The sequence below is a fragment of the Mytilus trossulus genome, chromosome 11, assembly GCF_036588685.1.
Source record: "Mytilus trossulus isolate FHL-02 chromosome 11, PNRI_Mtr1.1.1.hap1, whole genome shotgun sequence".
In the NCBI taxonomy this organism is placed as follows: Eukaryota; Metazoa; Mollusca; class Bivalvia; order Mytilida; family Mytilidae; genus Mytilus; species Mytilus trossulus.
The window spans coordinates 9,754,938-9,899,116 of record NC_086383.1 but is presented as its reverse complement, the minus strand read 5'-3'; the positions used below and the strand labels follow the sequence as shown (position 1 = coordinate 9,899,116).

The 144,179-nt window shown below is 31.8% G+C and overlaps 2 protein-coding genes across 7 annotated transcripts; one reads left to right on the top strand and one right to left on the bottom strand.

Annotated features, from left to right (window-relative positions):
• The first annotated feature begins 23,277 nt into the window (after window positions 1–23,277).
• Window positions 23,278–134,292, top strand: LOC134690720 (kinesin-like protein KIF13B). 6 transcript variants are annotated; one of them, XM_063550748.1, is made up of 35 exons: window positions 23,278–23,463; window positions 24,978–25,065; window positions 26,001–26,135; window positions 59,423–59,535; window positions 60,215–60,326; window positions 60,941–61,153; window positions 61,987–62,097; window positions 64,447–64,581; window positions 84,003–84,139; window positions 85,768–85,877; window positions 87,511–87,651; window positions 90,507–90,684; window positions 91,244–91,406; window positions 91,831–92,007; window positions 94,494–94,640; window positions 95,081–95,209; window positions 95,635–95,799; window positions 96,811–96,892; window positions 96,997–97,066; window positions 97,599–97,731; window positions 98,249–98,495; window positions 98,904–99,030; window positions 99,594–99,649; window positions 101,075–101,205; window positions 101,709–101,933; window positions 102,889–102,942; window positions 103,345–103,494; window positions 103,941–104,018; window positions 104,471–104,503; window positions 104,999–105,158; window positions 106,530–106,577; window positions 126,151–126,272; window positions 126,760–127,738; window positions 128,678–128,890; window positions 129,530–134,292. In XM_063550748.1, the coding sequence occupies exons 1-35, from the start codon at window positions 23,294–23,296 to the stop codon at window positions 129,772–129,774; spliced, it is 5,577 nt and encodes a 1,858-aa protein (XP_063406818.1). In that variant the 5' UTR covers window positions 23,278–23,293; the 3' UTR covers window positions 129,775–134,292. The 6 variants fall into 6 exon arrangements, with proteins under 6 accessions (XP_063406818.1, XP_063406817.1, XP_063406820.1 ...); XM_063550747.1 differs by having other exon boundaries at window positions 96,811–96,941; window positions 97,046–97,066; XM_063550750.1 differs by lacking the exon at window positions 96,997–97,066 and having other exon boundaries at window positions 96,811–96,962; window positions 104,999–105,068.
• Window positions 51,977–57,428, bottom strand: LOC134690721 (uncharacterized). Its single transcript, XM_063550752.1, has 2 exons — window positions 57,141–57,428; window positions 51,977–55,806 (listed from the first exon to the last, which is right to left on the bottom strand). Exons 1-2 carry the CDS (start codon window positions 57,409–57,411, stop codon window positions 52,100–52,102), a joined length of 3,978 nt encoding a protein of 1,325 aa, XP_063406822.1. The 5' UTR covers window positions 57,412–57,428; the 3' UTR covers window positions 51,977–52,099.
• Window positions 134,293–144,179: the final 9,887 nt, after the last annotated feature.

The window sequence follows — 144,179 nt, the reverse complement described above, 5'->3', positions numbered from 1 at the left end:
CTGCAATGTTTTACGGTATATTATGTCATGAAAATCAAGGGTTATGTAGGAAGCCAGGAAACAGAACTATATTTGTTTGGCCTTATATGTTTATTACTTTTAATTGATCCATTATATATAAGCATACATAGTGATTGCTATTATATATCAGAACTCTGTATCAACTTTGACATTTATAAAAGATGTCTGTAGTTCTATAGATCAAAGAAAATGTTTGGTTTGTAGTGAAATGAAGTTAAAACAGATTCTATAATCTGTCCAATAAATCAAAGAAGAAATAGAAAGACTGATAACCTTGGGTGACCTTCAATGGTACCAGAAACTATATATTGACTGGTTCCTGTTTTAGATCATTAGGAGCCAGTTTGTAGATTACCTTTTTGTTATTTATAACCTTTATGTTGATTTCTTTGTTCCGTCATTTTACAATTTGCCTTTCGCCATAATTGTAAGTTGTAACGTATAGTTTTGAAGTGTTGACACTTGAAGCCATTAGGAACAAGGATTGTTATTGTATTCTTAGATTACGGGAAAGAACTGACTTTTTACCTGGAAGGCGGAGTTTCTTCAGATGATGTTTACTTTCGTAATTGCTTCCATGAATAACTACCTGCATGGATAGAAGTCATAAAAATTCCAGACATTTTATGAAATCGGCAGGATCAATAAAACTGGTTAATGTCACCAAACTTCCTTTGTTTTAGGTTTTAATGAGTCTACTCAATTCTAACGATCTTCAGGACAACATTTTATTGACACATTTACTGGATTTCGGAAATCTTTAGGCATAGTATTTTGAATAATTTCAAACATGAACATAGTTTTAATATCCTCAGCTAGAGGGGTTAAGGAGGTTGGATGAACCTCTCGCTTAAAACTAAAAATACAAATTTGCCATTCAGATTAAAGTTTGATTAGGAAAGACATGGGCCTAATACAGGTTTCCTTTTTATACGACCGCAAATTTTGAAAAAATTTTCGTCGTATATTGCTATCACGTTGGCGTCGTCGTCGTCCGAATACTTTTAGTTTTCGCACTCTAACTTTTGTAAAAGTGAATATAAATCTATAAAATTTTATCACAAGGTTTATGACCACAAAAGGAAGGTTGGTATTGATTTTGGGAGTTTAGGTCACAACAGTTTAGGAATTAGGGGCCAAAAAGGGAGTCAAATAAGCATTTTTCTTGGTTTTCGCACCATAACTTTAGTATAAGTAAATAGAAATCTATGAAATTTAAACACAAGGTTTATGACCATAAAAGGAAGGTTGGTAATGATTTTGGGAGTTTTGGTCCCAACAGTTTAGGAATAAGGGGCCCTAAAGGTCCAAAATTAAACTTTGTTTGATTTCATCAAAATTGAATAATTGGGGTTCTTTGATATGCCGAATCTAACTGTGTATGTAGATTTTTAACTTTTGTCCCTTTTTCTAATTGGTCTACATTAAGGTCCAAAGGGTCCAAAATTAAACTTCGTTTGATTTTGACAAAAAATTAACTGTTTGGGTTCTTTGATATGCTGAATCTAAATATGTACTTAGATTCTTGATTATCGGCCTAGTTTTCAAGTTGGTCCAAATCGGGGTCCAAAATTAAACTTTGTTTGATTTCATCAAAAATTGAATAAATGGGGTTCTTTGATATGCCAAATCTAACTGTGTATGTAGATTCCTCATTTTTGGTCTTGTTTTCAAATTGGTCTACATTAAAGTCTAAAGGGTCCAAAATTAAACTTAGTTTGATTTCAACAAAAATTGAAATCTTGGGGTTCTTTGATATGCTGAATCCAAACATGTACTTAGATTTTTGATTATGGGCCCAGTTTTCAAGTTGGTCCAAATCAGGATCTAAAATTATTATATTAAGTTTTGTGCAATAGCAAGTCTTTTCAATTGCACAGTATTGCGCAATGGCAAGAAATATCTTATTGCAAAATATTGTGAAATAGCAATTTTGTTTATAACTAGAGTTATCTTTCTTTGTCCAGAATAGTAAGCAAGAAATATCTAATTGTAAGAATTTTTTTATTTGGAGTTATCTTTCTTTGTCCAGAATCAACTTAAATGTTTGTAATATATACAATATACAATGTATATTCACTTTTTACTACCAACTGATAAATTAAAATAACCTTTACCATTCAGTGATAACAAGCAGTTTTTTTACATCTTAATATTTTATGCTGTATTTAAATGAGTAGTTATTGTCGCAAACTCCATTAGAAATTTTAATTGAGATTAGTTTTGGAATAAGGGAAAGGGGGGTGTGATTAAAAAAATTGGGTTCAATTTTCTCATTTGAAATTTCATAAATAAAAAGAAAATCTCTTCAAACATTTTTTTGAGAGGATTAATATTCAACAGCATAGTGAATTGCTCTAAGAGAAAACAAAAATTTTAAGTTCATTAGAACACATTCATTCTGTGTCAGAAACCTATGCTGTGTCAACTATTTAATCACAATCCAAATTTAGAGCTGAATCCAGCTTGAATGTTGTGTCCATACTTGCCCCAACCGTTCAGGGTTCAACCTCTGCGGTCGTATAAAGCTACGCCCTGCGGAGCATCTGGTTAATTATATGTGATCAAAAAGGGCAGTTAAAAAAATAGTCTTAATCAGGCCATTTACTCATATGCCTGTCTATGATTTACTTTACTGACCAAATTTTATAGAGTTTTTTTTATGTAAAAAGATTCAGTTTGCTATCAGGATTAGTCGATCAGTTGAATTTATTTAAAATTTTCTCAATCTGGAGAATCCTCAAAACTAGGAATTGTGTAGTCTCTCCTCCTTTATAGAGAAGGAAACCATAAGTTGACCTGGAAATGGTTTTTATGTTGTTGGTTTGTCTAATTAGTTTTATATACCATCTCAAATTTTATATTCTGGTAAAGATTCAGATTACATTTTAGAATTATATGATTTTTTTTTTTCTAATATTGTACATTAGAACTTTGGACACTTTGCATGTTTCTCCTGTTTTATTGAGAAGAGAACTTAATGTTGACCATCAGATGTGGAAATGGTTAATTATTATGGTGTTGGTACACGTATACTGCCTTATTTATATTTCAAATCTTATGATTACATTTTAAAATTATATGATGTTCCAATCCTAAATGTATGTTGCATACATTTCTGTAAGAGTTGATAGAAAGTTCAATCTTATTAGTTTGTCATGGTTGTCACGGAAATCTCCTGCTGGGCAAAAACAATAGAACAATTGAATTTTCTTGTATTACAATGTTAGTTCTGTTACAGTTTTAAATTGATGCAATTGAATATGACATTGGTTGCTGAGTGGAACAGAAAAACAGATGTTTAAGGCTTGGCATGTTTTAAGTCATTGTTTTTTTGTAATAATTGTAGATGTATTTAGTGTAGAGGTCTGTCTAGAATTTAATATTTTTATGATTTGTTGCTCATTTACTTACTTAAAAAGGGGTATTATTGAGTTCTTATTTGGACAAATTGACTGAATTAGTGAGTGAATTGGGTAATACTGAAGTCAAGAGGGGGTAATTATTAATAGTAGAATCTTTTTCTCTAATGATTCAAGGAAACATGCTGGACCCTGCTGATGGGATTGTGCTCAGTTTTCTTACCTTTGGTCCGGTTCTTGTCTCTTGGACATATTTCCTGTTTTTATTCCCAAATTTATGGTGAAATTGCTGGTTTTATTCCTCTGAATTAATTTGGCAGGAAATCATATCATGTGGTTTGTCAAAACTCATCAGATGAGCCAGAAATTTAAAGCATGCAGAATTTGGAGTAGTATTTTATATTTTAATAATATAGCATACCAATACACATAAATAACAGCGCCTGGTGATGTTTTATAGCCTGACGGGTTTCGGTCCAAAAAGGACCTTCATCAGAGGCAGAATCGGTTTGTTGCTTGCACATCGTTTCAGCCTAGCTATATGCCCCTGTCTTCTCTTTAGCAATTAAGGGATTTAATTTCCAGGTGAACAATTGAGGCTTTTTGGTACCTGAAGCTTTAGAATTACACCAGACTGTATAATCATCTTTTGGGATTAAAGATCAGAAATCATACAAGTAAAGAATAAACTTAAACAAGCACCTGCTGAGCTGAGTTAATATGATGATCATTGACTAACAGTACAAAGCAATTAAATTAAGTGTTGAAAAATGTATAAGGCTATAATCATAATAATGGCTGCTTTTGTTTCCCCATTCACACGGATATTGAATATGTTCTTTGGAGAAAAATAAAAAATGAGGTAATATTTCAAATAAAACAATTTCTGCCTAATGAAAGTGGTGATACTACTCCCCATGGACGAGACCAAGATAAATTGTTATCAGAATTAATGATGGAATATTTGTTGTAAAGACAATTTATTATATTCATAACTCCATAACCAAAAACTGATGTGATTAAATGGCAAATTGTCTAATGACCCTTCCACTGACCATTGGTGTTATTTATGAAGAATGATTCGGTGGGTTAGTCTACTGAAGATGCAGAAGTTATAGCCAACAATCTATTGTCTGAGGCAGTAAAATCAATATTTTATAAAGTGATAATGTGAAAAGTGTAATTATTTAGTGTCCTCGTTTGATGGAGGGAAACATGATAAATCATTATTGACTACCAAGATAAGGGTGTCTCAAGAGAGGTACCAAATGATCTGATTTATAGTGAACAATTCTGTAACCTGAGATGGATTACTTAGACTGTAAAAAAAGAGAATGATATAAAAATATCCTCAGTAAATTGGAAATGTTTATATTTAGTGTTGCTTTGGGTAAAATACTTTTCTTGTAAATGAAATCCAAATTAGGTCAGAAGTTTTAAAAAAAGGTTAAAAAACCTTCTTTATATTCATTATCACCAAAAGAAGCGTTATGGAACATTTTGGTAATGTTTACATAAATCTTAAATCACTTATGCCAATTATCAAGAACATTTTGGTGAAATATGTTAAGTGATCATCGAACTCAAGCACTGCACTAACTTTCGGAAACTTTTTTAAAAAGTGTAAGTAATTGGTGGGGAAAGGGTAGATTTTCTCTCTGTTATTTCTTAATTTGTGTGATACAAATGTGTAACCAGCTAAACCTGCTTTTTGAACTTTATGGATTCTTATTGCAGACTTTTAAACAAATTTCATTTTAGGTAACTTACAAATTGGCAATGTATCTTTTGCTATGTAACATATAAAATCCTGATAAAATTGGGATTATTAAAGTTTTATTCAGTAAATTAATGAGAAAGATTACAGAATTTAAATGTGTAATTGTATTTTGGTCTGTACGTATTGTTTTCATTAACTTAAAGCAACATTGTAATGAAAGAGAAGCTGTAGGCCATGTTTTTTTCTTAACCAGTAAATGTAAATGGTCTTTTAATGGCTATTTTAGGATGAAATCATTGTATATTACATTTAATCACCAATTATCTATACAATTTGGTGGATTATATCATGTAAATGAACTAATAAAAACAAAAAATTATGTCATTTTTTTATAAACAGCTAGTGTAATCAGTATTTTATTTGAACAGAAGCAATGCAGTCTGGGTAATCTTGTCATGTGACATTTTGTTATTTCATGTAGCTTTCTTATCTTCTTTGAGAAGATTTATAATGGCAGTATACTGGATGATTCAGTCAGCAATTACGATTTCAATCAGTAGACTGGGAACCAGTATTGCTAGATATTTCAAGTCACATCTTTTGAATTAATAAAAGATAGAATTAATGGCATTTTAAATTACGTAATTTTCTGATCTCGTTAGATATTACTTAAATTGATCGAAATTTTAATCTATCAATATAGTTAAGCATTGGAGCAGAGTGATGCAACAAAGTCCCTGAGGAAATGCATTTGATTGACCTTGTTAATGCTGTCTCATGATCGAAGGAAGGCAGTTTTTGCCAATTAATTAAATATATAATTATTCTGATCATAAATTCTTTGCATGAGGAAAACTCTGTTGAACAATGGTGCATTAGGATTAGGAAATTCAGTCAATTAACAGGTTGCAATTTTGTAAATATAGACAATGCAATTTAAGGCTGAAACTGTGACTCTTTTACTGTAAAGTTTTGTAAAAAATATGTCCTGGAATGTATGCCTTACATGCACTTATATTTTAAAATCTGACTGTGTCAGACCTCCTTTTTAAGGTTCATTTTTTCACATTGAATAATTATGGTTCTGTACGTTTCCGAGATATTATATTGTGGTGGTATACTATGTTGTCTTAATATATATCCTTTATTTTGACTATATCTTCCCATTTTCATGCTTCAACCTGAATCCCGATATTTGGATCTGAAAACAAGACAAAGTCATGATTTTCACAAGTTGATGGTTATACCAATGGTTCCCTGTTATTCATAAACCTCATCTACATTGTTTAATTAACACCTAACTACAATTGTGTTCTGTCTGGACATTATGAATTGACCAGATAGCTAATACATTTCAAACTATTGTCCAGTGTTTTGATTAGACTTCTGTGACGGTCGCGTAATACATTTCAAACTATTGTCCAGTTTTTCATTAGATTTCTGTGACTGTCGCGTGTCTATTCGTTATACATTTATATCATTATAAAAAACATGAAAGACTGTGTCCTGTTTCTCCATTTATGGCGAGCCTTCATAGACAAATTAATTGGTAGAAAATTGACGTTATTTTCTATCAGTGTTTTGATCTGTCTGACAATCGACGGGATTAAACACTGTCAATGATCATTACAATTGTCGCTACCGATTCTCATTTAGATATTATGTTTGTAAATGTATATCTTAGGTATTAGTCAAGGATTCTACCATGCTGATTAAAAGTTAGAGAAAAGCTATTTTGTACTGAACGACTTCTCAGAGTCAGTCAAATAAAAAATATATTTATTGGATTGGTTTAAAGGTTCAATTAAACCAAGAATCAGGCTTCTTCTTCATGATTGAAAAGTCATGAGTTGATAGACCTTGATCCAAGAATATGAATGTACACTGTAGCCTTTGAGGGTTTATATAAAAAATAGGAAAATGTGGTATAATTGCCATAAATAAGACAACTAACTCACTGCCAGATACAAAATAACATAGAGATTAAACCATCACTGTATCATCACTGTATGGCCTTAAAACAATCAGCAAACTACTACCCTGATTAGTCAGCTATAAATAGCCTTAAATTGACACATATAAATAAACTCATCATGGATACCAGGATTGAAATTTTGTATATGCCCAAGACGCATGTTTTAATTGGCTTCAGAACACTCATCAGTGCTGTAAAACAATTCAAACGAAAAAAACTAACTGTCTGAATATGTAGAAAATACAATGAATGAAAAACAAAGTAAAGAAATAGAATATACAATGGCTAAACATTATTTTTTTTCTAATTTCAGCCCCCATGATGGTGGCGGGGACAGAGCAGGAGGGGGAAGGAAAACTCCAAAGGTAAGTCTGGGATACAGGTAAAAAGATATTTTGAGTATACACCTAATTAAATTAATCCAGAAACATTTGTCAAAAGTTACCTTGATTTGTTGTAATTATATGAGCGGATGTGGATTTGGGAGTATCTGTAATTTATAAGTAAGAACTCAAAGAGTGAGTGAATGAGGTGGTATGATTGTCAATGAGATAACTCTATGCCAGTGACGGAATGAGTAGAAGTTAGCACTTTATTTTGGCAAATAGTGGAGAATAAAGAGCAAAAAATACAAAAAATAGAGAATAAGCAAGTGCTGAAATTTACAGAATAGAGATTTGGGGTTAAATTAAAATAAATATATAAAAGAATACTAAGAGAAAACTGGTCATAAAAATTTGATGAAAAGAAATGAAGGACACCCATACAGACCCTCAATTATGTTATGCTGGTATTACTATTTTGTAAATGTGATTTTCCAAAATCAGCAGACGTCAGTGGGTTTAATGTGTCAGTCGAGAACAAAATTAAGGAGAAATTTTAACAGATTCAGAAAGTTTATTCCAGCATAAAACAACTCACTTTCTGAGATCGAGTAATATAAAAGTGCATAGAGTTAGATACTGTCAAATTAAATCCGATAGAATGACACAATCACATTTCTAAGGAAACTTAAATTACAGAGGCTGAATTAAATGATTTTATTGCACTTTGTGGAGCAACAGAGAGAGAAAAAAAGATATTACGTAACTCTCAGAACATTGCGCCATATGTCCTTGTTCATGTTGTTTGAGATTATTGATTTTCATTGTCGAAGGCTTAAAGTAAGGATGATGCAACATAAAAACAGAAACATCCCTAACACAATGTGTAAAGATATTTAATTAAACAATTGGCTTTTTGATTAAAGAATTTAAAATAACATAGCATTATTTAGATAGAATAAAGTACATATGATAATTTATTTACTGCTTTTTTCTTAACAACTAATAAATATTCTTTATTTTTTGCTTGTTACAACTTTGCTTCATTGTCAAAGCTTCAATATTTTAAGTAGCCCTGTGACTTAATACTTACTGAGTATCCAGGAAAATACACATAATATAATAAAATATAAACAATTGTTTTTCCATCAATTATATCATTTTTTTAAAAACTTTTTTGAGGTACTGTTTTGTTCTCATTCATAAATCCTTTATAAACATAGCATACACATGTAAAATTATCAGTTTTTTCTCAGATACATAAGTTTGACTTGTAAATACAAAAATCTATAATTGTCTGACAAGAAATAATTATTTACTGCCTTAGTATAAACAAAAATTAAAAAAAAGTGGTATGATTGCCAATGAGACAACTGTCCACCAGAGACCAAAAATAAAGTAGATGTTATCTTTAGGAAATGTGGGAGCATCAAATACAGGAAATCGTTGAAAGACATAAGAATTGATATTTATTGTTTGTTTGTCATCTTGGGTTGCTATTAAAATTATCATACTTATTGAGGATCATATGACATTACATAAAAGTCAGGGAATTTATACAATTGCTAATGAGACAACTCTCCATCAGAGACCAAATGACAAAGACATCATCTTTAGGAAATGTGGGAGCTTCAAATATAGGAAGTCATTTTTTTATCTCCAGTATTGTCCAATCACAACCTTGAGAATTAACTCATATTCGTTGTTTGTTTTGTTATCTTGGGTTGCTTTTTGATGATTATATGACATATAAAATTTGGGAGGTTGGATAGGATTGCCGATGAGACAACTATTCACTGAAGTTTAAAGGATAATAATGTAAACAACTACATGTCTTTGTACTGACTTTAATAATGAGCAAAACTAAAACATGTAGTAAGAAATATGATATGCTCAAAGGAAGAACAGAATGCCAAACAATAGAAACTGAACACTGATAAACATCTTTAATAGCAATAAACTTTTTACTGTAAAACAATAAAAGAAAACAACAGTAACCATTGGTCATTACTTTTTAGACACATAGTTTATGCATTATATCTTAAATTTGTATGTTTTGTTTGGTGTTGGACATTAAGCATGTATCAATCAATCAATTAAATATTAATGTCATTCTGTTTTATTGTAGACTTTTGCATTTGATCACTGTTTCTGGTCCATTGATGAAAACAATCCAAAATTTGCAGGTAAGTTTACAATGTGGTACCTGTAGCTGGGACTGCTGGGTAGAATCAAAATGTGGCGAAAGCTGAAGATGTCTGTCTCATAAGAAAGAAGGTTTAAAGAATGCTAAAGACCCTAGGTAGTTTCTAAATAAGGAATCAGGGGGTGTCTTCCATTTGCAATTACTAAAAAGAGGTTTCCTTCCAGTTAAAAATTGAAATGGGCTTCTGACAGAATAATTGCTACAATAAACCTCTATTTTTTTTGACGGATTATAACCAGTATATTAAGAAAGAGAGACGGAGAAAGAAAGACAATTTCTTTCACCTCACAGCCCCTCTTTCTCCTAAAAAAACCAATAACAAACTAAACTAAACTAAAAGCAACAATTTTGGTGGATTGAGATAAACTTGCATCTTTGTGCATATTAGATTTTGTGGTTTTGCCAAAGTCTGCATACCTTCAGAATAATTTGTTGAACCTTAAAATTGGTGCTTCCTTTGCAGTGGGGGATCCAGGTTGGGGAAGGGGGGTCTGGGAGTTGGAAGCCCCCTTTTTTTGGGCTGATCATTGGATTTGAACTCTGCTTCAAAAAACATTTTTTTCTTGATTCTGAAATGAAGAGAATCAGACTTTCCTAATGATTCTCAAAACATCTGTTTGTCTGTCTTGTAAAAATGGCATACAATTCCACAGCTGACATAGGCATTTTACCATTATAACTGTTGAATGATAGTAAACAATAATTGTGGAATTTTAATGCAAGGTAAAAATTTGTGTAAACATTGGATGCCTTAACAGTTTCATACAAAGCAACCACTTCCAATAATGTTTATTTTTTCTTGACTTAATTCCTATTTACCCTTCAGATAATTGTCAATAGATTGTAATGTAAAATCTTTATAGATTGACCTTCTTAACCTTAGTTCAAGGTTCAGTAGAGAAAACACATTTTAATGTTGACCTGCTTTTTTCTTCTTTAATATGGGTTTCATATGTTATCTAATTATAATTCACGTTTCTACAATTCTCTTCAAATGGTGGCCTAAAATTTACACGACTAATTATAGCGAGCGATTCAATTTAATAAACTCCGCCAAATTGATGCCATGAAAGTCAGTGTTATTGACAGGAAGAAAATTTGCCGTCTTATATTAGCTCACCTTATCATTTGACTGAGGCAATCATCAAGAAAGCTACATTGTGGATTTTCTTAATTGATTTTTTTCTATGGAAAATATGAATTTACAACTATTTCAACATTTTATATAATGTTTTAGCTCTAAAGTGGTATTGATTGAATTATGCCTTAATGTTTTTTTCTTTTTAATTCAATTGTAAGATGCTTACTGACTCCCGTGGTAAATCTAGTTGTTGAAATTTATAAAAATTTCTGTATTAAATCTTGTTGTTGGTATTTATAAAAACTCATGTATTATATCATGTTGGCATTGTGGAAAATTATAGATTTTACTGGCATCCTTTTAGCAAAAGCTTTCAATTGATTAATCACTTTATTCTGAGGTTATTTTCTTAATTAAAAGATATGTAAATTTCAGTTTTTAGAGATTTCAGTTTTTTTTTAGGATCAATGGCATCTTCTTCACCAAAAATAAAACAAGTCTGTTATTCTTCTACTTTAAAAGTAAAAAAATATGTTGGTTGTAAATTTTCTATCCCTCTTAGTCAGTGGTTGATTCAAATGGATCTTAGAGTGTATGCCAAATTTGCTGATTAAAAACATAAAATCACCCATTTTCATTTAGCCCTAGAGCTGCCCCTGTTGGACACAATGTTTTCTTGATAACTTGAAAATTCTTCCCAATCTTGATTTCATCTACCGTAACCTGCATTAGATAGCACCACAACATCAAAAGGTACCCCCTTTCGAAAACAAGTGTGTAAAGGAATCTGTGTCAAGGACACTTGTCACATGGCTCCATTTTAGGTAATGTGGATTCATTAATATTAGTTGGATACCAATTTTCGTGGATTTCGTGGGGACAGGGGAACCACGAATTTATATGTTCAACAAAATACAGATTTTCTAAAAGGAATGTATGCAGACTTTATCAGAAATACTGACAGAGCTAGAAAAGTAATATGTCCCCTTATTTGAAATATTTTCAAAATTATGCACAAATATTAAATTGAATTATTTCCCCTTACTTTTTACAGTTTACTTTTTCTGTAATTGTGTAAAGAAATAATTGAAATATTCATTTTTTTTTTTTAAATAACTGTACAGTTGTCAAGACACAACTCTCACAAATAAATACAAGTGAAAAAGATATTGATTAGAATTATTAATTGTAAACCATATAAAAGTTAAAAACCATATTATGTTATCAAGAAAAATAGCAAATATAATATATTTTTGAGAAAGGTATAATACTGTCGAGAATTTCAGACAAATTAAGATGAAATTAAAATAAATTTTAACTCCACCTAAGTGTGGATAACTCATAAAACCAAATCTTGTGTAGGTTATTAGTCGGAAACATCAAATGTGTTCCATTCTAAAAAGACAGTCACTACTTAAAGCTTGAAAATATCAATGACTTTAATAACAGAAGTTAAGGGTAATGACACAATTGTCTCAATTCCCAAATGCAAACTACTATTTTAGATAAAGCTCACAAAATAAAAAAAAAAATCACCAGGACAAAGAAGATATTTACTGTAACAGAAATAGGTTTAGTATCTCTTGAGTACTGGATATTGGTTAATTCTATTATCTCAAGTTATTTGAATAATTTAATAATAAACAAGTCTTTCTTTAATTGAGAATGTAATCTGCTCATGTCCATCATGTCTGTCAAATAAATCTGTCAACATCAGGGGGACTTAACTCTGTATGCTCATTTAATTTGCTGATAGATGCAATACCACCATTGACTACGAAGAGTCTAATCTGCAGAATATAATGGTATTAAAAAATATTTGATAGTTGGCAAATCTAAAAAGACATGTTTTCCAATTATATGATATTAACAAATATTTGATTTTTGGCAAATCTAAAACCAGACACATTTTTGCAATATCAAGGCATGAAAAATGATTATACTTGCTGATATATATTTTTTGACGAGAAAGAAAAATTGGCAGATAGAATACAGACTATAATTTCAATACAATTTATCAAGAACTAATGAATTGTGGGTAATGGGTTTTATAAAATGATTAGATATAATATCTTTGACAATAATTGATATTGTTATTGACATTTGACAACTTTTATTACCAATATATTTTGATTGAAGCTTTTACATTACATTGTCCCATTAATGTATATCATATAAAACAGTGAAATCAAACTGATCTTTCATCAAACCTTTACAGTAATACCCATTCAGTCTTCTGCAGAAAGTCATAAAACATTGTACTCTGTGAAATCAAACTGAAATTTAATGGAACCTATAAGTAATACCCATTCAGTCTTGTGTGCAGAAACTCATAACACTCTGTAATTTGATAAAAAGACATATCAGTTAAAAAACCCAACTTGAAACAGAAACCAAACAACAAGAAAAAACACAATAGTAGGAGGTTATTAATATATATATAACATTAATGACAAATGTGGCCAGAAGTACATTATGTTCTATCAGATCCAGCGTTCATAGTTAAAACATATGATAGAAGTATGACTATTTATTTTTCAGAAGATTAAGAATCTCTTTATTCTGTGCTATAACATGTTTTCAAAATTTGATGACCGTCAAAATACATATATTATCCTTATGTGTGTAAGGTCCATCCTTTGTTTGTGTGTCTGTATTTTCTTTGATGTTTCATTTATTGGTGTTTGGTGTTGTGTGTTGAAATGTTGGTTTATTTTGGGGATAGGTTCTTTTTATTACTTTTTACGAAGTTTTGCCCAAATTTCATATACCCTCCCAGGAAGGTAGAACATTGAAGAATATTAAGAACTCTTGCAACCTTGGGAAATCATGCATGCCTAGAATGTCAGGGATTATGGGTTTGATAATGTTGGTCAAACAAAAGACTAGAAAATAAGTGTCTGGTGCTTTTCTAGTAAGCACATTGCGTTAAGGAGTAAGACTGAACCCTGCCCTGGATCAAACCAAAGACCAGAAAATTAGAAACTGCTTCTTTCCTTGTAAGCACACATTTCATTTAGGAGTAAGACTAAATACCCTGTAAATCAGACTTAAAGTTCCTGGGATTTGTGACAGGTCTTTGTGCAGACTGTTACCTGGGGAACTATCCTGTTAAAAATTGTGCATGTAGGTCTAGTTAATATCATATTAATTTGCCGCTGGATGTTAAACAGTCATCCAACATCATGTTTTCTCGGAATAACCACATCACATTCATAACACAATTAATAAGAAAATAATTTCAGATAGCATCACGTTGAACAATGGTTAAACAATATATCATCACATTACCATGATGCTTAGAAACCCTGGGGAGAACACGTCTTTTTATGTATTAATCCTACATGACATGTTTCTATACAATTTCTATCATGCGATATATGCCCTTTTCAGACTTACGAAAGACAAAAACTTTGTATGGAGAATTAATGTGTCTATGTTTTGTAACTTTATCTAGAATAAAAGGTTATTGAAGGTTTAAAGACAAACTTTATGATTAATAAGACAATCTTTGAAATATAAAACCAAATAAAAGTTTTGTCTATATATAAAAACAATCAGATCTTATTCTTATTGATCTTTATAGATACAAAACTGAGGAAAAAAATAATTCATCAAAGATATTGGGTTTATGATAGTGTATGCCAGATGTTGTTTGGTCTACAAAATATAAAAGTTTAAAGGTTTAAGGTAGTACCTAACACTTTCACTAAAATTGATTTGGCTCGTTTAATTTTGATAAAATTTTGACAAAGTATTTACTTTTACCCTTTAACAAAAATATAAAAATTTCAAAAATTTTGAACTGTTTTGTCAGAAAAATTTCACTGGTTATATAGCAGTTTGACAAACACCAATTTTGATCTTTGAGAAGCTAATAATTACCTTTAGGCCAGGATTTTTTAATTTGTTGGTTTACGGATCCGCCGACCCGATTTTCCGATTTCCAAAATAAAAATAAAATCGAATTTTCAGGCTTTTTTTTATTCTCGCCGACCCTAACAAATGCATTATCCCTGAAAAATAATTAAAATATCCTTTTTTATGAAATGAAATGCATTAATCACTAACAGAAGTGATGACACTTTCTGTTGTGAAAAGTGAAACTTTCAGTTTACGTTTCTAAAAATCGACAAATCAATTATTAATGACCTTGAAATGTCGTTTGCGCAAATAATTTTGCAGAACGAAACCTGTGTTTTAAACCAATTACACAATAAGTTCATTTCCCTTATTTGTCACAAGTCCGTAAGATGCATGTTCTCATATAAATAGACTTGTCCAAATGTGGACAGGTGGAAGTTCAAGACATCAAGTTAAAATACTGAATTTTAACAAATCATTTGATATTTTCTTGTTTTATAGATAATAAAAAAATATCGTCCTTTTGGATAAAAAACGGGAATGCATGACAACAGATTATTTAACCTGATATTCTCGTTTTTCCAGTGGACGAGTCTATTACGTTTTTGACACGTGTGTTGAAACTTATTTTCGTACGACGTTTTTACTTTTTATTTTTCTTTATCAGTTTTCGTGCTTATTACTTTTTACCAAGTTTTGATTAAAAGCTAAGTCAAATAAATGACGTGAATCTGTTTTTCTTGTTTGTGAAATGACGATTTAATTTCGTTTTTGTCAGTGTACCCCCCCCCCCCCCCCCCTTTTTTTTAAGGGAAATTATTAGACAATGTCATGCGATGTTTACAGCTGAGCAATAATATTTCATCCAACTTAAATTTAAAAACGATGATAAAATAGTATGACAAACAATATGTTAGAAAGGTGAAATATATTTTTAGTTTGCATATCAGTTTTCTGTCTTGAAAGATCTTTTTTTTCTTTTTTTTTCCGACCGACCGACCTGACTTTTTCATGGAGAAAATCCGTAAACCAACAAATTAAAAAACCATGGCCTTACAACACAAAGTAATTAAAATGTTTAGCAGACTTTACAGAGTTATCTCCCTGTAGTGTTAGGTACCACCTTAATCAAGGACGAGGTTGAATATGTTTGAGTACCCAGATTTCTGAAGGGTTTTAATTAATACAGCTAAAGTATAATCTATTCCTACAGAAGAGGTCTTACAGGATACTGTGCATACTATGTAATACTATGTAAATATAACAGAATTTGATGAGACTGTCATCAAAGTGAAAATGCCTGTACCAAGTCAGGAATATGACAGTTCTTGTCCATTCGTTTTTGATGCGTTTTGTTATTTGATTTTGCCATGTGATTATGGACTTCCCGAATTGATTTTCCTCTAAGTTCAGTTTTTTTGTGATTTTACTTATTGAAAAAGAGATAAGTTCTTGGTCCTCTCTTTATAATGCCTTACTTGTGTATAAATTAGAAATCAATCATTTTGCTGCCATGAATTGTTTTAATTCTTAGAGAAAAAAACAGAGCTTATTAAAAGACCCTTTTGAAAGAAAACCAGCATGATATAAATGATATGGATTTTCTTTTTCTTTTTCAGGCCAAGACTATGTATTTAATGCACTTGGTAAAGACGTGTTGGAAAGAGCGTTTGAAGGCTACAATGCTTGTATATTTGCCTACGGACAGACAGGTAAAGATTGTGTTAATATCAATTATCAAAAAGAGGCAGAAGATGCCAAGAAGACATAGAAAACTTAAGAGTTGATGAGGGTAACCCTATGGCACACTGTCGATTCAATTCTATACTGTAAATTTAGAAATTATTGCATGCATTTATTATTCGGATTTTGTTATTTTAGACTAAAATGCAATTATAATTTGAGAAAAATCCTGTTTATTTCATATAAAAAATCTCAAAAATGCAACTTTAAAGTGTTGCTTTTACAACCCGGTTACATTTGTTGCAATAATAAAAACATCTTTTTAAATTAACAGTATTTCTTGAATATTTCATTTCATGGTTTTGGCATTGTCTGCATATATTCCTTTAGAAAATTTGTAATTTGTAAAATATTTAACGAAATCCATGAAAATTAGTAACCAACAAATATTAATGAATCCACAGTAAATAAAAAAATAATTGATAAGTAAAGTTGAGAATGGAAATGGGGAATGTATCAAAGAGACAACAACCGACCATATAAAAAACAACAGCAGAAGGTCACCAACAGGTCTTCAATGTAGCAGGAAATTCTCGCACTGGGAATTCAGCTGGCCCCTAAACAAATATATACTAGTTCAGTGATAATGAACGCCATACTAAACTCCAAATTGTACACAAGAAACTAAAATTAAAATAATACAAGACTAACAAAGGCCAGATAGCATACTTGGTGGACACATATGCTGTATTATTTCTTCATAAAAGCAAAAGCAAAATTATGTTTTCTGTTTCCAAGGATAATCATGTCTACCAATATTGCAAGCTTAATTAGATTTCATTTGAATTGCATAGAACTAAGATTTAAATTGAATTGTTGAAAAGAGTTGTAAATAAAATAATTGAGTTGGTAAAAGGAAGTTATATTGTGAATAGGATTGTTTCTGTTTTAGTTTTGTTTTTCTGTGACGCAAGTTCTTTGAGAATGACAAAATCATCAAATAAACATTTAAAACAATATTAAATGCAAAAATATGAAAAAGTAAATAAAAGCTTGAAATATAGATTATGATAAACTTCCATGAAAATAAGATAACTAACTTTAGAATGTTCTCAATTGTACAATATAGTATAACTATAAAAGTAAGAAAATGTGGTATAATTGCCAAATAGACAACTCTCAAACAGAGACCAAATGACATAGAAGCTAACAGCTATAGGTTACCTTTTGGCCTTTAACAATGAGCAATACCCATACCCCAAAGACAGCTCTAATAAGTCAATTTGAAATTGAAAGTTATATACATTGGAATCAAGATTCAATATTGAAAGTAGTTCTACAGTCAAAAGTATAAGATGATCATTTCTATACAACAGAAATAGGAGGAGAAAAGAACAAGACATTTAAGTGCCTGTTCTAATGTTCTAACACGCAGCATTATTTTAAAAAAGAAAACAATTATTTTGATAAGTCAGAGTAAAAATATTCCAGCATTGAAATTCTGTATTCTATTTTTAGTTTGAGGAAGTCTTTATATATGATTAGAACATACTATATATATGTATTAATTATTGCAATATTTATACCCCCGCTTTAAAAAAGGGGGGGTATACTGTTTTACCTCTGTCTGTCCGTCCGTCAGTCCGTCCATCAGTCCGTCAGTCAGTCCGTCCCATGAAACTTTCGTCACATTTTTCTCAGGAACTACACATCCACCCTTTCTGTTATTTGGTATCAACATTTATATATGTCAGCCATACCGTGTGATGCGTTTTTAGATTTATCATTCATCGACTTCCTGTTTACCGAACACTTGTATGATTTTACACATGAAAGCCAAGTTGTAAATTTTTGTCACATTTTTCTCAGGAACTACAATACAAGGATTTCTGAAATTTGGTTTCACGGTTTATCAAAGTCAGCTATACCGTGTGATGCGTTTTCAGATTGATCACTGGACAACTTCCTGTTTACCGAACACTTGTATGATTTTACACATGATAGTCAAGTTGAAAATTTTCATCACATTTTTCTTAGGAACTACAATACAAGGATTTCTGAAATTTAGTTTCAGGATTTATATAAGTCAGCTATACCGTGTACTGCGTTTTCAGATTCATCACTCGACAACTTCCTGTTTACCAAACACTTGCATATTTTTACACTATTAATATTATCCACTTGTGGCGGGGGTATCATCAGTGAGCAGTAGCTCACAGTTTCACTTGTTTAATATTTTGTTAGTTTCATTGAAATCCTACACTATGATGGGCACATTCTAGGATACTGTGCATGGTATCATTTCACAACTTTGTGAGGTCATGTTTTCTATTTTTAGGTTCAGAGAAATCCTATACTATGATGGCCACATTCCAGGATACAGGGCATGGTATCATTCCACGACTTTGTAACGCCATGTTTTCTATTTTTAGGTTCAGGGAAATCCTATACTATGATGGGGACATTCCAGGATACAGGGCATGGTATCATTCCATGACTTTGTAATGCCATGTTTTCTATTTTAAGGTTCAGGGAAATCCTATACTATGATGGGCACATTCCAGGATACAGGGCATGGTATCATTTCATGACTTTGTAACGTCATGTTTTCTATTTTTAGGTTCAGGGAAATCCTACACTATGATGGGCACATTCCAGGATACAGGGCATGGTATCATTCCACGACTTTGTAATGCCATGTTTTCTATTTTTAGGTTCAGGGAAATCCTACACTATGATGGGCACATTCCAGGATTTAGGGCATGGTATCATTCCTAGACTTTGTAATGCCATGTTTTCTATTTTTAGGTGTAGGGAAATCCTATACTATGATGGCCACATTCCAGGATACAGGGCATGGTATCATTCCTAGACTTTGTAATGCCATATTTTCTATTTTTAGGTTCAGGGAAATCCTACACTATGATGGGCACATTCCAGGATATAGGGCATGGTATCATTCCTAGACTTTGTAATGCCATGTTTTCTATTTTTAGGTTCAGGGAAATCCTATACTATGATGGCCACATTCCAGGATATAGGGCATGGTATCATTTCATGACTTTGTAACGTCATGTTTTCTATTTTTAGGTTCAGGGAAATCCTATACTATGATGGGGACATTCCAGGATACAGGGCATGGTATCATTCCACGACTTTGTAATGCCATGTTTTCTATTTTTAGGTTCAGGGAAATCCTATACTGTGATGGGCACATTCCAGGATACTGTGCATGGTATCATTTCATGACTTTGTAACGCCATGTTTTCTATTTTTAGGTTCAGGGAAATCCTACACTATGATGGGTACATTCCAGGATACAGGGCATGGTATCATTCCAAGACTTTGTAATGCCATGTTTTCTATTTTTAGGTTCAGGGAAATCCTACACTATGATGGGTACATTCCAGGATACAGGGCATGGTATCATTCCAAGACTTTGTAATGCCATGTTTTCTATTTTTAGGTTCAGGGAAATCCTACACTATGATGGGTACATTCCAGGATACAGGGCATGGTATCATTCCACGACTTTGTAACGCCATGTTTTCTATTTTTAGGTTCAGGGAAATCCTATACTATGATGGCCACATTCCAGGATACAGGGCATGGTATCATTCCTAGACTTTGTAATGCCATATTTTCTATTTTTAGGTTCAGGGAAATCCTACACTATGATGGGCACATTCCAGGATATAGGGCATGGTATCATTCCACGACTTTGTAATGCCATGTTTTCTATTTTTAGGTTTAGGGAAATCCTACACTATGATGGGTACATTCCAGGATACAGGGCATGGTATCATTCCAAGACTTTGTAATGCCATGTTTTCTATTTTTAGGTTCAGGGAAATCCTATACTATGATGGGTACATTCCAGGATACGGGGCATGGTATCATTCCAAGACTTTGTAACGCCATGTTTTCTATTTTTAGGTTCAGGGAAATCCTATACTATGATGGGCACATTCCAGGATACAGGGCATGGTATCATTCCAAGACTTTGTAATGCCATGTTTTCTATTTTTAGGTTCAGGGAAATCCTATACTATGATGGGTACATTCCAGGATACGGGGCATGGTATCATTCCAAGACTTTGTAATGCCATGTTTTCTATTTTTAGGTTCAGGGAAATCCTATACTATGATGGGCACATTCCAGGATACAGGGCATGGTATCATTCTAAGACTTTGTAAGGTCATGTTTACTATTTTTAGGTTCAGGGAAATCCTATACTATGATGGGTACATTCCAGGATACGGGGCATGGTATCATTCTAAGACTTTGTAAGGTCATGTTTACTATTTTTAGGTTGAGGGAAATCCTATACTATGATGGGTACATTCCAGGATACAGGGCATGGTATCATTCCACGACTTTGTAACGCCATGTTTTCTATTTTTAGGTTCAGGGAAATCCTATACTATGATGGGTACATTCCAGGATACGGGGCATGGTATCATTCCACGACTTTGTAACGCCATGTTTTCTATTTTTAGGTTCAGGGAAATCCTATACTATGATGGGGACATTCCAGGATACAGGGCATGGTATCATTCCACGACTTTGTAACGCCATGTTTTCTATTTTTAGGTTCAGGGAAATCCTATACTATGATGGGTACATTCCAGGATACGGGGCATGGTATCATTCCACGACTTTGTAATGCCATGTTTTCTATTTTTAGGTTCAGGGAAATCCTATACTATGATGGGTACATTCCAGGATACGGGGCATGGTATCATTCCACGACTTTGTAACGCCATGTTTTCTATTTTTAGGTTCAGGGAAATCCTATACTATGATGGGTACATTCCAGGATACGGGGCATGGTATCATTCCACGACTTTGTAACGCCATGTTGTCTATTTTTAGGTTCAGGGAAATCCTATACTATGATGGGGACATTCCAGGATACAGGACATGATATCATTCCACGACTTTGTAACGCCATGTTTTCTATTTTTAGGTTCAGGGAAATCCTATACTATGATGGGCACATTCCAGGATACAGGGCATGGTATCATTTCACTACTTTGTAACGCCATGTTTTCTATTTTTAGGTTCAGGGAAATCCTATACTATGATGGGCACATTCCAGGATACTGTGCATGGTATCATTTCACTACTTTGTAACGCCATGTTTTCTATTTTTAGGTTCAGGGAAATCCTATACTATGATGGGTACATTCCAGGATACGGGGCATGGTATCATTCCACGACTTTGTAACGCCATGTTTTCTATTTTTAGGTTCAGGGAAATCCTATACTATGATGGGTACATTCCAGGATACAGGGCATGGTATCATTCCAGGAATTTGTAACGCCATGTTTTCTATTTTTAGGTTCAGGGAAATCCTATACTATGATGGGGACATTCCAGGATACAGGGCATGGTATCATTCCACGACTTTGTAACGCCATGTTTTCTATTTTTAGGTTCAGGGAAATCCTATACTATGATGGGCACATTCCAGGATACAGGGCATGGTATCATTTCACTACTTTGTAACGCCATGTTTTCTATTTTTAGGTTCAGGGAAATCCTATACTATGATGGGCACATTCCAGGATACTGGGCATGGTATCATTCCACGACTTTGTAACGCCATGTTTTCTATTTTTAGGTTCAGGGAAATCCTATACTATGATGGGTACATTCCAGGATACGGGGCATGGTATCATTCCACGACTTTGTAACGCCATGTTTTCTATTTTTAGGTTGAGGGAAATCCTATACTATGATGGGTACATTCCAGGATACGGGGCATGGTATCATTCCACGACTTTGTAACGCCATGTTTTCTATTTTCAGGTTCAGGGAAATCCTATACTATGATGGGTACATTCCAGGATACGGGGCATGGTATCATTCCACGACTTTGTAACGCCATGTTTTCTATTTTTAGGTTCAGGCAAATCCTATACTATGATGGGTACATTCCAGGATACGGGGCATGGTATCATTCCACGACTTTGTAACGCCATGTTTTCTATTTTTAGGTTCAGGGAAATCCTATACTATGATGGGTACATTCCAGGATACAGGGCATGGTATCATTCCACGACTTTGTAACTCCATGATTTCTATTTTTAGGTTCAGGGAAATCCTACACTATGATGGGGACATTCCAGGATACGGGGCATGGTATCATTCCACGACTTTGTAATGCCGTGTTTTCTATTTTTAGGTTCGGGGAAGTCCTATACTATGATGGGGACATTCCAGGATACGGGGCATGGTATCATTCCACGACTTTGTAACGCCATGTTTTCTATTTTTAGGTTCAGGGAAATCCTATACTATGATGGGGACATTCCAGGATACAGGGCATGGTATCATTCCAAGACTTTGTAATGCCGTGTTTTCTATTTTTAGGTTCGGGGAAGTCCTATACTATGATGGGGACATTCCAGGATACGGGGCATGGTATCATTCCACGACTTTGTAACGCCATGTTTTCTATTTTTAGGTTCAGGGAAATCCTATACTATGATGGGGACATTCCAGGATACAGGGCATGGTATCATTCCACGACTTTGTAATGCCATGTTTTCTATTTTTAGGTTCAGGGAAATCCTACACTATGATGGGCACATTCCAGGATACAGGGCATGGTATCATTCCACGACTTTGTAATGCCATGTTTTCTATTTTTAGGTTCAGGGAAATCCTACACTATGATGGGCACATTCCAGGAAACAGGGCATGGTATCATTCCACGACTTTGTAATGCCATGTTTTCTATTTTTAGGTTCAGGGAAATCCTATACTATGATGGGTACATTCCAGGATACGGGGCATGGTATCATTCCACGACTTTGTAACGCCATGTTTTCTATTTTTAGGTTCAGGGAAATCCTATACTATGATGGGTACATTCCAGGATACGGGGCATGGTATCATTCCACGACTTTGTAACGCCATGTTTTCTATTTTTAGGTTCAGGGAAATCCTATACTATGATGGGTACATTCCAGGATACGGGGCATGGTATCATTCCACGACTTTGTAACGCCATGTTTTCTATTTTTAGGTTCAGGGAAATCCTATACTATGATGGGTACATTCCAGGATACGGGGCATGGTATCATTCCACGACTTTGTAACGCCATGTTTTCTAAGATTGACAGTCACTGTGATGATGAAAGTTTAGCTGTCAAGGTCGAAGTGTCATATATGGAAATTTATAATGAGAAAGTTCATGATCTGTTAGATCCAAAAGGGTAGGTTTTATTGGAGGTCAGAAGAACAATACGTGCATAAAGGATCAATGTTTAATCTACTGGTAGGGATGAGTTATGAAAAAGATAAGTTTTTATTTTGCAAACTTCAGCTTATTTTCAACTTTTTACTCTCTCCTTTACAAAGCTAGCTTTTGTTTGATATTGGTTGTAAATATACTTAGTCATTAGTTACAAGTTCAAAAATTCATAATCCAATAGTTTCCTGTAGGACAAAAATTGCCATTAATGAATATTGTAAATTCAGATATTATTGCATGCATTTATTTAAACCAAAATTTCATTTTAATTTTTGCAATATCGAGGAAGACCTGTTTTATTCATATAAAAAAAAATTAAATGTGAGTTTTAATTATTTTTCTCTATAATGCAAATATCACCATAATTTCTGAATTTACAGTATAAGTTCTTCCATGTATCTTCTTATAACTACTTGAACCATGTAGGAGTCAAGGATGTCTAATTAAATTAATGAATCAAATATTGAAAAAAAGAAAGAACATGTTTTATTTGCCCAGACAGTCTAATATCAAAAGAGATTAATTCCATGTCAGCCTTATTTGACAATTTAATTTCCATGTTTCTAGATTTTGTTTAGACTTCAGTGAGTTGAACCTTGCTAAATGAAAGTTTAGTTACAATTTGTTGTCCAGTAATTAATCAAGCGTCGGAAGATTATTTTTTTTCTACGATTTTTTCATCCAATATTGACTTTAAAACACAAGAAGTCAGATTAATTGAAAATGTGTCTGTTTGTTTAATTAGTTAATCCATCAAATAGTTTAATTATTACTTCTTAAGGTTGAAGCCAAAGGTGATTTTCAAACACATATAAAGGAGGATAACTCTATTTTGATTGATGGAAAAAACAGAATTTGAGAAATAAGTTAACTTATATCAGGATGTATTTTAAAATTGTGTAGCAGAAGATTGAGAGCTCAAAATGAATAATTTTACGGACATGATCCTTTTAAAAAGCATCTGTTATCCTTGTATAGTAACAGCAAAATGCCTTAAGTGTGTAGGTAACTGTAATTCATTTGGTAGCTAAACCCTGAAGTCATTCTTAAGTTAGGTATGCTATCCCCTGTAAATAGTAGACTAGTCCGACAGATAACCATTCTATCTGTCTGTAGGACTTGACTACTCTAAATTAAGGCTGGCATACCTAACCTTATAATGATTTCATGTTCAGCTAACAAACAAGCTATCCAAAGATATTATCTTTACCTACACATTCAAGGCATTTTGCTGTAAAGATATTCAGGCTTTTGTCTATGTACACACAGAGTTAACTATTATTTATTGTCTTAATGAATAAACATATTACTGGACATCCCAGTCATTCCCCTGACAGTTTGACATCACAAGAAGAAATGTTTTGATACAACAAAAGAAAAGTAGTTGTTGTATGTTGAAAAATTTCACAAATTCTCAGGTTACCGGTAAGTGTCGAAGATTCAAGGTTTTTACATTATTTTGTAATGATTTTTCAGAAGTAAGCAGAATTTAAAAGTACGAGAACACAATATATTGGGACCATATGTAGATGGCTTGTCACAACTAGCTGTAGCATCTTTTGAAGTAAGTCCATTGCTTCAGGCTATATAGATATAAGAAGTTGTGGTATGAGTGCTAATGAGACAACTCTCCATCCAAGTCTCAATTCATAAAAGGTCAAAGTACGGTCTTCAACACAGAGCCTTGACTCACACTCAACAGCAAGCTATAAAGGGCTGTCAAAAATGGCTAGAGTAAAACCATTCAAAAGTGAAAACCAACGGTCTAATCTATATAAAAAAGAAGAAGCCAGAAACACTTATGAACCACATCAACAGACCACAACTACTGATTATTAGATTCCTGACTTATGACTGGTGGCAACAAATGCTTAAGATTAAAACATTGTTATTAGGTACCAACCTTCACCCTTATCTGAAACAATAGTGTAACATCACAACATATGACAAGAGAAGAGTTATAGAATAAAAAATTCAAGAATTACAATATAGAAACAATCATTTAACAAGTAACTAAACAATATATTAATTCACGAATGTCCACATCATACATGCCATACATCAAATTTACAAGTATATGCCATCCTAAGGCATATAAGAGTATTGATCACAGTTTTTTAATATAAGCAAACAATAAAATCTCATTAAGTTATCTTGTTTTTGTCAACCTATAGGTAGATTAGACTCATAAGCCTTAGGAGGCATCATTCTATTGAAAGGAAAACAATAAACAAATAACCCTAGTTTACCAGGTTGGAGGTTTAGCTAGAGGGTTATTTCCCCTACTCATAAAACAGCATCCTTACATTTATACATGTTTTGCCAGAATTTTTCTAGTACCTTACATACATCGATGGCCATGCAGGGCAGATCTGGAAATGATTCTTCCTGATTTTGATAAATATAGTACAATTTAGATGCAACATTTTGACTTAACACGCCAAGCATATAGGTTTGCACAAACTGTATTTAGTCTACACATATTTATATTTTGTACAGGACATTGACAACCTTATGAGTGAAGGAAACAAATCCAGAACCGTCGCTGCCACCAACATGAACAATGAAAGTAGTCGGTCACATGCTGTATTCAACATCATACTAACACAAACATTAACAGATATATCTTCTGGGGTGAGTAAAGATAACAGTACTATTGGTATTGTGTTAGTCACAGTCAGAAAGCTTAGGTTTCACTTTGTAAATATAACTGTTTCTCAACCCAAGCCTCGTTTTGGGAGATATATAATGTTCATAGATTAATTGTTTTGTTTATACACTGGTTCCCAGATATGATTTTAATGTTTCATCTCATAGAGGCATAACTTGAGAATGTTACATATGGGTGGAATCAGAAAAAATGAGGCAAAAGTGTGACGAGCATGGTCAAAAATAAACATATTTTTTGGGGTTCAGGATTTGTCTCACCACATTCACCATATCATTTATTTTATGAAACTTAAGTGTCCAGACAAAGCATTAAGACATTAAGAATAATTTTAACTTTTAATAACTAACAAAATTAGTAATTTGAACAAATACAACTGAACATATACACATGATTTACATCAATTAAGAATATATTAAAAGCATAAACATATTTCCTATTAATGCCAGGTTGATTAAGGAACATTTGGATACCAAATTCTCTATACATTATCGCCATCAATTTGAAAAAAATCCTGTTTTAGCACTTTATGTATGGCAGATTATGAATGACCTGGTTATAAAAGTTTAAATACAGAAAAAAATTACTTAAGAATATTAACAAAAACACCATTACATTAAAGACGCAACTTTTGGTAACAATCAGCAAAAAAAATATACCAATATAGGCTACACTTTTAAAGTAATCATCTTTTTAGAAAAGCATCCATTTCTGGGATTTTGTCACACTCCTGACATATTTGACACATAACATATATATCAAAAAATATATAATATTAATGCATTTATCACATGTTGGAAGAAAAGTATCAAAAACCAGCAGGCAATTCTATTGAAATTTCATGAAATTATTGAATATATAGAATATGTTCTCTTTTTTTTTTAATCAACATAAGGGTGGAATCAGAAAAAATGAAGATTTTAACATATTGGGGCATATTGTTTCCCCCATTATATTTAGGAAAGTAAATTAAATGTCAAACCAACAAGTTCAATACCAGCTAACTTGCAGCCAAATTTCATTTAGATATCTTGTACCAGCCAAAAGTTTTATTAAAAAAACATGTCAAATTTGTCAGGAGTGTGACGCTTTTTGTGTGACAGGATTTTTTTTTAATAATTTACATGTTGAGTAAAAATTATTATGATGAATGCATGTATATGAAGATGGTTTATAATCATTCTTCAATACTAGGTTTTGTAGATTATAGATTGGTGTTATCATTGCACAAATATTATGTAAATAAATATACATTGTGAAAAGGTATGTACCAAAAATTAATATTGGCAAAATTTGATAATTTCTAAATTAAAGTGTTATGGTTGTATTTTAAAGGAGTATTTGTGTGTAAAACTGGTAAGTATTTATTGTATACATGTATAAGCTATCCATAAAAGGCTATACAGACATCCTGAGGTGCATAATTCACATATTGGATTAACTTCTATACAAGCACCCAAAAATGTCAGGAGTGTGACAATTGTCTTTAAACATGTACCAAATTTATATAATGCTTTTCATCTACATTGTTATTTATTTTTCAGAAGCACCTGTTCCATAGAGAAGAAAAACATTTATTGCAGCTGTGATAATCTATATGTTGAATCTACACACTTGATTTTTAGATGTCAGGAGTGTGACACTTTTTTTATACATTCAATGACATATATTGTTTAAATTTTGTATTTACTAACCTTCTTCTATCAAAATTTTGACACCAAGTAACAACACATGAACAATAGATCATTTTTTTGAATATGTAATTAAAATTTAAACAATGTCATTGAATGTATAAAAAAAGTGTCACACTCCTGACATCTAAAAATCAAGTGTGTAGATTCAACATTTAGATTATCACAGCTGCAATACATGTTTTTCTTCTCTATGGAACAGGTGCTTCTGAAAAATAAATAACAATGTAAGATGAAAAGCATTATATAAATTTGGTACATGTTTAAAGACAGTTGTCACACTCCTGACATTTTTGGGTGCTTGTATAGAAGTTAATCCAATATGTGAATTATGCACCTCAGGATGTCTGTATAGCCTTTTATGGATAGCTTATACATGTATACAATAAATACTTACCAGTTTTACACACAAATACTCCTTTAAAATACAACCATAACACTTTAATTTAGAAATTATCCAATTTGGCCAATATTAATTTTTGGTACATACCTTTTCACAATGTATATTTATTTACATAATATTTGTGCAATGATAACACCAATCTATAATCTACAAAACCTAGTATTGAAGAATGATTATAAACCATCTTCATATACATGCATTCATCATAATAATTTTTACTCAACATGTAAATTATTAAAAAAAAATCCTGTCACACAAAAAGCGTCACACTCCTGACAAATTTGACATGTTTTTTTAATAAAACTTTTGGCTGGTACAAGATATCAAAATGAAATTTGGCTGCAAGTTAGCTGGTATTGAACTTGTTGGTTTGACATTTAATTTACTTTCCTAAATATAATGGGGGAAACAATATGCCCCAATATGTTAAAATCTTCATTTTTTCTGATTCCACCCATATTCTAAAACATGTTAGCTGTGAAAATTGAATTCTGCAGTAGGCCAAAAATGAATGTAGGGGTAATACAGAATTTAGTATAAGTTTAAACTTTTTTTTTATCAACATGAAGAAGCGAGGGGCATATAAATGTGGAGAATATGCCACAAGTACCCTATGTTTTCATCTTTGTATAAAATGGTAGTGCATATCAACTTTCCATTTTATGATATAATTTATTACAAAACTTCATAGTAAAAGTGGCACAGTTTTAGCCGCAAAGGGAGTTTCTATTGGAACTGTATTGTTTATATGCAAACTTAAACAAAATGCTATCAATTAAAGATAGTGTCACTGATACATAACAAAATTAATGAAGTACAAAGTTTATCTTGAGTTATCTCCCCTTGTAAGGCAAAGTTGAATTTGCTCAATGTAATTGGCATAATGCTGCAATTGTAAAATCTAGTTAAAACCAATAGATGAAATTAATTTCTACATTTTATGGAAAAGTGACACAAATAGGTTATAGTTTTGTATACAAATTAGGACTGATCATTTGCGCTGATAAACATCACAATTATTAGCTACAGGGAAATAACTCTGCTGGAAAAATAATTTGTGCCTTGATTTCTTTTTTAATAATTTTAATTAAAATACCAGACTGAATGACATTGATAAAAACATCTGATAATCCTTTATTTTTGTCTGGAAAATATTACCATTTTTACATCAAAGTCTTATTCAGATAATTATACCCCTGCTTTAAAAAAGGGGGGGGGGGGGGGGGGGGTATACTGTTTTACCTCTGTTTGTCCGTCCGTCAGTCAGTCCGTCCCATGAATATTTTTCATCGCATTTTTCTCAGGAACTACAATACAAGGATTTCTGAAATTTGGTTTCAGGGTTTATCTAAGTCAGCTATACCGTGTGATGCGTTTTCAGATTGATCACTTGAAAACTTCCTGTTTACCGAACACTTGTATGATTTTACACATGATAGCCAAGTTGAAAATTTTCATCACACTTTTCTCAGGAACTACAATACAAGGATTTCTGAAATTCGGTTTCAGGATTTATATAAGTCAGCTATACCATGTGATGCGTTTTCAGATTCATCACTCAACAACTTCCTGTTTACCGAACGCTTGCATAATTTTACACTATTTATTTTTTCTTCGCATTTTTCTCAGGAACTACAATACAAGGATTTCTGAAATTTGGTTTCAGGGTTTATCTAAGTCAGCTATACCGTGTGATGCGTTTTCAGATTGATCACTTGAAAACTTCCTGTTAACCGAACACTTGTATGATTTTACACATGATAGCCAAGTTGAAAATTTTCGTCACACTTTTCTCAGGAACTACAACACAAGGATTTCTGAAATTTGGTTTCAGGATTTATATAAGTCAGCTATATCGTGTGATGCGTTTTCAGATTCATCACTCGACAACTTCCTGTTTACCGAACACTTGCACATTTTTACACTATTTATTTTTTCGTCGCATTTTTCTCAGGAACTACAATACAAGGATTTCTGAAATTTAGTTTTAGGGTTTATCTAAGTCAGCCGTACCTTGTGATGCCTTTTCAGATTGATCACTTGACAATTTCCTGTTTACCGAACACTTGTATGATTTTACACATGATAGCCAAGTTGAAAATTTTCATCACACTTTTCTCAGGAACTACAATACAATGATTTCTGAAATTTGGTTTCAGGATTTATATAAGTCAGCTATACCGTGTGATGCGTTTTCAGATTCATAACTCGACAACTTCCTGTTTACCGAACACTTGCATATTTTTACACTATTTATATTATCCACTTGCGGCGGGGGTATCATCAGTGAGCAGTAGCTCGGAGTTTCACTTGTTTAATCTTACCCTTTCTTGATATTTCAAAATTTTGAATTAAGGATTTTTTCAATTTTTAAACATATCCTTCCTGTATGGGTTTTTCATCTGACAGTTGACAGTCCTATAAGATCCAGATGTGCTCCTGTTCTTACCAGTTTGTTTCTTTAATAGTATGAGACAATATTTAATACAACAGCTTCTCAAGAAGAATAAAATGAAGCTAGCTTTTCCTTCAACTATTTTTCACTTTTTTCTCTCATTGAACAATTCAAATTTTTCGTGGAAATATGTTGAAATATCCGTCGAAATGAACTTGAAATGAAGAACACAAATGATACAATTAAGTTTGGCTCATAGCTTGACTGACATTTATCAATTTATCAATATTATCGCTATTTTGTGCATTTTTCTTTTGATTTTTTTTTGTGATAATTTTTTATATCATGCTTCTCGCTTGAGATGGAAAAATTATCACTAGAAACTAAGCAGGCCACCTGGCGTTGCTAACAAAATTGACATGAAATTGACAAAGTCGTCATAGGTAAAATAGCGATAAATAGATTATCATTGGTTATCTCAACTCGATTGCTTTTCTCACTTTCGCTGTACCAGCTCAAGCGAGAAAATCAATCTCGTTGAGATAATCAACGATAATCTATAAGGATTGGTTGATAACTGAACTATATACAAAAGAAGAGATGATTCGATTTTGAAATTATGAGTTTTCCATTTTTGCCTTGCTACATTCATGCAGTACCTGAATATGAATTATATACCTCACTGTTGATAAAGTATATATATGATTTTTATGAAGAGGGTTGTTGCTACTCAAATGGAACCATATTTTACAAAGTGTTCTTGTTCATGTGTTGGTAAAGTTGATGACATCTCTTTGAAAGTTTAATTTTTCTGATTTGTTTTATCCATTATAGAATATCAATGTCACACATGACTATGGATTACCACCACAATCCTGTTTTTTCTCATTTGAAACACACAAAGTGTGACTGTTTGTCAAATTATTATTTGCCCTGAGCAACAGGACAGGTGTCACTTGTGAAGCAGGAATTGCACACACAAGCACACCAGATTTGTGTTTCTCAGTAACTAAGTATTTTTGAGTGTGTTTGTTCATGGACAAGTGTTTGTCTTGAGGTCATGACATTGTCAGTTTTCTAAATCTAAAAAACATTTTATGTCCACTAGAGTATTCTCCACGATTTTAAAATAAAACATGAATATATATATATGTTACTTTATTTATAACAATGCAGAAACAACCATTCATTGTGTTATATATACATTTTAAATTATATCAATCAAATTTAATTCTACTATCCGTATGATTTACAACTTGTAGGCATAAAATATAATTTAAATATACATGATCATGATAAAACAGACAAAAGACTATATACACTAGTCAATGAAGCCAATTTTTGAAAGTTTTGATTTAAGTTTTTTTTGTGAATCTACAATAAAAAGAGATAAATATATAATTAAAAAAAATCTTTGGCATCTGATATAAAGTCATATCTCTATGTAAGTAAGTAAGTAAGTAAATTATTTATTATAGTGACATGTGTATATTATGTACAGATTATAAACATATAATATATGATAAATAGTAATACACCCGGCCCAATGGACCTATAAGTCACCTCAAATAAAGTAAAACAATTATATCACGTTCTAATCATTCGTTGACGTAAGTAAATTTCAAAAATATATAGACATAAAAATATTTGTAAACAAAAATTTAAGCTTTAAATATGTAAAAAAATCTATGAGTTGTGGATTCAATGATATTCTTTGATACCAATTTTCAATTTAAAGGTAAGGGATTGAGAATCCACAATTCTTTATACTTGACAAAATCTGATAAATTACTTTGATGGGACCAATTGCCGAAACGTCGAAATGCAATTTTTCTCCAACCTCAAAGATAAATATATCCACAAACTGTCAGTACCTAGATTTGGCAAATATCTCTAACAAAATTTTTGTTTGTTTGCTTAAATCTCAAAATTTATATAAGTTTCATACCTTTAATATGATAGCAGACCATGTTTTACAGAGGATTTATTGTGTGTTTTAATGTACAGATACTGTTAACATTTATCGGTCTCATCCGAGTGCTCCTAAACAGGAGGGAATTACGAAAGAAGAAGAAGATAGCAGACCATGTCTGTAATGTTGAAGTCATTCAAGGAGTCTTCAAAATGATTAAATAATATGTTGAGCAATAGTTTGATATTTCAATGGCATAAAATCTTAATATATATATATATATAGGATGATCACATTAAAAAATTACATGATAATAGTATAATATATAAGTTTACAAAATAAGAACAACAATAAAAAGCATGCTAGTTACATTTCAAGTACAACTTTTTGCAGTTCATTCATTTGAACATTGTTATTTTTTTTAAATGAAAATCTCCTTAATGTTAAAAGTTCATTTTCACAACAATATTTAATTTACTATTTCACATAAGTCAAAAATGAGTTTAATAACTGTTCAAACATCTTGAATGTATAATTCTCAATCTTATCAATGTTTTATTTGCTATTTAATAGTAATTGATAAGGCGTCAGATTGATTTCAATGTCAGTTTCATATCCTTAAGGAGATAAGCCTGTCTTTTGAAAGGAAACTTTGAAATGTGTGAATTGGCTTGACCATTTAATGTTGATTTTAAATAACGTAGCCGACAATCATTTATAAAATATTTGTCAGACTTCGAAAGTTTTCATGGTAAAATGAATACTTGATTATTTTGAATTTTGTAATTTATAAGTTATGACCTTTCCAGTGTGTAGTTTAAATTTATATATGTTTAGATTTCGACCACTTTACAGAAATTTAAAATCATTTTTTTGCAATATTCTTATACAACTTTCTGTATTGTTTTGTCTGCTTTTTAATGTAATAAAAATTATTTAAGAATTCAAGAACACCCTTTTTAATACTTGTGCAAATTAGATTTGTAATATATATTTTAAAACTACATCGAAAAAAAAAGTACAGAATATTTATAGCGAACCCAAATTGATAAGTGTACATCGTGATGTACATATGTATTAAAACAATGTATTAGTTTGTAATTGATGAGACAACACCTTGGTGGTAAACTGCTTACCTGCGAATGTATTAATTTAACAAGATTACATTTCTATGCTTAGTTAACCATGATAAAATCAGGTTTTAAACTTTAATTTGTGACATAACAATGACGGAGTTTTTGTATTGTTTCAAATTGATGGGAACACCACAACTAGAAGAAAAACTACTGTAACCAAAAATGTTAGCTGATTGAGATTAAACGAAGGGATGAACAGATTTACAGAATATAGTCATAAACCAGAAAACATAATAATAGTATTCAAAATAATGATAAATACATTACTTAAAGAGGGTAAAATCAGTTAGTACAATACTAATCTCCCCTAATGCCCTTTGAATAACTCAAAATATAACATTAATATAATATATACATATATATACATACAGCTTTTTATGCAAAATGGCAAAAAACATACAGATTTGTTTCATGAACATATTTTGTTAAGGATATACAATTCAAATATATGAATGTTTAGAATATAAATAATTTCATCTGATAATTGGCTTTTTTTGGTTTAGATTCAAGAAAATATACTACTCTGGATTCATTATTATTAGATGGATACCAATTTTCATGGAACTTGTGGTTACAAGTGAACCTTGTATTCAAATGTTCAATGAATTACAAATTTTCTTTAGGCTTTGTATGCAGAGATTGCCAAAACCACGAAATCAAGTACCCATCAAAATGCAAGTTTTATTTTATCCACAAAAATAAATGAATGATTCCACAGTATTATGGATGGGGTACATGACTTGTAATAACTACTGTAGAAACATTAATTTTCATGGGGTTAAAATTTCATGGTTTTGTCTTTGTATAAGATTTCATGGGGATTTAATTTCATGGTTTCCTAAATGTCAGTGGTATTATATGGAGGTAAAATTATCGTGGGTTTTTAATTTCATGAACATATTTTTTCCACTAAATATTTTTTTTTTATCCTCCAGGAAAATTTCTGCTTTTACAGTATACAAAATTTATGCACTATGACCCCCTGAGTCATGATAATATTTAAACACCGGTTTAGATGGTCCTAGAATATCCTTATCATAATGGTACTCTTTATAATATTGCCACATCCGTTGGTGGAATTTGAGTAGTGATCGTTCATCATCATTTCTCAATCTTTTACGCAAAATAATCCCAAAAACTATCAGACCTGCTAGTAGTAAAACTAGAATGATTGGTAAACCAATCTTCAAAAAGTTAGAATCAGACTTGTCGTGTTTTAAATTTTCAGAAAGAGTTGAATTGTTAGTTGTTGTCTGTTTTGAAGTTGTTTGGAGGAAAGAGGAAATTGTTTTGGGATTTGTGGACTTAACTGGAGATGTTGTTGAAGATTGAAATTTGAAAGTAGTTTTGAATAGTATATTTTCAGTTTTATTGTATAGTTTTGTAGTGGTTCTTCTTTTATTTGATATTGAAACAGTTGTGCTTTGATGTTTAAAGGTTGGCACAAGTGTGCTTTGTTGTTTAAAGGTTGAAATAGATGTATTATGTTGTTTAGTAGTTGTCACAGTCGAACTATGTTTTATAGAGCTTTGCACAGTTGAACTATGTTTTGTAGAGCTTGGCACAGTTGAACTATGTTTTGTAGAGCTTGCCACAGCCATAGTATGTTTTGCAGAAGTTGGAATAGTTGTACTTTGTTGCTTATAGGTTGGCACAGCCGTACTATGTTTTGCAGAAGTTGGCACAGTTGTACTTTGTTGCTTAGAGGTTGGCACAATTGTACTTTGTTTTGTAGTTGGTACAGTTGAACTATGTTTTGTAGAGCTTGGCACAGTTGAACTATGTTTTGTAGAGCTTGCCACAGCCATACTATGTTTTGTAGAGCTTGCCACAGCCATACTATGTTTTGCAGAAGTTGTAACAGTTGTAATGTGTTGCTTAGAGGTTGGAATAGTTGTATTATGTTGTGTAGAAGTTGCCACAGCCGTACTATGTTTTGTAGAAGTTGTCACAGTTGTACTTTGTTGTTTAGAGCTTGCAACAGTTGTACTTTGTTTTGTAGAGCTTGGCACAGTTGTACTATGTTTTGCAGAAATTGGCACAGTTGTACTTTGTTTTGTAGAGCTTGGTACAGTTGTACTTTGTTGTGTAGAAGTTGTCACAGTTGTACTATGTTGTTTAGAGCTTGCAACAGTTGTACTTTGTTTTGTAGAGCTTGGCACAGTTGTACTTTGTTTTGTAGAGCTTGCCACAGCTGTACTATGTTTTGCAGAAGTTGTAACAGTTGTAATTTGTTTCTTAGAGCTTGCACCAGTTGTACTTTGGTTTGTAGAGCTTGGTACAGTTGTACTTTGTTGTGTAGAGGTTGGAATAGTTGTATTATGTTGTGTAGAAGTTGAAACAGTTGTACTATATTTTGTAGAGCTTGGTACAGTTGTACTATGTTTTGTAGAACTTTGCACAGTTGTGTTTTGTGTTGTAGAGCTTGGCACAATTGTGCTTTGTTTTGTAGAGCTTGGCACAGTTGTGCTTTGTTTTTTAGAGCTTGAAACAGTTGAACTTTGTTTTGTAGAGGTTGGAACAGTAAAACTATGCTGATCTATAGATGGAACAGTTGCATGAAGAGCACTCTCTTGTTTTGTTGTTGGAATATTTGTACTTTGCTGATTTAATGTTGGAATAGTTGTACTTTGTGGGTTTAATGTTGGAACAGTTGTACTTTGTGGATTTAATGTTGGAACAGTTGTATTTTGTGGATTTAATGGTGGAACAGTTGTACTTTGTGGATTTAATAGTGGAACAGTTGTACTTTGCTGATTTATTGTTGGAACAGTTGTACTTTGTGGATTTAATGGTTGCATAGTTGTACTTTGTGGATTTAATGGTGGAATAGTTGTACTTTGCTGATTTAATGGTGGCACAGTTGTACTTTGTGGGTTTAATGTTGGAACAGTTGTACTTTGTGGATTTAATGTTAGAACAGTTGTACTTTGCTGATTTAATGGTGGAACAGTTGTACTTTGCTGATTTAATGTTGGAATAGTTGTACTTTGCTGATTTAATGGTGGAACAGTTGTACTTTGCCGATTTAATGTTGGAACAGTTGTACTTTGATGATTTAATGGTGGAACAGTTGTACTTTGCTGATTTAATGGTGGAACAGTTGTACTTTGCTGATTTAATGGTGGAACAGTTGTACTTTGTGGATTTAATGGTGGAACAGTTGTACTTTGTGGATTTAATGTTGGAACAGTTGTACTTTGCTGATTTAATGTTGGAACAGTTGTACTTTGCTGATTTAATGTTGGAACAATTGTACTTTGTGGGGTTAATGTTAGAACAGTTGTACTTTGTGGATTTAATGGTTGAATAGTTGTACTTTGCTGATTTAATGTTGGAATAGTTGTACTTTGTGGATTTAATGTGGGAACAGTTGTTCTTTGTGGATTTAATGGTTGAATAGTTGTACTTTGCTGATTTAATGGTGGAATAGTTGTAGTTTGTGGATTTAATGGTGGAACAGTTGTACTTTGTGGATTTAAGGGTGTAATAGTTGTACTTTGTGGATTTGGTGTTGAATCATGTGCAGTTTGTTTAGTCGTATTAGAAACAGTAGCATTGTGTTGTTTTGTAGTTGGAACAGGTGTGCTATGTTGGTTTATGATTGAAATAATTGTACTTTTCTGATTAAATGTTGGAACAGTAGTACCTTGATTATTTGTGGTTAGAACAGATGCATTTTGTTTAACTGAGGAAATTGCATGTGTACTTTCTTGTTCTATAGTTGAAAGTGTTTTAACTTGCTGATGGATGGGTTCCGTACTAGCTTTGCTATGTTGACTTGAGGTTGAAAGAATACTTTGTTGATTACTGGATGGCTTTGTTGTTCTTTGTTTGCCTGTGGTTTCAGCAGTTGTATTGTATGGGTTTGTTGTGCTTTGTTTGCCTGTGGTTTCAGCAGTTGTATTGTATGGGTTTGTTGTGCTTTGTTTGCCTGTAGTTTCAGCAGTTGTATTGTATTGGTTTGTTGTGCTTTGTTTGCCTGTGGTTTCAGCAGTTGTATTGTATTGGTTTGTTGTGCTTTGTTTGCCTGTGGTTTCAGCAGTTGTATTGTATTGGTTTGTTGTGCTTTGTTTGCCTGTGGTTTCAGCGGTTGTATTGTATTGGTTTGTTGTGCTTTGTTTGCCTGTGGTTTCAGCAGTTGTATTGTATTGGTTTGTTGTGCTTTGTTTGCCTGTGGTTTCAGCAGTTGTATTGTATTGGTTTGTTGTGCTTTGTTTGCCTGTGGTTTCAGCGGTTGTTTTGTATTGGTTTGTTGTGCTTTGTTTGCCTGTGGTTTCAGCAGTTGTATTGTATTGGTTTGTTGTGCTTTGTTTGCCTGTGGTTTCAGCAGTTGTATTGTATTGGTTTGTTGTGCTTTGTTTGCCTGTGGTTTCAGCAGTTGTATTGTATGGGTTGGTTGTGCTTTGTTTGCCTGTGGTTTCAGTCGTTGTATTGTATTGGTTTGTTGTGCTTTGTTTGCCTGTGGTTTCAGCAGTTGTATTGTATGGGTTTGTTGTGCTTTGTTTGCCTGTGGTTTCAGCAGTTGTATTGTATTGGTTTGTTGTGCTTTGTTTGCCTGTGGTTTCAGCAGTTGTATTGTATTGGGTTGTTGTGCTTTGTTTACCTGTGGTTTCAGCAGTTGTATTGTATTGGGTTGTTGTGCTTTGTTTGCCTGTGGTTTCAGCAGTTGTATTGTATTGGGTTGTTGTGCTTTGTTTACCTGTGGTTTCAGCAGTTGTATTGTATTGGGTTGTTGTGCTTTGTTTACCTGTGGTTTCAGCAGTTGTATTGTATTGGGTTGTTGTGCTTTGTTTGCCTGTGGTTTCAGCAGTTGTATTGTATTGGTTTGTTTTGAGATTATGTGTGGTCTGTTGATTGCTGATGAGAATAGTTGTTCCTCTTTCTGTTGATTTGTTTTCTTGATTTGTTGCTGGTAAAATTGTTAATGTGTTTACATGTTTGGTTTTTGGTGAAGGTGTTGTGTTTATTTGTTTTTTTGTAAGTAATCCTGTTTGTGTGTTTACATGGTTGGTTGTTGGTGAATAAATATTTGAGTTGTTTACTTGGTTATTTGCCAGTAAAGTTTTGTGATTGTTCTCTTGGTTATTTGTTGATAAAAATATTGATGTGCTTTCTGTGGTGGTTGTTGGTATAATATTTGATGTACCTGTTGGGTTAGTTGTTTGTGGAAATGACGATGTGAGACCATGTTCATTTGTAACTGATCTTTTATGTGTGCTTTGTTGGTTAGTTGTTGATGCATGTGTTGAAGTGTGTTCTGTGGTGAATCTTGTCAGTAGAACTTGTGATGTGTTTACTTGGTTTGTTTTTGGTGGAAGTGAAAACATTGATGAGTTTACCTGATTTCTAGTTGGTGAAACTATTGTTGTGTTTACTTGGTTTTTAGTTGGTGAAAGCATTGATGTGTTTATTTTGTTTGTAGGTGGTAAAAGTGTTGATGAGTTTACCTGATTTGTAGTTGGTGAAAGTGTTGATGTGTTTACCTGATTTGTAGTTGATGAAAGTGTTGTTGTGTTTACTTGGTTTGTAGTTGGTGAAAGTGTTGTTGTGGTTACTTGGTTTGTAGTCGATGAAAGTGTTGCTGTGTTTACTTGGTTTGTAGTTGGTGAAAGCGTTGATGTGTTTACCTGATTTGTAGTTGATGAAAGTGTTGTTGTGTTTACTTGGTTTGTAGTTGGCGAAAGTGTTGTTGTGTTTACTTGGTTTCTAGTCAGTAAAAACGTTGATGTGTTTACTTGGTTTGTAGTTGATGAAAGCGTTGATGTGTTTACTTGGTTTGTAGGTGGCGAAAACGTTGATGAGTTTACCTGATTTGTAGTTGGTGAAACTGTTGTTGTGTTTACTTGGTTTGTAGTTGGTGAAAGTGTTGATGTGTTTACTTGGTTTGAAGTTGGTGAAAGTGTTGATGTGTTTTCCTGATTTGTAGTTGGTGAAAGTGTTGTTGTGTTTACTTGATTTGTAGTTGGTGAAAGTGTTGATGAGTTTACTTGGTTTGTAGTTGGGGAAAGTGTTGGTGTCTTTGCCTGATTTGTATTTAGTGAAAGTGTTGATGAGTTCACCCGATTTGTAGTTGGTGAAAGTGTTGTTGTGTTTACTTGGTTTGTAGTTGGTGAAAGTGTTGACGAGTTTACTTGATTTGTAGTTGGTGAAAGTGTTGATGCGTTTACCTGATTTGTAGTTGATGAAAGTGGTGTTGTGTTTACTTGGTTTGTAGTTGGTGAAAGTGTTGATGAGTTAACCTGATTTGTAGTTGTTGAAAGTGTTGTTGTGTTGACTTGGTTTGTAGTTGGCGAAAATGTTGATGCCTTTACTTGGTTTGTAGTTGTTGAAAGTGTTGTTGTGTTTACTTGGTTTGTAGTTGGTGAAAGTGTTGATGAGTTAACCTGGTTTGTAGTTGTTGAAAGTGTTGTTGTGTTTACTTGGTTTGTAGTTGGTGAAAGTGTTGATGAGTTTACTTGGTTTGTAGTTGTTGAAAGTGTTGTTGTGTCGACTTGGTTTGTAGTTGACGAAAGTGTTGATGCGTTTACTTGGTTTGTAGTTGGTGAAAGTGTTGGTGTGTTTACTTGGTTTGTCGTTGTTGAAAGTGTTGTTGTGTTTACTTGGTTTGTAGTTGGTGAAAGTGTTGGTGAGTTTACCTTGTTTGTAGTTGGTGAAGATGTTGATATGTTCATGTGGTTGGATGTTGGAGAAGGTGTGTATTTGTTAACATTCAGTGCTGTTGACAAAGATGTTGATGTGTTACTGTGAATGGTAGTTGTTGAAGATTTTGGTTTGTTACTTTGATTGGTTGTTGGGAAATGTGTTGTGTGTACTTGTTTCACACTGCTTGGTTGAGATGTTGGTATTTTCTGTTGATGGCTTGTTAGAAAATGTGTTGTTTGTCCTTGTAAACTACTGCTTGGTTGAGGTATTGTAGTTTGTTGGTTGTCTGTTTGAGAAGGTTTTGTTTGTACATGTGGGCTACTGCTTGGTTGAGATATTGTTGTTTCTTGTTGAGTGTCTGTTATAGAAAGTGATGTTTGTTCTTGTGGACTACTGCTTAGCTGATGTGTTGTAGTTTGTTGCATTATTGTTTTGGAAGGAGTTGTATGTCCTTGTGGAGGAATGCTTTGTTGAAGTGTTGTTGTATTGTGTTGAGTGTTTGTTGAAGAAAGTGGTGCTTGTCCTTGTTGACTACTGTTAGATAGAGGTGTTGTTATAGTATTATGAGTATCTGTTGAAGAAGGTGTGGTTTGTCCTTGTGGACTACTGTTAATTTGAGGTGTTGTTATAGTATTATGAGTATCTGTTGAAGAAGGTGTGGTTTGTCCATTTGGACTACTGTTAATTTGAGGTGTTGTTATAGTATTATGAGTGTCTGTTGGAGAAGGTGTTGTTTGTCCTTGTGGACTACTGTTAATTTGAGGTATTGTTATAGTATTATGAGTATCTGTTGAAGAAGGTGTGGTTTGTCCATTTGGACTACTGTTAATTTGAGGTGTTGTTATAGTGTTATGAGTATCTGTTGAAGAAGGTGTGGTTTGTCCTTGTGGACTACTGTTAGATAGAGGTGTTGTTGTATTTTGTTGACTGTTTTTTGGAGGAAGTGTTGTCTGGCCTTGTGGACTACTGATTGGTGTGGATGTGGTTATATTTTGTTTAGTGTTTGTTGAAATAGGTGTTGTTTTTCCTTGTGGACTATTATTTGGTTGATGTGTTGTAGTAGTGTGTTGATTATTTGTTGGAGAAGGCATTGTTTGTTTTTGTGAACTACTGTAAGTTTGAAGTGTTGTTGTATTGTTTTGAGTGTGGGTTGGTGAGGGTGTTGTTTTTCCTTTTGGACTACTGTTTGGTTGGGGTGTTGGTGTAATTTGATGGTTGTCTGTGGAAGAAGTGTCTATTTGAGAAGGTGTTGTTTGTTCATTTAGACTACTTTTAATTTGAGGTGTTGTTGTTTTTTGTTGAGTGTTTGTCAGAGAGGGAGTTGTTTGTCCTTGTTGACTACTGTTTGGTTGGGGTGTTGATGTAATTTGTTGGTTGTCTGTTGAAGAAAGTGTTGTTTGTCCTTGTGGACTACTGCTTATTTGTGGTGTTGTATTTTGTTGAGTGTCTGTTGGAGAAGGCATTGTTTGTTCTTGTGAACTACTGTAAGTTTTAGGTGTTGTTGTATTGTTTTGAGTGTGGGTTGGTGAGGGTGTTGTTTGTCCTTTTGGACTAATGTTTGGTTGGGGTGTTGGTGTAATTTGTTGGTTGTCTGTTGAAGAATGTGTTAGTTGTCCATGTGAACCACTGTTAATTTGATGTGTTGTTGTATTTTGTTGAGTGCTTGTTTGAGAAGGTGTTGTTTGTCCATGTGGACTACTGTAAGTTTGTGGTGTTGTAGAATTTTGTTGAGTATCTGTTGGAGAAGGTGTTGTTTGTCCATTTGGACTACTGTTAATTTGAGGTGTTGTTGTATTTTGTTGAGTGTTTGTCAGAGAGGGAGTTGTTTGCCCTTGTGGAATACTGTTTGGTTGGGTTGTTGATGTAATTTGTTGGTTGTCTGTTGAAGAAAATGTTGTTTGTCCTTGTGGACTACTGTTTGGTTGGGTTGTTGATGTAATTTGTTGGTTTTCTGTTGAAGAAAATGTTGTTTGTATTTGTGGACTTCTGCTTATTTGATCTGTTGTTGTATTTTGTTGAGTGTGGGTTGGTGAGGGTGTTGTGTGTCCTTGTGAACTACTGTTAGGTTGTGGTGTTGGTGTAATTTGACGGTTGTCTGTTGAAGAATTTGTATGTTGTCCATGTGGACTACTGCTTATTTGATGTGTTGTATTTTGTTGAGTGTCTGTTGGAGAAGGTGTTGTTTGTCCATGCGGACTACTGTAAGTTTGAGTTGTTGTAGAACTTTGTTGGGTGTTTGTTGGAGAATGTGTTGTTTTTCCATGTGGACTACTGAAAGTTTGATATGTTCTAGAATTTTGTTGACGGTTTGTCGGAGAAGGTGTTGTTTGTCCTTGTGGACTACTGTTTTGTTGATGTGTTGTTATAGTTTGTTGATTGTTTGTTTGTTCTTGTGAACTACTGTAAGTTTGAAATGTTGTTGTATTGTTTTGAGTGTGGGTTGGTGAGGGTGTTGTTTGTACTTGTGGACTACTGTTTGGTTGGGGTGTTGGTGTAATTTGATGGTTGTCTGTTGAAGAATTTGTATGTTGTCCTTGAGGACTACTGTTTGATTGGGACCTTGTAGTATTTTGTTGCGAGGCTGTGGAGGAAGGTATTTGACTTGAGCTAGTTGAAGTAGAGAATGGTGTAGTTATCTCCTCGGTTGTACTTAAACATGATGTATCATACTGATTGTAGTAGTCCACAATACTTAATCTACTAAACTGTTGGGGTTGAAAACATTTTGGGATATTTTTCCAAGAATTTTGATTGAGAAACTTGCCTAACCAGATAAGATCACAGTCACAAACAAATGGATTCCCGCTGAGAAACACATGTGGAGTAATGACAGAACTAAGATAAGTTAGCATTGTTTCTGGTATAGTGGTCACCATATTTTGTCTCATATTTAGATATTTAATCTTACAGTTATAAGTAGCATCATATTCCACCAGAGTCAAGCCGTTAGAAGCTAGATTTAACAGTTTTAACTCAATGGCTGATAAACTATTCTTCTGTAACATTCGGATGTTGTTCCGTTGTAATAAAACCTCAGTGAAGTTTCCAGATATTTGTTGTAGCATTTCAGTAGGTATCTTTGTCAATTGATTAGTTGACATATCCAGTGTAGTAATTCCTGCTTGTACAAAAGCATTACTTGAAATGGTTGAGATTATGTTATGTGAAAGTTGAAGCATTTTGAGATTTGACAGTCCATTGAATAGTCCAGATGGAATATTTCTGATTCTGTTGTAGGAAAGGATTATATCCGTCACTTTCGACAAACTCTTAAATGCGAATCCATCCATATAACTTATTTTATTCCTTGACAAATCCAGAAGTTGTAGATTAATTAATCCATCAAAAGTAGTATCTGTTAGTGTTTGAATAAGGTTATTTGCCAGATGAAGCTTCTTTAAAAAACCTAGATTTTCAAATACATTGTCAGTTGTTAAATTTATATGATTTTTCTCTAAATTTAAGATTTCTAGTGCAACAGGTCCCTTGAAGTTAGATTTCATAATTGAATGAATTTCGTTGTTTGAAAAGTCCATGATCTTTAAATCAGTACAGTTGAGAAGAAATGCACCCCAAAGTTCCTTTAAGTGGTAGTTAGTTATCTCAATGGATTCCAACTCACTAATTCCAAGGAAAAGAAAATCTTTGACGATTCCATTAGGAAGAGAGCCGTTCTGAAAGACCAAATGTTGGACAGTTTTAGGAATCAGTTGAAACGCTTGGCTATCACTACATGTGACATCAGTCACGTCTCCTAATCCATCCATGACACAACGGACACATGACTGAGGACATGTTTGACCTAGTGTTCCTTGAAAGACACATAAAGTTATAATCGATAGGCTCCAAAATGAATAATGATTTTTTTTCTCCATTCTGAGTTCTTCCTATTTGTTTTCACAAATATAGAATAGCTAACCTATGTTATGTTTATATAACCAATATTCATAATTCTTCCTTTTATCCACAGTATTTTGATTTTGAGGTAAAAAGACTATAGTGCCTTCACAGTGTTCTGAACATATGCACAGATTCACATTTGAGCTGGTTTTATATCCTTGTGCATTGTTTTCATGCAAAATAAAGTGTCCAGTTAGCACAGTACTAACTTGATGTGATGCACTAGCAGAACAGTCACATTTTGGATTGGTTTGATATTTCACAGTGTGAACTTACTTGTCAGAACCACCTCCAGTTTCTTTTGTTTTAACAGTGTGAACTTACTTATCTGAACCAACTCTAGTTTTTTTTTCCTCTTGGTAACAGTGTAATCTAACTGCCCAAATATTTTGAACTTACCGGTTTCAACCACCTCCAGTTTCTTTAGTTCACAGTGTAAAAAGGGCTTAACAAAAATACCAAACTCTAAGGTAAGTTCAAAAAGATTTAATCCTTATCACAATTTTGATAGTGTGATTTAAAAAAGAAAATATGAAGAAATACCCATGCATAAATTGATACATTTGATGCTTTACCCCAAATATACAGAGTAATTAATAAAAAAATAAGGAAAACTGGAGTTTTAATTTCAGCTTTATTATTCAAATATTCTTTTTTTAAGCTCATAATTCAAAATGTATAATTGTTCATGTCAGATATGCTGGCTCACAGGGGACTAAGTAATACTTTGATTGCATCATTTGGTTGTTGACTTCTTTGGCTGCATCCTTTAAGTCATATTCCAATGCTAAAACACATACTGTTAACTTTGATTTTAGAAATTGAGGTTGTACTGTACAAAAAACAGACAAGACTCTTGTCAAAATAAGGAGTCTTACATTTAATAGAAAGAAAAATGGTCATTCAAATTATCAATAAGTTTATTTACTTGTAAAGATTCTTTATTCTTCGACCTGCGTCAACCTGATAGACTTGTAAGTAAGTGAAGATAAGGTCAAAGGTTGACAAATTGTCTGATTCTTGTCAAATATTAGTTTGAATAATTTCTGTAGATATGAACCTCTATGAATGGATTAATGACCATTAATCATCGGCATGGTTTGAAGGGGTAATCATTTATTTGTTGTTTATCATTCGTTATTGATTGTGATTTGAAATTGTAAACTTATATACATGTTCCTATGGATCATTCAGGTTCCTCTGTTAGGTCAAACTCTGATTGATTAGAAAAAGAAATAGGATTTTTTTTTTGTACAGAAAGTTTCTTGAAAGAATTGCTGTAACATAATAATTCGACTAATGTAGTTTATTGGAACTTTTGGTGAAAGTGTCCTATCTTCCTATTTCGTTACCTTTGAAAACGATACTTTTAAAAATGTATTAAATGAGGCCTTAAGTAACTCTAGGTGCTGGATTTAATTGCTGTGTTGAAGACCCATTGGTGGATGAATTTGGCACAAAATCTTTAATTACCTTATCTTTTTTACAATACTTATGTATAGTTTTTATCCAAACAGAAAACAATTTTTGTTTAAAAACCCATATAAAGACTCTTTTCAAACCAACATTGTTTTAATTGATCCAAATATAGTGGGTTAACATTCACATTATGATCACTAACATTCTAATTTGAACAACTGCGTTGCCACACGAGAATTAAAAATGTAATGACTTAATTACCCATGATATAGTAAACACTACTGTATAAATAGAAATATTTAATCAAATTAATGTGCTTAAATATACGCAGTACAAAAATAATGTATAAAGTTATTTTTTTACTTGAATTACAAGTTCATATATCACTGTTCATATTATAAGTTTTTCGTTAAGTTTTTAGCATTTTTATGTTGGTCATTTATTTTGTAATGAATTAATTGCATGCATAATTTTGCCGCCATTTGTGTGCACAAATTATTTTTAATTCTCTGCATTCACATTTAATGTTATATTGGTTCACCTTAGATTGATTCAAACTAAACTACCTCTTTTTGTGTTTAGACTGATTCAAGATTGATTCAATGTGTTCTATCTTAGGTGAACCATCTAGTTTAGATGGATCTCAATTTCAAAGTGTGAATGGGGTCTTTATACTCTGGAAATAAAGGCAGCTATTACAATATTGAAAAATCAAACTATTTGAAAGCATAAAATCCATACAATATTGAAAATTAATAAAAAAAATATTTAAATGTTTTTTCTAGACAATTGTTTACTATTTTAATGATCATTGTGTTCTGAGCAGGATTTGATTTCACTGCTTACATGTGTTCTCAACAAGGTTTAACTCACTCCCAAAGTTTACATTTGTTTGTAAACCATCATCTGTTGTTAGTGTAATTGCCACATTATTTGTATTGTTCTGGTTGTCATTGGTTACAGTCAGATTATTAGAGTCGGCCATCTTGTTGCCAGGAGAAATGTTATTAATGCTAGGTTCCATTTCTATATGTGTTGATAAAGAATCACTTTTGGTCTCTTTCCTTTTAGTTTTTATATATTTGCCACAAGTTTTTTTAGCCAATGGAATTCCATTCTGTATTTGTGTTTGAAATTCATTTATCTTGCTTGAATCAATATTTGAACATTCCTCAAGTTTTAGGACATCCAAAACTTTTTCTTCACTTTTCTTTTTGGAGTTATTTCCCTTTTTGACTTTTTTAGAATTACTATTTTGGTTAATCACATCTTTGTTGCTATTTTTATTTCTTTCACTGAGAGAATTTGCTAGCTTACCAAAAATGCTAGATTTTGAATGTTTTCCACTCTTGCCCTTACTTTTGTTAGATGATTTTTTATCCTTTGAATTGTGACTCTCGTTGTCTTGTGTATTTTCAACATAGATTTCAATTTGTTCACCAATGGAACTTTCGGAATTTAATCTTTTCCTATGTTTATACTCATCACTAACGGTTAAATCATCTTTATTTTTAGGCTGACCCAAATTTGTGCCTTCTTCCATGAGCAGCACATCTTTTGTCTCAGACTGAGAGTTTCTTCGTGACAACGGCTGAAGCTGTTGAATCAGAAGTCTTATACTCTCTTTTTCAAAATCTTTCGATATTTGTGACGCCGACTTAACTTTAATCCTTTTGACTTGTTTAACATCTAAGTTCTCTTCTTTTCTCGGTCTAGAAATGAATTTACAAATTAGGTAAAAGATTATATTAAGTCCTGTTAAAGTCATCAGAACGGAAAAGATTACTGTTGCCATGACGACATCAGAAGAGGATGCTTTCATATACTTTAACTTGTCACTCTCAGACATAATGTACTCTTTTGAATTCAAATCGTAACAGTGTTAGTAAATTCCAGTTTTAAATCACAAACACAACCATAATAGACTTAGGTCCTAGATGTACGTATTTATGGATTAAAATAGAGATCGAGTTGTGCACATTTTTTCAAGTTGACTGCATAGATTTTCACCTTATTTTAAAAAAAAATCCAAATGTATAATTATGCTGCAATGTCAGGGTATATATTGATTGCACCCTTTAGATTAAAATATGATCCAACACAATATTTGAAGTTTTCTAATCAATTTTCACTTTATTTTTTTTTAATATTTCCATTGGTGTTATTATTATGCAACTGAGTGTCAGAGTATTTAGAGGGCACCGTTTAGATTAAAAGATCACCCAGCACAATATTTGAAGTTTTCTAATCAATTTTCACTTTATTTTTTTGAATATTTCCATAGGTGTTATTATGAGTAACCAAGCTTCAGAGAAGATCGAAGGCACCCTTTAGATTATAAGATCATCCAGCGCAATATTTTAACTAGATTTTCACTTTATTTTGGTTTTATCCAAATAGATAATTATACAACATTAAAATAGATAATTATACAACAATGTTGTGGAGAATTATTGAACACATCCCTTCCATTAGAATGTCATCATGAACTACATAGATGATACAGTGCTGTGATTTTGCATTGATTTAATTCCTCTATAAAATAGGAGATCGGATATGTATTTAATTAAACCTTACACAACCCTTAAAACTTTAATTATTGTATTGCTAAGCTTAGCTTAATTAATAGACAGCGCTTGCATAGATGCAAAGAATTCTATCGATTTTAATTGGTTAAATATTGTTAAATGCACCGCTGACAAATTAAGTTGAAATTTTGCAATTATTTCTCGTTAGTTTTGGGAAACAATGCATGGTACGATCAGACTTAGAGATTAAAATTATCACTACATTGGAATTGTGAAGTGTTCAGTAAACTATTAAGAATAAACCAAAATTCAATTTCTATAAAAGCGACAGTAATTGTCTTGGTTGGATGTGATAGCGTTGTTTGAATGTCAAACGTCATTATCGTTAATTCAGGCACTTAGAAAATTATTTGCCATGCTTCTCCACCATTTTGAGGTGCCTTAGATAGGCTATTTTCGTTCTTCGTGATCAGGGCATTTTCGCTATCGTGTTTTTCTACAGATTTTTATTTTATATTTTCATGATCTGTGATCTAAATAATAATGGAAATCTGTTTTCTGTGATTATCATGATTGACAAAAAAATCAACTCCTCATGAAAAGGTATGAGACCCCCACAGGCCCCTCCATTTTCATTTCTGCTCGATAAGTTTGATTAATCTATCATGATCTCCAAACATGTCAATTGCGTCTGTTTAAACACTTTTACGTAATTTTGCATTTTTATTCTAAACATAGATATGTTTATTCATCTAAAACTTGTTAAACAATCATTTGCTCAGATCATTGTGGTGTCTAAATATTATCTTTTATCTCCTATATCCTCTTTGTAGAACTGCTTTTAAATTATATTTATTTTAGTGCATTTAAGTTCTTCAGAATGGATTTTCTCTTCAGTTCATTTGTTATTGAGAGATAGATTTAATGAGGTGAAATGAGACCAAAGAAGATCTATCATTTGTATAACATATAGATGGATCATACATTAAAAAATTAGGATTTTACACAATGTAATGTCTATATATATATATATGTGTGTGTGTATAAAGGCCATAGCATTTTCTAATCTCTTAGTGTATTTAATGCCTTATAACCAGGGGCGACTCAATAGACTATTTCTTGAATTATGAGTTTCATGAGAAAAGATTGTCAGTTTAAGCACTCTTTTACTTAGTATATCATTTATCAGATCGAATCCTGTATCCCTGCACATATCATAGTTTCAAGCATCTTCAGGATCCTCATTCTGCAGGGTAGCCTAGAAATAACTTTTGTTCTGTGCCCACATAATCTCAATGTCCCATGACTGCAGGGAGGGTGACCAATTAATTAGGTTTTTATTTCCTGAACATTTCTTCAAATCATCAAACATTGTCAACCCTTCGCTGAAAATGTGTTGAAAGTGACGTCTACCTTTTGATCACATATTGATAGGAGTCACATGACTGATATGAACTAACTAATTTATTGTGTCTGAGAACTGGGGTACAGTTATTCACTGGTGAACTTGATAGATGTGATGCTGCTGATCTTACTGGGCCCCCTGCGTTCCTTCCCCTCCCTCTGTTTTTGGTCAGATTGATGTTGCCTCAGATGTTTAGTTGTATGTGTGTGGTGTTAAAAAATCATGGAGAGTTGTCACATTGGCATTCAAACCACATCATCTTATGTCTATCGAAGACCTCCCATAATATTTATTAGAAGAATCAATCTACCTGCAGTCAGCTATATAATTAACACAGCATGAGTTAATTACACATGTCAAGAGATGAAAGGATCAATTGACTAATTTGAAAGCAAAAAAGTTTGTTAACTTTTTTTTGGTGTAAAATCCATGTTACATAAGAAGAATAAGATAAACAATTTCCGTAGTGATTCATTCATTCATTTTGTCATTTGTCATTTTTAGTTCCAGTTCTTATAAGTTGTTGGGTGCATTTGCTTGTTTGCTTATTTTATCAAGTTTCTTTTTCTTTTTGGTTTGAAATTGCTTGGTGTCTTTTTTGTGTCTTTGGGTGGCTGTCTCATTAATATATATTTTTTCCTTGACATGCATTTTAACCCTGCCACATTATTTATGTATGTGCCTGTCCCAAGTCAGGAGCCTGTAATTCAGTGGTTGTCGTTTGTTTATGTGTTACATATTTGTTTTTTTTGTTCATTTTTTTACATAAATAAGACCGTTAGTTTTCTCGTTTGAATTGTTTTACATTGTCTTATCGGGGCCTTTTATAGCTGACTATGCGATATGGGCTTTGCTCATTGTTGAAGGCCGTACGGTGGGCTATAATTGTTACTGTTTGTGTTGTTTTGGTCTTTTGTGGATAGTTGTCTCATTGGCAATCATACCACATCTTCCTATATCTATGACATATTTTTCTCTGAATGTTATACAACCAACAATCAATCAGTCCTTGATATATATGTACCTCACATACTGTGGATTCAATATTATTCGTTGGATACCAATTTTCGTGGATTTCGTGGGAACAGGTGAACCACGAAATTAAATGTTCAACGAACACCAAATTTTCTATAGGCTTGTAAGCAGATTTTGGCAAAACCACGAAATTAAATATCCACGAACATGTTAATTTTTCTCAATCCGCGAAAATTGGTACCCACGAAAATAAATGAATCCACAGTAAGTTTGTTTCATATTTGCTGTTTTCTCTAATTATAGATGGATTTGACCGTGCCAAGATTCCTGTACTTTGATTAAGTCTGCTGTATTGATTAAAGAAAGAACACATTAGTTAAAATGCACTTGTTCAAATCAAAACCAATTTAGATCTAGTTCAATCACTAAACATAAAAAAATGTGCTACTACACAGTATGGGCTTTACTAATTGTTGAAGTCAGTACAGTTTAAACAATATTTAATTCAAGTCAGTACAGTGACCTATAGTTGATAATTTTTGTGCCATTTTGTCTCTTGTGGAGAGTTGTGTCATTGGCAATCATACCGCATCTTCTTTTTTATAGTTCATATCAGAACCAAGAATAGTTTAAACACTAAACATAAAAAAATTTGCCATTCCCAAATCAAAACCAAGACCTAGTTTAAACAATAAACATAAGAAAAAAGAATGCCTCACTAAACACAAAAACATGACTGCCAGTCCAAGTTTAAACCACGACTAGTTTAATCGCTCGACATTAAAAATGTGCCAGTCCCAATCAGAAGCAAGACTAGTGTTATCACTAAAAAATAAAATAATATACAAGTGTCAACTTAGTATAACTGGTACACATGTTGTAAAGGTGGCAGAAGACATCAAACAAACACTCAACAATCAGAAGTGGAAGAAAAATCACCAGTCTCATGGCAAAAATAAAAGATCCATCTAAAGAAAAACAACCGTACATAGCAAACTAAAGACTAACTTTATGTGCCTATCCCATGTCAGTAACCTTGTCAATCAACAAGTTAGGTGTTCTCTCATAGTAAATGTGTACTTGATGGCCCTTCAAGTGAGTGACCTTTGCCAGTCTATGTTAAATGGATTCTTTTTAGACTTCTGGTCAATGTTATAGATTTTTTTTTTGCTTGTTGGGACAAATGGATTTTATTGTGTTGCTGGGTAACTGTCTCATTGGCCACATGTTTCATTTTACAGTTTGTGATATTTTTAAAATTTGCCAGCATTTGACTTATAAGTTTTGGGATATATATAAAAAATACAGTGACTGAATCAAACAGATATCATATTTGGATATTATTTTTCTAGGCCTTGTAGAGTAACTTCAATATGTACTTAAATTAAATATTTTATTTATAAAACTTCTAATAGATTTCATTGACCAAGTGAACTTTTACATTTGGAGACATCCACTGGGCCTGGTATTGCAACTTCAATCCACCTGTTCTTAACATGAAAAACAGTTAATTGCCAAGTGTTAATAGATTTCATTGACTTGGTGGACAATGACATTAGGTGATGTCCATCCACTGGCTGATTTTAACGGTTGTAATTCATGATAAGTCTTGTCACTTAAGTTGTAATCACGGTTGTACGTTTTCCTTCGAGCCCCTTGCTCCTTCTCAAAATCCTCACATTTACCAAAGTCATGTGTTACCATCGTCTCTGTTACAGATTTGATATCGCTGTCATCAAGTATTTTCTTTAACTTCTTTTCATTCAGATGTTTACGAATTCTCCAAACGACACAGAAAACCGGGGCAACCAGAATTGCCATGGTGACTATAATAACAATCATTACTCCAAAGGCAGAGTCTGAGGGAGGTTCTTTTTTTATGACCTTTTCAATGACTTTCTCTTTATACGTGTTATTACCCACAGTTCCCTGTTCTTCTGGAACCCAGATCATTCTAGCAGATACCGGTGGCTTTTTACTGAGACTTACGGGTTCGTCATGTAGTAGTTGAGTCCATGTTGTAGTGGGTACCCTTGGTAGGGGTACTTTAACAACCTGCTGAGTTGTACTGCTGTACGACATTTCTAAAGTTTTTGGAGTTGCTACGGTTGCAGAAGTTGTGGTTGGTGTTGCTATGGTTGTGATAGATACCACCTTTTCCACTGTCTGTTTTGTTTCTTGAACTGGTTTAGAAGTTGTTTCAATTACTTTGTTATTAGCAGCCCTAGGATCTACTGGTACCCAGGGAGGTGCAGGAATATTTTGAGCCTTTGAAGCCACTGGTCCCCAAGGACGTCCAGTGTTACTTGAAATATCTGGTACCCTTAGTTGTTGTCCATTATTACCAATGTTTTGTGATTGTGCCTTAGGATCAGCAGATGGTGCCTTAGTACTTGGCTTATCAGCTATTGGTAAATTATCCCATATAGATCTGTGTTGTTCATTGATGCCATTTGATGACTTTCCAGTCAGAACAGTCCTTTGAGTATTGGGTAAACTTGTCCTTTTTCCTGACAAATCAAAACCTCTCAGTTTCCTTTGATGTTCCAGCTCTTTAGGTGATGAAGTTTTTTCATTTTCATTATGGACGCTGTCATATATTTCCCTTAGGATCATTCTAAATAAAGGTCCTTCAATCTCATACCCTCCACTTTCCTCACGCTCAATTTTCCCGAAAGGAGTCTCAATTTCATCTCCACCTCCTAATAGAAAATTGTCAACTATATCACTTATCATGGCTGGAGAAAGTTCAGAGGCAGCAATCTCTTTTTGATTGGATGGGTCTAGCCACACCTCCCTACCAGTGATTGGTGGAACTCTTGTTTTATTATGCCAAACTCCTCTTCCAGTAATGGGAGGTTGTATTGTTCTTCTGTCTTGAGTACCTGTTAATTGTTCTTGACTGCTTGGAATGTTTGGAGAAATATGCAGCAGTCTTGGGTCAGAAGCTTCTGCAGTAAAAGTTATCTCCCCTTTATCACCTGATATTTTACTTATGTTGTGGACAAGTGTTGCTTCTACGTATGCTTGTTCAGTTGGATAAATTTGACCTTGACGACTTTTATACCTGTTCCCACCCTCTCTAACAGGACTCCATGGCAATGCACCATTCTGTCTCATTCTTTCTCGAACAACTTGTCGCAGCTTTGCTCTATCTATGGGACCATTTCTTGAGGTCGATCTGTATGTTGGGGAGTTTCTCAAAGCACTGTTTTCATTCTCCCTTTCTGTTTCTTGTTCCCTTTCTCTTTCATGTTCAACCTGGTTATTACCAGTCCATTTGGTTTGATGTGATATTTCAATTGATTGGGTTTGTTGTGATGGTTTGATTGGTTGGGTTTGATCAGATGACTTGTACTTGCTTAAATCTAATTGGCTGATGATATTATGTGAGTTGGATTGAGTTTCACTATTTGGTCTACTAGGGATTCTTTCTTTCTGAATATTTTGTCCTTCATTCTCTTCAAATTCAGATCTAGAAGGACTTTGCCAATTATTTGGGTATCTTTGATTCATTTGGTTGTCGTTGCCTGTCGAATAAGTATTTCTTTTATCTTCAGCTTGTCCCATTTGTTGACCTCTTTGTTGATTTAGAAACTTTTGATAATCATCCATCTCTTGTTGTTGTCTAGGATTGTATTGAGTGTTACCGTATTGATACTGAGGCATGTGTTTTGACTCTGTTGGTTGATATCTATGTTGCTGATTAACACTGTCTTGTATTTCAGACATTTGTGGAAGTTGTCTTGGATCCCATGCAGTCGCCACTTTAGAATTAGTTTGTCTTTGTGTATTATCTTTGGGTACATTTTGTTGATAATAATTTTGACCATTCTGTTGCATATTATAATTAACATTGCTTTGATGTTGTTCATTGTCTGTATCTTGGTAAGTTTGTGGTACGTTGTGATTGTTTGGTCTTTGTTCATATTGTGTTTGTTGCTGTTGTTGTTGATTAAGGTCATTTGATCTGTATCTTTGATGTATATCTTCCCCATAGTTATAAGTTGGAGGTAAATGTTTGACATTCCACACTGCTGAGGGATCTTCTGTGGGTGAGACAGGACGAGGCAACTGAGTTGTAGGATCAGTTATTCTGTTTTCTCTGCCTCTTTTTCGATACCACCTGTTTCTTAAATTTCCAGTTTCTACATGTGTTGTTTTTGTTTGAGCTCCATGTACAGATTGGAGATATGGATGAGGTTGAACATTCTGATTGACATTTGGTAATGGCTTTTCAGTTGTTAATCCGATTAAATCTTCCTTTTGCTCGTTTGTCATGTGATTTGTGATAAGTTTGTTTGAAACGTCACCAAAACTTGAAGGTCGTAATGGCATTATTTTGTCTTTCTTCACAGAATTTTCTTCAAAGTTGCTACGTAAAGGACCATTTCCTTGCTGATAAGGCCCTCTGTTTGGACCCCTGTTTGGACCATTGAAGTTATCTGTAGAGTTTGGGTTTGTCCATATTTTTACACTGCCTGGGCCACCTGTATCTTTCCTTTGAAGTGGTCCATTGTATGGTGAACCCTGCATTCCATTGGGATTTGTCATTAGTCCTTTCATTTGCCCTGCCATCCCTGGATGACCTGCCATTTGCTGTGCAAGTCCTGGATTAGCTGCCATCATGTGTTTCATTGCCCTTTGTTTTTGTTGCATTTCCCAAAGGTCATCCAAACCATCAGGAAGGTCAGGATCCATCATTGGCATTCCCATGGGATTTCCCCCTGGAACCATCCCCATCATTCTTGAATCCATTGGATTTCCTCCTGGAACCATCCCAGGACCCATTCCCATTCCACCATTATTAAAATGAGTAGGAAGCATTTGTTGCTGGTTAAACTGGTTAGGAAAGTAGTGTTGGGACCTACTAGCTGGTCCTCCATGTTCTTGCTGTTGATTAGGATTCCTTCCAGACTGGTCCACATATTGATTTAGTGTTGGAGCCATGTCAGGTTGACTTTGACGACTCCAGGTACCAGAGTTTGGATCAAATTGTTGCTGCTGTCTACCATTGTTTTGGTTCCCTTGTACTGGTTGACCTTGCTGAGAATTCCATTTGTTTGGTTGGTAATTGTTTTGGACTGGTCTGCCTCCTTGCTGACCTTGTTGACCATTTTGAGAATTCCATGCTCCCCTGCCTTGGTACATCGGCATTGGAGCATTTTTTCGTGTATCTGGTTGGTGTGCCTCAGATAAGTAGACGTCTGTGTAGTTTGTACGCGTACCTGAAACAGATAAAGAAAACAAAGTAAAACATCATACTTAAAAAAAACTAAATTGTGTAACCTCTGAAAATAAAGTCTCTTCCTTTTATGATGTAACTTTATTTGGTTATGGTCATGACATTCTGCTGAAACACTTTCAAAAGTCGAGGAAACGTTTAATGATACCTATGTAGAGCTCTTGAGATCACAAATGGTTTAATGATACCTATGTAGAGCTCTTGAGATCACAAATGGTTTAATGATACCTAAATAGAGCTCTTGAGATCACAAATGGTTTAATGATACCTATGTAGAGCTCTTGAGGTCACAAATGGTTTAATGATACCTATGTAGAGCTCTTGAGATTACAAATGGTTTAATGATACCTATATAGAGCTCTTGATCACAAATGGTTTAATGATACCTATGTAGAGCTCTTGAGATCACAAATGGTTTAATGATACCTATATAGAGCTCTTGAGATCACAAATGGTTTAATGATACCTATGTAGAGCTCTTGAGATCACAAATGGTTTAATGATACCTATGTAGAGCTCTTGAGATCATAAATGGTTTAATGATACCTATGTAGAGCTCTTGAGGTCACAAATGGTTTAATGATGGGGTTAATGTTGCTCAGTCTTTAGTTTTCTATGTTGTGTTTTGTACACACAGCTGTTAGTTTTTTGGTCTTTTCTTTTTTGCCATGGCTTGTCAGTTTATTATCGACTTATTTATAGACAGAAAAGAGAAATTTGTTTTCTAAGTTACATGCAATAACTATTTATTACTCTTCAAGATATAAAATGTTAAAAGTTATTGCTCTTTGTAACTAAAATGATTAAAACCTTGGTGTGATGTGCCTGAGGAAATAAGCATTTAACCATTATCAATTATAAGATAACTATTTAAACTCAATATACAAATATAATAACAATGTGTGTCTATAAAACACTGCTAATCTTGCCTTCAAATCCCTGTATATTCCCTAACTTATATTTGATATTTTTTTCCCCTGATCATGGATGATTAGAAAATTAAAAAAAAAAAACATATGCCAGAAAAAATTTCCCTTGCAATCACGAAATAAAAAGTCAGCATAGCTAACTTGCTTTATGAATGATACCTTATCTTAAGTTGTGTTATATTAAATCATGAGAAAACATAGACAGAATTAAGTAAAAGATAATGCATAAGTATTAACATATATGTGATATTAAAATAGTTATTATTGTCAAAAAATAAACAAAGTCAGATTTTAAAGACGGAAAGAAAAAAATGCAATGTTAACATATTTTGTGAAGGAAAAAGAAAAATGTGATGACTCTCTGTAAGAAAAGAAAATGTTGACTTACTTTGTGGAAGATGTGTATCATTTCTTCTTTGCATGTTGTTATTAGTCCACTGGAGATTGGGAGGATTTCTTCCATCACTATTTCTTGGGAATTCATAATTTTGGTATTGTCTGTTATAATTAGCACTGGAATTTGAAACTTGTCCATTCACATTAAATGTCAAAATAGTAAATATCACAAAACTTAGTAAACAAATCATTTTCATTTTCAAAAATATTGAATATATATTCAACTGTAATTGTACGTTATTTTGTTTCTGTCTCTCATACATTTGTCCTTCTAAACTGAATAAAAGACATTATAGTAATCAAAGAAAAAACTATTTGAACAATAATTGATGATCATGTGCTAATGTTCTGCATAATTACAGATTTGGACAGGTAACATGTTATCTTCTATTGTTACCTGGTGTTCAGGTGTATAGGTAATGTTTTAAAGTGATATATTGTTAACTTTGATGGTCATCACTATAAATTAACTTATTGACATCTGATGGTAGTTTTATGGCTTTATTTTGAGAATTAAGAGTTATTAATTATTTTAATTGTTTGTTACCTGTAAAAGGAGATATTATACAGAAAAATAGGAAATATTATGATATAAGACTTTTTGAAATAAAAAATAAGAATGATGTGGTAACATTTGAAAAAAAATGAAAAAGGGACACAAATTGATAGCAAAAGGAAAAATAAGTTTAAAAATTAATGCATGTAAAATTTATATAAAAAAATTAAATAGAAATAATAAGACATTATTCAAAGTAAAAGGAAAATAATTAATAATTGTTATAACAACACCTATTGTATTTTGTTTGTAGGCATAGGTTGAATATATTTTTATCAAATGTTGGCATAGGTTGAAGACACCAATAATATAAAACTATGGGGAAAAAATGATACCGAGACAAAAAATGATTGAAATGGGTGAAAAAAGGCAAAGATTAAAAAAAAGAAATGAAAAAAATTATCAACAACATAGAATTAAAAGTAAAGATTAAAAAATAATGAAAAAAAAAGAAATGAAAAAAGTTATTGGCAACGTCGAATTAAAAGTAATTAAAGATTAAAAAATAATGAGAAAAAAAAAGGAAAAAAGTTAGGGACAATAATAGGAGTTAAAAGTTTCTAAGAATTTTTCTATTCAAAATATGCACTTTGTTGTAAGAGGATGAAAAAGTTACTTGACAATTTGGACCATCATTAAGTGTCTGGATGGAGAGGTATTATTTTCTGCAGTCTTGAAATTATTCTGTTTTTATGTTTTTGGCCTATTCTCTGTCATGTAAAACCCTCAAATATAAACTAGAATTGACACAATTCACATCTTTCTGGTATTTAGAAAAAATATATATATTCAATTGATAGTGGCCCCACCATAAACTGCCAAATATGTTTGTTTTTTTGGTAAAATTTTATGTGACAAATAAACATATCAAGGAAACATAAAGATCACAAACATTTTTGTACTTTTTGTAATAAAAACAAATAATTCTATTGTTACTAAATTAATTTGACAGGTTTCATAGGTTGAATAAACCACATAGTCATAATTATTTGATTATTTATAAAACAAAGGAATAAATTTATAATGTAATAAAAACTGCAATTTTATGACAAACTAATTGAAAACAACAGTTTTCATGGTTTTTGTTGTGCTCAAGAAATCTGTCATAATTCTATTAAAGAAATATGTGTAAATACAGTATATTTTATTTAGAAGGATATCTATAACGAAGAAAATAAAAAAAGAATTTAAAAAATTTATGATCTTGGAAGACAATGATTCTTATGTTTGTGTTTTGTCTTCTGATGTTTTTGATTTTTTTTTTGAATTTTGACTTTTACAGTTGTTTTTGTCTTTGAATTTTTGTTTCAACCCCTCTAGAGTATTCATTTTTCCAGTGGTCTAAGTTATAGTCACTAGCTTTTCAACACTGAGTTTGTGAATTCAAAACCTGCTCATGGCTAGTGGTCCGATTCCTTAATCAAATGACAATGGAGAATGGCTTGTCAGTTTTTCTGAGGAAGGTCAGTGGTTTTCTCTGGACTCTGCAGCTTCCTTTACCAATAAAAACTTACCGCCACAAAATAGCATAATAGTGTTGGAACTAAAAGTTGTATTAAACAAGGAACAATCAATTAATAAATCAAAGTCCCGGATATGACTATGCATGTAGAACTCATTCTGTTATTCATTTAAAATAACAAAAAATGCTGTAATGTAATAGAATTCTAGAGAATGTATTTAATACACGATTTTAATTGTTTATGTTTTTTTTCCAGGTTAGTGGGGAGAAAGCCAGTAAGATTAGTTTGGTTGATTTAGCTGGTAGTGAACGTGCTCAGAAAACTGGTGCTGTGGGGGACCGTCTCAAAGAGGGAAGCAACATTAACAAGTAAATAATACTACAAATATCTATAATTAAAAACTTATCAATAAGTGGCGGTTGACATTCATTAAGTGTAAAACCAGACAAATCATGTTGTGTGCCATAAACATAAAAAAATGGGAAGATGTGGTATGATTGCCAATGAGACAACTCTCCACAAAAGACCAAATGACACAGAAACCGTAAAAGAAATAGAACATTGATATAATGGAATATGTAGACATCTCTCTCACAAGGAAGCACAAGCATGGAGACACATTCTACAGCATCCACACAGTATACTGAGTAACAAACCCTGCAGTAAATATAAAAAGATGTGATATGATTGGCAATGAGACAACTCTCCAAAAGAGATCAGTGACACAGAAACAGTAAAAGAAATAGATCAGTGATATAATGCAATATGTAGACAGCTCTCTCACAAGCATTTGTTTACTTAAGTACCCGGTACATTGTTTATTAGATTTATACATTAAATAGCATGCTTTCGCAAAATAACACAGAACATGGTTAAACATGAAAAAAGCTGGATTTCTTTGGGAAGGAAACAAACTTGCAAAAAGCTTATTTTCTACTGTAATTAATACTAAATTCTTTGAAGCATATGAAAGCAAGATTTCATCTGTCTTGGTTGAAATGAGGAAGTAAAATATTAGTTTTAAAGTATTCATGTTATATTTTGTAGATCTTTAACAACTCTAGGGTTAGTAATATCAGCTCTAGCTGACCAGTCAGCGGGGAAGAAGAAAGATAAGTTTGTACCCTACAGAGATTCTGTCTTAACATGGCTTCTCAAAGTAAGTTATACGATAATTTATAAGGAATACATCTGTTCAATCAGTAAAAAATAAATAATGACTGCATCAATTAATCAGTAGATTGCTTTCTGTATTCAGCTAACTCACCAGGACTAAAAGGTGTGTTGCATGCTAGGAAAAAATGTCAGGGAAGGTCTGGGTCAACCAAGCAAAGAAAAAAAAATGTGACTATTCTGCTTCCATTTGTACCAAGTTGATTAAAATCCAACGAGCAGTGACCCCACAGTTATAATGATTAAAAACAACATGTTTTGATATGAAATACATATCAAAACATTGAAAACTTATGGCCATGCATTATATCTTATATTCAGAACAAACAAAAAAACAGTTTAATAATCAGAATTATACTGATTTCAGAAATATTTTCCAAAATTGCTGCATGTAATTTCTTAACTCAAGGTTTATGTGAAAAATATCATAACTGGCGCTGTATATTCTACAGTAAGGGTACACCACTCTTACATAGTTGTTGTGAAATCTGATATTTAATATCTATGACATTGATAATATGTAAACATGTTACAAGACTAGTTTACCTTAGTTAAAGGGAGATAACTATGATTTATAAAATAAACTTTTGTGTTTTACAGGATAATTTAGGTGGTAACAGTAAGACCGTGATGGTAGCCACACTAAGTCCTTCTGCTGATAATTACGAGGAAACTTTATCGACACTTCGTTATGCTGACAGAGCTAAACGTATCGTTAACCATGCTGTCATCAATGAAGATCCAAACGCTAAAATTATACACGATTTGAGATCAGAATTAGAAAACCTGAAATGTCAGTTAAATGAGGCACAGGTTTGTATAACTTATTGGTTCAGATTATCTGTGAGTGAGTCTACTGTAAATTCAAAAATTAATGCAGGGTTTTTAATATTGTGAAAAATGCGACTGAGTGGTAAACGCAATAATTTAAACTCGCATTTTGAAATATCTTACATGAATGCATTTTGAAATATTTTACATGAATTTAACAGGTTTTTTCTCAAAATCTTAAAAATTAAAATTGCATTCAAGTCTAAAATGACAAAATCGCAAAAATAAATGCACACAATAATATATGAATTTACAGTATATCAAACCCTTTTGATATACCTAAAATTGAGAATGGAAATGGGAATTTCAAATGTTTTAAAATAACTATAAAACACAAGTTCAAATTGTTGGTCCTTATATGAAACCTGTTACTAGCTACTCAGATTCTGGACTTTCAGTTAAGAAGTTCTTTTCTATACCAGAAATGTTAAGAGAGAAAAAATAAATCAAACAAACTTATCACTGGATAGAAACATTTGATAGGTAATGAGTAAAATTATATCAACTTTGACACACTACAAAACATGTGATTAGTATGAATGGTACTTTCATTTGGGAATTACAAATCTTATTGTTTTACAAACCTTTGACAATGTTTATAAATTATTTTTACATAATAGATATCAAAAGATGTGGTATGAGTGCCAATGAGACAACTCTCCATCCAAGTCACAATTTGTACAAGTAAACCTTTATAGATCAAAATACAACACAGAGCCTTGACTCACACCAAACAGCAAGATATAAGGGGCACCAAAATAACTATTGTAAAACAATAAGTTCATATTTCTTTATAAATATATTTTATATTACAGAGTATGAAGGCACCTAACTTAAAAGAAAGGCTGGAAGAATCAGAAAAGATAATGAAAGAAATGACTAAAACGTGGGAAGAAAAATTAAAAGAAACAGAAAAAATACACAAGGTTAGTTGCTCAAAATAGTTATTATGATATTTTGTTATAACTTGTATGACTTCTTGTAATGAAAAGCCCTATACTGAAAAATATAATATGCAGGCTTTTGTTTTGGATTTCATTGGCTATTATTGTGTCAGAGTCAAATTTTCAATCTACTCCCCATTTTAAAGATATAATGGAGCACATAGCAGTACTGTATTAGTAAGTTTATCTGTTGCCATGGTAAGAGATCATGTGATATCATCATCCAAAATGGTAATGTCACTAAATCATGAAACAGTCGTCAGTGACATATTGCTATAACCCTTTCCTCCATATTGACGCCTTTTGACGCCACCCCCTTTACTCCATGATGACGCCTTTTGACGCCTGTGTAGTACCTTAGTTAAAATGCTTTGACTACAAAGTGTCTGCCTCAGACTTAATAAAATTTGTATCCAATGTGAAAAGGATATTCATAAGAATATCTAACTAAAATTTATTTGATGGAATATTTGTTTTTCTCAATGCCTTAATACTTCAAAGCATTTTTTCAATATTTTGTTGAATAATCCTATGCGAATGAAGTATGCAAAACAAAAATTTCAATGGAGGAAAGGGTTATCATAAGTAAATGTAAAAAAATTATCATATTATTTGAAATTAAATTCAGATGTATGTATTCTCTCAGGTTTGAGAACACAGAGACATGAACAAAATTGATCTATTTTGGATGGTAAGAGGGAAAGTATGATTTCAGTTACAGCTTTTTTCTGGTCATTTGAACTATTATAAAGAAATATATACAATGCTTGTTTCTTTCTCAACACTTCCTTGGTACCTCAAACATGTTGCTGAATCATCGTCTTCTATGGATGAGAAATGCTTGACACTTTTAAAGTTCTTATACCTTAAATGGCAAATGTGAAGCCTTGGCTACTTTCATTATACAAAATTCAGTTGCTTTCTAGATATTTCACAAGTTCACAAGCCACACATGCACCAGTGGAGCCTTGGCTTGGACTTTACAAAAATGTGATCCCTTGGATTTATTCTATTGTCTATACTACGAGACAAGGACTTTGAGAGCACTATTAAAAATATCAAATGGCATTGTCATTTACAGTACGGTACCCAGGGTTTCCGCTGGCGGTCGCCATTTTCGCAATTTGCGAAAAAATAATAATTGTGGCGATTAAAATTCGTCATTGGCGAAAGAATTTGGCAAAAGAAATACATGAAATATATATAACGATTTATTTTCAGCCATCTTGTTTATTTACTTTTTTTCGGGTTTCTCTGACTTTACCGATCAGACAATACTCGGATTTCACCTTGAACCCGTTAAGATTTTGACAGAAAATCAATAATCAGCTGATTGCATTCATAGTTATCAACATCAAAGGACTAATTAATAAAGGTGTTGATTGTATGATATGACAAAATGATTTGGTTAAATGGCTTCTGTCACAATTCACAAAAGAGATTTATTAACCACTTTGCGACGCACGTGTTTGAAGCAAAAATTTACGCTTCCTCTCCTTCTTTTCATGATAGTCCAGAAAAGAAAATTGTTGTTATGACGAAAAATGTTCAAAAGCAAGACAGGTCTCTGATTTAAAACTTTATCATTTAACTTTCATATTGATCACTGATTTGAGTGGGTACTTCAAAGTAGTTTAAGTGACACACGTGTTTCAAGCATCTAGTTTTACTTATTTACGATGGTCTAAAACAGAAAACTGTTGTTATGAAGAAATCTTTTCAAAAGGTTGGCATGAGAGTAACCCTTCAATGTAATGACTTCACTTTACACGAGGGATCAATTCCAAGCGATAAGATGCTTCGTTTTGTTGTAAAAATCACTTCTTATTTAGGGGGCTGGAAAAAAAGGAAAATTTAAAAAGAAAAATATATTTGTGTTACTTCATGTACTTGGCGAAAAATATAATAAAGTGGCGAAAAATATATTGTTTTGGCGAAAGAGGTGGCGAAAAGAATAATTGACCCAGGGGAAACCCTGACAGTACCTATTATGAAAATAGGAGTTAAAAAATGGCTGAATTCCTACTTTAATTTATTGCATGGCAATGTAACTAGAGTTCTAGGGTCATGCATGGCAAAGTTACTCAAGTTCATGGGTAATGCATGTGAATGGTTTAGGAATCTGTGGACTTTATTTTTTTTATTATTTATTGTAATTATACCCCTGTTTAAAAGAAACTATAAATAATGTTGTATCCCTGCCTGTTTGTGCAAATGTCTGTCTGTACCTTGAAATTACTGTCACATTTTTATCACTAAATATATTGTGACTTCATGTTTATTATCCGTTTAATATTTTAATGTTGAAATATGCTATATATTGTTTTCCAGGAGAGACATGATGCTTTAGAACAGATGGGTGTATCCGTAGAGAAATCTGGTATCAAGGTGGAAACTGGAAAGTATTTCCTGGTCAATCTGAATGCTGACCCCTCGCTGAATGAATTGCTGGTGTACTATCTTAAGGTAAGCAGTAATGTTGTCAGACTAGAAAACACAATGTGTCATCGCTGGACCAACCAAATATTTGTTGCAAATGCTTAACTTTGTAGGAGCATAATTTTGGTTTGAAAAATTTGTTTTATTCCAGAAGCACAGACACAGACATGGAGAGCAAACTATTACTGATACAATAGATCTATTCTTACAAATACAATATATTTAAAATCTTTTTCAAATTTATTTGTGGAAACCATAAATTGTTTTTACTCGAAATGATAAACCAGAACACTTATATTATCTAGAGGTTTTAGTTAAAATATATATTTACAAATATAAATATATCAAATTTCTTAAACCCCCTTTCCTTCTCTGAATCATCCTAAATGTTTATCCTATGAATTTACTGCCTTCTTTGTATCAAACGCTCATGCCATTAAGAATACTATTTGTGATGCATTAGTTTTACACAGAATACTATTTGTGATGCATTAGTTTTACACAGAATACTATTTGTGATGCATTAGTTTTACACAGAATACTATTTGTGATGCATTAGTTTTACACAGAATACTATTTGTGATGCATTAGTTTTACACAGAATACTATTTGTGATGCATTAGTTTTACCCAGAATACTGACACTTTAAATGTTTCTTCCACATCGTACTTTGATGCATAATATAAACATTGGTAACTCCACAATTGTTTTAAGTGCATAGTCTTGCAGTGTTCCCATGAGGGAAAAGGTTGGGGGAAAAAGATATAAAAAGAATGCATTGATTTACAAATTTGAAATGGGAGACTGATTTATCCTACAAAAGTTAATAACTGATAAATATAAGAATACATTAAAACTACTTTGGTTGTCAAACATCCAGAAATGTACTGCATCATAAAATAACACTCAAATAATGCAGATTATCTCCCCTCATTGGAAGATGATTGATTATCTCCCCTTTGACTGTTAAGAAATATTGAACTAATGATAAATTATATCCCAGGAGAATAAAATCTAATATAGTATATGAATTATGTCACAAAATAAGCGTGATAATGATGAAATACAGTAATTTCTTATGAATATTTATGGAATCCTGTAGTGAAAAGATTTTTTATTTACAATCAAATTACATTTGGTTGGTGATAATATAAATTGTGCAACTTTGTCATTGGAGATATGTTTTCTAGGAAAAAATCAATACACAATTTATTTTAAATCATATTTTTATAAATTTTAATTTTTATTTTGAATAAAATGTTTTCAGGTCTAGTTGAATGAATAAACAAAATATATATATTTTTTGTAAGAAAGTGTTGTTTTGTTGTAAAAACCTATTTTTTGTCACACTTTAAATTCTGAAATATGATAATTTTAAATAAATTCAAAAATCACTTATGTCAGTGATATTTGTATTGGCTTAAGATTTTAATATGCTAACATTTAAACATTTGGGGTAAATTTTAGGCAATCTAAAACAAACTGATATTGGACAAGAATTATTTAAATCTAGAACAGATTTTGATTTTATGATAGAAGCAGCATTACAAAAAAAATCATTTGTCTGCAATTTTGATCTTTGCATAGGATACTGAATGAAATGTATTAATTATGCTGTATATTTAAAAAAAACAGAAATTATCAGAATTCTTTCTTCTTACAGATAAATATACAAGATTTCTTTACACATTTGTTGCATATTCAACATACTGTCATCGAACTTATTTAGAATTTTAACTTTTTTTTTACATTTGAATATCTTTTAATCATGTATAATAATTGATTATTGATTTTAATTCTGATGGAAATGGGCAGCACTCCTTTTGCGCCAATTACTGTTTTTCAGGGGTATCATTTGCGCCAAATTTGTTTTCTTCAAATGTATCAATTGCGCCAGTTTTCGTAACTCATTTGCGCCAATTTACCTGAACACATATTGATCGTACATATTAAAGATTATATCTAGTATCATTTTTGTCTTATAAACTTTTATCCGCTAAATAATTGTTACTCTTGTTTGTAAAAGGTGAGTATAAATAATAGGATTACCATTAAACTAAAGGTATGCATATAAACAAAAAGGTAAACACCAACTATAAAAAAGTGTTCAGTGACGAATATAAAAGTATCAGTTTAACATATAACATGGATGTATAAAGAAATTAGAATCGAATCGAGGGAAGCCAGTTGTGTTAGATGGCCATAAATTTTGTCAGGCTTTTATTAAGAAAAGTGGAGAAATAAGATGGCGATGTACTACAAAAAACTGCAGTGCTACAGCTTATACCGATGAGCAATGCGTAGCTGTTCTAAGTGGAAATCTTGCACATATACATGAGACAGACCCACAAAAGTTATAGCATCAAATACTACAAACATCATGCAAAAGAAAAGCCAAAGAAAATATATCCGAAAGGTCAGCTGAGATCATATGTTCGCTTTTTCTTTAAATTTGCGCAATCGTATATTTTATTTTTGGTGCAAACGATACCATGTAATTTTAAAACAGGTGGCGCAAACAAAGCATTGAAGAAAAAAAGTTGTGGCGCAAAAGGACGCATTTTTGGCGCAAACGGATCTCTCCCTGGAAATGTAAAGCATGGAATAAACAAATATACAGAATTTATTCAGAGAATAGATGATGAAAACCAAGACATTTTTATAGTTTCTTCTTGTCCATTTTTAATATAATTATTTGATGACCATCTTCTCGTTGGAAACATTTTTATTGATTAACAAATAAATTTGTCTGTGGTCTGTATCAATAAAGAATTTATATAGAAGAGATATGATTCAATACTTTATATACAGCATCAAGGGGGTATAAATACCATCTTTGAAAAGTAGGTCACAATAACTTTTATTTTAGAGATCATTTTTAAAGTATTTATCTGTGTTTTTGTGGCATCTGAGTTTATCATATCGAAACACATTTTGGAATTTGCAATTTCATTTTGTTAAAATTATTTCGATTATAATCCTGTTGCATTTTCAGAATAATATAAACATCGCAATAATTTCTGAATTTACAGTATAGCTAGTTTCCGAGGAAAAGCAAGAAAATTTAACTTCACGTCAAAAATAATATTAAACCAGCACAGATTTTTTTTTAAATAAAAGTTAAACTTAGAGTAAATATTGGATTTCTTGTGATGAATTATAGTTTGACCCTTTAGTGTTAGATATTATTTGATTTTTTGACGGAACATTAATCATAGCTATGTCTGATCTCTAGCTGGAAGGTGTTACTAAGTACATCAGAACAACACATTACTGTTGATTTTTATTCTTTGGTTTTCTAAGGTCCTAAAGGAAATTTAAAATGTTTGTAATTTTTCATAAATATTCCAAGTCAGGTTGAAGGGTATATTTTTACCGCATTTTTTATTAGACAAATATTTTTTTTTTTTTTTCTAGGGAAATTTCATTAAAATTATAAAGAGTAAATTTTTCTACATTTTATTGCAAATATCACTAAAAAGTTATGCTCAAATTTAATGCACAGTTTTCAAGTGAAGTTTAAATATGAAATTAAAAAGTGTATACATTTTTCACATGGAAAAACACGTTTTACAGGATTTTTATGATTTTTTCATGGAAATTAAAAAATGAAAACTCACATAAAATGAAGCTGACATAGAAAATTATATTTGAATTTCATGATATTTTAAAGTTAAATATCATGAGAGTAAATTACTTTGTGCAAATAATTAAATTCAGTAGACATGTAATAACTATAGTACATGTATTAAATATACAGGCCTTATAGATCTGCAATCCTATTTAATCCTAATCTTTAAAAGCTGGGATTTTATGATATTTTACCATATTTCATAATTAACAACTAGCGCCTATTTTAAAGACCAACCCACCAATTAAGAAGCCTCAAAGTCAACCATATTCCCATAAAGCTCTAAATTATAAGTTATTCAAAAATAGTTTAAATTTCGAAAATTACTTTGATATTTTAGAAAACAAAAACATTGCTTCTTTTTGTAGATTTAGAACTTTGAACACAAAAATTCCTATCGAAATTGGTAGATGGCAAAACATTCAGAGAGAAAATCGTATTTGTACTTTGTGCAATAACGGTGATATTGGCGACGAGTTCCATTACATTTTAGAATGCTCAGCAATAGACGATAGTAGACAATTGGTGCTAAAGAAACCTTTTATAAACAGACCAAATATTCTTAAATTTCAACGTCTCATGAATAGTAGCAACCCGTTTGAACTAAATAATTTGTGCAAGTTTATAAGAATTATTATTAAATACCTAGAATCTCCTGGGTAATCACTTTATGTCTCTATTTTTACATTTGTATTTAAAATTTATACTATGTTAATTTATTTGTATATGTCTCTGTATCATTGTACTTTGGTTTACGTGAATAAAGATATATATATATATATATATCTTGACACCTCACATATAACTTCTAATAATTCTGATATACTTCTTGGCGTAATTAACACACAGAAAAATTACTAAATATTTGAAGGATGATGGAATCTGAAAGACAAATGAAAAAGAATGATATTTCAATGGTTAATAGATAACAAACAATATAATGATAAAAATTATCAGTAATTACTACAGGAATCTTTTACTACATTGTACCATTTATTGCTTTGACTGAATTTAACAGAACAGGATTGCTGAAAAAAAGACATTACAAAAAAAATCAATTTAATTTATCAAAAATAAATAAACAACTCTTGTTTTGTTGACATTGTGATATTAAAGACATGATTTGAATAAAAAGTGTTATAATTCTGTGATTGGTAAACAAAGATTCCACTCAACACTTAATGTTGCTACTTTGTAGAAAATGACATTTTTATAGAAATCCAATTTACACAGTTTTTCTGATCACTCCACAGCCACAAGTTATATAGTATTGATTGACAGCTAACAAATTTGTCTCTTAATTGACGATACATTTGCTGTGAGGTACACAATCTATAGAAAGTAACTTGAGAGATGACATTGAAATAAAGTCATCAGAGAAAACATTGCCAAAAAGCAAAAAAAATATTAAAAGAGACAAATTTAATCCTGGTTATTGTTAATGAAAGATATACTAGCTGGTTCTTATGCATGGTGCCTTTTTGTGTTCTTTGCATTCACAGGCACTTTTGTTACATATTTTTGGGATGATATGTTTAATCCCCTTCTTATTAAGTTTATATTTTCAAATATATTTAAAGAAGTTTTTCAGAGAGCAGATTTTTCAAATTTTAATTAATTGTTTTGATCTAGTGACTAATATTTCAGGCATAATTGAAACAAAAGTTTTGTTTAGCAATCTTAAAAGATTTTGATACTCTAGCTAGCTAGCTTGGCTTCAACCTTATTGAAATGGATATCAGTTAATTTTCTGTTCATCTGTACACAAGCCAATCTGTTTTAGTGAATGGTTTTCCAATATTTTCCCCAGTCATTCTCATACAATGACTTGCCAATTAAAATGGCATGATTTATTCTATAATCAAAAATAAATGTCATTTGGTTTTATAAGATTGACATTTTCTCAGCAGTTATGAGAGTAGAAGAATGAGAAATAGACGTGATAAAAATCTTGCAAATAATTTTTGTTTGCTTTCTTATAAAAAAAAGGAATCATGTCCAATTTATTCTTGGAAATTTATCACTTTCCCTAATCAAACTTAATTCCCTGAAGAAAAGAATAGAGTCACAAGTATTCTTATGTGTACTGTAGTGACAAATAAGAAACAAAGCTCCCCTGTGACATTGATGAATTGATATTGTTGAAATAGGATTAGTAAAAAATATCATAAGAGTTAACAAAACTTGTTTGGAAGAAGAAGAAAAAAAACAGTATATTTTATAAGGATTTTTATGTTGGAACATTGAAAAAAAACATATTTTTGCACTTGATTGCTTCAGAACCTTTTTTGTAGCACCAGTTGTAATGAAAGAACCATCACATTTTACTCATGTCTGACCATACATCCCAAAGTTGGTTTCCATTCTTCAATTTTAGTTTGCTGCAACCAAATCTCATAAAACTTATACACAATGCTTAGTATCACACAGGTCAAGTTAAATATTTTGGTGGTGTCACTTTCAAAAAATTGTAAATTGTCCATTTATAACATTTTATGCAAGCAGGGGCATCATAGTGTCCAATGGGCACACTCTTCGTTTATTTAATTTACTTTATATTGTGGACCTTTGTATGTGCAAGTTCTTATTGTATGAAACTGGCAGTCTTAAATTACATCTTAATTTTACCACAAATTTTTATTTTACCAAAGAAACTATCCATCTCTGGTTATTGTCAGTCCTTCTGTCCCAAAATAATTGTGCTTACTGCTGGTAAGAACAATTGTTGATGGCAACCATTCAATTGGACTTGCACCTAACCTGAGTGAGTCACTGAGTTTTGCTAGAAGTGATTCTGAACATAATCTTGAACTTATTCAATTGGGAATTTACTGTGTTACAACATTATAAATATAAATCTGCTAGAAGTTAAAAAAGCTTATAATTATTATTCATAAATATTTCTCTTCAATTTCCTAATTGCTTTAGATTCTAATGCATTGTATCTAAATCATGTTTTGGGAATAATTTAGAATATCAGTTTACAAACATCTTAACATGCATTAGAAGTAGTTTATGAAATGTTAACCATATAATTAAGTTAGTTACATATAAGTTTCACTTAGATTTTGTTATATAATCTTATTTCGTAAGAAAATACTCGATGAGTGAAATTAAATCAAAGTTTTACTTTCCTACCATGATAGAAACATGATATTTGCAAAGCAGTTACTAAGCTGGTAATTGAATTTGAATTTGAATTCTTTAATGAAAAAGTTTGAGATATGTTCCAGCTATAAAAACACCATGTAAGAATACAGAAAATGAAATTACCATTTTAAGGAGTGTAAATTGCTAAGTATAACAGAACAAACATTGATTTTGTGGATATCTGATTATATCATTTGAAAGTTTTTGTCTATTTAAATCAATACATTTACTTGTTGAAGAATCATGCCTGATATTTTTTAAGGGTGAAAGATTTTGTAAAAAAATAAAAGAAAGATTTTTTGTCAATCTTAATTATTACATTTAGTTGTTACATAAGACAAAATAAGAAAATTTCCTGATGTTTTAAAGGGAAGAAGATTTTGTCAGGATTAAAAGAAAGATCTCAGGCACGTTACTATTATGATTTTGTCAGGATTAAAAGAAAGATCTCAGGCACGTTACTATAATGATTGCCAGAGTTATAAATTTTCTGCTGTCTGATATTTTAAAGAGTAAAAGTATTTGTTAAGAATGAAAGACAGATTTAAGTCCAGAAGTGTATTTAGAAAACACAGGGTTAGACAGTCATGTTTTTAAGAATACCAGATTTTTAAAGAAGATTTCAGTATACTGTCTAATACTAAGGAGACTCTGTCTGATATTTTGTATGGGATTCAAGACAGCACTGAAATATTATTGAAATATATATCCCTTTTTCACAGACGAACTCCATTAAGAATGTCATCTTATATGGGATAATTTAGAAACATTACTTTGGCATCTAACGTTATCTAAGTATTTGAAATCTCTGATGAATTGTTTGCCTTACTTTATTCCAAAACAAAACCCTTGTTTTAAAGTTTGCCTTACTTTATTCCAAAAAGTTAACTTTTGATTTAAAATCTAGACTATATTTCAATGAACCATTTGCCAAAGTTTTTATTCAATTACATGATATTCATCCAAATGAATATCCTTTTTAAATTTTAAAGTTGGAAATTTCCATAATCTTAAGCTTGTAGAAAATGATCTCAAATTGTTAATTCAATTTGTAACAAAATAGAATGTCTAAATAAACATTTCTTAGCATTGCGATGCTATTCATAGCCTATTGCTTTCTTATTAACTAAATTTTCTGTAGGCTATTAAATCAAAAAGACTTTTTCTGGAGTAAAATACGGAAATGAGAGTTTAGTTACTCAGTGTAGAAGTTAATTAAAGTCCATATTATGCTTTGAAATTTACAATTATTGGACGCCGTGTTTCATTATCTAAAAATTTAGAAGGAGTTAAGCCTAGGATTCATTAACTTCAGTGATTGGAAGAAAAGATGAAAGTTCAACAAAAATTGTTTTCTTCGACTTGATAAAGATTGTCAGAATGTTTTTGACAGTCTATGATGATCACTGACGTTGTATTGATGAACATAGTTTTATCCAGGGATGTCAACATTTGGGTATTTTTAAATGTTTTTTAACAGTACCACAAACTAGAATATTGCAGAATCAGCAAATATATTTATAATTTATTAGGCATGTCTATTTCTATGAAATAGAATAAAAAAAACAAAAAAAAACAGTAATTTCCTCAAAAACGTAATTAAATTTATTCAGGCTGTTATAATATTTAATAGTATTTGACAAAATGTTATGACAAAAATGGGACACCAGTTCAAACTTTAATTCATAGTGATGGATGCTTGAGGGGGCTGTGTATCGATTTTAGAATCCTGAGAACTAATTAAGTGACATTATTTTCTATTACTTTTTTAATGGTGAATAATAGTTCTACAAAGAGGGGAAAACCTGCAGAGACATTCTTGCCGGGAATTCTTAAATTGTAGATCCTGAATAACGATAATTGACAACAAAATTGGTGGTTGAATCCTGTCCTTGTCTTAACGGAGTCTTAAGTATAATTAAGAGAGAAAAATGTGGTGAAGTATTTAGGATTCTGTAGATTACATCTAATATTAAAGGGTTTCTATTGGCAGAAATTGGCTTGTTGAACTTTATTTGACCTCAAAGTATTGTTCAGATAAAAATATGTCCTGAAAGAAGAATGAAAAAAACAAACTGAAAAAGACAAGACATTTGCGGCGTGAAATTTTCATTCCTTGATAAAGAACACTGGATTTTTTTGGGGAGGGGGAGGGGGCATTGTAATCATAAATTGTAATACATAAATATTAGATATTAATAAAATAGAATTTACACTGAAATACTTCTAAGTTAGAGTTTTCCACTTGCTGTCAAAATAATTGAGAAGTTAAGAATAGCCAGTGTTTTTTCAGATTTGTAGCATTATGTGGATATATGTAAGATTGCTTTTTTGTTTTGGTCTGCTTATTATATAAAAACAAATTGTTGAGAATCTAATCTAAATTACTAGAAAGACACTCACTGTCACCATGAAGATGGAGATGTCTTGTTCTTGTAAAAAAATATTAAACTTCATAGGTTTACTTTACAACTCTTGGTTTAGATGTACCATGCAAACTTATTGTTTAGGTTGTTAATGAATTTTCACAGTCACATTCAATTTAAAAGGCTTAGGTCGCAGACTTCTTATGAACCAAGCTTTACTGTGTGTTTGTTTATTCTATAATAGGTAGCTGTAAAGGTATAGGAGGGTTGAAATCTCCCTAAACACATTCAACCCTGAGGCATCATTGTTACTCTCCTAATTCAGGAATGTCTTATGCCTTGTATTAGTCTTGTGGATTTTCAAAATTTTTAAACACATGTTGAGTTTAGTGTGGTGTTCATTTTACTGGACAGTTTTCCAGTTTGAATGGTTTTACACTAGTAATTTTGGGGCCCTTTATAGCTTGTTCAGTGTGAGCCAAGGCTCTGTGTTGAAGGCTGTACATTGACCTATAATGGTTTACTTTTTTAAAATTGTTATTTGGATGGAGAGTTGTCTCATTGGCACTCTCACCACTTCTTCCTATATCTATATAGTGTAGATAATTGTTAAGAGGCCAGCCGAAGCCCACTACTGGGTGCTGGATATTCTTGCTGTGTTGAAGATCCATTGGTGATCTTGGACTGTTTTTCCTCATACTTGGCCATTGTTTATCAAATCACAATTTGATGTTCTAACAATTTCTAAATTTTCCAGTAAATGTGACAATATTTGCATAGTAAAATTAGACTGAGTGTAAGACAGTTGTATTGATTAAGGAATCTGTAAAGTTAATGAAATGACTTCTAAATATTTCATAGCAGTAAATCATTCTAGCTTTACTGACCGAGAAATGGTAGTCTCGTTCTTTTTCCGTCTGGATTTGTTACAAAGCTACTCAGGCGTTGTTGACAGGTTCTACTATTGCTGTCTTCCGATTTCTCGTCACAAATTGACATAACATATAATCAACACGTAGAAAATAGAATAACGCTGAAATGTGCCTTGTTTGTTAATTGTAGACTTTTATCTTATCTTGGTTTCTTTTAAATGTATAATAACGATTGGAAAAAAGTATGCTGTTTTGAGCAACGCTGTTTATTTTCAAGGTTGGAGTTTTAGGAAACATTATTTGAACTACATTAGCATAGTTTATGACATTGATTATATTTTTGCCTTCTTCAAAAAATGTAAGTTTCAATACAAAAACAAAATATAAGATATCAAAAACATTTGACTGCTGTATAAAACATTTTGGCAGAGTTCCTATACTTTAGGGTTGCAAAATACTTGCCTTAATATCCTTCGAAGCTTAAATCGACACAAATTCAAAATATAAAATTGACTATAATGAATAAAAAATTTGGCTGAGTCCTTGTACTTTTGAGTTGCAAAGTACATTGCAAATTACTTGCCTATCGATTTGAAACATTAGTATATTATTTTGTCAGATGAGAATATTTGTTTTTATAATCATAAGATCCAATTTACAACTTCTAGCAGTAAATCCCTGATGCTAATATTTACAGATCATAAATGTAACTATTACATGAGAAATCATTCGTTACTTATCCTGCGTGTTGGATTGCTTCGGACAGAGAAGTGTCCATTTATTGATTCCGGTGTAATTAATGTTGTATTCAATCATCGGTCCTAATCCGACACGAACAAAAACAGGTAATAAAGTGACTATATGATTGGTCAACTTCCAATCAGAAAGGTTTGTCCTCACAATTTATTCGTTAATCAAAGTTCGATGTTAATGAGAAAAGTTAACCTTGAATACTCTCCTTAACAAATCTCCCGATCATTCCGTGTAATGGAATTGTATTCTCCCAAGATTTCAACGAGGAAAAAAGAAAGTAGAGCAGATGTTTTCTATATTTTTATTTATTGGATGAAATTTTTTTACGATTGTCAAGCACAATGATTAAGTGAACAAAGTTGTGATATAAAAAATGTAGTCTTTTTATTAGCAGACTTAATCTAGTAAACGAACAAGTGAAAAATGATAGCTTAGCATACTTTTTAACTGTGTATGACAGTTAGATAAAGTTACTCACAGTAACCAATTGAAAATTTTATTTTGTGTAAGTGAATTAAGTCGTATACCTAATTACAATGTTGAAAAAGGATACAAAAATTGGCATTGTAATATATAAGAAAGTTTGTATATGTGTCATGGTAAAAAATCCTAATGATAAAAGTAGAAAGTTTTTCGTTGGAAAGAGAATTGGATTTTTATAACCAACTAAAAATTATCAGCTATTGACAGAGGCATTTTTTTACAACAGTTTATGTTTGCTAAACGGCAGTGAAAAAAATCGTTAGTATTTAATTTCTGAATTATAAAGCGAAGAGTTGTTTTTGTGTTTAAACAAATTATGGGAATTCAATAAACGTATTTTGTACAGGAATAACCATCATATATTTAATCTGTTTGAAAACGTTTAAATTAATTTACGATTGTTTATTGGAAATAAATCTTTTGGCTAACAATACATTTGACATAGATAATTCTGGGAAATTTGATTTGTATTGGACAAGTTAGTAGTTGCTGAGAGTGACCAGTAAAGAATTAGTCCTGACATGACGAATGGTTTAATAAAGACCTAGGTTAACCTGCGTCGCACATCAGAAAATTGCTTTGAAATCCTCAAAGCAGTGAGTTTTACAGTATATTTACAATTTTTCCAAGGCATATTCAACTGGAATTAGTTAGAATAAAAAGGTGATTTAATTATGTTTTTTCTTAAGTGACGATTTATTTAACCTTTGGATGTACCATGATGTGGACAACTGCAGACTACGATACTTTTGAGCCAAGCAGTAAAAAGTTTAAACAGGTGAAATTTTTTTTTTAATACATATTTGAAAGTACATTTGAAGCAAATACTGAAAAAAATGCTCCAAAAATGATAATTTACTGTCAATAATTGAGGAAAAAATAGCTGTAAGAATTGAAAGAATTGAGGTTACAAGGGGGGAAAGCAGCAGAGTGAAATATAAAATGCAAAGGGTTTTTAATTATACTTTAATTCATATTTTCTACAACTGATGTATAAATTTAAAGATTTTTTTTTTTTTTATGATGTTTGCTAGCATTGAAAGTTCAGTCGTGTCTTCAAATCTTTATAATTGAAACTTTATTTAAAAATTCAGTATGTTTTGATGCATTTCAGTTAAGTAATTGTTCATTGGTAAACATGAAATCTGTTCAGAGATCTTTAATCTGATCAAATGATTGGTCAGAGATCAGGTCAGAGTTCAGAGAGATCTAATTGGTTAATTGACACCTTCATTAGATTGACTAATGTTCTGTTCATACCCAGATCAAACAGTCAAATTTATCTTTAAACTTGTTCACAGTATAATCTGAAAAGTGAGGAGAAACAACCAGACAACATGTTTACAATGGTAAGATTTTGAACAAGAAAAATTGTTGTCATTTGGAAAGAAATATATTCAAATGAACTCAAAAAGTGAAGAAATCTAATGCTGAGTGGTCTAAGTAGTTACTATTGTAATCATTAGCCAGTCAACACACTGATGTTGTGAGTTCAAATCACGCTCATGGGGCTGCACTCAACTCCATTCTTAATTAACAACTAAGGATTGTCAGTTTTCGTATCGAAGGCCAGTGGTTTTCTCTGGCACTCCTGCTTCCTCCACAAAATAACTGGCCCGCCATGAAAAAGCTCCAAAAGCTGTGTAAAAATTTGCGTTAAAACACACACAAAAAAAGAAAGAAAACTTTAGTGTAACTTTACAGTTATCATGCATTTCTCATTGTTGTGTAATATGTGATAATTTGATTGTCAGCAGCATGATGATTTGGTCATTACCAATACTAAATTAGTTGAGCTGAAGATCACTGGTATGTGTAGGATTTTCCCAATAGGGCTCTTCACGGTTAGTTAGGCCATGTTAGATAGGGGGCAGATTTTTTAGAAAAAGGTGGAAATAGTATGAAAGTATGGGAAACCCTATGTGTGTTTCCAAGCAACTGCTCTGTTTCTACGATGTTTTCCCGTATTTTTGCCCCTATCCAATATGGCCGAACTAACCGTGAAGAGCCCTATTCTCTGTGATTTGTGATAAATAGTTTGTTGCCATTGTCTTTACTGATACAATGTACTTAAGTTGACCCGAGTCATTTTGTGCCAAGTATTTCTCAAATGTGTGAGTGATTTGGTGATTATTTGTTTTTAAGCATGGGTCATTACTAATTCTTATTTCTCAAGATGGTGTGTGATTTGATGCTTATTTATTTGTAAGTATTAGAGTCTTTATCTATACTTCATTGAACACAAGACTAGAAGCTTATTGTGAGCCAAGTATTTCTAGTATTGGTCTTTATCTATACTTCTGTGAACACAGAGACCTGAAGCTACTGTGAGCCAAGTATTTCTAAATCTACAGGGAGGAATTAACAGACATGATGTGTGAGTTATGTTCAAACTGTTAGTCTCTTGGTCAAGATAAAAATCGCACTCATAACTATGTCTGTTGTATTAATGGTAAACCATATAAAAATAAGATGTGCTTGTCATTATTATTGCTCTTATTGTCCATTTTAATGATTTCCAAATCTAATCTTAAACAAGATACATAGAGGTTTTATAGGACTGATATCTTTCTTAGTCTGTAAAATTTGTTCAATATTTTCTAAAGATAATTTGATATGTTGATTATTTTCTTAATGGAAACAATATATAGACATTTAGCCACCAGTATTTCTATTCTACCTTAAGGCCATCATTGATATTCCTAAATTGAACATGCTTAGCGTAGGAAGCAACAAATACCATATTTGAGGTCTTCTGTTTAAGCCATCTTGGGATCAACCATATCATCTTTAACACTATCTATATAGTCCCCAAGGGTGACTGGGGAATAGAAATATGGTCAATTGGTCTTCTCCCGACCATCAGTAAAACACTTGCCGAAGTGGGGCGTCCGTTTGGCTGTGCGGGATGTATCAAGTTCGCAGTCATGTCTGGTCAGAAAGGGGACATTTAAGCCGATGTCTCATGTAAAGAGAGTGCCATGCTCTTTTCTCGTTAAGAACCCTTGCAAAAACTCTCTGAGGGGTCCGTAGGTGGCCTGTTGCAAGGCAAAATTTCTGTTCCTATGCAATATACACTCATTCTCCAGTGGCAGTCCAAAATTCCCCGACCATTGGCCTCTTTTATGACAAGACCTACCTATTGTATTTATTGTGAGCTTGTTCTCGTCCTGAATATGCATGAAATATTTGCCACTGGACATTAAGCAACCAACAATCAATCAATCAATTACTATCTATATAGTAAAGAACAAAACTAGCACAGTGATATATGATTGTTAGGAAAACATATTAAATAGAATTGTAGAAAAGTCTTCAAGGAAATGAACAACAATCTAAGAAAAAAACAGACTTGATGGATACTTATGTAATTTCTTAGTTTCTACATACATCATTACAATCAATCCATCGATGAAGTCAGTAATGTAAATGAAAATGTCCCATTTCAATTACCCTCTTATCTAGTAAGCAAACAGCTCAGTGAGTTACCAACATGATTACTTATATAAGATGCACTGTACGTTTTCCTCACGACAAATTGACATTGATTCATGCAAACTTGATGGATTTGGGTATTTGTTTGGATCTCTGTGACCTTAGTGTTGTTTCTGTTTTCGTCGTATCGGCTTTGTTGAGTAATGGCTTTTAGAATTACAAAGACGTAATCAGTTATTACAGATAATTTCATAATGATGTAGATTTTCTATTGGATAAGAGTGAATGTCTTTTAGGTAATAAAAGTATTGTATACAATCCTGATGAAAAGACATTATTGACGGAACTTTTGTAGAAACTTTTACAGACACATTTCTTTATTTAGATAAATCTTTTATGGTCAATATAAAAATAAGATGTGGTATGATTGCCAATTTGACAACTCTTTGTCATAGATCTAATGATGTAGAAGTTAACAGCTATAGGTCATTGTGCAAAATTCAACAATGAACAAAACAAACATGACACAGAAAACTTAGAGATAAAAAGCCAAGAATTAACAATTTAACCGATATAAACCTATCTTACTTGGTAAAGTATGAAGTAAAGAATGTCTATGTCACTCAGAGACACACTGCAACCTGGCATACTATGTCACTCAGAGACACACTGCAACCTGGCATACTATGTCACTCAGAGACACACTGAAACCTGGCATACAGACATATTTTTGTTTTCAAGTAGAGTAAAATCTTTCTAAACGAATCACACTGAAAATAACAATGACTATTAGGTAACCTATCAATACACATCAATGATAAAGCACCCCAACAAATAGAATAGCCAGAAACCGTCTAGATATCATATGATGAGTGTGGGAGTTGTAAGTCTGAGAGCAATCCAACAACACAAACCAAATGACTTCTTCGGGTAGTTACATAAAGGTGTCTACAGGTCAACAGGTTTACAGGTTAACATTAAAGGCCTTGTGGTCATAAAACTTTTTGAGTCAGTTTTTTGTACTATAACTCGAAAATCAACAAATCAAACTGCTGGATTTCATGTTTCGAGCATGATTTGTGTGCTCCGAGCACTGAGCAAAGTGTTATGCCTTCAAGGCCGGGACATCTATAAGGTCAACATATAGTTAGTTGTCAACAAGAAGTGTCCATCCTGTATATCCATGTTGATGCTGTGCTTTTAAATTCATCCAATCATCTTTCAGTATTTCCTGCAAACTGGATTCTAAAATGAAAATGACATAAACTAGTTTTAAAAGTGTGAACAAATAAAACATAATAGAGTAGTATTATAATCAATCTAATGTAATAAGGAGTATTTAATTTTCATGTTTAACTGTTTATTTAAGATGCAGAATTCACTTTCAATTTCATAAGTAAATATTGATTTGTGCAATATATTTTGTAATGTTTATGGATTTGTAGGCTATAGTTTTGAGGGATAATTATTTATTGAAAAATTTGTAATGAATATTTATTTACCCTGTGTGAAAATGAAATTAATGAAACTGGATGTTTTTTTAAGTTTGCTTGAAATGCAGATGCTGACTAAGCTTTAATAATAATCGAAACATTTTTTTTATAAATTTTGTTTTAAAATGGTGGACAACTTCAAAAGTTTGTAAATTTTTCCTTAATTTTCTTCAATTGTCTTTTAAATTGAGGGGAGTGAACTTGTTGAATTGTTAAAAAAAAAATGTTAAAAAGGGCATGGGAGATAACTGTATTTTGTCTATTTATAGAAGAGATAATTGACCATAATTATGTAAAATAATCTTTTTAAATCTGAACTGTGTTTTGTATATATAAGTATATAGATCAATAGATGCAGGATCATATCTAGAGGGTAAAATCTATTTGCAACAGGTGAAATTTAAATGGGTCAAAAGTCAGAATTAAAACTGCATGAAAAAGTTAGTTGAAAAATGTACCTCAATAGTATACTTCAACATAAATTATATATTTATAAAGTTAAAATTTAGATAATATTGAATTTTCATCGAAGGTAGCTTATGATTAATGGAATCATGCAGTTACTTTAAAAATTGAGACCAAATGTGTAAAAAAGTTAGTCGATATTTATTGACAAGGACAAGTTATATAAGTATATGTTGGTCAATAATGTCACCTGGTGTCAAAACCATAAATAAGTTATATGACACTGTATAATGTGAGACATTGTGTATCAAAAACACACCTCATTAGATGTAAAGTATGCCTGTGTATAGACCTCAGAGATGTTAACTATGTAAGTGTTATAGAAAGGTTACAACTGAAAGGATTATTTATACCTAGGAGAAAAATAGAGTATTTTGTTTACTGTTTAAATGTACTTTAATCAAGACACTCTTACTACAGTTTGGATTTAGCATAAATATTTTATTACATTATTCTGGACAATTTCTCAATTAATTTGAATATAGCAGATGTATATGTGAAATTGAATTAATAAAAATAAAAACTATGCAAGTTGAGGGGGATTATTAAATAACTCATCAGGAGAAAAATATAATACAGATGTCTTAAGATGCAAACAATGTAAGTTTTATGGATAGTTGACATACTTCATAAGGACAACTGAAAGGATATATTTTACATGTGAACACTTTTAGAATATTAACTATGTGAGTGGATGGGACTTTAAAAAATATACCTAGGAGAAGCATATAGTATTCCTTAACTGTTACATGTACTTTAGTCAGGATATTTTAACTACAGTTTGAATATAGAAAATTTGGTTTATATGTGAAAAGTTTTAGAATCTAAACTATGTGAGTGGATCGGCCTTAAAAAATACACCTAGGAGAAAAAATATAGTATTATCAAAACATTTTGGCTGCAGTTTGGACATTTCAGGTTTCGAGGGGTCAAATTAATACCTCATCAGGAGAAAAATATAATACATGTACAAATGTAATATCTTTATTGTTAGTAAAATTCAGGTTTCTTGACTGCAGTTTTAATATAACAGATGTATTTTAAATGCATTTATGAAACCATGGAAGTATTAATATATGGACATTATATTAGCTAGCTAGGAGGGAAAAAAAATCAAATTTCTGTACTGTGTGAAACAATTGACATCATGGTATTCTGTCTATATAGCTTGTAATTTATATGAGCTAAGGATAGGAAAATTTGAACTTGTAAGTTAATTGCACTGGATTTATTTCATTCAAAATAAGTATCTTTTGATTTCATATACCTGATAAACAGGAATTTTGTATGTGAAAGCGTGACACAGGGACCTAGAAATGTATATCTAAGTATTTGTTATAAAGGAGTGATGGTTGTAAATATTTGAAAGCAGTGGTCATCTGTGGTGTGACAGGGATTTATACCTAGAAGATCTGTTGTTTTATATGTAAACAATATTTTATAACATATTATAAATGGTATACTTACCTTTAAAAGAACAGGGGCTAGCTATCATATAACTGGGATTGAGTCATTTTTCTAAGGAGTGAATTCACTTGATATTTTAATTGAATTTGATTTATAACTTTTAAAAGTATGAAATATATAGATAAGAATTTTTTGGATCACTATTTTCATCAAACTTTTTGCTTGTTTATTTTGTCTGGGTTTTTTTTTTTTGGGGGGGGGGAGGGTCATGATGGGAGATTATTTTATATGGCACAAATAATTTTTGTCAACTTTTAACTAAACCATAAACAATATTTTTCTATAACATTGAAAATTTTACTTATTTTAAATTGACTTCTTATTTTCATTTCCTGAAATAATATGATTTTAAGAAAATTAGGGTCTATTTATTTAAAAAAAACAACATGTCCTTATGTTGATGGTCTGTTCTACTGTTATATTACCAAGCGCTCATTATTGAAGTTGCCAAATTTAGAGTTAAAAGATTTTTATTATTCCACATCTTGAAATATCGACTAAATTATTTAGCATCTTACAGTTACTATATGATGAAAACATAGCTACATCGATAGCTACTTAAAGAAAATTTATTTAAATTTCTACCCATATATTGTGTTCCTTGCATGTTTATAGGTTAAATACATTTATTGAATTATTAAAGTTTTTCAATTTCGAAGAAGTAGAAATAAAATGCATTGGTATAGAAATGATTGATTTAACAACAATAGATATTTGCATCAAGTTGTAATATCGAGTTCTTATTGAAATATTTATACATTAACAGGGTAATTTAAGGACAAATTATTATGAACTTTCATTGTACAATTTAAAAGGTCACACCGTTCTGAATCAAGCCTCAGAATTAGATTAATTTCATGACATACATTGTAGTAATATGGACAAATTTGTCAGTTGCAAATATATATTGTGTCTTCTGTAAATCTGTAAAAGTTATTGTACATGAAAAGGATAAAAAGATTTGGCAAAGATAGTGGACATTAAACAACCAATTGCATTAACCAACAAACAGAAGTTTGCTAATTTTGAAAAGAAGACACAGTTTACAACCATAGGTGAAGTTTTTATCTTTAACTGAAGATTAGAAAAGAAGATGGCCATGTAAGCTGGTTGTCATGAGCTTCTAAGAAAAACACTTTTTAAGAGAAAAACATACTAGCTTGCTATGCCGAATGGGTTTTGCTTATTTTTGAAAGCCGTAATGTGACTACATATGTTAACCTTTATGGCATTTTGGTCTCTGGTGGAGAATTGTCTAATTGGCAATCATACCACATCTTCTTTTGTTTATACTGATTTATTGGATACCTTTACTATTTTATTCTTGTTTCAGGACCATACCTTGGTTGGCAGAGTGGATGCTCCAAAACAACAGGATATACAACTCAGTGGTCTAGGTATTATGCCTGAACATTGTATGGTAGATGTAGAAAACAATGATGTGTATGTCTCACCACTAGAGGGCGCTAGGTAAGTCACATGACAGTAGTGGCCTGGGTATTATGCCTGAACATTGTATGGTAGATGTAGAAAACAATGATGTGTATGTCTCACCACTAGAGGGCGCTAGGTAAGTCACATGACAGTTGTGGTCTGGGTATTATGCCTGAACATTGTATGGTAGATGTAGAAAACAATGATGTGTATGTCTCACCACTAGAGGGCGCTAGGTAAGTCACATGACAGTTGTGGCCTGGGTATTATGCCTGAACATTGTATGGTAGATGTAGAAAACAATGATGTGTATGTCTCACCACTAGAGGGCGCTAGGTAAGTCACATGACAGTTGTGGTCTGGGTATTATGCCTGAACATTGTATGGTGGATGTAGAAAACAATGATGTGTATGTCTCACCACTAGAGGGCGCTAGGTAAGTCACATGACAGTAGTGGCCTGGGTATTATTCCTGAACATTGTATGGTAGATGTAGAAAACAATGATGTGTATGTCTCACCACTAGAGGGCACTAGGTAAGTCACATGACAGTAGTGATTTAAGATTTATGCCTGAAGGTTTGAAACTCAATAGTAATTAGGCCCTCCTTCTGTTAAATCTTTACCGTTTGTGAGGGCCTGAAATTTTAATACAAAATGATTCACAAATGACACGTTCCTCTAACTGTTTTGGTTCTTTGTGATGAAAGAGCAACTAAAAGAAGCGAAATCAAGATAACTAGCCTTACTTCTAAGCTCTGAAAAAAAATCCATTGTTTTGTGTGTTTTATATATAACAAAATCATCAGAAAACAGTCATTTTCCCCCAAAAAATTGTACAGATTGTAAGCTTGATTTGATTTATTATTTTTCTTATTTCAAACCATAGAATTACACAAAAGAAGCATAGAAACAAATTTCATAATAAGCTGAGGGCCATGATTGTGTCAATTTTATCTTTCATAAGCCCTGTAATTTCAATTAGAAAATAATTTTTAAAATACTGACTAAAAAAGATGCCTTCAGGCATCGTTGGGCCAATGCAAGGCAATGCTATGAGGCATTGTTGGGCATGCGCCAGACGATGCCTCACAACATAGTCAGGGATGAAAGGGTTAATGCCAGAATCCATCTTAACACAGAGTAAAAATACCAATCTAATGAAAAATAATGTACTATGAAGTAAAAAGTGGGTTAAAATAAAAATAAATCTATTCTTTCAGACAAATACTAATGATGCAAATTTTTGCCGCAGAATTCCCTTCCTAACATATGAGACAATAAACATCAAACTAATTTTGTCTTTACATGTCAATATTATTCACAAAAGGACAAAATATATAAATCTTACCACAGTTGCATAATTCTGTTCCGAAAGTGCACTTTTAACTTCTTTGTTTATATGTTTTAACTATAAAAGCAGTCTATTGTAATTAGAATCGTACTATACAGCTGTGTCTTTTTGTCGAACAACTAATTGATAATTAAAATATATGTGTCTTTTCTTCTTACAACTAATTGATAATTAAAATATATGTGTCTTTTAATGACCAGACAGAAAGCTCTTTTCTGTTGATTGCATAATAGCTAAATTTTAATTTGATTTAAGAATTAAGTAAGTTTTTTCAGAGTACAGTATATGTAATGATAACTTGTCTGTTTTAGAACGTGTGTTAATGGATCACTGATCGGGGAGAAGACTAGAGTCAGACATGGAGACAGGATTTTATGGGGGATCAATCATTTTTTCCGAATTAATTGTCCAAAATTAAACAGTAAGTGTTTTACTATCAATTATTTTCAATATTGTTGTGTAATGATGAAGCATGGACTGATGCTAGTCTGCCCTTTCTCGCTTAAATCTTAATGACAAGACTTAAAACTGTAGATTCATTTAGAGTTCTTCAAATGTCTAGTTATTATTAAGTGCATGCAATATGAAAAAGCTTAGTTTGAATAAAGTAAAGATCTACAAAATATAGTTTGATTTGAACAAAACAGACTGCCAGGGTTATAAGTTTATTATTGCAATATCACCTGCGACGTGGACACAGAGGATTTCTTGAGAAAAAAAATTATGGAAATATTTACCAACTGCTTGACAAAATAAGTATGAAACTTAGCAGACACAAAAATCCTTTTTATTATAGCTCTGCTAAAGCATTGCCTGTAATAATTAGTTTGCAACAGTAAAATCAATGATTGACATTTGTAAGTGTTTTAAAAAATCCTAACAGTTTTTCTACTGGAATAGAATTTGATGGTACAAAGATTAAAATGATCTGTTGAACTCAGTCAGGGAAACTTGGCATTAATGTTTGTATTTAGTTGTAGTGTCTTTAATGCACATGAAATATTTGCCACTGGACATTCAGCAACAGACAATTGAAAAATCATTCAATTAGATTGTTAACAATGTCACGGTCGTGTATCAGATTGCTGCGATAAAAAGTTGGCTATGTCATGACAGAAAAAAGTCTCTTGAGTATTAAAATTTCAATATTTCATTCTAAGAAATTAAGGACATTAAAGAGGCTGCCTTTTCGACTGCTTGTAAAGAAATTATTCATAGATTTAGCTTTTAAAAGAATCCCAAGACAATAAAAAAAACTGATAAGAAGACAACTTAGTATATTTACGCTGACACAATCACAAAAGAGCTATTGTAAGTGTTTTTCCCCACATATCTTGGTCAGATGGATAAAAACTCTTTAAGAAACACTTGAATATAAAATATACTACTGGCATTTCTGAATATTTCATCCCATTAGTGATTTATTATACGGGAAATTTAATTACTGTACATATAAATGATGTAAATACATTGAGAACTGATCAAATGTGGTCACAAATGTAAATTGCATTATGGGAAATGTATTACTTATTTTCAAATTTTAATGGATTGAATTTCAAAAAAATTGTCAACGCCATAATTCTCTGACTTTCATGACTTAAACAGATATGAATAATATGACCTGTTGGGTAAACAATAGTGAAATATTACCAACTTTTTATGATTTTTTTTAAACTGAAATTTTCCAAATATTTTTTTAGACTTACATATATGGCAATGCTCCCATGGCCCATAGGACTATTTTAGCATAATGTTTTTTTAAGTTAAATGATTCCATGTTTTGTGTTTACAAATTTCTTAATTTACAAAAATAATGTTGTCCTTGAACAAATTTTTGCATTACATCTAGATTAATTATTCTCCTCCAATGATAGTATACATGGCAAGTTATGGAAAATATGCATTTAATCTGATTTTATATGCAGCTATTGATAATTAATACTTACAAAGATATGTTTTATCTATTCCATATAAATAATAATTGATACATGTATATACATTCTGATGCTTGTTATCTAAACAATGAATAATTAATCAGTAATTAATTATAACAGGTCCGCAGAGTGCAACTGAACCAGAACAACAGATAGATTACAGTTTTGCTCAGCAAGAATTAATGGATAAACAGTTTAGTAATGATCCTATTCAAGAAGCTATAGAAGGCATTGTAAAACAACACCAAGAGGACAAAGAAGGTTGGTGCTTTTTTTTTTTTTTTTAATCATTATTTTATTATTTTATTTATTTATTTATTTTTTTTTGGGGGGGGGGGGGGGGGAGAAGTGTCTTACAGTCAAGTCAGTATTGATCCCATACTAGAGGGTATAGAAAGCATTATAAAACAAAAAAGGTTTTTTAACCGGATTTTTGTGACAAAAATGTCGGTTATTAAATTGGGAATGCACAGCGGTCGGTCGGTGGGGCGGGCGGCAATCAAATGTTGTCCGTGCATTAACTCAAGAACTGTTCGATCAAAGCTTTTAAAATTTTAATATGTTGTTACTGACAACTAAATGAAGGTCAAGTTCAATAATGGCCATTTTGACTTTTACCGTTCAGGAGTTATGGTTCTTGAAAGATTGAAAAAATGGCGTTTCCAGTCGTGTCCGTGCATTTACGCATGAACAGTTCCACCAAAGCTTCCCAAATTTTAATATGTTGTTACTGGTGACAAAATGGAGGTCAAGTTCAATAATGACGATTTTGACTTATACCGTTCAGCAGTTATGGTTCTTGAAAGATTGAAAAATGGCGTTTCCAGTCGTGTCCGTGCATTTACGCATGAACTGTTTTACCAAAGCTTCCCAAATTTTAATATGTTGTTACTGGTGACTAAATGGAGGTCAAGTTCAATAAAGACGATTTTGACTTATACCGTTCAGGAGTTATGGTTCTTGAAAGATTGAAAAATGGTGTTTCCAGTCGTGTCCGTGCATTTTCTCATGAACCATTCAACCAAAGCTTTTCAAATTTTAATATGTTGTTACTGATGACAAAATAGAGGTCAAGTTCAATAATGACGATTTTGACTTTTACCGTTCAGGAGTTATGGTTCTTGAAAGATCGTTAAATGGTGTGAGCCAAGGCTCCGTGTTGAAGGCTGTACTTTAACCTATAATGGTTTAATTTTTAAATTGTTATTTGGATGGAGAGTTGTCTCATTGGCACTCACACCACATCTTCCTATATCTATTTCCATTCACGTTGTTGCATTTACTCACAAACCATTCAATCTAAGCTTTTCAAATTTTAATATGTTGATACTGATGACAAAATAGAGGTCAAATTTGATATTGACAATTTTCACTTTCACCAATCATCAGTAATGGTTCTTGTGATATTGCCAGGACACAAATAAATGCTAAATAAATCCGGTTTGCTGTCGTTGTGACAGCCTCTTGTATATTGTTTGAGGTGTGTGTAGGGGACAGGGTTAGTAATGATCCTATTCAAGAGGCTATAGAAGGCATTGTAAAACAACATCAAGAGGACAAAGAAGGTTGGTACATTTTTTGGGGGAGGGGGGTTAAAGGAGAGGGGTCTTACAGTCAGGTTGGTGATTTTATACTTTTAGAGAGGATAAAGGGAACTATTATGCCTGGTACCTAACTAGGAAAAGAATAAAAAAAAAAAAAATTGTTATTTTGGAGAGGATGACCAAAGTAGAGACATCAGAAGCAAAAACCCTATAAGGGACAGATATATTAATTCAGGAGACTGTAGAGGATAAGCATTTCTTTTTATTATGACCCACCTAAGATAGTAGAGGGGCATTATGTTTTCTTGTCTGTGTGTCTGTTCGTCTGTCTGTCCCGCTTCAGGTTAAAGTTTTTGGTCTAGGTAGTTTTTGATAAAGCTGAAGTCCAATCAACTTTAAAGTTAGTACACATGCTCCCTATGATATGATTTTTCTAAATTGAATGCCAAATTAGAGTTTTGACCCCAATTCCACGGTCCATTGAACATAGAAAATGATAGTCGAGTGGGGCATCCATGTACTATGGACACATTTTTGTTCTATTAGTGATAATATTGAAACAAAAAAGGAAGATGAAAATAGATTAGTAGGGAGGTACCACTGTTTGGTAGTTATTGGTTATGATTGTAAAAGTTTATTATAGGCATCATTTAGATATTAGTAATAGAAGCCTTAGGATGAAGGGAGAAATATTAAAATACTTTTTGAAATGGTAGACTAATAATTACTGATTCTTTAGACTTTTCAAATAAAAGAATAAAGGTTATAATATGTAAGTTTAAACATCAGTATTCTATGAAATATAATGCGTTAAGACATCAATTATATATAATCTATGCCAAGAAACAGATTTCTAGTTTCATACTCTTTATAGTGATTATTTGTGTCCTTGAAACCCGGCTGACAAACTTTACTTGTACATTCCTGAACATGTTTACCTTTAAACAATACCTTTATAAATAACTGACATGACCTTGGTTTATGAAACAAACCTATATATGGTTATCATACTTGTATGGTATGTTTTTGAATGTAATTTTTTCCATTTGATTATAACAGAGAATTACAAACTTTGATATGATATCCACATGGCTCCTTGTCATTGCAGAATGTAATAAAAAAAGAAGATGTGGTATGATTGCCAATGAGACAGCTCTCCACAAGAGACCAAATGACACAGAAACATGTATTTTTCTTCATCACTCTGTCATCTGACTTCCATTAGGGATATCAAGTACAGGAGAACATAATTCATCTTTTATACATACAATAGATGTTTTGAATGTTATATACAGGCTTATATAGCTGTTAATTTCAGTGTCATTTTGGTCTCTTATGGAGAGTTGTCTCATAATTTATAAGCAGTCATATCATATATTCTTTTTTATATTAAATGAGAGTATGTGTGCCTAAAATTCAAGTGAACTCTTTTATATAACTTTGTTTTCTGATAAAAAATATGTATTTCTATTAAATGAGATGTAGGACTTTAATGGTTTAACATGTTTTTCCTTAACAAACTCCAAAATCAGGTATTTTTTATCAAGTCTTTAAAACTCACTTCATTTGCAGAAGCATTAGAACAACAAAGAAAGCAGTACGAAAGACAAATGCAGTTGTTAAGGAACCAGATTATGTCTCCTGGTACCCCATCCATGCCTATACTGCCATTCAGTATGAACTTTACATCACCTACTGGTTCTACTAATAGTGGGATACAGAAACGGTACCAGATATGGGCAGAAGAAAGGTAAATCTGGTTACCATCAGTATGACATAGGATACCAGTTTCAATAAAGCAGTGATTTAAGAATTAAAGATTCAAATATTTTTATTTGCTAAATTTAAAAAAAAATGCATTTAATTCTAAGTGAGAATAAGGAAATTTATTACAAGCTAACTTGAAGAATGAAATTTTGCAGACCTAGGAAAAATTCTATAAAATAATCAGAAAACATTGTAGATGTCGTAAAAACAAATAGAAAGTTCTTTCTATTTAAAACGTTGAAAGCCTATCAAAGCTGCTATTGGTAATTGAAATGAAATTATCCTCAAACAGAGAAAGGTGTCCATAACAGAGTCCAATCCTATCTTGGTTATAGATACCTTTCTATATCATTTTCAGGCTCTACTTGTGTGATTATGATGTCACATTAAGAAATTGGTCAATTCAGATATTTTTCAGGATTATTTCCAGTTATTCAAAAACTATCTTCACTTGGATCTCTTGTATTGCATTTCGTATATTTTTTACTTGTAATTTTTTCTTCAGATTTAGGTTTTTAATTTAACATTTCTTGTATTTACAGAGAGAAAACCTTTAAACAAAGTTTAGTGAAGTTACGAGAGGAAGTGGCGAAGGCCAATGCCTCCGTACAGGAAGCTAATGTGTTAGCTCAGGAGATGGGAAAAAGAACAGAGTTCCATGTCACTCTCCAGATACCTGCATGTAACCTTAGCCCTAATAGACGGGTAAGTCCATGTTACCTTAGTCCTAACAGACGGGTAAGTCCATGTTACCTTAGTCCTAACAGACTGGTAAGTGTACTGTTGTCCATGTACTCAGGTTGTCGGGGAAAGTATGGAATATGCAGACATAGATGGTGATATTTTTACATTGAAAAGGGGGATACCAGGAAACTTTGGTTTATTAAAAAAAGAGGGAAATTGTTTGGTATATTCTGATTGTCGTGACCACAATCACATCATCTTAAAACCTGTATGTAACCTAGGGAATTTGTTCTTACATAAGCAACACAACAGGTGCCAGATGTGGAGCAGAATGAGCACCTGAGATCACCAACAATTACAGCAGGATTGTAGCATTTTTATGTGAATTCAGAAAATCAAAAACAAATTTCCATGTTTACAATAATTGGTTCTCTTCATATTTTAGAAAGGAACATTTGTGAGTGAACCTGCCATCTTAGTAAAGAGGAAGAACCGAGCCAATCAGATCTGGTCAATGGAGAAGTTTGAGAACAAGTTGATAGACATGAGGGACATGTATGAAGAGAGGAAGTCCCAGGGGCTACCAATGATGGTACTGGACGAGGTTGATGACGAGTCGGGGGTTTGTGTGCTTTGCATGATGTTTTAGTTTGCATTTTATTCAGTTGCATGGTTAAATGTTCTTTTAGATCAGTTGATTTTATTTTTTAAAACAGAAAGGAAGCTTTAAAAATATATTAATACCTTTCTGGTAAATTTATTTCGCTATGTTGTGTTGTTTGATTGCTGTCACCCCACATGTCCTTATATTCATTTTTGCAAATTTGCTTTAATTTTTTTTTTTAAAGTATTTTTTATGCTATATATATTTTGGAGATATTTTGAATGATTTGGGGGAAAAAAGTTCATTTCATAAGAATGCACCAAGATTTATTGGAGTATTATTTCATAAAAATTTTCAATTGAATTACTTTACCTGACTTTACCTGTGCTCGTACTTATGGTGACTGGGTGACAAAAAAGTTACTGTCCCTTCCTTTGCTTTGCTTTTCCCTACAACCAAGACATTTATTGATGTATTGATGTGTTACTTTCATTTCTGTCTCTTTTTATGCCCCACCTACGACAGTAGAGGGGCATTATGTTTTCTGGTCTGTACGTTCGTCTGTCTGTCCCGCTTCAGGTTTTTGGTCAAGGTAGTTTTTGATGAAGTTGAAGTTCAATCAACTTCAAACTTAGTACACATGTTCCCTATGATATGATCTTTCTAATTTTAATGCCAAATTAGAGTTTTTATCCCAATGTCATGGTCCACTGAACATAGAAAATGATAGTGTGAGTGGGGCATTTGTGTACTGAGGACACATTCTTGTTTTTTCTGTACTTTAAACATGACACTATTAAACTTATCAGTTAAGTTTTACTTATTTACATATGTGCATGAATTTTAAATATTTTCACAGTAATCTCCCCTTTTTAGCTCACCTGGCCTAAAAGGCCAAGTGAGCTTTTCTCATCACTTGGCGTCCGGTGTGTGGCGTCTGTCGTCGTCCATCGTCATTAACTTTTACAAAAATCTTCTCCTCTGAAACTACTGGGCCAAATTGAACCAAACTTGGCCACAATCATCATTGATGTATCTAGTTTTAAATTTGTGTTTTTTTACCTGGCCAACCAACCAAGATGGCCGCCATGGCTAAAATAGAACATAGGGGTAAAATGCAGTTTTTGGCTTATAACTCACAAACCAAAGCATTTAGAGCAAATCTGACCAGGATAAAATTGTTTATCAGGTCAAGAACTATCTGCCCTGAAATTTTCAGATGAATCAGACAACCCATTGTTGGGGTGCTGCCCCTAAATTGATAATTTTAAGGAAATTTTACTGTTTTTGGTTATTATCTTGAATATTATTATAGATGGAGATAAACTGTAAACAGCAATAATGTTCAGCAAAGTAAGATTTACAAATAAGTCAACATGAACAAAATGCTCAGTTGACCCCTTTAGGAGTTATTGCCCTTTATAGTCAATTTTTAACCATTTTTCGTAAATCTCCATGATCTTTTACAAAAATCTTCTCTGAAACTACTGGGCCAAATTAATCCAAACTTAGCTACAATCATCATTGATGTATCTAGTTTAAAATTTGTGTTTTTTGACCAGGCAAACCAACCAAGATGGCCGCCACGGCTAAAAATAGAACATGGAGGTTAAATGACCGACCGTGCAAGGGCTGTATAGCCAGTCAAGGTCGTTAAAAACTTCCATTTGTTGTTGTAAATGCAGTTTTTGGTTATTATTCTAAAACCAAAGCATTTAGAGCAAATCTGACAAGGGGTAAAATTGTTTATCTGGACAGATCTATCTGCCCTGAAATTTTAAGATGAATGGGACAACCTGTTGTTGGGTTGCTGCCCCTGAATTGGTAATTTTAAGGAAATTTTGCTGTTTTGTGTTATTATCTTGAATATTATTATAGATAGAGATAAACAGCAAAAATGTACAGCAAAGTAAGATCTACAAATAAGTCAACATGACCGAAATGGTCAATTTTTAACAATTTTCTTAAAATTTGTAAATTTTCACCAACTTTTTCCACTGAATTTATTGGGCCAAGTTCTTATAGATAGAGATAATTGTAAGCAGCAAGAATGTTTAGAAAAGTAAGATCTACAAACACATCCCATCACCAAAACACAATTTTGTCATAAATCCATCTGTGTCCTTTGTTTAATATTCACATAGACTAAGGTGAGCGACACAGGCTCTTTGGAGCCTCTAGTTCATTTTCCATTGGTCTCCTTGTTATTTTGATTTCAACTCCCAGTTGTATGCACCCGTTCTACTTTCTGTCCCCCTGCTAGACATCAATAGGGTATTAAACAAACAAAAAGTATTCTGAACAATAGTGCAGCATCTAAATTCTTTTTTATGATATTTACATTTCCCTAGCATACATTGTATTTTGAAAAGAATTTTACAGAAAGAAAAGAAAAAATAACCATTTGTTAAGGTATATTTTCAACAGTTCCTTGTAAAAATTAATATTGTCCTCAATAGGTATACAAATAAGAACACGGAGTTAATTGTATTTTTGTATTGCAGGATGATGGCCCAGCGGTAAAAGGAGATCCATTTTATGAGTCCCAGGAAAATCATAACTTAATTGGTGTAGCTAATGTCTTCCTTGAATGTTTGTTCCACGATGTGAAACTGGACTACCATGTACCAATTATTAGTCAACAAGGGGAGGTAATTATGTTTTTAATGTCTCCCTTGAATGTTTGTTCTAAAATTTGAATCTGGACTACCATGTACCATTATTAGTCAAATCGAGATCATTCTGTTTAGTGATGTACCTTTATTACAAGCTAACTTGAAGAAAGAAATTTTGCCGACAAGTGGCAGCCTTTAATTGTCTTCCCTAAACAGTTTTACTAATTTCATGAATGCTGCAAGTTCAATAAACAGTGAACAGTGAATGTGTAAATTTAATGTTTGAAAGAGAGATTGTATATTCTCAAAAAACATTTGTAACACAGATTATTATACAATTTTTTTAATTTTTTTTTTACAAATATAAAACCACAAATTCAATAGTCAAAATATATTTATAGTCTCAAAAACGACAAATATTATTCTCATTTTGAATTTTATCAATATATTATTGAATTTCCAACCCATATTTTTAGGTATCTGGTAAACTGCACATAGAAATCTCCAAGTTAGGAGGATCCTTCATGGATCGCTATGGTGATATAAATGAAGATGAGGATGATGAAAGTCCTGTAGAGAGACGTTCTGCTCCAATGATTGTCAGGGTAAATAAAAATTTAATTCTCAAGAAAAAAAATATGCCTCTTAGTGACATCCAAAAAGTTATTAATGTCAGTTAAATAACTATCCATCATAGTCCAAATAATGTAGATGTAAGGAATAATAGGTCACAATACAGCCTTCTAATTATACAAATATGAAAGACAGTGACAAATGTAAACCTTGGAATTCCAAACTTAAATTTTGGAACAATTACGTTGTGGGGAGCAACCATTTAAAATAAAAATGCTGACTGTTGGTATGTTTTGTATACTATAGGGTTCTTAGATCAAGTAAGGAAGTTTGCATAGAGTTTTTTTAACACCCCAAGTAAGTGAATAGATGTACTGATATTCATTTGCATAAGGTTGATGTCTATCCTTAGCTGCTCATATTATGAAAGATATTATTTGTATGATTTAAATTACAGATACGTATACATCAGGCCAAAGGTTTACCACCAGCTCTGTGCCATTTTGTGTTCTGTCAGTACACATTCTGGGGACATGATGAGTCTGTAGTTGTCCCCCCTGAACTACAACCTGAAGCTGGTGAGGCAGACGACACTAAAATGTTTATTTTTAAACATTCTAAGGTAAACATTGTTTAAAAAGTTAGAAAAAAAATGAAGACTAATTAGGTGTTTTAATTGAAAGAATTTGTAATGAATTTATGCTGAAATCAGGGTTTACTCACAACTCAAAGAAAAGATGTTTTGTAGGGTATGCATAAATGTCATGAACTAACAATGAACCAAAAATCTTTAATATCGGACCACAGATGAAATATCATGTTGTGATTGGTTAAACACCATCAGGTGGTGACCCCCTATGAGACTGTATGGGTTAGTAAGTTTCATATGGGGTTCATGACACGTTAATGGCGACCTCATCTATTAATGTTGTTGTGTTTCATTGTTTATTTGTCAACAAAATGCAGCAGAAAAAGTCCAGCGTCCGATAAATTCATTATACGGTTAACTATTGACCCCCTACGGATCCATAGAGGGTGAATAAAATTCATAGGGGATTCGGCCACTCCGGCCTCACCCCCTATGGATTTGACTAACCATCTATGGATCCATAGGGGGTCAGTAGCGAACCATATAACTTATAATCTATGACTTATGCAATGATTTTTGTTTCCACCAATGAAAAGATGCTGTTCATGTATATCCATCAATTATCGCTATTTTTTGCATTTTTCCTTTAATATTTTTTTGTGATAATGAGATGAAAAATTATTCCTAGAAACTTAGTAGATATGTGGCATTGCTAATGAAATTGACATGAAATTGTGACATGTCATAGGTAAAATAGCAATAAACAGATTATCATTGGTCATCTCAACTTGATTGATTTTCTCGCTTTAGCTGTACTGGCTCAAGCTAGAACATCAATCTTGTTGAGAAGATCAAAGATAATCTATAAGTATGCTGTTGGTCCATCTCATATCAGGTTTTGGTTTGGTATGAGATAGTTTATCATCAACCAATATATATTGTGTCTCTTTTAATGGATATTGTGGAGAAATAAACATTTGAATGCTCCTACTAACATCTTTAATAGTTTATACATACTTTTATATCATATTTTGTCTCTTACAGGATTTTAAAGTACAAACGACAGAAGAATTTATAGAATATTGTCAAGATGGTGCTTTATCTATAGAAGTCTGGGGTCATAGAAGTCAAGGATTTAATATAAACGATAAAACTGTTGACAATGTTAATATCAGGTCAAGGTCATTGTCAGAAAGGTATGTATGACATTGTTACCCAACGGTCATAGAGGTCAAGGATTTAATATAAATGATAAAACTGTTGACAATGTTAATATCAGATCAAGGTCATTGTCAGAAAGGTATGTATTATATTGTCACCCAAGGGTCATAGAGGTCAAGGATTCAATATAAATGATAAAACTGTTGACAATGTTAATATCAGATCAAGGTCATTGTCAGAAAGGTATGTATGACATTGTCACCAATGGGTCATTGAGGTCAAAGATTTGATATCAAGGATAAAACTAGACCATGTTAATATCAGATCATGAATATTGTTACCCAAGGGTCATAGGTCAAACCTTTAAAACAAACATTTGACAGTCTGAGGTTACTGGAGTTATAATAAGTTTTTTGTCAAGGTCATAATGAGAAATGATTATACTGAATATATGGCTTCCTTTAGAGAGATTGGAAAATAGATCTTTGATAACTGTTCAAATTGTCAGCCTTTTTTGGTCTAGAACTGCAAATGCTTCTGCCCTATATGTTATGAGAATTTTTTATTATAATTTTCATCAATTTAAAAAATTAATCTTGGATAGTTGTTGTGTTATAGTCAATAGATTTGCATAAGGAGAATCTAATGATCTTTGTATTTATTGTTAACAGATGGCAGGAAGTTATGAGAAAGATTGAAATGTTCGTTGACGTACAAGAACTTAACCACCAGGGGGAGTATGTTCCTGTTGTAGTACAGCCACGACCTGATGTTCCATCGGCTGGAGTCTTTCAGTTACAACAGGTCAGAATATGAAATATGTTCACTTTTATTATAAATCAAATTTGTTCATTTTATGACCAATCTACAATAGGGGCATTATGTTTGCTGGTCAGTGTGTATATAAAAAAAGAAGATGTGGTATGATTGCCAATGAGACAACTCTCCACAAGAGACCAAAATGACACAGAAGTTAGAAACTGTAGGTCACCTTATGACCTTCAACAATGAGCAAAGCCCATACCACATAGTCAGCTATAAAAGGCCCCAAAATGACAATTTCAAACGAGAAAATTTAACGGCCTTATTTATGTCTGTTCATCCTATATCTGGTTAGAGATTAATGTAAAGGTACTTAATAACCATGTGTTCACATCAATGATAAACTTAGTACTCTTGTTCATGATGGTGTGAACTTTTAAAATTGTTTGCCAAATCACCATTTACTCCCTAATTTAATGGTTCACTTAACATGGTCACATGAGAACTTGACTGTTTCAAATATCCTGAGACTTAACTAAATTACTATCTTTTATTTTAGGGTCATACAAGAAGAATAGGAGTTAAAGTGAAACCTAGTAAAAATTCAGGAACATTACCTTTAATATGTGAATCTATATCATCTGTGTCTGTGGGATGTATATGTTCTCGGAGTAAAATGACACAGAAAGGACTGGATAGCTATCAGGAGGAAGATTTAAACTTATTACGAGATCGATGGTCAGAAGCATTGGAGAGACGGAAGGAATATCTAAATGAACAAATTCAGAAACTTATAAACAAGCAAGGTATGATTTAGTGTTTTATAGCATCGTTAGTAGATTTTTATCATTTTGATTGCCAAATTTCATGGGTTAAGGGATATTTTTGTGGATTCTTAGTTTTTATAAACTCTTCATACAAGCCTATAGACAATTTGTGTGTGGATGATATTTAAATATGTTATTCCCCAATTCCCTAGAGGTGGTTGTTTAAAAAGCTTACTGAAATTCAAAGCACTAAGCAGTACTTTAAAAGTGTGTTCATTTAATATCCTGTGTAAACTCCAAGGATAACTATCATCACTCTTTCACATTGCGAAAAAAAAAACTAAATGCAAATAAGCATACATCATAAAAAGTTTTAGAAGTATATTTTACAAGATTACAATAAAAATAATTTTATTTTCCTATGTTAACCTTTTGTTCACCTTTCAGATAAGTCAGAGTCTGATGCTGATCGTGAAAGAGCTCTGATGGACCAGTGGGTGTGTCTCACAGAGGAGAGGAATGCTGTTATGGTCCCCTCCCCAGGAAGTGGTATACCTGGGGCACCTGCTGATTGGTAGGTTAATAGATCTGGGATAGAGTCAAAATGACAATACATGTACATGTATATTGAATATACATCTCTATATATTTTGTGCAATTAAAATTGAATTTGCTGTGAGAATGTCACTAACATACCAAAGATTTCAATTTTAACAGCAAATTTTTTGTTTATAGATTTATACTCACATTCCAAAATCAATTGATTAGAATAGTTTTCCTTTGTCATACATGAAAATTGTGTCTTATTTTTTGGAACTAAACATCAGAATTTCCTGAAATTTGTTTCCAACCTTTTGATGAATGCTGTATACTGTAATGCCTATTCACATTCATAGCTCATAAATGAATGTTGATAGCAGGATATAATAAATGAACAATAGCTCTCTGTACATTTTGTTAGGATTACATTCATATACTTTTATCCATTAGAAGTAGTTTTAATAGTCCCCTACAGATGAAGTCGAAGGGGACCTAAGGTTTGCAGTCGTCTGTCCATCTTTGTTATATCATTTCTTTTGTCATGCATGTGTTGATTAAAAATAATACTGTTAACAAATGAGGTGAATGTTTTTTCAGGGACCCCCCAGATGATATAGAACGACATACACCAGTTGTCTTCCTTGATCTGAATGGTATGTCTATACTGTCAAGAAGATGTCAACTTATAAGTAAACACTAACTTATACTAACATATAGTTAACACTAACTTATACTAACACATAGTAAACACTAACTTGTACTAACACATAGTAAACACTAACTTATACTAACATAGTAAACACTAACTTATACTAACATAGTAAACACTAACTTATACTAACATAGTAAACACTAACTTAAACCAACATAGTAAACGCTAACTTATACCAACATAGTAAACACTAACTTATACTAACATAGTAAACACTAACTTATACTAACATAGTAAACACTAACTTATACTAACATAGTAAACACTAACTTATAATAACATAGTAAACACTAACTTATACTAACATAGTAAACACTAACCTATACTAACATATAGAAAACACTAACTTGTACTAACATAGTAAACACTAACATATAGAAAACACTAATTTATACTAACATATAGTAAACACTAACTTATACTAACATATAGTAAACACTAACTTATACTAACATAGTAAACACTAACTTATACTAACATATAGAAAACACTAACTTATACTAACATATAGAAAACACTAACTTATACTAACATAGAAAACACTAACTTATACTAACATATAGAAAACACTAACTTATACTAACATAGTAAACACTTACTTATACTAACATAGAAAACACTAACTTATACTAACATATAGAAAACACTAACTTATACTAACATAGAAAACACTAACTTATACTAACATATAGAAAACACTAACTTATACTAACATAGTAAACACTTACTTATACTAACAGAATAGAGAATACTTGTATACAGTCATTTAAACAAAGTTAACAGAAATGTTATAAGAGAAGTCACAAAATAATTGATTTAAAATTGAGTATGGAAGTGGGGAATATGTCAAAGAGACAACAACCCAACCAAAGAGCAGACAACAGCCGAAAGCCTTTTCTGTTTGCCCTAAAAAATATAGGGGCCTTATATTCCATCATTAGCAGCATTTAGGTGTGTTGTAATAATTTTTAGACATTAATAACTTTTTGATACCTAAATAGAGTTTTATGAAACTTGGACAGATGCTTCTTTGTTTTATCAAAAGACAATACAGCTAAATTCTGAAGATTTTTTTCAATTTTTTTTTCTTTAATTTTTTACAGGTTAATGAAACTTGTTTTAGCATTAGCATTTTGATAGTTTACAAAATGAGTAAAACTTTTATGTAATTTTTCAAAGATGAAGAAAAGCATCATTTTCAAGAGACAGTAATAAGAGAAAAAAAATCATATTTGGTCAGCAAACAGTGACAACTTGTCACATGTGCGTGGTTTTTTTAACAAATTTATTCCTGTTTTCCAAAACATTTGACAAGTGGGGATATGATTATCACAACAATGAATGGATTCTTTTATTTTCATTACAGCTGATGATCTGAGTACGCCCAGTGCTAGAGAAGGATTACAGGCTGCAGGCTTCAACTCCATTCTTCCTAAAGAACAATCATCTCAATTCTTCAATCTTCCAATCATTAAAAACATTACAGATAAGGACAGTGTGAGTAAACTTTCATATCTTATGATATATTGTGTTGTCTCAGCTTATGTCACCAAAAAGCAAGATTTCATAATATAAAGAAATTTATTCAAAAAGCTGCTTACAAGTAATGGTTTAAAAATTTGAATTTTTTTTTTCCAATGGCATTTTGCTCAATAATAATAATAAAAAAAAAACATTACAAAAAAATCTGAATTCACAGTAGCTTTTCCAAAACAACTAATTAGGTCCAATGTAGGAATAATTTAAAAATTAAAAGTCTTAATACCACAACTTAACTAAGGCCACACACAGTCATAATTGTGAAAAAATATAAACTTTTGCAACCTTATCCTCTTACTGAATAAGGCCTGCCTCATATTTATTAAAAAGTGAGAAGATGTGGTATGATTGCAATAGACCAAATGACATAGCCATCAACAACTGTAGGTAGCCTTTTTAGCAATGAACAAAACGCATGATGTTAATATGTGTACAAAATGTTTTTATATTTTATTTTTCAGATATCTGCTGTTGTTTCATGGGACTCATCGATTCATGATTCACCAAGTTTAAATCGTGTTACATCATCCAATGAACGTGTTTATATGATATTAAAAGCTGTTATAAGACTTAGTCATCCAGCGTACTTAGAAATAGTGTTAAGGAAAAGAATTTGTCTCAATATTTATACAAACTTTAGTATAACAAGTCTGACTGATAGATTAAAGAAGAAAATTACTGGACAGGTAAGAACTGTGAAAAGAAATACTTCTCTCTGTCAGGTTAGAAAGAAATTAATGGTAGAAATACATAATTAAAATAAAAAAAAGAAGATGTGGTATGATTGCCAACTAGACAAATCTCCACAAGAGATCAAAATAACACAAGAAACAATAGGTTAACAATGAACAAAGCCCATACTGCATAGTCAGCTATAAAAGGCCCTGAAATGACAATGTAAAACAATTCAAAGGAGAAAACTATCTGCCTAATTTATGTACAAAAATGAATGAAAAACAAATATGTAACATATAAACGAACAACAACCACTGAATTACAGGCTCCTGACTTTGGACAAGCACATAAATATAGACTAGGGCGGGGGTAAACATGTTAGCGGAATCCCAACCCTCCCCTCACCTGGTACAGTTTATGTGCTTTACTGTGCTTTAAAAAATTCTTAAGCAAGTGATTAACTTCATTGATTTTTTTGCAACAGTTTTTTAGGTAGCCAGTAAAAAGATTAAAAACTGTATAAATTAGGTTACATCCATGTTTTCAACTGCCTCTGTGACCTTGTGGTTTTGTGTTCACCTTGAGGGCTGAATATCTTGGGTTCAAAACTAGTTAATTCAAACCCAAAACTTTGAAATTGGTCTTTACACCCTCTCTTGCTATGCATGCTCCTTTCGGATGTTGTTTTCAGAATAAGGTGACATGCATTCCTTCTGACGTTACCTTGTGAACTATCACTCTACATATTTGACTCAGCATTGGACTTGCACAAAGCAGGGGAAAAATATATGTATCACTTTAGCATGAGAGTATCCTGAATATGTATTTAACTTTCTGCTCGATGTTTTTAACAGCCATCCTGGCCCGTTGGTCATTATCATTTTTCATTTACACATCATAAAGTTATGTCACAATAGCAAGTTTTTTTACTCCTAACCTATTTAAAGTTGTTTTGTGTCTTTGCAGGAGAAATTATTTTCTAGTGGAATTTCATATGAAGTTGTTTCTAATATACCTAAGGTAAGAAATTGTATTATTTGATAAAATTAGAACAATTTGACAAGATGAATAATGTGACTTGGTGAGTATTACAATAATGAGGACTTGCATTCTGATATTTTGACACATATATCTGTATGCAGCTTTTCATGAAAATGCAATAATTAAACTAAAATTTTGGATGGTTATGTCAAAATCATAAAAATATTGTACTAATGTAGCAATCATATATATCAAAAGCTGAACAAATCCGGTTGAAAAAAGTTGAAAGAAGATGTAGTAATAAGACAACTCTAATAGATCTCCTCCTGAAGTTCACATTTGTTTTATTTAACTGGAAATATTTCTGTAGAAAAAAAACTATTGACATGTTTCTAATAATAACACAATAACTTTAAATACTTCTTTTAAAATTATTGACAGGCTTCTGAAGACCTAGAGAACATGGAGACTTTAGCACAGATGGCTGCATCACAGAATGAAGTGACGGCTGATGGAGAAACTTACATAGAAAAATATATCAAAGGTGTCTCCGCTGTAGAGAGTATATTAACATTAGACAGACTTAGACAGGTTTGTTAGAATTGATATGCAGTTTATGGAGTATTTACAGAATATTGTTGTATTGTATAGATACATGTAAAAGTCTTCATGCATAGTGAGGGCTTAAAATTGAAAAACAAAATTAAGTTGACATGAACTACTGTGGATTCATTTATTTTTATGGGTTTAGGAAAACTTACATGTAGGTGGATTTATAACTTCGTGGTTTTGCCAAAATCTGCATACAAGCCTGTAGAAAATTAGTTATTTGTTGAACGATTTATTTCTTGGTTCACCTGTGCCTAAGAAATTCAGGCAAATTGATATCCAACGAATAATAATGAATCCCCAGTAATCTGCTAAAATTTAAAAAAAAAAAAAAAAAAACCAGTTTAAAAAAAAATCATTTTACAATTGAGGGCTAAATTCAACCATAAAATGAATTTTAAATCATCACTATTTTATCTGTCTTACAGGAAGTGAAAGTAAAGGAATTGACAGCAGCACAAGGGAGAGCACTCCGTAAAACAACAAGTACACCAAATATTGCTAACGTATGTTATATGAAATAAGATAGAAAACTAGATAGTTTTCATAAGAAAGCTTCAGAAAGTTAGTTTGTGATTCACAATTTAATTGAATATGTATATATAAATATGCCATTCAAGTTGATGAAACTTTAAATTTCAACAGATGATATAACAGAATTATTTATTTTTTTTATTTTATTGAAAAGCATGAACATCAAGGTTACAAAAAAGAGAGAAATGCTCAGAAGACAAGCTAAAGATAGATATCAAAGAAACATTAAAAAGGCAAAGAGAAGCTGACAATGCAAAAAAAATAAACAAAAATTTGTGAATAAATGAACTTTATACAAACTAAAGACCATGCAACACCATCAAAATGATCTCAGGTGCTCTGTGAGGGTAAAAATAAATGTTAAATAATGTTCTTTCCATGAATGAATAATAATATTATGGAATGTTTTTTTGTCTTATTACAGGCTGGCTTGACACCTACCAAATTTGATGGACAGGTATTATATAAGAATTTAGTAACATTGATGAATATTGCAGAAAATTTTAGTTGTTTACAATTATACATATTTATGATAACAATGAATTAGAGTTAAAAACCATATCAACAGTATGCTTTATATCAACAGATAAATTAGTCACTTGATAATTTTGAAAAGTAAAATGGAAATCTACCCAATTGAAAAAATAAAATCATCTTAAAAAGTGCCATAAATAGCTTATTTGATACAATGAAGATGTTGTCTGCTTAGCACTCATGCTTTTTTCACTAGTTTTTTTGTTTTTCATATATTACTTATTATACCAGCATCTAAATGTTTTTCACCTGTTATTGAAAGAAAAGTCATCTGATTTTTTTTGTTTCCCTTAATAGCAGGTTCCTACCAGATATTCCTTGGTTTAATTTAGAGATTACAGCACAATATTATTTAACCTTACAACCTTACTCAAACACTTTATAAATATAATTATTTCCGTCTTTTTTATTATTTCAGCTAAGAGCAGACAGTATCCAAGATTTATCATGTGACAGTTTATCTCCTGGGAGACGGTTGTCACAGCCTGGTAGGTTTTTTCGTAAAAGGTCAAGGTCGGAAGTTGGAAAAAGCCTGAAAATCTTTGCAAAGGAACTGAAAAAACAATGTAAAAATTTAGGTAAAGATATGTGTTGAACCAAAGCATAATTGATGTTTTGCATGTGCTTTTATTGTGTCATATTATCATCCTTCTGCACAAAGTCTGTCTTTAACTTGTCAAAACATTGTTACTTTCTTCTTGTAAGGTGACATTGGTGAAGTTCGTAGGGTGAAATAAGGTGAAAGACTATTTTAATATATTGCCTTTTTGAAGAAATTATTCCCAGCTCAGTGTAGTTTTGATTGAAAAAGTTTCATTAATTTAATATATATTAATGTGTAAAATATCTTTACAAAAAATGATCTTTTTCAGACACAATTTATTAACAATGGAAAACAAATACATATGTTACTCAATTGGTTAATGGCCTTTAGAATGTCCAGTGGGATATTTTTACATATAATTTCAGGAATCAACATGATATGATTTTTAACTTGGCAGACAAGCATCAAAAACAAATTTCAATTGATTAGGTTCACATTGCTTATTGAGGGGAGTAAAAAAGTATAAGATAAATATTTTTGGTCTCTGAACCATCCATTATTACAAAGCTGTAGAATTATTAGATGTTTTTGACACAGCTTTATTTAAGAAAAATTGTAAGTTTCAAAACTTAATTTATACTTTCACTTCAAAGTTTTTACATGACAGATTTGATTTACATATATTAGCTTAAGTCTGCACATATATACATTTATCAATGTGCTTTGGTTTCCATATACATTTATGCTTAATTTTCAGTTTCCATGGTGAACATCTTTTGCAGTGATTTTCAGTTGCTATTTCCATATTGTATTTTGTATTTAATAAAGAAATGATAGATACAGACTTATGGTTACAAGTGTATTTTATTTTGCTGCAAAAATAGAGAGAGAAAAACGAGACTTGGAATTTTCATTTTGTGTCAAAATGCTAGAATTATTTAAACAATTGATGAATAAAGCTCTATATGATTTATTTAACCAAGATAAAAATAGAATGTGTTATACTTTCATTTCATCCTAAATCTAGAAGTATTAAAACAAATGTCAGGTAAAACTGATATGGTACATGAACTAAAACTCTAAGCAAAATATGTGCAATTTATTAAACAAACTGAAAATATACGTAATCAGGTAATAACAGACGATTTATTGTCATTTAGATAATTTCAGTAAAAATACATAATAATGGAAGCCGAACTTTATGTTTTTTTATTTTTTTTATGACGAATTTTATTAAGAAAAAAAGTATTGTCGTGAACTCTACTCCTGTGTTTCTCTTCAAAGAAACTGTCATGATGTTGTTGTCTAAATGTCATTCCAATCAACACTTTATTCCATGAGGTGTCTTAACGTCCTTCTTGTCAACACTTTACACATAATGACTCTATTGTTGTATTCTTTGCAGCCCGCCCAAACTTTCTGAGTTTACGGGGCACTGGTATAACTGCTAAGCGTATGTTAAATATACTTCAACTGTATCGTATGTTTTAGATTTATTTTCTTTCAGTTTCTTTTTGAATGCTTTTTATAGTCCATGTTGTATTCTAAAGTATTGTTTTATATTCATTGTTTATTGTTGTTTTTAAAAAATTGAGAAGCTCGAAATCAGCTGAATTGAATATTTGTCAGAAAATATTGATCAAATCTTCACTGTTATGATAGTGTTAATTTTATATGTCAGAGGTATACAAAATCTAATCTTAGATCTGTAAATCTGGGACGAAAAAACATGACAAAATGAACAAATGGAAATTTTTTCGTGTGATTTTTGTTCACAGATTAAGCCTTTCAAAATGTAAAATACTACTGAACAGAATACCTTCATATTTGATCAGTTCTGCAATGTGTGTGCACATACCTGCCAACTGTCAGTATTTGGGGGGATTTCCCCATGGAGACACCCAAATGGAAATTTAAAAAGAGCAATTTTGTCCACAATTTTAAACAAAATAATTAATTTTACAATGCCTATGAGCTTGTAAAAGTATGAGGGAGGCAAAAAAAACAACATTCAGATATATTTGAAGGCCCCCTTGAAGGTTTTGTAGGGCTGTTAGAGCCATCTTGCACTTAAAACCCCCCTTTGGCTTTTGAAAAGTTGGCAGATATGTGTGTGCTTTCAAGATCTATTAGACACCTACTTCCTGTGTTCCAATATTTTTAATTATGAATAGGGGTATACTTAACAAGACAACACAAATAGAAATTCTTGTTGCTAGCTTTGATGCCAGCTTCAGCATTGTTCCATCTGAACACAAAATGTTACACAAGAAATAACTTAAAGTTCACTGTGAATTACAATATTTCTCCAGTATGCTATTTGGATCGAGTTTGTTTTGTTTGAAATCTTAAATTTTCATTTTTTTTAAGGAAAAATATAACAGACAGAGAATTAATATAAATCTTTATTAATTTTTTTTGTCTAAATATATTGATAAAGATAAAAGAAGAAATCTATTTTTCTATGTTGTTTAAATGTAATTTTAGCTAGCTTAGCTTTTGACAGTTGTCATCTTCTATTGTTTATTTTTTTTTCTTTGTATCCATCTTTTAATTAGATATTTGAACACTTTTACCAATAATGATTGTTTAATATTTATGTGGGCTGCATACCTAATGCATTTGCAGCTTTTACTGTAAAAAATAAGATTGTTAGATATTTGTTGGGGCTGCATTCCATATCAAAACATCTTGACAGCAGATTGTACTGTAAAAAGGAATTTTTGCAATACCTTAATTCACACTTTAAAAAAATCATAGGTTCTTTGTAATTACATATAGCATATGAGTGGATTTGAGCGGAGAAAGATCCCTTCATTAGTATTAGTATTGTTAATTTTCTTTCAGTATTTAAATGGTATATTTAAGGTTACTAAGATAAGTTTTAAGTAGGTAACAAATAGAGGCTACTCTGTCATTAGAGTACTAGTATATCAGTAATACTGAAATTCTGATTTCAAGGATTTCCCATAGAAATTTAGTTGTATTAATTTTCACACACATTTTGATAAAGGCATATATTTGATAAATTAAATACATACGAATTCAAATTATTAGGAGGTATCACTAGTAACCCGAATTTAACTTGATCGGACAAAAACGTGTTAACGCTGTTTAAATGAAATTAATCGTCATTTGATAAAGATTGACAAAAATTAAAAATCATTTTTAATTTATTTCAATGTATATCAAATCATTTTAATGCCAGTATAAATAGCTTCGCTTGCAGTCGTTCAATTTAAATCAAGTTGGTGGTAAGTTACGTCAAACAAATAGGCCACGCCCCCGTTAAACTATTTCAAACTGGTATCAATTCGTTTTAAACCGTGTTGCGACCCGAGCTTTTAACAGGTAAATCACTCAAGCAAAACAACATCGATGTATCTTTCGTTTATTTGTTTCAAACTTTATCGACTTAAAATTATATATATAAATGCGTGTATTCTTATTAAAGTAATATACTTCACAATTTAAACAAATGAATGATCAATACACGTAACATATAAGGAATTTAAATAAAAAAATTATAAATTATTGATGCACGGTTTAAAAAAATCAAAACTTATGAATCTGTTAAAAATAAAATAGTTAGATGTTTAACATATTTTTAATTTGCCCGAATGCAGTAGATCTTTATCTCACATATTTGTTTCAAAACTTGCTGAGTGCTATGAAAACTTGTGAATGTAAGTAACGTATGGTCCATTGCAATGTCTTACGAAACTTAAGGTATTCCTGTATATTTCCTTTTCTCATTTTCTGTCTTACTATAGTGTACTCGTTAATTAAATATAGACACGGAAATTAAAGTAACTTACAAAAATTATTTATTTTTCACATAGTTTAAATCGATGTATCTTATAGTTTCGGTCAACAACAAATATTCCCTAGCTGCATATTGATATATGAAATAGCTTGTAATAAAAACAATGATGTGTTAAATAATAAAATTAATGAACATAATGTTGACATTTGTTGAGTCTTGCACACAACATTGTAAATGAAGGAACAGCTCAATAAACTTTTAAAACTGTGTCAAATTGTAATATCGGTCACTGACGCGAAACGGGCGTAATTTGTGGAAAAGTACACACTACGAAAATTGTGAATTGTGGTTCCGATCTGTAAAGGGATTATTGTGCTGTCATGCACCTTGACTTACAACAAGTCTTGCTATAAATGAACATATATTCTGTTTATTTGAGATCAATTTTAGTCTGCGATAACGATGGGTTGGTTGATTTAAGTTTTACGACCTTGACTTGCTCTAAGTCGACATTCTCTTACGTCTAATGCATTTAAAAATAAAAACCGTATATTTACGTTCAGGGCATATAATATAAGTCTACCTACAAAATTAAAATCAACATCAACATTATTAAAATAAACAAGAATGGAAAAGAAACAATCATGCACTGTTGCTTTGATATATTTTTTATTAACTATATTTAAGGGGTAATGTCTAAAAAAAACTAATTGTCGTACAAATAAAATATTTCATCTAGGTGCTTTCGTTGAAGTTCGCGTTACATATCAAAATGAATGTCATTGGTCGGAACTTTGGAAAACTTTCAATCCTGGTGTTCTCATCGAGGTCCGCGTTCATTTTTCAATTCAATACACAATATTTCATCTAGGTGCTTTCGTTGAGGTTTGCGTTACATAGTAAAATGAATTTCCTTGGTTGGAACATTTGAACACTTTCAATACAGGTGTTTTCATCGAGGTCCGCGTTCGTAATTCAATTCAATACACAATATGAAGTCCGATATGGTAAAAAAAAAATTTTAAACTCTACGATGTCCGAGTGAATAAATAGAATTTAGAAAATAAAACACTTTTACGATTCTTCAAACACAATACAAATACTATCCTTTTCGCTGATGAATAATTATTACTATGATTTGTATACTATTCAATTTGGGAACAGTATACCTTACAATATATATGTTCCTGATTTGATTTATTCCTCGAGAAAATAAATTTGATTTATTCACTTAAATCAATAATTGATCAACTTGAACTTTGAAAAAGTTACAATTATATACCTTTTCACATCCTTTAATTTAAGGTAATTTAATCCAAAAAACTAAATAAAATTAATTGTATTATTTAATTTAGATTCTTTATTTCTTTTAAAACCAAGTTAACGGTAAAAAGAAAGATATTTTTACATATAATATTAACATACAGATTTTGCGTATGACAATTTGAAACGAGCAACAAGAATGAGCGATTGGTGATCAGACTTGAGAAAATATACTTTTATTTATATATGATTCAAATTAATTTACACAAAATTTTCAAAACACAATATTTTTTTAAATAAATAAAGTGCCCAATTTCGAAACATTTACTCTGCTTACATAGTTAGGTTTAAGAAAAGGTCTTCTACTTTCTGTTAGAGTTGTGCAGTTTAGAATATAGTGAAATATATCAACCAATCTCTTGAGAGTTACAAAGTACATAGTACCTTTCCTGTCTCATAATTCTACGCCATCTACCGGTTTCTATAGGTAACCGATGATTTTCAGTTCTAAACCTTCATAACGTTATCTTATCTTTATAACGTAATACGTCTAAATATTCTTCAAATTCAAAGTTTTCTTTAAACAGTTTTAAACATAATACTTTTGGAGAATATTCCATTTCTGATTTCTAAGTCTGCTGAAAATGATAAAACAATCTGTTTAATAGTTTGGATTAAAACTATAGTTACTCTGATTTAACCAAATATTTTAAAATCCATATTTTTTCAAGATATTTTTTATACAAATCAACCAATCGAAAGTATATATCTTTATTACCAAAGTCTATATAAACTATGGGTATACAATTATATCAACAGCAATAATACATATAATACATACATAAACACAGACTATGTGACAGCAGAAGGTGTTGTAGAATAAACAAACATTATTTTAACATTTCGGATCTAAGCTCAAAAGATCTAAATGTAAATTTACCTAAATTACACAATTCTTTTACATTATTAGTACTCATCAGTTTAATAAATTTGTACATCGACGTTTTTTTTCAAATAAAATGGCTTCATATAAATTGTTCTAAAACCTTGAAAACGTGGACATTTGAGGATGAAATGAAACTCATCCTCTATATCATTTTTACAAAAAGTACATGTTCTATTATTTCTTGCTATACCATAAAATCTTCCACTTTCTATAGCTAAGTAAATCCACCATCTACGTTGAGTGTATAAATATATCTATATAGTTTACTATCAGAACTGTTTACAATGTTAGACCAAAAAATATACCATACGGTGTTCCACATATACTGACATAGGATAAGCGCCTAGCTCTCCATAAACCATAAAGCTAGGGTTGATTTTTTTCAAGTTTAACTTTCTAATGCATCAATAAAACTAAATCTCCAAATTTCACAGCCAAATAGCAATATATAGTCTTACAATCTTATCAGAAAGATCGTACTGACATTTAATTACTGGTAGATTAACTAAAATATTTGCTTCGTTTTTTTATTAATCAATCGATAAATTGAAGATCTGAATGGAATAAAAACATAAATAAAGAAAATATTTGTTTAACGCCATTATCTTTGACTATCCTACAGGTATACTAGCCAGGAGACTGTACAATGGCGGATCCAGGTTTTGTTCTGTAGATAAGAACTCCCGTTTGTTTGACGAAATTATTTTTCGATTGGGACATATGGTTTGAATCCCCAGTGACCAGTGGTTGTCGTTTTTGTATATATTTTTCTATAAGTGTTGTACATCAATCAGGCCGATAGTTTTCTTGTTTGAATTGTTTGTAATTTTGGGAAATGATATTAACGTTTATGCGGTTAGGTTTTTGCTCGTTGTTGAAGGCTGTACGGTGATCTAATTCATTGGCAAGTACACCACATCTTCTTACATTTATTCGTTAAATCATGTAGATCTTCATCAAGCCTAAATAAATAAATGATTTTGAAAATGTACTTATTGTAACTATACAACTTTTAATTCCAAATAATTATGTTTATCTAACATAGAATTATTATCAGCGGAGACATATATACACCAATTCTAAATTGGTTTAAAAAACAGACACATTATTATTGTCACATGAATATGTAATAGTGTGTTTTTATGTAAAAAAAATCTGTGAATATCTACCACCACTGTTACGGCCTTAAGAGATCAGCTGTTCTCGCGAGCTTTGAATAAACAAATCCAAACCAAAACAAGTACATAAAATGCATATTTTTAATCACATTCTTAATATAGAAACACTTAAATTGTGATAAACATTTTTATGAATAATTCAATTTTATTAAATCTTTGTCAATCAGACATGTAAATCAGCATCAAGGGATTGTAAATATACAATTCCTAATATACAATTCCTTGGCAGTATGACTTTGTATTCTTCTATATTGTGACCTTATTTGAACTAAAAGAAAAAGAAGAAGAAGAAGTCTGGAATTATCGCTATCTGTTCGACGGTCTAAAGATTACAGTGTGTTATCCATCTAGGTGTTCTCGTTGAGGTCTGCGTTCTAAATCTAAAGCATTTCATTGGTCAGTAGATTTGCAATCTTTCAATCCAAGATGTTCTCAATGTAGTCCGCGTTCATGTTTCAATAGGATAAACTATATTGTAAGTTTTCGATCCTAGTTAACAAAGTAGATTTTTTTTATCCGAAAAAGACTCATGTTCTACAATAAGTTTGTACAACGATTGAATATTGCTAAATGCATCAAATTGTCCAGGTCTAGATCGAACTTGCTTTGCTTCGTCGAAAGTACGAATATAGAAAAATGACAGATTTATATTAAAACTAGAACGTTCAAGAACAGTTAAAGAAATCATCACAATTTTTTTATTGTTAGTTATTTTGTACAAATATAACTATAATGCGAACCCGAAGTTGTAATAAAATTAACGGTACCAAATTTCTTGCACCAGATGTGCATTTCGACAAAACATGTCTCTTCAAAATAGCACGTGAAATCGCAACTAAGCGTGAATTCTTTGGAAAAGCGACGGAATACCTATTGTCAATTTCAAGTTCTGTTTCGACATCATTGTAATATATGTCACTGGACGTTAAAATTCAATCCTTAATTTCGTCTTCGTCGAATAGTGCTGTTGGTTTCTTTTTATTATCATTACATACTAGTATACATGAATACACCCCAAGTTATTCCCATGTAAAGTCATTTACTAGATATTTAGTGCAAAGTAAATTTTAAAGAGAAATTGAAGTCGTATTAGTTCGATAATGCTTCAAAATAAATATAAACTGAGGATACATGTATAACTGCCATATTCCGAATTCCCGACATTCATTTATGAAGAAAAGATAACTGTGTGAATCTACGGCTCAATCAAGCTTCATACAGAATATGAATTTTCTTGAATATGATTGCCAATGGAATAAACCATGCAGGAGATTAAACTAGCCCAATTAATTTATGTGTGAACTATAACAATTGAAATCGTAATTATGCTGTAGTGTACGCTGGTGGTTTCTGTAATATGAAGGCGTATGGCAACCATTCTACCATACTTAGTTCAAAATTTTAAAGTACACCACAACCTTTTTCTTTGTCCATAATACGCTCAGGAACATACATCTTACTATTGTGCATGGATTGGTAGTAAATGCAACTTTTTAACTGTAGTCCATTTGATATCAAAGTATCATACTACTACTGAGGCTATCGTGCAATACTTCCACTCCGCATTCATAATAGTTTAAACAGACATAGTTTAAATTTTAGATCCTTCCTTTATGGTTTAGTTCAACCTGCAACACATTTTATTTGATGTTATCAATGGTAAACATGTAAAATGAAACAATAACTTACTGTAATACTAATATATAAATATGTTGTATGGTCATACAAACCGAAATCACTACTAGACTAGGTGTTGACACGCTCAAATTAACAAAATTGTGTTTCAAAAAACCAATGCACAAAATTGATATCATAGGATTTAGTTAAACATTTAAACCAGTTCAAGGAATGTATTACTTGACAAGAACAATTAAAATGTAGGACAAATTCGGCTTACAACACGAACTTTGTTCAAATAATAGTACCAAACATGTGACAAAATGACGGGTATGTAACAGAAGTATCGCAATCACTGATGGACTGGTGGGTAGCTACTGTTTGTTCAACGTTCAGTGACAAGTATCCCATGTGCATATTACAATACCAAATTAAACTAACTTGAGCAGACGACAAAAGCGAAATTGTGACAAATTTTATTTCCTAGTGTTATTTAGGAAGTCAAACATGTGTATGGAAATTAAATTTTACTATTTTTTATTGAACAAGATAAGAAGATTACTATTATTTATTGAACAAAACAAGAAGTTCAAAACCGGTAAAAGAAATTAAACCCGGTGAATGACACTCCTTATTGCTGAATTTGGGTTTGGCTGACCTTTATTTCTATAACGTTTTAAAACAATTATTCAAATTTTTTTTTTTTTTTTGGGGGGGGGGGGGGGGGGGGGAGTCATTGACCCTAAAAAAATAACAACAATACAGGCCTATAGTATTTTGAAGCAATTTTTGAAATATTCAAATAAAATGAAACGTCTTATATTTTTTTACAAATACAAGGAAAATGCAAGTCTGTCCAAAATGGATTGATATTTCAGAAAAAATGTATAGTGTGTTCTTTGTAAACGTAAACCAGAATGCATATAGTTGTCTATTATAACAGTCACAAACCATGTCTAGAAATAAAAATCAGCAGTTTACCATCCATGCAATAATATTTTGTCGACAGTGATCGAGATAACTTTATCAGATAATTCAAATTATCGGACACTTAATTTTTTCAGAACATTTTATTGTTAATATCCGAGCCATAAAATACATGTATTATATCTGGCATAGTCCCAGATTATATTCTCTGGTAATATGCATCCTTCATTTAAAGTCTTGTTTTTCTTAAACACTTTACATCGTATATCAGGGGCACTGCCGAAAATAATCTTTCAAAAAGCAAATTCAAGTTGTAACCTTTAGAACTTGTATGTCTGATAATTTGCTCACATGACAAGAAATTTTACAATAAACATTGGTCACGCACGATAGATTCTGATGTAAGACACGTGCCGTTACAATAGCCAGTTTGCACGCATCAGCGCACACATGTTTGTCGAATAGGCCAGTTGATTGGAGGAAAGTTACCGAAAACCACGCCTACCTTTAACTAATATCCAATCAAACGTCTTTAACATAAACATAAATAATACATGGGTAAAATTACAGAGATTTTGTTGCGTATTCAATATTTGAAAAAAAATTAAAACTCTTTATAATTCAAACTTAAAATTATAGAATATGCTCGTAATGCATTTTCGCAATTTACAATACACTTGATGTTATACATTATTTCACCTTCCCAGTGAGGAAAAATTACAAATAAAAATTGCAAATTACAACCAGGGGTGGTGTTCTCGAAGCTATCTTAGGATTAGGACGTGTCCTAAGTCTATCTTATGGCAAGTCTTTGTCCTAAGTCGAGTTCTCGAAGCTCTCTTAACTTTTGATATATCTCATTTTTCGTCCTAACTTTAGGACACCCAATAAGGTGTCTTAAGAGCATCCTATCTTCAGCCTAGAGTAATAATGTTTGGATTTCGCTTTTTGCTCATTATTTTACGTGAAAATGAACATGAAATGAAACGCACCATCGGTTATTAACTCGTATATAAAGAAATTGTGCATGCTTTTAAACTTTGAACTTCGTGTTTCACGATATGATTACACAACAAATTTAATTCTCATTTCAAAACAAATTGTTTTCAAGTTTAAATAACAATCCTTTTTTATATAATAACATTGGTAATTATGCATTTAATTCTGTACATGTTATTATAAAATTCGTAAACAATTTTGTTAAAAATTTTCGTCATTAATAAATGTTTTATCAAAAAATAACTTTAAAGATTTAAAATTTCGACTTAGGAAATGTTTAGGACGTCCTAACATAAGATTCGTCTGAGGGAGCTTCGAGACACAACTTAAGAGTGTCCTAAGTCCATCCTAAGTCCATCCTAAAATCGGACTTATCTATGACTTAAGACGAATCTTAGGATACCTTCGAGAACACCACCCCAGGTTCAATGTTCAGTGTTAAGTATTTCATATATGCGCAGGTCCTGAGGCAGAAAATCGAATTATTCATTCACTTATATGATCTTCAAAAATAACGATTGCGGGATGATGGACAGGAAGACTTCAAACGTAAGAGTGTGAACTATAGCTGTCAGTAACTTAAGTACTCTTAGCTAGTGTTTTTTTGTTGTTCTGGTAAGGGACGACATCGAAAGTTCAATGAAGGATACAAAACTGAATTCACATAGGTTTTTTACTGACCTCCACACCCCCCCTCTTAACTTAATTTGGTTAAAATTGATTGACCAATAGGGATATATGTAAAATCGATTTTAGATTAACAAAACTTGCAGCAAAGTTGATCCCCCCCCAAAAACTATTTGATTTAAGTTTTTTTTATCCTACATCGATCTTTTGATGTCATCCCTAAACAAGTGATTCTTTCATTGTTGAAGACCCTTTATGGGAATATAAAGATGAACAGGAATAAAAACGCTGACCATTTATTATTTGTATTTTTGTTAAGCATTAACTTTGTGTGCGATTACTGGTTCCGTATACGTTTACTCCATATTCCTTTATTTTCTATAATAGCGTCTGTCTTGACAGTAAGTTGACATTACGCCACGAGTTATCGTTCCGGGCGTTATCGAATAACGTTCACACATACAAGCCAATGCAGCAGGTTCTGCAATCACAAAGTGATTAAATGATAAACAAAAATATTTTTGGAAACTTAAAAAATAATTCCTTCATGTCATGCTCTATGCTCATTTTAACATGGGTAGGCATTATATTTGTCTATAATTTACACTGAGCGTAAGCGAGGTGTAAAATGTGGTCAAATATAATGTCTACCCATGTTAAAATGAGCATAGAGCATGACATGAAGGAATTATTTCGATTCTAACATGACAAATGCAATATATTTATAGGTCAAAGCGTACGAAAATACCGTAAGACTGTTTTGCTGTTCCCGTTTCCTCCGAGAGGAGTCTGTTTATTGCATTTCATATTTGAAAAGTTTAAAAACTACGAGCAAGGTAAATATATGTTGTTTGATAAAAATATATAATAAAAGTTTGTTAGCTGCTTGAATGTAAATATTTTAAAGGATATCGACGGAAATAATGTTAATAAAAAAGTACGTGCGCATGTGTCAAACATATTTTTTGTGCTCATTAGAACACAGCTTTGTTAACAAAGCGTAATAAGGACGTCATATTTGAATTGACATGTTTATGGTAACTTTTTCTAGATGCAGAGTGTCGAAAGTTTTTATGCAATACGTAACGGTTAACTTTTTGACATAGGTTGCTTTGTCGTGTTTCAGCAATTCTTCTGCTAATTTTTAACCTTTAACAATGAATTACTATATACTTTTAATTTATATTCTGCTTTTTTTTAATATTTAAGCATCTGCAAGATTTATCTATATGTTCTTATGCAAAACAGACTGAGTTTTATCACTTTATTTCATTCTTAGTTTATTTTGCAATAAATACTTTTCATGATGCATGCCGTATCCCCATGAATTATTTTTTTTGAAAACAGAAATCTTATATGTATCTATCGAAACTTAGGATGATGCATACAAAAACTGGAATCCGTATACAACTATTAATTCGTGTTAAAATGGTCGTCAAAATCACCGCTCGGGCAAAATGGAAAAAGGAAATTTATTTGGATGAGAATACGGATAGAATAAGGCGAAAAAGTACAATACAAGCAGACTTTGAAACTCAAACAGAAAATAGTTTGTTAGTATGGAAATTCAATGTAAAAAAGTGGTTTAACTTGGTTATTTTGCTGAATAACATTCTATGTGTTCCAAATGTAAACAGTCTCATAAATCCGTTATAGTTTCGGAAACATTTTAAAAAATAAAGTGCTAGCTAGACCAAGTCTATACACAGGACATACAGTTACATCGGAATCAGGCCTGAGAAGGTTACCGTAGGCTGAAAATACAAAGCAACTTTATTCGGAAAAAAAATCATAAAAAAAATCAGGTCCCGTTAGAGTCTGATTAAACTGAGCCAGTCCCAAGTATCCACTTGCGTCTATAAACGCAAGCTAATAGTTGGGACTGGCTTTAGTCACTAAGTAAGACTGGTTCCGTTACAAAAAAATCTGGAAATTTACAAGCAAACGACTAACGTATTAGTATTCAAATAGCAGAAAGAGACTGAAATAGCTAGATCTTGAAATCATTTAGATTTTCTATTCGTGTTAATTTACTCGCTGGTAGTGTAGTTTTTTTGTGTGCGATTTGAGTTGGAAATGATGAACATGTACAAGTTCGGAGACAAAACGACTGAGAGAGCATTAACATAGTTGCCTTTTTAGGCCATGAGGGGCATATTGCTCATAATATACCCTCATTTTCTAGTGTCAGTCCAAATTTTTCTCAAACATCTTCCCGGATCGGCTCTATTACAAAACCTACCTAGTATTGTATTCAAGTTAGTGTTAACTTGTTCTCGTCCTGAACATGCAGGAAATATTTGCCACTGGACGTTAAGCAACCAACAATCAATCCTACAATTTACACCCGTCACTTGAAACTTTAGTTGTTAAAATTTAAATCATTGCCTCTAATTTTTTCAAAGAAATCGACAAATTTTACGAACGTTTAGACAAAAAGAAATATATACGTTACCGCTTGCTACATATGGAAATGGGGTTACATGAGACTTTATTTATAAAAAGTAGAAGTACTAATAAAATAATATATATATATATGTAACATGTTATTTGTACACCAGTCTGTTGTTAGAATGATGAATAGAGATATGGGATATGCAATTTATAAGATAGCTACTGTTGGACATTTAACTACATCAAAACCAAATACACCAAGCAAATTGTGACTAATGCTTATTGGACGAGTAGCTTTTTAATTCTAATTTGCATGTAGTCAGTTTACTAAACGACGGTTCCCTAAAAAAGGAAAGTATAATTATCACAGTAGCATTTCAGTCTCCTAGTACATATTTGTTTAAGTCCTAATACTTTTGTTCTTCTGGAGAAAATTTCAACCATAATGAAATAAGGAGGTGCGGTAAAATTGACGATTAATCAACTTTCTACCAAATACAAAATGACGGAAATGTTAGCTTGCTTACATTGGTACTTCATTTTATATCTCAAAACTACCAATCCATTATATGAACTGCATATTCAAAAATATGTTTTGTCACCAATATCCTAAAAGAGCACGTATCTTCATACTGTTTCACCCGTGTCCGTTCTAACGTCAATCGCGCACTTGGTGTATACATATAGGGTTTATACGGCTTATTATTAAAAGGAATGAGTACTGTCTTTTTGCTTCAGGTTTAAATTATGTACCTGGTGTTACTAAAGTGTACTCATATTAAAGGTGCGCATATCGTCTTGATTTCTTTTATTTTTTGTTCATGACAGGTTGCTGGATTAGACGTTTTGATAAAATATAAAAGGCACACAGACTCCTACATGTGGAATTTCAAACTGGACCTTTTACATTTCGCATTTGCAGTTTGGTTTACTTAAAGAATGCATGTATGATCTCATGATTTGTTTCGTAAATAATTTTCCACAAATGACACGGTTGAACTTTGTGAAATTTTGCATACAATTTGCAATGTTTGTCCGACTTGCTGAGCTTGTATTGTATCGTCCCGAACATGCATGCACTATTTGCCACTGACCGTAAAAAGAAAAATGGGCACGTGCCTAGAAAATGTTGAATATCTTTTTTATTTATGATTATTTTTCTAAAAAATTTGAAATTTATGCATTAAATATCAATCTTTAACAGAATATGTAAAAATAACACGTATAACAGTACTCTTTCTAGTCCTTAGTGGTATTGTATAGTCCTTAGTGCACCAAGGAGTCCTTAGCATTAGACATTTTTTAAAAAACTGGCGCCCTATATCTTTGCTTAATACTGTATATAAAATTGGCTCTGGGGTTATAGCAGGAAGATTTAGAACAGTTTTGACTAAACTTATTGATACTGATCAGACAGGTTTTATGAGTGGAAGATATATTGGGGAAAATCTAAGATTGATCTATGATATCATGGAATATACTGAAGATAATGATATACCAGGCCTTTTATTGCTGATAGATTTTGAAAAAGCCTTTGATTCCATTTCATGGGAATTTCTTTTAAATGTATTGAAATTTTTTAATTTTGGCGATTCTATTATAAATTGGGTGAAAGTGCTCTATCAAAACATTAATTCAGCAGTCATTCAGGGAGGGAATCTTTCAGACTTTTTCACTGTTGAACGGGGTTGTAGGCAAGGTGATCCATTATCGCCTTATCTTTTCATTCTTTGTGCTGAAATTTTAGCGTTAAAAATAAGAGATAACAAAAATATAAATGGAATCAAAGTTCTTGATGTTGAACACAAACTCTCGCAGTTTGCTGACGATACATCACTACTTTTAGATGGTAGTGAAGAATCTTTAAATGAGGCATTATTGGAACTAGATTGGTTTGCTAAAATTTCTGGTTTGAATATAAATTTTTCCAAAACTCATGTCATTTGGATTGGAAGTAAAAAGTACAGCACAGAGACACTTTGTACAAATCAAAATCTTACTTGGGGAAGCACATCCTTTAAATTATTGGGTGTTAATTTTGATGTTGATTTAGAAAAACTAGTTAAAATCAATTATGATGAAAATATTGTAAAAATAAAAAGACTAGTCAAACAATGGTCTAGACGTAACATTACTGTTATTGGTCGAATTACTGTTGTAAAGACACTTATGTTGCCAATTTTAAATCATTTAATATTGTCACTACCTAATCCAAGTGAAGATATTATTAAACAGATAAATGAACTGATGTACAAGTTTATTTGGAACTCACCAGTTCATAGAGTGAAAAAAGATGTAATACAAAAAGATTATTGTGATGGAGGCTTAAAAATGATTAATTTACATGCTTTTATAAATGCTTTGAAATGTACTTGGATTAGAAGAATTTGTAGAAATGATTGTAAATGGCGAAATATATTTTTGTCATATGTTGATAAAGATAGATTATTTAGTTGTGGTAATAGCTATGTAAAGCAACTACAGCAAAGTATTAAGAATAAATTTTGGAAAGATGTACTGGGTGCTTGGCAAATGGTAATTGAAAAAGAAATGAATTTGCACGACTGGGAATATTTTCTTTCCAGTCCAATTTGGATGAATAACCTATTCCAAATTGATAACAAACCAGTTTTTTTCAAAGACTGGCATAGTAAGGGTATTTTATATGTAAATGATATTGTGGGGGAGAATGGTACCTTTCTAAATTTTTATCAATTTCAGGAGTGTTTTCAGATGGATATAGACATCATGAAATATAATAGCATAATTTCTATGCTAACTAAGACTTCCAAAAAAATTAAAAGGGGAGATTATAAATTAGTATCTCCTTTCATACCATCAGTTATAAAGACCATTCTCAAAAGCAAAAAGGGATCAAAAGATATGTATTTGGTGCTAAACAAAAACAACACTGTTCCTACAGGAGTAAAAAGATGGGAAGCAATTTTAGTTTTAGAAAATCAAAACTGGAAAAAGATTTTTCAACTACCATTTGCTATTACAAAAAATACTAAGCTACAATGGCTTCAGTATAGAATTAATCATAAAATTCTGGCAACAAATACGTTTTTAAACAAAATTGGGATTGTGCAAAACCCATATTGTACTTTTTGTAAGACTGAACTAGAATCAATTGAACATATACTGTGGGATTGTTATTATGTACAACAATTTATTGAGCAAACTGAAATGTGGTTTCTCCATAACGGTATTAGTATACCATTTACACAAGATATTTTTTTGTTTGGAAATTTATCACGAATGTACAAAGGTGACCCTCAAAACAATATTTTTCTCTGGATTAAACAATATATATATAATACACGATATTTTAAAGGAGAATTAAGTTTAACAGCATTGATTGAAAAAATAAAGCATCATTATATTTTGGAGAAGAAGATATCAGTTAAAAATAAATGTTTTGAAAAGTTTAATCAAGCTTGGTGCATTTACCAAGAGGCTTTACAGGATAATTTGGTGGATTAGCAATTATGAAAAAATTAGCAGACATCAAAATGATTTTCGTTTTTTTTATATTGTTTTTTTGTTTTTTGTTTTTTGTTGCTTTTGTTTTTTTTCTTTTTCTTTAATCATCTTTTAATTCTTTTATTTATTAATTCTCTATATTTTTTTTGTATGTCCTTTTTAATAAGATACAATTATAAAATCCAAACAAAATGTTATTTTCAAGTTCTATACATTTTCTAATAGGTTGTATTATATTACATTTATATATATGAACTTATTGTTTGATAACTGTACTGTTGTATATTATATATGTTGGATAAAAAAAATAAAAATAAAAAAAAAAAAAGGAGTCCTTAGCAGTGTTTAGACGTACCGCCGTAAAACAACCATCAAAAACCGAGCAATTATAAAACTTTTTACTGAATCATATTTTTAAAGTACTCTATTTCTGCATGGATGAAGCAACGACACCACCATTGCCTTAAATGATGGAGTAAAAAACTCAGTAATTCAAATGAATCACACGTGAAATTTTTCATGTTATTTTCACTTGAACTTTGCAAAAATATGAAGGTTTCAATTAAATTTTAGAAAAAAGATATTATTTTAACAATGTAATTTTTAAAAATTACGTGCATTTTACGTGTACCAAATTCCGGTGATTTATGCATGAACTATTATCATAAGATTCACGTGGAACCAACCAGTATAAGCAAGTTTAAAGTATTTCAAATGACAATTAACACTTAGACTATAGCCATACAGTAGGACAGTAAATGAACAAAAGACAAGTAAATCAGAAACATGCATGGATCACGCAAAAACATGCAGGGGCGACACTGAAGTAATGGGAGTTTGCTTCTTGCAAGAAATTGGCCATGAAAACAATTTGATATGAAGACAAGCCTTTGTTTCAACTTTGTTTTAAAATTTCCAACATATGGCTGTTACGGCCCAGATTAATGTTCTTAAGCATCACATATTTTTCTTTCATCTTATTGTTAGCTTTCTTAAATAAATATTTACATATTATAGACTATATTTTTTATTATTTCTTTTTTGTTCAATTTCAGTTTAAAATTCTTTTTTTTTACCATATTGGACTTCTTATTGTGTATTGAATTGAAGCACGAACGCGGACCTCGATGAGAACACCTGGATTGAAAGTTTGCAAATGTTCCGACCAATGAAATTCGTTTTACTATGTAACGCGAACTTCAACGAAAGCACCTAGATGAAATATTGTGTATTGAATTGAAAAATGAACGCGGACCTCGATGAGAACACCTGGATTGAAAGTTTGCAAACGTTCCGACCAATGACATTCATTTTGATATGTAACGCGAACTTCAACGAAAGCACCTCGATAAATTATTTTTTTGTACGACAATTAGTTTTTAATTTGGACATTACCGCTAAAATATAGTTAATAAAAATTATATCAGAGCAACAGTGCATAATTGTTTCTTTTCCATTCTTGTTTATTTTAATAATGTTTATGTTGATTTCAATTTGGTAGGTAGACTTATATAATATGCCCTAAACGTAGATAAAATGAATTAGACGTAAGAGAATGTCGACTTAGAGCAAGTCAAGGTCGTAAAACTTAAATCAACCAACCCATCGTTATCGAAGACTAAAATTTATCTCATATATACCGAATATATTTTTATTTATAGCAAGACTTTTTGTACGTCACGGTGAATGACAGCACAATAATTCCTTTACAGAATCGGAACCACAATTCACAATTACCGTAATGTGCTGCTTGTCCGCAATTAACGCCCGTTTTTTGAGCTGTTCCTTTATTTGCAATGTTGTGCAAGACTTAACTGTTTATTAAATTCAACAAATGTTAACATTATGTTCATTCATTTTATTATTTAACACAACATTGTTTTTATAACAAGCTATTTCATATATCAATATACAGCTAGGGAATATTTGTTGTTGACCGAAACTATAAGATACATCGATTTAAACTATGTGAAAAATAAATAATTTTTGTAAGATACTTTAATTTCCGTGTCTTTATTTAATTAACGAGTACACTATAGTAAGATAGAAAAAGAGAAACGGAAATATACAGGAATACCTAAAGTTTGTAAGTCATTGCAATGGACCATACGTTACTTACATTCTCAAGTTTTCATAGCACTCAGCAAGTTTTGAAACGAATATGTGAGATAAAGATCTACTGCATTCGGGCAAATTAAAAATATGTTAAACATCTAACTATTTTATTTTTAACAGATTCACAAGTTTTGAATTTTTTAAACCGTGCACCAATATTTTATTGTTTTTATTTAAATTCCTTATATGTTACGTGTATTGATCATTCATTTGTTTAAATTGTGAAGTATATTACTTTAATAGGAATACACGCATTTATATATATAAGTCGATAAAGTTTGAAACAAATAAACGAAAGATACATCGATGTTGTTTTGCTTGAGTGATTTACCTGTTAAAAGCTCGGGTCGCAACAAGGTTTTAAACGAATTGATACCAGTTTGAAATAGTTTAACGGGGGCGTGGCCTATTTGTTTGACGTAACTTACCGCCAACTTGAATTAAATTGAACGACCGCAAGCGAAGCTATTTGACTGGCATTAAAATGATTTGATATGCATTGAAATAAATTAAAAATTATTTTTAATTTTTGTCAATCTTTATCAAATGACGATTAATTTCATTTAAACAGCGTTAACACGTTTTTGTCCGATCAAGTTAAATTCTGGTTACTAGTGTATGGTGATCTAGTCCCATTTTATATATACAGAGTGATTGAAGATTTTACATCAATTTTTTATATCTGCATGAAGTATTTATAAGGAATAATAATGAACACATAATTGAATGTTTGAAATAGTTCATGACTGACACAACACTTATGTTATTTATGTCATTTTGATGCATGCATTTACATTTACAATGCATCAACAATAAGCATTTGAAAACCTTTTATTCAAAGAACAGTTCACAAACATACAAGCATCACAAAAGCATATGTTTTGCAAGGAACATGTGTTCACTTTTATTTTTATATAAGCATGACATGAGCAGCCATGTTAATATTAAGACAATCTAATATTTATTGAACTGTAGACTTATCTTTAAAGACTGATTTGATTACAATTATTGGAATGACTGAATACCAAAATACACAATTCATAAAGGACATGAAAGATCTGATTTGAATAATTTTTTAGTGTTGTGACAAAAGCAATCATTTGGTCTTTTTTAAAAGAATTTGAATTTATATTTAACATATCTCATATTAAATATGGTAATAGATTCATCTAGTTTTTTTTTTACACAACAAGATAGCAACAGGGGAGAGAAAAACAACAAATCAAGCAAAGTTTTAAAAAGATGTGAAATACATTTACGAATGTACAGTCAAACCTTTTATGAAGTTCAATGAAACTAAAAACTGTTTTTATATCATATCACCCTATGCATGTGTTGCTATACAAGACAGCTATGGCTAAAAAAGAAAGAAAAAAAAAACAATAGTGCAATAAACACAACATAAACAGAAATGACTGAGCAACATGAACCCCACCAAAAACTGGGGTTGATATCATGTGATCTACAAGGGTGTATATATAGTAATACCTTGGGTTTAGAACCTCAAGTCAAAAGTCATCTCTATTATATAGTTATTAGCCCAATTTAGGCCAATTCTCACTTTTCCAGCGGGTGACCTTTATATGCAAACTTCCCTGCATTCTTTTCTTTGGAATAAATGTTATCTAAATTGTTGAAATAAGCGAAGTGTAACAACTATGTAAATTTTATCTTTAGGCTTGAAATCACAACAAACTTTATATTACAGCTGCTTCACCTAAATCTTTACTTAGTCCCATGGGGTCAAAGGTCAAACCAATGTCAACTTTAGTAGAAGAACAACAACAAAGAGAATCTAAACCATTGCTGAAGAGAGAAGATTCTGATGAGGTAGGAATATAACAAAAAGTTTGAAAACCCACGATAAACGGGCCATCTTGTCTATTTTTTGTCTCATCAACTTGAAAACACATCAGTTTGTACATATTGAGAGGAAGCAATTCAATCATTATGTAGAAAATGCAAATGTATAAGCTTTTGATTTGCCATTCCATTTTGATAAGGGACTTTCCATTTTAAATTTTTCTTGGAAATCAAAATATATTTATGTTATTTTGCTTTTGGCTACAGCTGGAAACAAAAATATTAACATCTACCAAACTGAGTTTAATATGTATGGTATCAAATTACATTAGATTTAAAGAAGATGTGGTATGAGTGCCAATAAGACAACCTTCCATCCAAGTCACAATTTATAAGAGTAAACTGTTATAGGTCAAAGTATGTCTTAAAACATGGAGCCTTGGCTCACACCGAACAGTAAGCAATAAAGGGTCCCAAAATTATTTATATATACACGCATACTTACCTTTTGTAGGAATTTGATGAAGCTGACATTGCTGACATCCAAAGGAGAAAGTTCCAATCTGTCATAGAACCTGAGCCTAATAGTGTAAGCTCTGATGATTTTCAAGACTTTGAATCATATCAAAGTCAACAGCCCCAACCTGAAGAAAATCCAATGAATTCAACAGCTGAGGAAATCCCCCATTCTTCTACAAATGACAGTTTAGCTGAGATACAAGGGAAGAATTTCACTCCGAGTTTAGTTTCCAGTGGTTACGGGTCACAGGCAGTTTCCATGTTGACTTTGTCATCAGAAGATTCGTTAAGTTTAAGAAGTATGGAAGATAACAATGAAGGCCATAAAGACTCTAGAGGGAGTCAGAAAGGCAGTATTGAACAAAGTAGTGAAAGTGATGAAGATCAACAAGGTGTTTCTGATGTTTGTCATTCAGAGTCAGATGAACGTTTAACTGAATGTAATAGTACTAATGTAATGGAAGCTTCTGATTCAGATTCAAATAAAACTGTTTTATCACAAGAGAAGTTAGAGACTGTAGAGAACGCGGAGAGTTATAACATGGACACTAGTTCTACGGAAACCTCAAAGGGTGCTGAATCCAACACGGAATCAAATCTAAAGGGTGCTCGTGCAATAGGAAGTAAAACTGTTGAAACAGTAGATCCTTACAGTGAAACTGCCATGGAAGAACTAGAAAAATTAGGTTTTGATGAAGAAGAGGAAGACATTCAGGAAGATAAAAATAATGGCTCAGAAATTGAATTGTTTATTGCAGAAGAAAATGATGAAAAATCTGCTAAAAATAGAACTACTGAAAAATTACTTTCTAACAAGAGCTTCACACCTCCTAGTACTTTGGAAAAGACGAAGGGTGTGATTAAACGTCCACAGCGACCTTTATCTTGTGTACTGCCGGTAGATCAAAGTGTTATAGAGGAGAGTATGAAAAGAAATAGTCTACAGTTACATATGTCTGATGAAGAAGATATTGGTTAGTATTATAAGGTTATATTGAGAAATTTTTATACAGCCACAAACATTTTTTTGGCAGTACAAATCAAGCTTGAATATAATGTGTCCAAACTTGCTCCAACTGGTCAGGGTTTAACCTCTGGTTGTATCAGGCTACACTCAGTGAAGTATATTATTTTTTTCATAAAAATAGGGACAACATAGTCCATATCAGACATGTTCAGACAATGTTATACGATTTAAATGATAAAGATGGGCCTGATTGTGATTGTTCTTGGTCTGCATTTGGGAGAATCGAGGATATGTTTTGGATAAAATTTGTGTGTTTAAAATGATTCATGATGTACATAATATGTAACAAATTTATTTGTGTTTATCTGAAAATTCATCCTTTTAAAAGCTGCTTTTAGCCTTAGTTAATATGCACAGATTTTGAAGCCATGCCCTTTGCAAAAAGTGTTATGGTCCAGATCAATTTTTCCTAAAGTAATACAAAAGCAAGGATATGGAGTATCTATTCATAAGACAAAATCAGAATATGCACAGGAAAAAACAACTTGAACAAAAAGACAATAAAGAGAGCATTTATTACCGATTTTTATCTGGAAAGTCATAGTAAGGCATTCCACAGATCAAAAACTCAATCACTAATTGCAGGTTTGAAACTGCTTAGCTCTGGTTTGAGCAAAATTCTTTGTTTACTGACGGGCATGCAACAACTGTAAATGTGTTCCTGCTTGAAATTCATATTTTGAAAAACAGAAATATAAATGTATTAGAGCAACAAAAAATTGGCAACCGAAAAAAATTCAGATATCTCAAAAATACACTTATCTACAATTTTTAAGTTGCAGGACTGTTAGCATGGTTAGGCTATGCAGTCAACTTTCAAGGAATTATTTGACACTGGGATCAGAATGATCAATTATAACTTACATTTTATGTTTATATCTTATAGAACACGATGATTCCTTAAGCACCTGTTCCTTTGGTAGTCGGGCAGATTTAGATAGATTATCAGAAGTACCTGTGCCAGTGTGGATTACCATCGGTGAAAGTGTGATTGTCACACCATCCAAAGGGCCACAGAAAACTGGAGTTGTACAATTTGTGGGACCAGTAGAGTTCGCTGCTGGACCTTGGGTCGGGGTAGAATTAGATTTACCAGAAGGTAGGTATTCAGTAGTTACCATGGTAACTGATTAGATAACAGAACCAATTAGACATAGGAATCATGAAGGATGGAACATGCCCTAGGCCTTCTGAAAAATGTGTTGTGTTTTTTTTTAGGTGTACAACTTATTTCAATTTTAAGAGTATTTCTACACCTTTAGCTTTAACTCTTTCAGTACACAAAAAAATCAGAAACTCTATGAACGGAGACAGATAAACTATTTTTTTTTATATGTAAACTTAATTTTGATGAATGGCAATTTAAACACAATTTTCACTAGTCTAATACATTCTATAAAATACAAATATATTTTAAGACTTTTTATTCAACCATAATTTAATATACAATACAGTTAAATGAGGTATATCTCAATTTTTCAAATTGAATTTATCATTTCCAATGCAAGTCAACTGCATTAAGCAAATGCCTGTCTTTAAATCAGATCCCCTTTTTGTGTGTTCGTGTAAAAGAGAGGTTAAAGATACCAGATAGAGGGACATTCAAACTCACAAGTAGAAAACAAACTTACATAGCCATGTCTAAAAAGGGAAAAAAAGCAGACAAACAAGTATCTAAGGAAGAACTATTATATCATTGAAAAATTAGAATATATTAATGTATATCTTTTTTTTTCAGGTAAAAATAACGGGTCTGTGAATGGTATTCCCTACTTTAAGTGCAGGTCGAGACATGGGATATTTGTACGTCATGATAAACTTATTCTCGACAAGAAACGAAGAGGAAGTCGTAAACGTGCGAGCACCGACTCCAAACGTGCTGGAAATATTGTTAACAGATCTCCTGCTAACCAAACCAAAACAGGCAATTCTGGAAACTTTATAAAAGGAACAACATCTAGTAGTGCTAAGAAGAAATTATGAGAAAAATAGGCTTTTATTTTCAGTCTTTTGACAAATTATGGTAGTTTGCACAGATGAGAATTGTACTATTATAAATTTTTAACTTGAGGTAGGACAATTATTGTATCAATAAAACTTACATTTATAAAGTGCTGTAAACCAACTTATTTTCACTGATATTGTTTTCGGGCTCAGCCCTGTGTTATGTATCTACTGTTGTTGTATTTTAAAAAAAGAAAAGATCAAAGTTTGACATACTATGGAACAATTACATTTAAATTATTTGTCAACTTGCTAAAGTCACCAACATTAGTTGTATACTGTTACATAGGAGATGTATCTGCTTAATTTACATAATCAATATTAAAAGGGACCATGAATAGATAATATTTGAAGTATTGGAGCATCGAAGTGATATTTATCATTTTATCCCTGTTTTTCAACCAATCACTATTTTTGGATAAACTAACCAGAAACAAGTCTAACCCAAGAGAAAACAAATTTTGTTACTTGAATTGATATTTTCCCAGACAGTGAATATTTTCAATCAACTCGAATTGAAATGATAGAAAGATCTGTGCATTCCAGTATTTGTCATATGACTGAATTTTATATCTATTTATAGTAACTAGTATCAGTTAATATCTATTTTTAGATACAACTTCTGTGATTTATTTTTAGCAGTCTGATAGAAATCGATGCCATAAATGTTGTCTACATCTCCTTCCATATAAATTGTTAATCAAGTAGACCTATAGTGTATAGGTGTAATTAGGGCATCTATAGACATTAGCTTGATGGGTAAAACTAGGGCATTTATAGAACTTAGCTTGTGTTTAAAAGAAAACCAACTTGTATGAGATCTTAAGCTTGTACACAAAACTTGGTGTTCATGAAATTTATCAAAAAACTAAATGTACTTTTTAATGTTCAAATACAGATCAAAATTAAACTGGCTCAAACAGAAAATATGTTTGAAAAAATTAGGAAAATAGACGTAAACTTTTCTAATTTTAGAACCCTTCTGATCAAAACTAAAGTTCAGCTGAAAAATATTGAGGCTTGACTTATTTTGTGTGGGGACTGAAGTTGATAGTCAACTGTAGATGTACCTGGATCAAACAGTATTTAAAGATGTAGAATTTGAAAGTGTAATTAGATTTTACTGGTATCACATACAAGTTGTAGAATAGAAATTCTAGATGTATTTTTGAAAACATAGATTTTAAATCAGTAATTTTCAACAAAAGTAAGTATTATAGAACTTGATAAAAATGTCATCGCTCAAATTGTCAAAATGCCAAAAATTAGAATTTTAGGTAATATTATAGGAGTGTTTTACTAAGACTGATCAAAGTCCGTTAGGTAGAAGTTTTGTTTAACAAATACTAACAAATAAAAATAACTTTTCCTAAGTATTCATTCCTCTATACAACTTTATTTTTATAACCTGAAAATTTATCATGAAATTATATATTATGAAGGTTCGAAATGAAAAAGATAATTCTGTTGATTTCTACTTTTTCCAAGGAGTTGATTATTTCTTTTTTTTAAATCAATTTGTGAAGTGCTTGTTTTTCAGTGATTTATTGTTCAAAAGCAATCATGATGTCAAATGTTCATGCCATTCTCTGATTTGGCCATTATTTCATAAAAGAGGTAACCAAAATGTTCCAAAATATCTAGTCTGAAAAAAATAACAGTATATCATATGGCACCCAATTACACTCAAGTTATCTAGGCAAAATTTGGCAAAGATTAAAAGTTTTAATGATGAGGTTCTAAATATAGTATTGTCTTCCAGTGAAAAAGAGAAATATATTAACCGTGTTGAAAGCTTGATGGATGAGAATTATTATATAAATTCTATAAATGATTAAGTGAACTGATATATTAACATATGATTAAAACTTCTTGGTAAATATTTCATTTTCGACACCAAGAATTTTATACAATTATTGATGCTTGATTTAGAGAAAGTTGTTTGTAACATACCACCTAGTGTAAGATATGCCCCACAGAATAAGATATGCCCCAAAAATTAAGTGCTGCAAGGTTACAGAAAAAGGCAATGAAATGATTTAATATGAATTCATATAGCATCATTTAAAGGAAGAATTCCTAAAAACCTAAATTATTACAAATTATTTTCCACCAGACCATTTAAGAAATAATTCCCAAATTCCTAAATCATAAATCTTTTCCTTCAAGACATTCAAAGTAAGATTTCTCAAAGACTAAATCATTACAACATTTAGCTATTTACATTCTAAAATATAAGAATGAGAAAGTTAAACTTTTGTTTATCCAGGCTTCTAATATGTACCATATTTATGAAATAAAATCTTAAAGTATATCTTTGATAATTTTAACAAATATTTCACTTATAAGCTAGATAATAATAATACTGGTGATACCATATTAACCTCGGCAAACAGCCTCTGTCAATACAGGTGTCAGTATCTTGTTTTGTGCAATATTTATACTGGAACTTTTCATAATGTTACTGAGATTTTTCTCGATTTTTCTCAGACATATTTAGACATATTTGTACATTCCTGTAATTTTTTGTTGTTATTTTGTAAATAAATTGTATCTTTTATGTAAATGTGATACTTTATTGTTGTGTATATCAGAAACAGAAATATTTATTGTTTAAATCGTATAAATTTTTGTCGGATGAAATCGGGCAATTTACACTTAATAACAGTTGTGTAGTGCAGTGAAGGTTCTCAAGATCTCGCAGAACTACATTCTATAAATATATATTAAAAATTTATCAATGATCTCACATTCTACAAGCATCAAAAAGTATATTGGATTGTAACTTAAATTCATTAGAATATTATCACATACCAATTAAAGAGGACCGGATTTAAAGCTTCATTAATATGTACTTTCTGAAAGTTATTCTAAAATTGATCATATTTTTTGGAACAATTGAAAAAATTCTGAGGAAAATAAGCTTTAATTGATGTTGACAACTTTGAGATTTTCACTGCACATATTTGTTGTGGTAAAAAGCAAGCTCTGTGTTATATATTTGTTTTTTGCTTTGTATATTCACATCTTTACATTGTTAAAGCTGTTATATGTTGATCATGGTATGGGAGATAACTCTGAGGTCAACAAGGGAGATAAAAAGTAAAATTCATCACTGTTTAATGATGTTTTCCCTAATCGTTAAAATTGCAAGCCATATACCAGATGTATCCACCTACGGGACTTTATTCAGGTTAAACATTTTGAGAAAATGCAAAAAACAGATAAATAGCAAGTGAAAAATTATTAAAAAGCATGAACTTCATTTTAAAAAACCTCATCAAAGATACAGGACTAATCATTTGATAAGACAGACTTGAATAATCTAACCACAAAACTGATATGGGACAGACGAACAGACAATTAGAAAAGAAACACAGTGACAGACCAGAAACCAGAAACCCTTTTCTATTGTAGACGGGCATGAAAATAGTTACCTCTAAAATGAAATGAACTTGAATTAAATGTCATTTGGTCTTAGGGAGAGTTTTCTGATTAGCAATCATATCACTTCTTGTTTTTGTAATGAAACATAAAGAGAGATGAGTTTTACTTTTTATTTAACTTGTTGGTTGTCTTGTTTGTTAACATTTTAAGTATTCATTAAATTTGTGATTCTTTTGCACTGCCGTAGCACAATGTATTTCATTTAACACTAATCAAATATGTATTACTGTTATTGTCTTTGTTAGTGGTTGCTATGTGTTACTGTGTCATGTGATTTGTAAGTCATGTGACTGGTTGCTATGTGTTCCTGTGTCATGTGACTGGTTGCTTTGTCATATGATGTGTAGTTCATGTGACCTTGTTTTTTTGTGAAATACTACAATACAAACCTTATATTTGCTGTTGAAACAGTTTAAACATTGATTTGTGATTAGAAAAAAGGAATTACTCAAGTCAATTAGAATGGTTTTTTAACCAGTCTTTGATGTCAATGAGAAACAAAGAATTTGGATTGGTGTGTATACAAAGAAATAATCCCTCTTAAAAACAAAAATTTGTATGGTTGAAATGATTTTATTTTTTCACTACTTGTAGAATTAAAGATGAAAATAAAAATAATAACAATTTTCCACAACTGAACCAATAATCTCCCTATATCTATTTATTTTTCAAAAAGTTTTAGACAAAAATTAAAACTGGTATGATGTGGCCTAAGATCAATAGGTCTATTTCAAGATAAGAAAAAATGAAACTAACCAATGTTAAAACTAAATCCTTTAAATTAAATTTTGACCAATAATCATGCATTTACAAGTCTCCAATTTAATTTACTGATTTTCTTGGCAGAATATTGAACCGTATGTTGTTGTATTGATGTATGTCATCTATGTCACCACATTATGCCAGACCATACTATGTCACATGATTATGTCACTATGTTAAGTGATATGTTAAGTGACATACATGTTATCATCACTTATTGTCTGTTCACTAGAGGACACTCTTAAATTTGCTTTAAAAGCCATAATAAAAAATACTTATGGAATCAGATATATGTGTTGTTCTTTTTTTTCTTCCATTATCCATAAACACCAACATATGTACATAAAAGTATTCATTTTAGTACTCAAAGGTCTACCTTAACCTTGACGACAAACAATCCAACCTTGCTACTAAAAATAAGATCAATCATTGATATTTTTAAAAGGGTTTCAAAAGTTCTGATATATTTACAATGTATTGTAAATTAATACATGTATTAGGATGTAAACAATGTTGAATTAATTTGTTCTTCAAAGCAAAAATTGTTCAGAACTTGATTACACTTTTTCAATAGCAACACCAACCCAAAATACAGGTCTTCCAGAAGGTTGTGTTGATGGAATGATTTCTAGCATAGTAAAGATGACCACTTGTAAATGTGCTCATAGTCATAAACCCTGTTTCATCATAGTTTATCAAGGGTTGTCGCTTGTTGCTGTGTAACATATTTTTATTTTTACATTTGTCTTTTTACTTTATTTTACACATAAATTGAATTGGTTTTCTTGTTTGAATTGTTTAACATGTGTCATTCAGGGCCTTTTTAAAGCTGAGTAAATGTAATTGGCTTTGCTTATTGTTGAAGGCTGTAGTGTGACCTATAATAATTGCTAGTTTCTGTGTCATTTGGTCCCTGGTGTAGAGTTGTCTAATTGGCTATCATTACACATCTTCATATTTTTAGCTCACCTGACCTGAAAGGTCAAGTGAGCTTTTCTCATCACTTGGCGTCCGTCGTCCGTCGTCCTGCGTCCGTCGTCCTGCGTCCGTCGTCCGTCGTCCGTCGTCCGTAAACTTTTACAAAAATCTTCTCCTCTGAAACTACTGGGCCAAATTTTACCAAACTTGGCCACAATCATCCTTGGGGTATCTAGTTTAAAAAATGTGTCCGGTGACCTGGCCATCCAACCAAGATGGCCGCCATGGCTAAAAATAGAACACAGGGGTAAAATGTATATTTTGGCTTATATCTTTAAAACCAAAACATTTAGAGCAAATCTGACAGGGGTAAAATTGTTAATCAGGTCAAGATCTATCTGCCCTAGAATTTTCAGATGAATCGGACAACCCGTTGTTAGGTTGCTGCCCCTGAATTGGTTATTTTAAGGAAATTTTGCAGTTTTTGGTTATTATCTTGAATACTATTATAGATAGAGATAAACTGTAAACAGCAATAATGTTCAGCAAAGTAAAACCTACAAATAAGTCAACATGATCAAAATTGTCAGTCAACCCCTTAAGGAGTTATTGCCCTTTATAGTCAATTTTTAACAAATTTTCGTCAGTTTTTGTAACTTGTACAAAAATCTTCTTCTCTGAAACTACATGGCCAAATTAAACCAAACCTGGCGATAATTATCATTGTGGTATATAGTTTGAAAAATGTGTCCGATGACACTGCCTTCCAAACAAAATGGCTGACATGGCTAAAATTAGAACATAGTGGTAAAATGCAGTTTTTGATTTATATCTTTAAAACTAAGACATTTAGGGCAAATCTTTGAACATTTAAATGTCCATCAGAATAAGATCTATCCCCTCACAAATTTTCAGATGAATCTGACAACTCGTTATTGGGTTGCTGCCCTAAAATTGGTAATTTTAAGGAAATTTTGCAGTTTTTGGTTATTATCTTGAATACTATTATAGATAGAGATAAACTGTAAACAGCAATTTTGTTCAGCAAAGTAGGATCTACAAATAAGTCACCATGATAAAAATTGTAAGAGTACCCCTTAAGGAGTTATTGCCCTTTATAGTCAATTTTGAACAAATTTTCGTCATTTTTGTAACTTGTACAAAAATCTTCTTTTCTAAAACTATGGGCCATATTAAACTAAACGGGCCACAATCATCACTATGGTATCTATTTAAAAAAAGTGTCTAATGACCCCACCTACCAACCAAGATGACTGACATCAGTAAATACAGTAACAGGTGAGCGACACAGGCTCTTGAGAGCCTCTAGTTATAATTGGTACATGTTATGAAATGAAAACAACACTTTATAAATTTCATGCATCCAGTGCGTTTTTCTGGATTGACCTTTATCAGGAATGCACAAAATTAAATATTTAATTAAATGACCATTGTAAGTGAGAACTGAAACAGTTAAAGAGCTATATGACCAAAAACGACCTGAACATAATGGACAAATCTATCTACAATCAACTTGGTACATGTTATGAAATGAAAACAACACTTTATAAATTTCATGCATCCAGTGCGCTTTTCTGGATTGACCTTTATCAGGAATGCACAAAATTAAATATTTAATTAAATGACCATTGTAAGTGAGAACTGAAACAGTTAAAGAGCTATATGACCAAAAACGACCTGAACATAATGGACAAATCTATCTACAATCAACTTTGCCTAAGGAATTTGTTCCAAATCCAAGAAAAATTCTGTAATATTATTTTCACCGAAACAAATATTACATTATTTTGATAACAGAGTTTCTAGTTTGGTTATGCTAAGTATTTTAATTTCATTAAGATCAAAGAGTTGAAATTAGAGAATATAGTTAAAGGAATCGTATGGATAATTTTCAAAATATGCAAAAAATTTCATTCTCTGAAGGTGTTTGATGGTGGTTAGAACTGAATTCAATTCTTATCTTACAAATTTCTCATCCTTAACTTCAAATGCAAATACAAACCAAGCTTCATACTTTTATTATAATGCAATACATGTTTTAAGTTACTGTGAAAAAAAGAAATGTCAACTACACTAACTTGTGATACATTCTATTCATTTTCATGGTTCAGTGATTGCTTGAAAAGTGTGTAATGTGTACATGTCTGACTGTCAGGTTTCATCTGACCTGACCTCGTTTTCATGGTTCATTGAATAAGGTTTAGTTTTTGTTGTTTGGTCTATTTCTCAGGCACAAAATTTAAATCAAAATAGCCAATTTATTTTGTGTATAGAATCTATATATTCAGAGTCAAGTTTATGTGATAATTATAGATTATCATTGATCATCTCAACGAGATTGATTTTCTCGCTTGAGCTGGAACATCGAAAGTGAGAAAAGCAATCGAGTTGAGATGACCAATGATAATCTATTTATCGCTATTTTACCTATGACGAAATTGTCAATTTCGTTAGCAACGCCACGTGGCCTCCTTAGTTTCTAGTGATAATTTTCCATCTCAAGCGAGAAGCATGATAGAAAAATTATCACAAAAAAAGATCAAAAGAAAAATGCACAAAATAGCGATAATATCTCATATCAAAAACTTTCAACATAAATCCTATCATTAATAAATCATGCAAGATGTTCCACCTTATCATGTTACTGTTGTTTCTTTAAAATACAGTGTATATTTTAATAATTTACCAGAAAATCACTGGATTTCCATCATTATTATCAGAATCATGGAGATAGGTCATTCAGTATTTTAGCTCACAATCATTAATATTAGGGTATCTAGTTTTTGGGATACGATTGCTGTCAAGCAATCTGTAGGCTTTTACCGTTGACCCTATGATACACTCCCTCACGTCATTCGTTTTATTCTAAACATTCAGCAACATCTCAGATTCTTATGATTGTCTTGCTTTAAAAGGTAAAAACAAGCAAAACAATTGAACATAAACAACTTTCCTGTAATGTTTTACTCATAATCTTCATGTGTGATATTTTCCTTGACTTATATGCGTGTTCTTAACAATACGGAAAATCAGAATTAAACAGTATTTATATTTAGTGTTTTTATAAATTTAGAAACACGTCAGAGGGAATTCCCAAATTTTGATAACTTGCGAGAGTTCTCAGAAAGCCGATCGATAATTCTATTTCTGTCACAAGAACTGAAGTGGAGTATTTCTATATTTTACCGTTATGGAACTGATATTTGATACTGTACTCTCATAAAGAAATGGAGAACCATTCATCATATCATTTAATAAACGTTCTTGTTCCAAATCGCAAGTCGCGGTTTGTTTAGGTATTAATGCCCATGCGTGGTCTCACTAATTAGAGACAAAAAGCGTCAAGAAGCGACAAGAAGAATAATATTAGCAACAAGAAACTATTTAGCGACAAGAAAACATTTTTTTATTTAAATTACTTATTCGAAATAAATATTGAAAAAAATATGCAAAAGAAATCAATTTCAACGACAGGAAAGTTAATTTTGATAGGGAAAAAAATGAAACTTGTAAATCTAATTCAGTTGCTACATTTATTTACATGATATTTTATAAGGTATCACAGGAAGTATATTTTGTCTTTTTATTTGTTTTTAAAACCATTTTTGTACAATATATAATTAACTTGCAAAATGCATTATTTGTGCATAATTGTCCAGAAAATTCATACACAAATTGTGAAATACAAATTAAGAACTGAAATCAAACAAGAGGAAAACATAATTGAATATTTTTCATCATTTTATTTAGTGTATTGTCTCATTTAACGATATTTATCATGTTTATGCATATAGATTGAAGATTTAAGGAAACTGATGACAATCTTGAGTTTTCAACAGGTGTTCACTATTTGGTACAATAATTGTATATTCTGGTGCGTGTAATTGATGAAGGTGTTAATCGATGTTATTGTAGCAATAAAACAAAGGACACGCACCTAGTTAATCTCATTTGATGCTCTTAATTGTGTATTACCTTAGGGTGAAGCCACAGCTAATGTTGTTCCTATCAGGAAATTATTTGTACAGTTAGGAAGCAAAAAATATTTCATGTTTTTGTTTTATTAAATCCTTCAAAAGGAAGGTGACAAATCTTTGTTTTTATTTTCATTTTATAGCGTTTACATTTCCTTTGCTCTTACACATGTTTAATTTCTTCATCTATCAATATGATAATAAAAAGTAAACAATCTCTTCATCGATTTTTTTTTTATTTCTTCATCTTTCAATATAATCCTGAAAAATTATTTTGATGTATGTGATAACAAAATGTATTCTTGTCGCTAATAGCTTCTTGTTGCTTTTTGTCACTAATTTTTTTTCTTCTTGTCGCTTCTTGACGCTTTTTGTCGCTAATTAGTGAGACTCCACATGCGTGTAGTTTTCCTTATTTCAATGGGTATCAGATTGAGTGATTCCCCGCTTCATTGATAAATTTGAAACTCATTGGATTCTTTCTATGTCTGTCTGCATATGGAGGGCTATTGTTGTTGCATAATTTTAAATCACATGCATAATTTAAATTAAAATAAATGTTTCATCGTAAAAATTACCTATAACACCCCTTCAGCAGAAATGGAATCTTCCATGTTATCGTTTCGAGTTGTCTCCCTTTTCGAAGTATTTCGTCAAGAAGAATTAACTCGTTAATGCCGGTAAACGTCGTATTATATTAAGAACGATCTCAATGTAAACAGAGGAGTGTGTACGGAAAGGAGTCATGCCCTCTGACCCAAAGGAACTTCAATAATTAAGGAGTAAAAAATGGGGTTCTCCTAATATATATGGAAGTGTTTAACGACCTTGACTGGCTTTTCAGCCCTCGCACGGTCGGCTCGGTGCCCGAAGACGATTGGTGAGCATTTAAATATTTTGTGCCGTGGGTCAGGAACGGGTAGCAAAGGACGCCGAATGGAGGCCGCCATCTTGGTTTTGGTGAGTTGATTTTACTTTTTGACTATTTTTGTTGTTTTCTTTACTTCACAACGGCTGCTTTCAGGGCCAGTTTTGTGTTCACTTATCGCTACACTGACCTTCGGTGCGAAGCTATATATATATATATAGAACGGCGGACCAGTTTAGGAGAACCTTACACCATTTGAATGCATTTAAATAAGTCAATGGTACGAGTTAGCAATGGTACGAGTTTGCATTGGTACAAGTTTTTTTAGTGGTACGAGTTTACAATGGTACAGGATAACTATAATTCGATAAAACACAATAAGTACATGGCTCATACACTTGTAACGGGGATTGGCTATTCTTTAAGTTGAGTGACTATTCAGATTGTTACATTTTGCATGTGCAGTTGAATTAGTTTAGAGAATAATACTATCCAGCTGTACCAGGGTTACCGGCCAAAAATGCTTGAGACTCCCGCATGTTCATGCTTTTTTGCAGCAGTATTCTTGGATCTATTTTTTTCCTCTTTGATCTTTTCAATTTTGGCCAAATCTCATGCATTCGTTTAATGAAAATTTGGCAGAACTGCTATACATGTGTCAATGAAAACTATGGCAATCGTATCCCTCAGAGCATTCTGCTCTTTGATTAAAATGTGTGTGGTGACCCAGCCAACCAACCAAGATGGCCACCATGGCTTGAAATAGAGCATAGGGGTAAAATGTAGATTTTGGCTCATAACTCTTAAACCAAAGCATTTAGAGCAAATCTCACAATTGTTAAATTGTTTATCAAGTCAATATCTATCTGCCCTTAAATATTCGGATGAATAGGACAACTGGTTATTGGGTTGCTGCCCCCCACCCCCAATTGGTGATTTTTGTCAAGCCTTTGACTTTAGTCGAAACAGGGGGACTAAGCGATCCTACATTCCGTCGTCGTTTTCGGTGGCGGCGTCTACAAATATTCACTCTGTGTTTAAAGTTTTTGAAATTTTGATAACTTTCTTAAACTATCCTGGATTTCTACCAAACTTGGCCAGAAGCTTGTTTATGATCATAAGATATTATCCAGAAGTAAATTTTGTACACATAAAATTAAATTTTTTCTGTATTTTGATATAGGAAGATGTGGTGTGAGTGCCAATGAGACAACTCTCCATCCAAGTAACAATTTAAAAAGTAAACCATTATAGGTTAAAGTACGGCCTTCAACTTATAAATGGACTTAGTTTTTTTGCCAGGAAATATTACATTCACTCTGTGATTAAAGTTTTTTAAATTCTAATAACTTTCTTAAACTATCCTGGGTTTTTGATTATAATTTCCAATACTATTATATTAAAGATAAACTGTAAACAGCAATAATGTTTAGCAAAGTAAGATCTACAAATAAGTCAACAGGACCAACATTGTCAGTTGACCAATTAAGGAATCATTGCCCTTTATAGTAAATTTTTAACAATTTTCATTAATTTGGTAAATTTTTGTAAATTTTTACAAAATATTTTCCTCGTCATTATTATTATAGATAAAGAAAATTGTAAGTAGCAAGAAAGTAAGATCTGGTTTTTGTCAAGCCTGCGACTTTTGTCGCAGAAAGCTCTACATAGGGATGGTGATCCGGGGGTGGCGGCGGTGGCGGCTCACTTCTTAAAAGCTTTATATTTTAGAAGGTGGGAGACGTGGATGCTTCATACTTTGTATATGGATGCCTCATGTTACGAAGTTTCCGTCAGTCACATATCCAATATCCTTGACCTCATTTTCATGGTTCAGTGACTACTTGAAAAAAAAAAAAAAATTTGTGTAATGTTAAATTCTCTCTTTTTATAAGTAATAGGATAACAATATTTGGTATGTGTGTACCTTGCAAGGTCCTCTTGTGTGTCAGACAGTTTTCACTTGACCTCGACCCGATTCAATAAATCAGTGAACAAGGTTAAGTTTTGGTGGTCAAGTCCATATCTGAGATACTATAAGCAATAGGTCTAGCATATTCGGTGTATGGAAGCACTGTAAGGTGTACATGCCCAACTGGCAGGTGTAATCTGAACTTGACCTCATTTTCATGGTTCAGTGGTTATAGTTAAGTTTTTGTGTTTTGGTCTGTTTTTCTTAGACTGTATGCAATAGGTCTTCTATATTTTGTGTATGGAATGGTTGTAAGGTGTACAAGTCTACCTTGCAGGTGTCATACGACCTTGACCTCATTTTCATGGTTCAGTGGTCAAAGTTAAGTTTTTGAGTTTTGGCCTTTTTTTCTAATACTATATGCAATAGGTCAACTATATTTGGTGTATGAAAATATTTCATCATCTACATGTCAGTCGCGCAGGTTTTATTTGACCTTGACCTCACTTTTTACAGTTCATTGCTCATGTTGATCAGTGTTATGTTTTTATATGACCGCAAAATTTGAAAATTTTTTCGTCGTATATTGCTATCACGTTGGCGTCGTCGTCTGCGTCGTCGTCGTCTGCGTCGTCGTCGTCGTCTGCGTCGTCGTCGTCGTCGTCGTCGTCCGAATACTTTTAGTTTTCGCACTCTAACTTTAGTAAAAGTGAATAGAAATCTATGAAATTTTAACACAAGGTTTATGACCACAAAAGGAAGGTTGGTATTGATTTTGGGAGTTTTGGTCCCAACATTTTAGGAATTAGGGGCCAAAGAGGGCCCAAATAAGCATTTTCTTGGTTTTCGCACTATAACTTTAGTTTAAGTTAATAGAAATCTATGAAATTTTGACACAAGGTTTATGACCACAAAAGAAAGGTTGGGATTGATTTTGGGAGTTTTGGTTTCAACAGTTTAGGAATTAGGGGCCAAAAAAAGGGCCCAAATAAGCATTATTCTTGGTTTTCACACAATAACTTTAGTTTAAGTAAATAGAAATCAATGAAATTTAAACACAATGTTTATGACCACAAAAGGAAGGTTGGTATAGATTTTGGGAGTTAAGGTCCTAACAGTTTAAGAATTAGGGGCCAAAAAGGGACCCAAATAAGCATTTTTCTTGGTTTTCGCACCATAACATTAGTATAAGTAAATATAAATCTATGAAATTTAAACACAAGGTTTATGACCATAAAAGGAAGGTTAGTATTGATTTTGGGAGTTTTGGTCCCAACAGAATAAGGGGCCCAAAGGGTCCAAAATTAAACTTTGTTTGATTTCATCAAAATTGAATAAATGGGGTTCTTTGATATGCCGAATCTAACTGTGTATGTAGATTCTTAAATTTTGGTCCCGTTTTCAAATTGGTCTACATTAAGGTCCAAAGGGTCCAAAATTAAACTTAGTTTAATGACAAAAAATGAATCAGTTGGGTTCTTTGATATGCTGAATCTAAAAATGTACTTAGATTCTTGATTATTGGCCCAGTTTTCAAGTTGGTCTAAATTGGGATCCAAAATTAAACTTTGTTTGATTTCATTAAAAATTGAATAAATGGGGTTCTGTGATATGCCAAATCTAACTGTGTATGTAGATTCTTCATTTTTGGTCCTGTTTTCAAATTGGTCTACATTAAAGTCCAAAGGGTCCAAAATTAAACTCAGTTTGATTTTAAAAAAAATTGAAATCTTGGGGTTCTTTGATATGCTGAATCCAAACATGTATGTTAGATTTTTGATTATGGGCCCAGTTTTCAAGTTGGTCCAAATCAGGATCTAAAATTATTATATTAAGTATTGTGCAATAGCAAGTCTTTTCAATTGTACAGTATTGCGCAATGGCAAGAAATATCTAATTGCACAATATTGTGAAATAGCAAAATTTTTTTTAATTAGAGTTATCATAGTAAGCAAGAAATATCTAATTGCACAATATTATGAAATAGCAAGATTCATTCTGTGTCAGAAACCTATGCTGTGTCAACTATTTAATCACAATCCAAATTTAGAGCTGAATCCAGCTTGAATGTTGTGTCCATACTTGCCCCAACCGTTCAGTTTTCAACCTCTGCGGTCGTATAAAGCTACGCCCTGCGGAGCATCTGGTTGTGTTTTGGTCTGTTTTTCTTAATCTATAAGCAATAGGTCAACTATATTTGTTGTATGGAAGAATTGTTAGCTGTACATGTCTGCCTGGCATTGTCCATCTGACCTTGACCTTATTTTTATATGGTTCATTGGTCAATGTTTAGTTTTCTTGGATAATGTTAAGTTTTTGTGACAGTTGTAATAAAGCTATATATTTAGGACTATCTACAAAATATCAATGATTAGTAAAGAAGGCGAGACATTTCAGCGTGTGCACTCTTGTTTTAAATGACCAATATGTCTTCTTTTTAAAAGAACGGTTCTTGTCAAATACAAAAGGTGTGTTTCTTTTT

Coding starts and splice junctions, on each gene's coding strand:
- LOC134690720 (XM_063550748.1), top strand. CDS start 23,294: ATGATGGGTACATTCCAGGATACGGGGCATGGTATCATTCCACGACTT. Junction 97,732..98,248: donor GAGTCTTTCAGTTACAACAG/GTCAGAATATGA, acceptor CTTTTATTTTAG/GGTCATACAAGAAGAATAGG. Junction 101,206..101,708: donor ACATTACAGATAAGGACAGT/GTGAGTAAACTT, acceptor TTTATTTTTCAG/ATATCTGCTGTTGTTTCATG.
- LOC134690721 (XM_063550752.1), bottom strand. CDS start 57,411: ATGTATGAGAGACAGAAACAAAATAACGTACAATTACAGTTGAATATA. Junction 55,807..57,140: donor TGATACACATCTTCCACAAA/GTAAGTCAACAT, acceptor TATCTGTTTCAG/GTACGCGTACAAACTACACA.